Source organism: Petaurus breviceps, unplaced genomic scaffold (assembly GCF_028583685.1).
Source record: "Petaurus breviceps papuanus isolate PSGF00001 unplaced genomic scaffold, PetGlider_PUasm1.0 90808, whole genome shotgun sequence".
NCBI lineage: Eukaryota > Metazoa > Chordata > Mammalia > Diprotodontia > Petauridae > Petaurus > Petaurus breviceps.
The window spans coordinates 1946309-2079086 of record NW_027187349.1 but is presented as its reverse complement, the minus strand read 5'-3'; the positions used below and the strand labels follow the sequence as shown (position 1 = coordinate 2079086).

Below are 132778 nucleotides of genomic sequence, written 5' to 3'. Positions count from 1 at the left end.
AGAAGAGAGGCAGAGAAAGGAGGAGAGAGGAAGAGAGATAAAGACAAGACTGAAACGGGGAGGGAGAGAGAGAGGGAGAGGAAGGGCCAGGGTGGGGGCGGAGAGAGAACATCTTGTCTGTGTCTTGTTTGTGCATAGTTCCTCGGTTACATTATGAGCTCCATTAGGGCAGGGACTGTTTCTGCCTTTCTTTGTGTCCCCAGAACTTAGCACAGCACCTAGTACATAAGGGACGCTTAATAAATGCTCCTTGACCCATTATTGATTTGAAAGAGGCATCATGTTATGAACTTGAGTCTTAGGGTCAAAAGACCTGAGCTAAATTTCCAGCTGTCAATATAGGAAAAGTCACTTAACTTTTGAACCTTGGTTTTTCCTATTGTAAAATGAGATAATTATACTTATACTGCCTTACAAGGTTGTTTGGCAGAGAATTGATCATTAAACCTCATTAGTCATGTCTGAAGATGGGGTGTTATCTTCTAAGAATAGATGTCTCCCCTCTTTAAAAAAACACATATAAAAATAGATATTCCAGATAAATTTGGGTGTAATTGTTTGCATTGCAAGAAGATTCTTTGCTATGCAAAGAATTTCACTATAGAATTTATTGTGAATTCAAGTGCTTTGTCAGAAATTTGGTTTGTTCACACTTTTGTGTGGTAAGGTATATACGCATGCAAACATACACATATATAGTTAGGTATACAGGATAGACATATGTATGTATTAAAAACAGCTATGGGATATGCACACACATAGTTATGTATACAGGATATATATGTATGTATTAAAAACAGCTATGGGATATATATGTATCTATATCTGTCTATACACACACACACAGATTATTGCCGTAGATGGCTACCAAACTAATTACAGATACTGACGTCATCCATTTGTATATGGGCTAGGGAGCACACCTCACCAAGCTAAGATTTTATAGGCTCATAGATTAAAGGCTGGAAAAGACCTTAGAAGTTATCAGGTCTAGCCCTCTCATTGTACAGATGAGTAAACTGAGGCCCAGACAGTAAACACCTTATCCCCACAGCTGTCCAAGTTGGGATTTGAACTCAGGTCCTCTGACTCCAAATTCAGCCTTCTGTCTATGACCCCATGCTATTTTATGGGAATTCTTTTGCTTTCTTTAGTTTTGTTTTTAAAGCCTTTCAGTTGATGTTAATGGGAAGAAAATAGTTGTGTTCCTAAAATGTTTTCCTTTAGAGAAATCAGTTAATAATAGCTGATGGCCTGGGAAAGGGAGGCTGAAGGATGGCCACTCTGCTGGCTTTGGCTGCTTAGGATCATGGGATTGGTTTCTTTCTTGTTTGATTTTTTTATTCCCCTTTGGTAGAGCTCTCTGATCAGATCCAGAAAGCCATCCAGCTGGAAGAAGAGAGGAAGCGAGCCCAGGAAGAGGCTGAGCGCCTAGAGGCTGACCGTGTGGCTGCTCTTCGAGCCAAAGAGGAACTGGAGAGACAGGCTGTGGATCAGATAAAGAGCCAGGAGCAGCTGGTAGGAATTACCTGAGTTTCAAGATGCTAAATTATAAAGGGGCTGCCACTTAGGATGAAAAAAAGTGACACCTGCCTTTTAATCATTTTTATCTAGGGTTTGCAACATGACCCACTCTGAAATAAAGAGTCATTGTGGGAGGGGGGTGTCTCACCTTCATAGAATAGGGTGGGGAGGCCTGAGATCAGCCCAGAGGAAAGTGAAAAGGTGTTGGACCAGGAAACACAATCTCCCAGAGATGCCCTTGGGTGTCTGAATCACCTGTTAGCCAAAGGGAGGAGGGAGGGAGGGTGGGTGGAAGATTTTGGTTTCAGTAAACACCATTCACTAGATCCTGGTTCAGAATTTTCATTCACTCAAGGACTCTATGGAAAGGATTCCAAATATAATTTCAGTCCTTTCTCACCAGGCTGCTGAACTTGCTGAGTACACCGCCAAGATCGCCCTACTAGAAGAGGCCAGGAGACGTAAAGAGGATGAGGTCGAAGAGTGGCAGATCAGGGTAAGCAGGGGAGGGGTGTCCTTTCTTCCTGATTGTTCTGCTCCGATGAGGCAGCTCACCTGGGTGCTTAAAGCCTGTCCGGGAATCCCTTTTCTGGATCATGTGTCTGGTGTTTGAACGGAGAATGGGGTCTGAGCAGAACAGGCAGGTTCCCGTTCAAATGGTCCGGGACATTTCACAACCTCAGATCTTACTGTATTACCTAAGCAGAAATCCTTCCTGGAATGTGAGTGACTAAATGGACTAGATTAGCAAAAGAATAAGGAACTTCTTATTCGGTTTCCACCTACTTACCTTCGGTTCTGCCAAGTCCCCCTTTTAAGGTCTTGTATGCTCTGCACTGTTCAGCTGTAATCAAAACTGGTTTTGACAAGGAATTTAATTTTGAATGCAGCTTTTCTCTTCTCAGGGGCACCTGACATAGTCTGCCTTCTTTCTCATATTATGGAATCCTAGAATTCCAGAGATGGAAGAGACCTCTGAGGTGCTCTAATTTAATTAATTAATTAATCCTGGAGCTTCAGTGTGTCATCCCTGCCCTCATCCCCCCAATAATAATCCTAATAAATGGTCATCCAGCTTCTGAATGAAGACTCCAGAGAGAAGGATCATTCCCACCCCACCCCCAGCCTGTCGAGGTGGCATGTTCTTCTTTTGGACAGGAAATTAATGATCAAGGAAATCGTAGCAATTCCTAAATTTCCATAGAGTCTCTCTCTCCCTCCCTCCCTCTTTCTCCTTCCCTCTCTCTCTTTCTCCCTTCCTCTCTGTCTGTCTGTCTGTCTCTCTCTCCCTCTGTCCCTCCCCCCCCCCCTTCTCAAATGCTTCATTTATGGAAGTGATCTCATGGAAGGCAGGCATCCGATACTCCAAATCCAGCGTCCCCCCCACCTCTAAAGCAGACATTTTGAGAAGTCCCTTCCCTTCACATCTATACCATCTAGTCCCCTCTCTTCTAACATCAGCCCTTGTCTTGTTCCACAGCCTTTCATCTCTTATTCCCCGACTGGTTTCTCAGTTGATTTTAATTTAATAAATATTTATTAAATACGTCCTCTATTCAGAGAATCATGATAGCCACACTGGGTAGGAGTGATGTGTTAAGTAACATACAGTTCTTGGCCCTCATAGCGCATCTGGTCTAGTAAAGGATTATGACCTCCACGTGAATAATTATGTTTAATAAATCCTTTAGAGCAGTGCAAGTCAGGACTTTGTAGGGTTCAAGGGAAAGGAGAAGAGGTCGTGACTGTATAGGATGGTGAGGGAAGAGGTCTCCTTTATCCTCTATATTTTGATCTTGACAACACAGTGATCATCATCAGAAGCCATATAAGCTCCAAAATAGCTTTACTTTCATCATCTTAACAAAATCCTTCATCTCAACCATATCCATAGGATAGAGATGGCTGGTTACCATGCAAATAATTAAAGGGCCTAGGGCTTAAGGAAAAAAAATAGTGTCTAGACAAGTAATATTTTAAATTAGCAGTCATAATATTACTCTAAATGCTGAGAAAGCCATCCCTTCCCTAATGCTAGAAACAAAAGGAGAAAACCCATTTTTGGTAAGCCTGAGATAACTCCTGACTCTCGTTCTTAAGAGAAAAAACAAAACAAGACTATGTGCTTGGTGGGTGTGTGTGTGTGTGTGTTGAAATCTTATTCTCTAAGCAAGACTCTGGTTTCTTATAGGAAGAGCTATCTAGGGAAAACCAGCCCAGACCACAAGGATCCTGTTCAGAGGAAGGGAAAAAGGCCTTCACATCTTTCTTTAATTTCTTTTTAAAGGCCAGGGAAGCCCAAGACGATCTTGTCAAGACCAAGGAAGAACTTCACCAGGTGATGACCGCCCCACCACCACCACCACCTCCTGTGTATGAGCCCGTGAATTACCACCCACATGACAACTTGCAGGACGAAGGGACCGAGTACAGCGGCTACAGCGCCGAGTTCTCCAGCGAGGGCATCATGGATGACCGAAATGAAGAGAAACGTATCACCGAGGCTGAGAAGAATGAGCGCGTGCAGAGACAGCTGCAGGTCAGAGCAGAGGTGTTGATGGCAGCTGTGAGAAGTTTATTAAAGTCAGAGAACTGTAAAAGGGGGAGCTGTGTGCTCATCTCTGCATATTACTTTTTTAAATGGCAATACATTTTTTATTGGTGTGTCCCCCCCACACATATCTTTTTTTTTTTTCCTTAAAAAACACTCAGCTGTGTTTATAGGATAGAGATGGCTTCCCACCATGGCAATTATTATGAATCTGGGGCCTAGGGGAGAAAAATGGGGTCTAGATGAGTAATATTTTAAATTAACAAAAACTCCCGACCATAATCTAGGTTCTCTGACTGAGAGAAAATAATGTATATCCAAATATATTTTCCCCCTCCCCTATCCAATAAATGATTCCTTGTAACAAAAGATTTAAAAGAAGGGGGGATGAAAATAAAAATTTACATTTCTTTTAAAAAAGAAGCAGGTAGAAGAAACTTTAAAAACAAAAAAAGTAAAATTATTTTTAAGTAGTAGAGAGAAAAGGAAAGGAAGGGAAGGGGAAACAATTCCCCAAAACCAGCACAGCCCCACTTCTGACACCGTATGCTTTCTCTCCCCATCTGCAGTGCAATTCCTTCTCTTCTCTGCATCTAACACGTGCAATTTCTTTTGAACCGGTGTTCAAACAAACAGAGAAGCAGTGACCCGAGGCTGTTTCAGCAGTGACTTCTCTGCTTCCCTTCTTCTTTCTCCATCTCTGAGAGAGCCCCGGTTTCCTATAGCTCATCTGGGTGGTTCAGAAGTCAGCTGCAGTGTTTGGGCCTTTTAGAGACATGTCATTGGCACCATACCTGGGGATCAGGAAGACCTTGCTTCCAGTGCTGCTTCAGATACCAGCTACATGGCCCTGGGCAAGTGCCTCAATTTCAGTCTCTCATCTCTGAAATGAGGATAACAATCCCTGTAGAGCACAGTGCATAGAATGCTGGGCCTGGAGTCAGAAAGACTCGTCTTCCTGAGTTCAAATCTGGCCTCAAACACTTAACTGTGTGACCCTGGGCAAGTCACTTAACCCTCAGTTTCCTCATCTGTACAATGAGCTGCAGAAGGAAATGGCAAACCACTCCAGTGTCTTTGCCAGGAAAACCTCAAATGGGGTCACAAAGAGTCTGAAATGACTGAATAACTATATGTAGCTATGAACTCTGTAGAGTCTAGCTCATTTGCAGGAATCAAATGAGATGTTTCGCAGACCTCTGAGCACCAATGGGTATCCATCATGGTTGTCATTAAATTCCCGACATGTCATTTAACTAACCATGGCTCTTACCGTTTCAGACATTGACAAACGAGCTGTCCCAGGCCAGGGATGAGAACAAGAGGACCCACAATGACATCATCCACAATGAGAACATGAGACAAGGACGAGACAAGTACAAAACTCTGAGGCAGATTCGACAGGGTAATACAAAGCAGAGAATCGATGAGTTTGAAGCTATGTAAAGAGGACAGCTGTGCAGCTAAGATGGCAGGACTGTGGGAAAAGGCAGATCTGAACACATTGACTTTTCTGAGGGGGTCACTGTATGACAAACAAAATGTATATGTTTTTTAGTATTCTATAAATCTAGAAACTCCCTACCATATTCCAGGTTCTCTCGTGGAAAGAAAGTCATTATTCAGTGGGGATATTCTGGGGGCTGGGAGGTGGTGGGGTTGGATGGAGGGTTTCCTAGTGCCAAACAGGCCTGCAGCAGGATTGATTTGAGTCAGAACAAGCACCTATAAAGCCTGATGAGTGATAGATAGCACTTCATGCTGGCATGTGGGATGCCTCAAAGATTGAGTGTAATTAAAGAAAACCAACATTGTGGCCATTCATGGTGCCATACCTTGATTCTCTTCTCTCTCTCTCTTTTTTTGTATTCAAAGAAATTAGTCTAAGAAGTGCCTGATTCACTTTTCATTCTATGCAAGATCCCTCCATGTTTCTAAAATGCTAATTTCGAAAGATTGGTCTTTTTAAAAAAACAACAAAAGGAACCTCACCCCCTTCTCCCTCCTTCCTTAACAGGATCTATTTTTCCCCCTTGAGGTAACTTGGTTTAGTTAAAAAAAAAACATTCCTGCAGTAATCACTCAGAAGGAACCATATAGGAACACACTGATACCTTATTTTGCATGACAGTTAGGTTTACTTTGAATTTCTATACACCTAATGTGTTATACTCTGGCTTAATTGATGATCAGCTATAGAGTGTAGTATTTATATATAAATATAAGTGATAATAACTATGGATTGTAACATTAGTTTAAAAAAGGGAAAGTTTTGTTCTGTATATTTTGTTACCTTTTACAGAATAATAAAGGAATTAAATATGAAAAAAACCACTTAGACAAGGTACTTAATCTGATGTACTGTGATGGTAGTCAGGAGACTGATTACTCATTGTAATCACATTTGTGAAATGATTTTTTTTTATTTGTGTTCTTGCATGTGATTCAATATACATATATATATATATATAAACACTTCCCTTTTTTCTAACAGAGCTTCTAATTTTTTAAAAGATGATGTTGATTAATAACAATTCAGACTCCAGCCATGAAGGGACTGTTTAATCCTGCGTGTCACCTTTGTATTCTGACAAGGAAAATGTTGCTATGAGCTCCTTCCCTTCCCTCTGTCTCACCTCTGGAAAGCCATCAGCATGTCAGCTGTGGTACACTGTCAGCCCTGCTTCCTCACCAACTTCCTCCTCATGCTTTGCCTTTTTTAAGTTAAAACATCCTATGCATACGTCTTCTGCACGACTTTACACATGAAATAAAAGATCTGCAAGGTGATGGATAGCATTTGATGTTTGATTGCATGTTGGGGGGTGGGGGAGTCCCTTTTCTTGACTTGAGTGTAGTTTTCAGAAAATACTAGTGATTTGTTAGGAACTGGACTGAGCTAGGTTGGAATGTATGCACATGATAGAATTTTAGAGGTGGAAGGGACTTGCCATCTCATCACACCCATGCCTGCAGAAGACTTTCCTTGATTATCTAACCCGTGCCTGAAGGCCTCCAGTGATGGAGAACCCACTGCTTCACATTTGCTTGCTCAGGGGTGGGGAAACTGCAGCCTTGAGGTTGTATATGGCCCTCTAGGTCCTTAAGTGCAACCCTTTGAATCTAAACTTCACACAATAAACCCCCTTATTATAAAGATTTGTTCTGTAAAACTTGGACTCGCTCAAAAGGCTATACCCACGGACCTAGAAGGCCACACGTGGCCTCAAGGCCACAGGTTCCCCACCCCTGGTCTAGCTCTTATTTATAGCTAGGTCTCAGTTAGTAGAAATAATGAATCTCTCTGATGTAATCATATATATTTGAATTTGCTCTATTTAAAATGATGATTTTAATTAGGGAACAGCTAGATGGTATAGTAGATAGAGTGCTTGGCCTGGAGTCAGGAAGACCCAAGTTCAAGTGTGGCATCAGACACTAACTGTGATTATGGACAAGTCACTTAACCTCTGTTTACCTCAGTTTCCACTTCTGTAAAGCGAGGATAATAATAGCACTTACCTCCCAAGGTTGTCGTAAAGATCAAATGACATAATAATTATAAAGTGCTTGCCACATAGTAAAGACTGTATAAAGGTTAGTTATTATTAATTATTTTAAAACATGTAATTGGTTCTACCCTAATAGAAATCTATAGTACAAATTCAAAAGAATGTGATGGGGCCTAGCTGTTGTGCATTTCTGGATAGCATGTGTACTTAGCATTAAAAGTGAGGAAAAGGTCATAGTTTGGGGGGAGAAAGAGTAAGAAAAATTGCCCCTACAAAGAACCTTCCACAGCATTATAGATTAAATCAGAAAATTTTCTTCCCTTTCAAATGTTCATAACAAAATTAACCTTGGGCTTCTGTTTTACATATTTGGACGTATTGCTAGTGGCATCACAGAATGTTTACTGGACACTTACTGATATTGAACCACTTCCCAATGGGCCTGTTACCAGTACAGTGCAAACATATTGCCTGTGAGAAGAGATCAGTGACTTGAGATTTATTTATATGATAGCGTTCTTGTCACTCATCAATAGTGACCAGCCAGCTTAAGTTAAATATATACAAAAAAGGTTATGAAAAATTTTCCCATGCAGCAGGAGCTGGCGATTTTTCACATTTATACTTGGGAAAGTTAATGTGTTAAGAGAGGCCGTGGATGTCAACTGGGATTTTTGTGCACCCCCAACCATTCGATTTTTGCAGGAATGCAACCCCCAGTACTTTAAAAAATAAATTTATTTATCTTTCCAAGTGGTGCTTTCGTTTAATATCATTTTTTGTCTATAAATTTGACCTGGAAAGAACTTCTGAACATAAATTTTTGATTATGAAGATGAGGTCTAAGCCAGCAGCTGCTGGTTCTTCAATCTGAACAAAAACAAGTTGGTGTTGAATGAATGAGGGAAGAAAGGTTTAATCTTATTGGCCTGTTAGCCTTTCTCTAATGAATACTTCTTGACCGTTATGAAGTTAGCTAGCTGAGGGATAGCATGGTATGGTGAATAGAAAGTCAAAAAGATAGAGGCTAAAGTCTCTTATTGTCATATGCTGACTGTGACCCTGGGCATGTCACTTATTTGCAAAATGGTAGGGGATGGGCTCCATGATCTCTGATCCCTTCTAGCTATAAAACTGTAATCCTATAACTTTCCTTCTCTGTGCCTCAGTTTCTGCATCTGTAAAATGGGAGAGTTGGACTTGGCAGGCTCCACAGTCCCTTCCAGCTCTCAATCTATGGTCCGTCTAGCACCAGCAGATCTGATCTGTTGGGGGTAGTTCCCTCACTGTTATTTCTGTATGCCAGCAAAATAATAGATCTGGTCCAGAAAAAAAATAGTTTCAGTTGAAGTATCATGCATACATGTATTAGGTACATACATTAGGGAACAGGAGGAACTCCTAAGCTCAGTGTTGACTCCCTATAGTAGTTAGCTATCTTTTCTCCATTGAGGGACTCTACAACAAGGTTGATGTAAGAAAGGAGAAGAACAAAAAAGTCAGTGCATTGATTCTTCATGAAGTAGGAGAGGAAGGGAAAAAGGCAGAGGAGAAAACCTGAGGCTGAATGTAAATTGGGACCTTTTTCTTTTTAACATAAGGACACGTTTCTATGGGACAACTTCTCCAAAATATATTGTAATTTTCACTTTATTGTGGTTTTCTAGGATATTTTTGTTCCCCTCATGAAATCATTTCTGAATTGCCATTTATTTGGGTTGAGGAAAAGAGGGGATTTTTTCCTTTTTTTTTTTTTTTAATTAAGAAAATAATCCTTTAATAGCCAGCCCCTAAAATAAAAGGCAAATACTGCAGCTCATGGTTAGATCAGGGTTTGGTTTGGGTTTTTTTAGAAGATTTAAGTAATTTAAATTGTTTAAATACTTTACTGTATTATCTCTTAGTAATAGGTATTAAACTTTGCAATAACCATTTTGAGGTATCCTAGAAGCAAGTTAAGTAACTTGCTATTGAGGAAGAAGTTTGTTTTTTCATCATCATCATTATTATTATTATTATTATATTTATTACTAATAGTGAAATCTTTGAGGTTTGCAAAACACTTTATATTTTACATTATCTAATTTGACTCTCAGAAAACCCTGTGAAGTAAATATCAGTATCCTATTTCCCAGATGAGATCATTGAAGCTCGGAAAGGTTGAAAGATTTTTGACAGTAACAAGGGGTGGGCAGTCTTGCTTAAGTTGTATGAAGTATTAATATTTGAACCTTTCCAAAGGATTCATTCACACTGAACCTGACCTTACCCAGCAAACAATAAATATTTAAGTCAGAACTTTGTTTATCCCACAGTTCATTCATTACTTCAGCAAGAAATAGGTCACACCATCAAGAACAAAAGAATTTTCTCTGCCCAGTGAGAGCAGACTTTCTCCTTCACCACTAGATATTTCAATTTTGGCTTATTTTTGGTCTTGGAGGATGGAACAACTGCCCCTACTCATACCCCCACCCCCATCAAGGAAACCATGAGGGCGCCAGGGAAATGGTCAGATACTAACTACTAAGATATAAGAGGTCCTGTGTGCAGGCAGTTCCTTATTGCAAAACAGGAAACATTTAAATATATTGCTAAGTCCATTGCGAAAGAGTTTGTCAGGCCGTGTGAACTGGAATGGCACTCCTACAGGACCCGTGTTCAGCAAGGACTATAATGTGATCTCATTAAACCTCTTGTTCCTGGACCTCCTGTCCCAATCTAGAGATTTATCCTTAGAGACAAATTCTCTTTCATGGGAGATTAGGGATCCATTTGGCTCTCTGGATGCATGCTTTAGTCTCGTTCCTTCAGAGCTGTTCATTACCCTCCCACGAGGTGCCCAGCTGGAGCAGAGCTAACCAGGGAGATCTTGCCGTTGAGATTTGACAATTCAGCATTTACGGTTGATGTTTTTACTTTAGCTTTGGAGATAATCAACCTTGCCCAGGGTGCATAGGACATAATGCCAAGTGTCATTAATTTTACTGTCAAGGCAAGGCTGGGAGGGGAGGGAATGCTTGGGAAAGTACTGGCCCACACTTATTAAAATATTCAGTCAATCAATCAACAAGCATTTATTAAGGTAGTTACCATGGGTCAGGCATCAAGAATAAAATACAATGAAGGAACCAATTCCTACTCTCAAAGAGTTTATATTCTACCATATCTTAAATATGTACAAAATAAATATGAAGACAAACTAAGCTAGTGTGGGACAGAAGGCACTCGTAGTTCTGAGACTAAACGTGGTGTGTTGTGTGAAGAACAGAGAGCAGGCTGAAATGCATTCCTTCCTCACCAAAACCCTCCATCTTCCTTCAAAATGTTGCTTAGCCACCACCTTCTAGTTCCTGAGTCCCCTTGGAATTACTAGTGTCCTCTCTCCTAGGGAGAGTAATGATAATGAGGCTAGAATTCTAGGTTGTGAAGAGCTTTAAAAAACTAAATGGAGTTTATATGTGATACTGGGGGGAATAGGGAGCCACTGGAGTTTATTGAGTGAGAGAGTGATGTGTTGAGCCAGGTACTCTACCTACTCTAAGCCCCTACTAGTCACAAATTGAGGCAAAAGCCTGAATTATGCTCATACAAGGCCATTTCCTCGTGTTCCTCAAAGCAGAGGGAGGCTTCCATATTTCATTGTATTCCTGTGAATTCTCCATAGTCTCATTGACGTCATTTATTTCACGCACATTTATACTCGAACTTTGGGAAAACGCAGTAACTTGCCATGATTGATAACTCATGGTGATGCTAGGTACTGGTTGCTGACCTCTATGACTTGAGGGGTCACCTGTTTCTCCAGCCCTCAGGAGGAAGGCCCAACTGACCAAATGCATTTGAGCCATATGATAGCAGCTGCCTACTTACTGCAAGAGAAAAACCGTGGATTCATAAAATTAAAGGTGGAGGTATTTATGACCATCAGATCAACACTGTCAAAGTCCTTGTGTTACCAGGGGCCCAGAGCTATGGAGAAGATCTCACTGACAAGGATGTTCCCGGGCTCCTAGGTATTTTCCATTCAATCGAACAACCAATTATTGAACACCTACTATCACGATATTGCCCTGCGCTAAGGGACTGAGGACTCAAAGGAAGAATAAGACTTTCCCAGACCTTGAGAAGCTTTAAAGAGACAAACTGTAAGAAAGGCTGATAAGATACTAAGGAAGCTCTTTCAAATCTTGGCTAGCATGCAATGTAGGTTTTGCCAATGAGCTCTGAGCGCCTCGGTTTCAAAAGTAACAGAAGCTCTCAGGTCAGAGCCTCTCCGGCTGCCTCACAGACTCTCAACCTTCAACACCAAGTCAGCATTACTGATCCAGCCCGGCCAAATATTCTCTTTCTTTGCCCCCTGACTACTTAATTCCTCAAAACCCAGACCTTGAGACTCCTAACTGGCACCACTGGGCATGGAAGAATCCTTAGGCAGAAAGAGACCTCCAAAGCCCAGCCCCACTGTGTGCCCAACCCAAGGAAGAGAAAACCTTTCTTGCTTTTTTTTTTTTTTTGAAGCTTAATATAATGTTTATGTTACAACTTCACTCCAACTTTGACAGTAGTAGAACAAGATAAAAATACTTTCTCGAAGCTACATTTTTTTGCTAATATGCTGGATTATATACATATTTAAATAGCAGATTCTTAACACAATTTGGATACAGAGAGACATCATATAGCATGTACACAGATTGAACACTGAATCAGAAATCCTTTCAAAGTTATTATTTCTTGCTTCTAAAAGGAGACATTTCAGAGCAGAGTCATATAATCAAAGCTATAGTTATCATCTGGCACTCTCAAATTTCTTCATCTAAGATAGAGACCATTAAGAGTCACCTGTGAGTGAAATCTTAAAATCTCAGTCACTTGTCGGACAGCCAGTAGGGTGTAAAGGGTAAAAGACAACATCCTTACAGTGACAAAGTCACAAACCAAAAGGTCCCCTCCATTTACAAAAGTTAGTGCAAGTTACCTCAATTTACCTTAACTTACCTCAGAAAGAATTTCAATTAATTGAAGTTCTGACATAGAACAAAAGCTTTCTCTTCCTCCTCTTTAGTAGGAAAGCATTTTAACCAAATAGCGCAAGATATAGGGGTGTGTGTGTGTGTGTCTGTGTGTGTACCCATGTATGTATGTAGGGTTAGGGTTAAGGTATGTATATAATTTCAAATGGCACAGGATACAGGCTGTGTGTGTGTGTGTATTCTCCATGAAGTTTGCTCAAATTGTAGTTGCCTGAAAGCATTTAAAGGGCTGTCATTTGGGCAGCTAGGTGCTCAACAGACTGCTGGACCTGAAGTCAGGAAGACTCATCTTCTTGAGTTCAAATCTGGCCTCAGACACTTACTAGCTGTATGACCCTGGGCAAGTCACTTAGCCCTGTTTGCCTCTATTTCCTCATCTGTAAAGTGAGCAGGAGAAGGAAATGGCAAACCATTCCAGTATCTTTGCCAAGAAAACCCCAAATAGAGTCATGAAGAGTCAGACACAACTGAACAACAAATGTGGAAAAGAGGGCTTAGACTTGTCTGCTAGACCCTAAAAAAGGGAACCAGAAACAAGGGATAGAAACCACCAAAGGAGATCTGGGTTTGACAGAAGGGGAAACCATCCACCAATGAGGGTGCTCCTAAAGTGGAAGGGGGTCGTAGGTTGCCTTGGCAGAGGCTAGGTGACCACTTGTTGGGTCTTGGGTAGAGGGGATTCTTGTGAAAGGTAGAGACTGGACTAAATTCTGGGAGGGCACAACTCACCTGCCACTCTGCAATAAGCCTGGGTCTATGGTTTCTGAAAGGCTCAGCTGGTTTTGCTGTTCCTCAGAAGCTTTGTAGCAGACGTGAAGGTGGCCGAGGTGACCCCTGACACTAAGACCACCTGTCCCACTCTGTGCTCCCCACACCCATCCTTTAAAGAGCCTGTCCAGGTGCTTCAGACTAGCGTGTGATTGGTGCCTGTCAATCCAGGAGCTCTGGCATCAGGAGCGCTTGCCTTTCTCCTCCCAGCTGAGCTTTCTCCAGCCCTGGACCACCCTCAAGGGCTCCAACTTGAGGTCCACCTCCCAGAAAGCCTTCCTGGACATGGTGCCCCACACTGGTCTCTCCCGACCTGCTCTCCATTTTGTCTGCATCCTTCAGAGATGCCTTTCAAATCAATCAAGAAAATTTACTGTTGTTTCTTTCAAGTGCTGAACGCTTTGCTAAGCGCTGATGCCAGGATGCTTGTGAAATTGGATTGACCATCAGCATTTTTGCCAGAGTAGTAACTCGGGATTTCTGTATCTGGGGCAAACACCATAAATGAAGAAAAACACATTCATAGGAGGCGGGAGAGGGGAGGAGGAGAGACAAGGTCATTGTTAGGGAGCTGCCCACCTCTGTTCTCCTAAGCAGAGGAAAAGGGCTATTAGGCAGCTTCCTATTTAAATAAACCTAAGTACCTAGTTATCATGAATAATTAGTTGTGTTTTCACACTTCCCTGATTACTAGGGGATAGTGTATAAATGTTTATAGCATCCAGATTCTTGAAGCTAACCCCACCCCCACCCCCAAACCTCAAAGTATCATGTTAAACCTAGAAGGAATTTTAGGGATCATTTAATAATAACAGTAGCTAGCATTTCTATAATGCTTTACAAATCTTATCTCATTTTATCCTTACAAAAACTCTGGGAGCTAGGTGATTATTATCTCCATTTTATGATGAGGCAGAGTTGTTAAGTGACTTGTCTAGGACCACACAACTAGCAAATTTCTGAAGCCAGATTCCTTATTATGACATTCCTGATAGTCACCTCTTACCAATTAAGCCTGAGCATCCATAAAAAGCCAAATGAAGCTTAAATCTCACAAGCTCACAGACCGTTAGAACTGAAAGGAGCCTTAGAAATTATTTCACTCAGCCCTTTCATTTTATGGAGAATAAAGCAGAGACCTAGAATTAGTACCAGAGCAAGGGTTGAAATCTGGTTCTCCCAAATCCCAGGCAACCCCATTCTTCTAGATGGGTTGTGGAAATCTAGCTTCCCTGAGGAAGTCAGGTGGGTGGAGATACCAGCTCTTTCAAGGCATCAGCCCCACCCCCCCGCCCCCTCCCCGATCTCATAACTTGGGCCAAGCAGCTAGGCAAGGAAAGGTCTCCTTCATTCCCCCCTCTCTTGACCTCCCATCTCCCACTAAAAACATCTTCCCTACATGGCTTCAGCAGCCTTTTAATGGGTTGTCTGCACTAGCTAGAACGTAAGTTCCCCGAGGGCAGGGACGGTTTCTTTTTGTTTGTATTTGTAGTCTGAGCACTTAGAACGCAGCACCTGGGAAATAGTAAATGTTCTATCGATTATCTATACATCCATTTATCTGTTCATCTATCTGTCGATTTGTCTATCAATGACTCCCCATTATCAACCAGGTAAAATCCAAACTCCTTAGCACGATATTCAAGGATCTCAACAATGTGGGTCCAATGCCTTTACAATTTTATCTCACTACCAGTAGTGGCTTCAAAATCAGGATGACCTGGATTTAATGCACTGTACAATGACATGTACTGATTGTATACTGTTGGACAAGTCACTCAACCTCTAATTGATCCAGGAAACATTCTAATGCTATATTTTCAGAACAAGTACTGACTTGTTTTGGAGAGATAACATTTATTGAGTCTTGACTGCATTCTAGGCACTGTGCTAAGTAAAAATGGAAGCAAGCAAGATTGTTCCTGCCCTCAAAGAACTTACATTCTAATGGGTGAAGAACACACCATGGAGAGCTGGAAAACAGGGAGAAAGAGTCAGAATAGTGTAGAAACAGACAGGAAGTGGTGAGGGGCTAATGTCATTCAGCAAGTTAAAGCCTCATTTTACCTAAGGGGAGGGACAGAGTCTGACATTGTGGTGAGGGAAAGGTCTCCTTATCCCTATACTATCCTTCCCAAGAGACAATGTGGTATAACAATAAAACTAACATTCTAATGCTTTAAGGTTTGTAAAGAATCCACCTCTTTCCCACCTCCGGGTCTTTGGTCCATTCTACTCCCCTGTACCCAGGGGTGTTGTGAGTAAAAACAAATGAGGAAATGGATGTAAAGCAAACCTTTGCAAACTATGCTTGTTATGTTATGTTGTGTTGTGTTGTGTTGTGTTATGTTATGTTATGTTATGTTATGTTATGTTATGTTATGTTATGTTATGTTATGTTATGTTATGTTATGTTATGTTATGTTCATTCCCAGGCCTACCACAGTACCTTGCACATTTAGGACTGAAAGAGACATCATCATCAACTCTTTTTGCCAACGATAAAATTGAAGGGTGAAGTGGTAAAGCGATGGCCAAGATGCCAGAAGTAGTAAATGGCAGAGCCTGGATCTGATTACAGGTCCTCCAACTTCAGATCTGGTGTTCCTTCCACAGTAAATACTATGCTGCCTCAAAAAAAATGTTAATTGAGTTGGATGGGTTGTTTCATGAACTCTGGTGGCTAGAACTGTTGATTAGAAATGAGGACGTTATTCCAGTAGTTAGGAAATGAACTGACCCTTTTCTGACAAATGAGCAATATCTCATCCTTCCCCCCCTCAACTTCTCTGAAAGCTTCTGGAAGCCTTGGTTCATGGGCCTGCTCTATGGCCGCCACATCTAAGCCATTAATTCACAAACCATCATGAACGCATTCATCAGCAAGCCAGGGTAAAGGACAGTGGGCAAAAGGGTCAAGGGGGAAGTTAGTGGGCTAAATTGGGGAAAGTGGGTTCTTTGCCCATCATATCCCTTTCCTCCTTTTGGAGGATATCTGACTCCCTACTTCTTTCCCCCAACAGAATTTCACTGCTTTAGGGAGTGACTTTAATTAGAATTGGAAATATTGAGGTAGCCAGAAGTAAACTAAGTCCTACCTCTAATTATAAATAGCTACTTTTTTTCACCCAGGACAAAGAAACAATTGGAGTGCTGAGGTAGTTATGGGTTCAGCCATGCTAGAAAAGAGGAGACTCTAACCCTAGCCCCAATTCTTCATTGCAGCCCTCATCTTCTACTATGAACTGCCACCCGACTACTGTACCCTCTGAAATGGACCTCCAGAGGCCATGCCCAATCAGGAGAAGCTCAGTCTCTCAGGCCTGAACTCCCTGGGACAATGTGTCTGCACTCCAGCCATCTTCTGGATTGTTCCCTCCTTTGTGCCATTTGCATTTCCATCTCTTCCTCTGGGAACTATCATCAAATCGACAGTATCATTGCTTCTAGAAAGGGCTTTACATAAAGTGTCCACTTGTTCCACTCACCATCCCTATGCCTTCCCAAACTAAAGAACCTTTCCTTGACCACTACCCCCCCATACATGTTGTCTCCATCTGCAGTAGGAGCATATAGGGGTGGCAAATATGCTTCCTAATAGCATAGGCCAGTAGAAGAACACAAGGCAAGGAACTGATTGGGATGATGGGTCAACACAGAGAAGAAATGCAGTTGTGACAGGGAGGAAGTACGTCCTCTCCCTCTCAGGGAGGAAGTACCCCCCCTTGGAACAAAGCTCTGTTTGCCTAGTGCAAGGCTAGGGAACCTGCAGCCTTGGGGTCACATGTGGCTTTCTAGGTCCTCCAGTGCAGTCCTTTGACCGAATCCATACTTGAGCTTACAATCTAGTAGGGAAGCTAAGATATGTGAGTGTAGAAGAGGCATTTAGAATGATCAGATGAGGAAGATACAGCTTTGGGGGTGGTACTTAAAAGAGACTTCATCGATGAAAAGGGAGACTTTTATTCTGAATGTAACACCAAATAAAATGGGCATTTCCAAACACATAGTAGAACAGAAAAAGAGGATTATACATGAAACTGCTATTCTAGGGGCGGCCAGGTAGCACAGCGAGTAAGAGCACCGTGTCCAGTGTTGGGATGACCTGGAGATCGAATCCCGGACTAGAACACTTAGCACCCACCCAGAAACACCTGGCCGTGTAACCTTGAGCAAGTTACTTAACCCTGATTGCTTTAAAAAAAAAAAACTGCTATTCTACAGAGCTTGCTTTTATTTAAATATATAAAAAGTAAAGACTGGTTTTCAAAGCTGCTCTGCTCAACTGTGCTTTTCTGGCCTCCCATTCTCTTCTCTCCATTTTTAAAAAGATGCCTCACTGGCCCCCTTTTCTTCCTTCCTTCCTTTTTTCATTTCCTTTTCTTCTCTCTTTTCTTTCCTTTTTCTTTTTTCTTTCCTTCTTTCTATCTTTTTTTTTACTTTTTTGTTTCCTTTTTCCTTCTTTTACTACCCCATCCCTGGAAAAAGAAAGAAGTCATTGTAACAAATACACAGTCAAGCAAACAAATTCTTGCATTCGCTGGGTCCAAAATCATGTCACATTCTCCATCTTGAGTCTGTCAACTCTCTGTCAAGTGGTGGGCTTCATTAGCCTTCTAGACTCAGTCACTCATTGCATTAATCAGAGTTCTCAAATCTTTCAAAGTTGTTTTTCCTTGTAATAAAACTAGTACTTTTTGGTGAGCTTGAGGATAAGGTTCTCCAGGCTTAGGAGAGATGTCTTTTTACCTGACACAGCAATAAGAGAGATTTGGCACACACGATTAACTTTTTTGAGTTTCTCTAGTTCTCCATATGCTTGGAAAATGTTGATTGATTTACTGAAGGATTCACATTGGGTATTTACTGTCTGAAAGAGTCATCTAAGCCCATGCCTTTGGCTGACATGCTTGGCTGCCCTACAATGACTGTCCTGGCCCGGTGCTGCTGGTTAATGATCTGTTGGCCAATGCTCTAAGAGATAACCAGCCTCAGAAATTGCCACCTGACTATTGGGCTAGGGCCATAAAATTCTGGGTGGGGAGGAAAGAATGCCAGTTTGATACACCTTGCTACTACCAGTATCTTTGTTTAGAGGGAGAATAGAATTCTTTTCCCTCCCCCACCAAAAAAGTCAAATCTTTATCAACCAAAGCACAAATATAAGTCTACAGATTATGCAGTTCTCTAGTTTCTCCTCTAACCACCCAATATCTGCCTTCCTACAGCTATGTGGCTGCTCTGGTAGAGAGAAGGAAGGGTCAAAGAGAAACATCAAATCAAAACAATGATGTTAACATTTTTTGGTGCTAAGGAAATTGAATGGAAGAGATTTGACACTGGTGGCAAAAGCAAGAATGTGGGATTACCCAAGAGTTCAGTTGTTCATGAAGAATCTCCCCAAAACTTCTCTCCAGGTTCATCACCCAGACTGGAAGTCAGAACAGCTGGACATCAGGGGTTGGACTGAGACACAATTCCTGGCACTTTTGTGGTGGTGGAGGTTGTGTATTTTATAGCATCAGGACATTTCTTAGATGCTAATTATCAAGATGACATAGTGCAGGGGTATGGAAAGAAATCTGAGATTCTCACTGACTGAGTCAGTGTTGGGAATGAGAATGTGAATCATATTAAGATTAAATTTAATAAGAAAAAAATGTAATGTGTGTCATGGATTTAAAAAAATTTACAAGGGTAAGATGGGGAAAACATGGCCAGATAGTAGTTTATCATAAAAAGATTGGGGTAGGGAGGTGGAACTTAGTAGGCTACATGGTCAAAATGCATCAACAGTCTGATATTACGGCCAAAAAGAGTTAATTCAGTGATGTGTAGCCTATATTGGGAACATTGTGTTCTGATAGAGGCCATATATTTTAAGGACACCAGAATGATGAAAGCCTACAAGATCATATCATATAAGGGTCAACTGAAGGAACCAGGAATGTTTAACCCGAAGAAGAGAAGACAGGTGGCTATCTTTGAGTATTAGAAGGCCTGTCACTTGCTCTACTTGACCTCAGAGAGTAGAATTACAAACATTGGACACGAGGTGCAGAAAGCCTGATTTAGGCTTGATGCCCCAGCAAACAGAACAAGGTCAAGGTGGAAATGAGGAGGCAGCCTTGGGTGGAATGGTTCCCAGCATCCCCGGAGTGGGACGAGGCTGGACTTGCCCTTGCAGGGCATGGATGTTTGCGATGACATTCTTCAGGTATAGGCTGGACCAGATGGCTTCCGAGGTCTCTTCCAACTCTGTGATTCTGGGATTCTGTAATTCTGCGAAGGGAGAGAAAACCACTGCATGAATCAGAATCAGTCCATGGAAGTAAAGGTGTGCCCTGGATTTATGGGATCCTTGCAGTGATTCTGTCCTGGAGCAAGAAAGCAAGGGAGTGGTTGGGGAAAGAGGCCTGATGATTGGGGTCTGAGCCTTACCCTGAAGGAGTGCAGGGAGATTCAAGGAGAGCAGAGGATGTCACACCTGACCTGTGCGCTGAGCCCAGAGACACCATGTACAAAATCTTTCATCGTAATGGCTTCTTAGGAGGTGCTTATTTGGACAAGCAATGGTAGGAGAGCCCAGACAGTTTCTTTATAGCAAAATGGCTCATTTCTGGGATCCCTCTAGAATGGGAAGGGTATGTTTAAAAGGGGGTACAAGCAGATGTAGAGCATAGGGTAGATGTAGGTAAAAACAGTAGTGTGGATGCTACTGCCAGTATGTATTACACTCTGTGTCCAAGACACCCCAGCTCCTCATCTCATTCTCACTCTACCACTTCTATTTTTTTTTTCTTTCAGTAAGGGCCAACAATATTCATCAAAGTAGAAACTCCCTCCAGGTATACTGATTAGTAATCTGCCTGCAATTTAGTGTCTTAAGGAGTTGTCTGGGGACCCTGAGGGTTTAGGTGACTTATCCCTCATCATACAACTAATTTGTCAGAGGTAGGGCTTGAACCCAGATCTTTCTGACTCCAAGGTCGACCATTTATGAATATGCCTTTTGACTTCTCACAAGGTCCTCCTCTTCAAGATTTAAATAATTGAGGGCTGGGTATCTTTTTAAGTTTATAATAGGAATAAAGTATAAAAAGCATATTGGGGAGAGACCCTTTTCTGCCAAATGAAAAGCATCCCTATCCTTCCCTTTCAGAATATGTATATATTTATGACTATAAAGAAACATATCTGGGGGCAGCTAGGTGGTGCAGTGAGTAAAGCACCATCCCCGGAGTCAGGAGGACCCAAGTTCGGAGGCTTCAGACACTTAACACACACACACACACAAAACTAGCTGTGTAACTTTAGGCAAGTTACTTAAGCCCAATTGCCCTCCAAAAGGAGAAAGAAAGAAAGAAAGAAAGAAAGAAAGAAAGAAAGAAAGAAAGAAATATCTAAACTGTATTGTGGTCTCCTGGGGGGGAGGTTGGGGGAAAAGAAAAAAGAACAAAGTAAAAAGTAAAAAAAGTGCACAGCAGAGAACAAGAGAAAACTCACAAGGAAGCAGAGAAAAGGTGGACAATTCTCAACACAATGAGTATTATTTATCATATAGATTTTCTTGAAATGAAAATTTATTGTTACATATTTTGAATCCTCTCATGTTATGCTATGCACATGACATGCCTTTTTTTTTTCTAACTTTGTATTTAAGTTCCAATATTTAAGTTTATGACATGTTTTTGTTTCTTTTCTCTATTCTCTATTTGTGTTCTGGTGTTTGAGCCTAAAATAAAATTTTGAAAAACAAAAAGATTCCTTGATGCCTGAGCTCATGGATCTGTTCCGTGGCCCACATCTCTGAGCTCAGACCTCCTTGATTCTGGAAGGTATGAAACAACTTGCTTGGTAATACGTAGAAGAGCAACATGTTGGGGTGCTGTGCCGTCATCGAGAAGATGAGAGAGAAGGGACTGCCTTTGACTTTTCAGGCCTCTCCACACCTATAGGAGTCCTTCTCTGTTCCCAAGGAGCTGTCTCTGTTGGGTCAGCCTGGGAGAGGTCTGTATCTTCTTTTTTTTTAATTAATTAATTAATTAACTTTTGGTTTACAACATTCAGTTCTACAATCCCTTGAGTTTCAAATTTTCTCCCCCTTCCTCTCCCCCCACCCCATGGCAGCATGCAATCAAATATGGGATCTACAAATACCTTCACATTAAACATTAGTTAGGTTGTAAAGGAGGATTATAACCAATGGAGTGAACAATAGGAAAGAGGAAACAAAAGAAAACAAGAAAAAGAAAGAGAGCAGATAGTTTGCTTCAGTCTGCATTCAGACTCTGCATCTCTTTCTCTGGATGTGGATATCTCTCTCCATCATGAGTCTTTTGGAGTTGTCTTATAATCTTACATTGCTGAGAGGGGCCCAGTCTATTGAAGTTAGTCGTCACACATATGCTGTGTCTATGATTGTGTACAAACTTCTCCTGGTTCTGCTCTTGTCGCTCAACATCAGTTTGTATAAGTCTCTCCAGGTTATTATGAAGTCTGTCTGCTCATTTCTTATAACACAATAGTATTCCATTACATTCATATACCACAACTTGTTCAGCCATTCCCTGTATCTTCTTATACTACCAATGTAAAGAGTTTCTTCCCTGGTGACCTTTCTAACTGATTTGAATTGTGCACCTTTGACTTCTTTATGTAAAAACATTCCTTTGCCTCTTCCCTTTATGAGTTATGAGCAATGTATATGCTCACTTTGATGACTGTTCTGTCCCTTGAAAGTCCTTGTGAATTTAGCCTGTGTTTAATTGGCTGTCTTAGCGCCCCTGTCCAGGAAAATGCCATGGACACCTCAGCAGCTTCTGGCTTAGGGGGCTTAATGAATTCCACTCCCTTTGAAGTGGTGGTGATCACTATTTGAGATCAGAAGCAGGAGTTTCTCATCTTTACCCTTTCTTCTATTTTGGTGTAACATTCTAGCCAGTAGATAATCTAACTAAACACAATTGACTCTGAAATGACTTAGGGCCTGTAACCAGTCATTTACCACCTGTTAAGATCTCATCAATTTCATTTTGGGTTGATATTGTTTAGAACTCATCATGCTGGACCTCGAGTCAAGAATGCAGGAATTCAAAATCTCCTCAAACACATGCTCTTTGTGTGACCCTGGGCAAGTCACTTATCTCTGTCTTAGTTTCCTCAATCCAAACCCCTAGGTATGAACTGTTTTTCCCACTACAAAATTGTTGTTAGAATTATGGAACCAATTCTGGAATAGCTACCTCTCCAGCTCAATGTTCTAGACTTGGCTAACTTTTCTAAAGATTATCTGCTCTAATTAGCATTTCATTCATTACTTTAAAGTTCTTGTTTTAGGGTACATTTGGGACTGAAATTCAAATTGTAACAAATTTGTAGAATTAGTGGTTCATAAGTCTTTACCTCAGTGGCAGAGGGACAAATTAAATGCACCTCAAGGCCTTCTCAGGCCTGTGATTCCGGGTTGGGGACTTCAGGAATTTCAGGGAAGGGTGGGGTGATCATCACCATCCAATACTGACTAACTACAACTGAAATTTGGAAGGACATTCAGGAAATTGAGTAAGGTGCCAAAAGGAAGTCTTTGACAGGAAACATGTGGGCACTATAGCGGTAGAGAGCCTTTACTCTCCCACAGTTTCTTAATCAAATAATCAAAGTAAAAAAATAACACCCTTACTGAAAGGGCCCTCTTCATTATCGGTCATAGCACACTCAGAGCTTAAAAAAAAAAAAAAAGGACTAAGAAGATATTCAAATGTTTAAACAAAACCTTAGTAATGATTTTTTTTAATCACAAAGTAAATTAGTTCTGTGAAATTTTCCTATTCTGCCTGACAGTTTGAGCATTATCTTGCCTAGAGAATTTAAATCAGAGTCCTAGCCAGTTGAGCCTTCCCTGAATGCAAAGCAATTGAGATTCTACCCCTTACCAGTAACCTTTTCATCCCCCAGCCCTCTGAGGAGTTGGTTTTAGGAGAGATTTTTTTTCTACCACATGACATGAACCCAGGGATCACCTTAGCTTTGAGCCGATACCAGTGGAATGATTGTGCTGTACTATCTGCGAAGTCCCAGGAAGCCAGAGGAATCAAAACTTCTCCCAGGAACACTTTCCGGGTGAGTGTTCCCAAGTGCCACACCGAAACTTGGAGCAGCCGGGTCTGCAGCTGGGAATATTCCACATGATACTGCAAAACAGAGTGATGTGGGAGAATGACCTCTACCTGTCTATCTGCGCACAGAATACCGCATAGCCACTCAACACAAAGGCCAGTGTGGAGAATTAAGAGAAGCACAGGGAAGGAATCGTTCAGGATTCAGGCATGCTGTCAGAGTCTAAAGGGAGAAGCAGCCTGGGGCCTGCCTGCACAATGACTCCCCCGCCGCAGTACAAACAGTCCCATGGCCTCCCAGGCCAGGCGTCACGCTTCCATGCCAGACCTGTACAGTCAAGCTCTCGATCTGGAAGAAGCAGAGCTTTACTGTGCTAAATCAGCACCCTCTGCTTAAAATAGGACTATTTGCTCTGGCACTATCTCTTCAATCCCCCCTCCCCCCAGGGTGAGGCTCTTTCCTGGCAAGTCCTAGGAATCCAGTCCAATCAGATGAGCATTTATTAAACACCCGCTAGGTACAAGATTGCCCTATGATTCTGCCCTACAATGCTGTTAGCTATCCCTTCCTGATTTTGTGCCATCCATAAATCTGATAACTATGGCATCTATACCTTTATTCAAAGCACTGATAAAAATGTGGAACATAGGGGCAGCTAGGTGGCGCAGTGCATAAAGCACTGGCCCTGGAGTCAGGAGGACCTGAGTTCAAATTCGACCTCAGACACTTAACACTTACTAGCTGTGTGACCTTGGGCCTTAACCCCAAATGCCCTCTCCCCCCCCAAAAAAAAGCAAAAAAGAAATGTGGAACATATTGGGGTGAGGGGCAGAACCCCATGGCATGAAACTGGAGGCCTCCCTCTGGTCCAATGTTGATCCAATGTTGATCTATTAATCAATTTCCTGACTCCGGGTATTCAGCCCACACATACCTAACTGTACTATAATTTAGACCACATCTTTCCATCGAAATTAGTTGAAACCTGGGGGTATATGCCATTAATTATCAGCAGAAGAAAATTTTCTACAGATGTCACTTAACTTCTCAGAACCTGTTTTCCCATCTGTAAAATGGGGAGAGTAATATTTGCAATACTTGCTTCACAGGGTCGTGAGGAAAGCACTGTGTAAAGTGTTGTATCCATGAGCAGCTCTTCTTATTAACATGTACCTTATTTAAAGTGCATCTCCTTCCACACAGTGTGCTGCTAAAGAAAACCTCTCTGATATTCACCAAGATTCAGCAAGTCAAAGGAATTTTTTTTTAAACTTGCACCTAACCCAGTTCAGAGACGGATGATGGGGTCCAGCCAGGTTCTCTTTTTTACCCTTCTGTCCCCCTTCCCAGAAATCATTAACTAAACATTGTTCCCAAGTTTAGTAGACGCTGCACTTTTCTTGAACAAAGGCTGAAATTAATTTTTTCCCCAACTTGCAACTTATTGACAGAAGTCTACAGATATATCTATAGGTTGTTTGTTTTTTAATTTTAATTTAACTGACTCGTGGACTTGGAAAAACTCATTAGTTTGACTTTGACCATGCAGATATGGGGCTCGAAGCAGCAAAGGGGGCCAGAGCCTTTGAATGAATATTGAACCCGCCTGTACCTTCAAAGTCTCTTGAAAGAGAGGATCCACGGTGTTCTTTCTGATACTTGTCTTCCTCTTGGCCTGAGAGCCCCTATCAGGTAGCAGATAGGTCTTTATATAGCTGGGGACCAAAGAAGGCAGAAAAAAGAAAAAGGTCAGAATCCCTTCTACGTGACATTTCAAAAAAAGTTGAACACCATGTAATGAATGGCTAACCTTCTCTCCACCTCCTCCCTCTCCCCTCCCCCACTGTTGCCCCTTTAACCATCGTCCTTTTTGAAACCTTTTTGAAACTTTTTTGGAAACCTTTTCTAATTTTTAAAGTGAATTTTTATGTAAATGGTGCCCGAGGCTACATGTGGTTGTTTCTGTATAAGCTGTTTGTAACTTGGAGCCCATTTGGTTTCAGATTTATTTTAGTTAAACTTGGATTGAACAAAACTCTTTGAAATTCTTTCTATGTAACACACACAATCAGAAAAGTCTATGTCCTACCTTCCACAGGAAATGCACATTGTGTCAACTGTCTGTTCTCCTACCGGAGGTTCCCAAACTTTTTTGGACTACCGCCCCCTTTAAAAAAAAATTACCCAGTGGCCTCCCCTGGAAATCCACTTTCTTTAACTCTTTAACAGCTTTTTTTGGGGGGGGGAGGGGAGGACAGGGCAATTGGGGTTAAGTAACTTGCCCAAGGTCACATGGCTAGTAAGTGTTAAGTGTCTAAGGCCAAATTTGAACTCAGGTTCTCTTGACTCCAGGGCCCATGCTCTATTCACTGAGCCACCTAGCCACTCCATTAACAGGTTGTTGTTGTTGTTGTTTTTTTAGTTTTATTGTCCAAAGCTACTGCTGCCCCCTTTGGATCATTCCAGTGCCCCCCCCCCAGGGGTGGTATCGCCCACTTTGGGAACTTATGTACCTAGTCTAACCCCCTTATTTTATTTTTTTAATGTTTTGTTAATGTTCTTCCCCTCTCCCACCTCCCAGTCACTTCCCAATGACTCCCCCAAAATCAACCCTCCAAGAGACCTTTTCTATGTAACAATGAAATGCAGTTACTCATTGGTCATGTCTGATAGCATATGCCTCATCTCTAACCTGACAAAAAGTGGAAGCAGGTCATGCAGTTTAGGCAATGGCTCTAGGCTTGGTTGTTGATGAACCAGGAGCTCATCGATTTTATCGTAATTATTATCATTTTACTTTGAAATAAAAGTTTATATCCTATCTCTGTTTATTTTGCCTTACAAATTCAAAGGAAAAAAAAAGCACTCTTAAAAATACTAACTAGTATCCATAGAATGCTTCCAGGTTTGCAAAGGGATTTACCCAAGTTCACTCATTTGACCCTCACAACCCTGTGGGGCAGGTGCTATTATTATCCTCATTTTACTCATAAGGAAACTGAGGCAAAGAGCCATTAAGTGACTTGACCATGGTCACACAGCTAAGTCAGGGTAAAGATGTGAATTCTTGTCTCTCCTGACTCCAGATTCATCCCTTTTTCTATTGTATAAAGCTGCTTAATGTTGAAAAGGTATTCACTCTGATATCAAAAGATTAAAGAAAATAATTTCCCAATCAAATAGTAAAGCAACAAGTATGAAGGAGCATTGTAGAGAGGATGGTGGTCAGCTGTTTCCCCCTTCCTCACACCCCCACAGAGGACCCAATGAGGGGAAACTGCAACATAAGAGATTTCAGTAGATAAATGAGAACTGCTGACCGCATGTTTACTGAGGGAAGCTATGCAATCTCCTCTGAGGGTTTTGAGAAGAGAATAAATTCCCATGTGTCTGGGAGTGACTATGCCTGAGGGCCAGCGGGGGAGGACAGAGACCTACATACACACCCTTGCCCTCAGGCTCTGGCTTCTCCTGGCACTCCCTTTACTCATGCAGAGACTACTGGGGGGCACACAATTAGAGCCAAGCACATCTCCCTGCCTATGAGAGTTCTGTCCTCACAATGGCCCAAATGTTGAGTCACTCGGTGGGGACTGGCATTAGGAACCAGGCCACTCCACAAGTTATCATTCCAACACTCTTTGCGTGGAGGTTCCCATGAGGGAGCAGTGCCAGAAGTGAACCCTCAAATTGCTTGGGAGAATTCACACCCATAACTCATGGGCGCTGATTCACATCTCACTTCTAACACACACCTGCTTTCACTCAGAATTGCTCTCCCTGATTCCACACACACTCTATCGGCTTCTCAATCTGATCACGATGCACTTTGTCATAAATACCCAGAGACAGCTTCTAACCATAGGACTCCATCAATTACCAGTGCATGGAGGCTGTCAGCTGCCATTCTTATAGCTGGGGGCTTGGGCTGGATCCTCATCCTCATCCAAATGAGTTGCTATTCTGGAGAGCTGTAAATCCTACTCTAGGACCAGTTGCTTGCTTGCCTTTCAAGTTGGATTTCCCTAAAGTCTAAAGGTAGGGCTAGAAGACCGAGTCCTACATTTTTCCAACAATTACCTTCCAGTCACTAAAAATGGAAAGGGCCACTGCTATTTTTTTAAAATCTCAATTAAGAAATTTATAAGAGTTGATAATCTCCCTATATCTCAGGCTTAAAACAAAGGAAGATATAGTTCTCAAAGTATGGTCTGGGGATCCCTGGGATACCAAGACACTTTCAGGGGGTCCGTGAGATCAAAACTATTTTCATTATTATACTAAGACATTTGATTTCTAATATTATAAATATCAGTAGGTATAACCCACATAAACAAAAGCAATTGGGGTGACTCAATCATTTTTAAGAGTGTAGAGGAGTCCCGAGACCAAAAAGTTTGAGAACCACTGATATAGAGTATAAAAGGAAAGAGGTCAGAGAGGAGAGGAAGAATATTTTTCTTTGCCATCATATGAAAAAACAGCAATAGCAACTTACGGATTGCATTTTTTCTTCTTTTCTTCCCCAAAGGCTAGGTTCCTACAGCCTTTGATGCAGATTTCTAATGTAGAAGCCTTAAAGTCATACTGAAGGGCAAATTGTATCTCTCCGGTGATATTAGCATTATCAAAACTGCCCACCTCTGTACAATCGCTGCTAATGCTCGCCAAACTTCCCTGGAAAGAATAAAAATGGATAAGAGAAAATGAGTCTGCTCCACCAGTCAATTTCTCATACTTCCTGATTTCAACATATCAAGTAAATCAAATGCTACTACATGTCAAAATGCTGCTATTTTATCTATAATATATTTGTCTAAAAATGACCTATGTTACCCCAAGGTCTGGGCTTCAGACACACCTGAGGCTGGAAACTCCTAGTGTCAATGACATTGGGCTACTTCAAGAGAACCAGGGTCTAAATTGGCACTTTGACATTCTCATGACCTACCTTTTTCCCTCCACCAGAGCTCTCCACAGTAATAGTCTTTACTTAGATCTCACTGTAATAGTTGGCAGCTATTTTGACATTTATATAGCACTAGTTTAAAAAGCCCAAGGTCTCCCACTGCATCCTGGACCATGTCCAGTCATCCTGCTCTCTATCTGGACCCAGATGACTGGAGGAGAAAGTGAGTCTGGTGACTTTGCACAGCCCTCCCTCACTTAAATCCAATTTACTTGCAAGTCGTGACATCATCTTCCTGATGTCATGGTCCTCTTTGAGAATGAAGGACAAACCACACAATACAATACTTTAAGGTTTACAAAAGATTTTTCACATATATTATCTCACTTGAACCTCAAAACAATCTTGTGAGGAAGATATTATTTCCCATTTCACAGGTGAGGACCTTAGTCCCAGAGAAATTAAATGACTTGCTATGGGTCATGCCCATAGGGTTATGGGCAGCTGGATAGTACAGTGTATAGAATGCCAGGCCTGGAGTCAGTCAGGTAGATTCCTCTTTTTTAATTCAAATCTGACCTCAGACACTTATTAGCTGTGTGACCCTGGCAAGTCACTTACCCTTGTTTGCCTCAGTTCCTCATTTGTAAAATGAGTTGGAGAATGAAATGCCAAAGTACTGCAGTATCTTTGCCAAGAAAACACCAAATAAGGTCTTGAACAGTTGGACAACATTGAAATGACTCAATAACACTAACAACAAAGATGTGTCATATAGATAATAAGTGTCTGATGCAACATTTGAGCTCGGGTTCTCCTGACTGCTATTTCAATATTCTTTCTATACTCTATACCACCTGAGAGCAGGGATCAATGCCTTTTTTTGTGCCTTCTTTGTGTCTCCAGTGCTTAGTGAAGTTCCTAGAACATAGTGTGCAATGAATAAGTGCTACCTGATTGACTATACCATCATTTGTCATTATGTAATCTCCAGATTCTGAACTCTGAAATTCTCCTCTCTGCCCATATTCATAGCTTATTCTACCCTCTCTATCTTGCTTTTCCTAAATCTGTTCTTCACCCTTGCCTTCTTATCCTATTGCCAGTATTGCCCTGCCAAGCCTCAGTCTTGGGTTATTACCACTATCCCCTGCCTTCATTCCTACTCATTTGCTACCAAAGAAAAGCTAGAGAAAATCATGGAGCCTGTGCTGACTGGATCCATTACAAATTTATGTTATGTATTCTGAACTGAGCCCTCACTGCAGCAAGACAATCCTTTATACCTCATTGACTCACTATCCTACTCACCATACTGGATTTTCCAAATCTTTTCATCCCTCCTCAAACCTTCCATAACTCCTCTCCCCCCATTCCCTCAGCTTAGAAGCTGGACTTATAATTCACTAAAAAATATTGAGGCCATTCTCCAAGAGCTTCTTCTTTTCCTCTCTTCCTCATCTCATCTCGCCCAAATACCTTCTGCCACTAATTCCTTCTTAACCCATCTCACATGAATTGGTGGCCCTTCTCCTTGCCAAGGAAAACCGAATATGCACAAGTGATCCATTCCATCTCCTCTTCTCCAGAAGATTGATCCTTCTATCTTCCCTCCTCTCTCACTTATCTTCAATCTCTCCCTGTCTACTGGCTGCTTCTAGAAAGCCTACAAGTGTGCCCATGTGTCCTCCATCTTCAAAAATACCCTTACTTGGTCCATCCATACCTGCTAGGTATCATTCCATATCTCTTCTCCCTTTTGTGGCTAAGCTCCTTAAGAAAACTATCTACAATAGGAACCTTTACCTTCTCTCTTCTATATTCTTAATTCTCTATAGTCTATATTCAGCCAAAACTGCTGTCTCCAAAGTTACTGATGATCTCTTAATTGCCAAATCTAATGGCCTTTTTTCTATCCTCTTTTCTTTTGATGACTCTGTAGAGAAGTCACTCTCTTTGACACTCTCAATCACCTTCTTCACCTTGACATTCTCTTGTCTGTAGGTTTTCATGACTACTTTCCCTTCCTATCCAACCATTCTTTCTCTGTCTCCTTTACTGGAACTTCTCGAAGTGATGCTGTGCCTGCTAACCATGGGTGTCCCCTAAGGCTCTGTTGTGGGCCCTCTATGCTATTTCACTTGGTAATCTCACCAGCTTCTGTGGATTCATTTTTGATCTGCCTGCTGACAGTTCTCAACTCTGCTCATCAAACCCTAACGAGTCTCACATCTCCAACTGCCATTAGACATTTTAAAGTGGATGTCTTGTAGACAACATGTCTAAAAGTGAACTCATTATGCCCCACCCTCACCCCTCCTTTCTTCCTAACTGTCCTGTTACTGCCAAGGGCACTGCTGTCTTCCCAGTATCTAAGTATCATTCTTGACTCTTCACTTTCTTGCCCCATAGCCAATCTGTTGCCAAGGATTTGACCATTTTAATATCTCTTACATATGTTTCCTTCTCTCTTTTGCCACCACCCTGATGAAGGCTCTCATACCTGGACTATTGAATCAGCCTGCTAGTTGGTTTCCCTGCCACAAATCTCTCCCCACTTCAGTCCACCTCCTCTCAAGCTACCAAAGTGTCTTCCTAAAGCTCAGTTCTGACTATGTCACCTTCACTCTCAATAAATTTCAATGGCTCCCTATTACCTTCTGGAGCAAATATAAAGTCATCCATTTGGGGGTCCAAAGCCCTTTATAACCTGTCCTCCCTCACCTTTCCACACTTTTTATACCTTATGCTCTGCCTGGTACTCTGCAATCCAATGACACTGGCTCTTTGCTGTTCCTTGAACAACATGTTCTACCTGGGCCTTTTCACTGGTCTCCTCATATCTTTCCTGGTTTAGTCCCAGCTAAAAGTCCACCTTCTATAGGAACCCTTTTGCAAGCTTCTTGAATTCTAGTGCCTTACTCCTATGAATTACCACCTATTTATCCTGTGTATAAATTGCTTGCATATTCTCTCCCCTATTAGATTGTAAACTTCTTGAGAGCAAGAATTACTTTTCTTTGTCTCCACAGTGCTTAGCACAGTATATGGCACGTAGTAAGGGCTTAATAAATGTTTATTGTCTGGCTAATCCTCCCCATGATATCCAGTCCCTATATCCTTCCCTGCTCTCCCTGCTCATCAGCCCATAACCCCTGCTTTGGCTCCTCTTTCAACCCTTGACAGTCTCAATCCCATTCGATGTATGGTTAAGCAATGTTAATGTTTTCCACCCTCTACCCTTTGTCCCCTTGTCCTTCAATGATTCGTGTCCTGCTAATGTTCAGCCCTGCATCATCCCCAAGAAAATGGATCGCCCATTTTCTGCTCCTTCTCCCATGCTTCTTGATGCTGTTAGAATAAATCATATAACAGTATCCAGTGGGTGTACTATCTATTCATGTTCTCTAATCTCAACTAGGAGCTCAGTGATGCCCAGTTGTGATGTCCAGATCTGGGATCCCCCAGAGTGAGATCCCTCACTCTCCAAAAGCAGCTCCAAATCTTCTCTTCACTCCTCAGGCCCCCAGCAGGCCCCTCTACCGGGGCAAATGTACTTGCCTACTACTTTACTGAAAAAAAAAAAAATAGAGGCCGTTCTCTCTTAGAGCCAATACTCCACATCCCAAAACCCCTCTGTTTTCATCCATTCTTTCTTCCTTTATTCCTCTGATGTAGGTGTGCCCAACCCCTCCATTTTCTTTTTAGTGAAAGCTAAGTGTTCATTACAGTATATAAAAGAGGATAGTGTGTACAATGAGGCAGTGTGGAACTCTTCTATTCAAGCATCGTGTTGGTAACAAAGGTTTGAATGTTAACATCGAATGCATTTACAGAACTAAACCTTTTTTTACATACATCCATTTACCACATGGTAAAAGGTACATAATAGAAATTACGTCCTATAAGCTAAATTCATTCTTTTAGTTTACAATAAGCTTATAGCAAATTCCGTTATTACCAAATATGATGATAATTTTTAATGCATCATACTTTAAAAATGCCACGGTTTGTGGCTTCTGAATGCTTAATTACTTGATTTGAATAAGGGAATGGGATGAAAAAGATCACCAAGACAGGCCTGTTTTAGGCTTTTTATATTCAATTTGTTCTACTTTTACATCATCTCCAATTAGCTGATACACATAAGTGACAGCTGCAGACGCCTGAATATCCATCAATACAAATAAAGGAATGATTTTTGTTTCCACAGCATTATAGACTCTGGCAGCAGATCCTGGATTCACATAGAATTGATTTTCATGTTCAAAGGCCTGAAATGTGTGTGTGGGGGGGGTGTGGGGGGGGTGTGTGTGAGTGGGTGTGTGTGTGTCCTGAAATGAGAATGAGAAATGAGAAATGCCAAGCTGGCCATATCACACCATGGAATAACTTAATATCCAAGGATCATACTAACTGCCCAACAGTTCTGAATAATTCAGATTCTCATCAAAGTCTCCTCTAACAAAAGAACGTCTCTAGCTAGAGTCTTGAGGTGGTCATAACTTTCTTTGGTGCAAAGGTTTCCAGGGCAGAAATCATGCTGAATTGTTTCCAGGCACCAGTAGCTTTTTGAATCTGACTGGCAAACTTGCATCAATTGGGGATGTGCAGGTCTCCTAACACTAACACCAACATCCTGTCACCAGCTCCTCTCTGCCACAGCAACCATCACTGCCCTCTCCTTCCAACCTTCTATTTTTACTTTCAATCCCATACCTTCCCTTCCCTACCAGGAGCCTGCCCCTCTGATCATTCCCTCTCCTCTCCTTCATCCTCATTCTCTTCTTAACTCCTGGCTGGCTCCTTTCCCACTGCCTCCACACATGCTCTGGTTTATCCCATTGCTAAGAAATATTCCTTTGACCTTGCCAAAGTACTGCCCCTTATCTCTTCTCCCTTCCACTACCAATTTCCCAGAAATAATTGTCTATACACACTTCCTCCATTTCCTCACTGCCCATTAATTTCTTTTTAATTATAGTCATAACACATGGATATGCTTCTCAATCTTATACAGTCTTGTTTCTGACCCCATCATTCCACTGAGACTGCTCCATCCAGACAAGGTTACCAAGGATCTCTTTACTGCTAAGTTTGGGAACCTTTCTCTGTATCTTCTGTTGCTGCTCCTGCATATTCCCTCCGCCCCTTGAATTTGTGGCATTGCTGTCTCCTGGTTCTTTTCTCAGTTATCTCATGATTGTCCTTTGTTGGGTCATGCCTTCTGATCTCTTAGTGTGGAAATGCCCCATGCCATGCTTTTCCTCTTCTTCTCTACCCTCTTCCTTGGAATCCTCATCAGTTCCCTTGGATTCAATGATCATCTCTATGAAGACGGTTCCCAAATCTAAGTCTAATCTCTCTCCTGAACACCAGTTCCCCATCATGAACTATCTGCTACAGTCTTCCCCCAAATCTTCCCCATTGGCATCTCAAACTCAGCAAACCTAAAATGAAGTTATTGGAATTCCTCCCAAATCCAGTTTCTTGAGAATTCCCTCTTTCCCAGGATCGCACCAATATCCTTCAAGGTTTGCAACCTTAGAATTATTCTAGGTTCTTTCATTTCCTTCAACCCCTACCACTCACTGCAGTATCATATCAATTCTATTGGGTTAAAATCTGCAAATGAGCATGACATATGTGATGGATTTCAGTCCAGCTGCTGTGGTTGCTAAACCAAGGTAAATACAGTCTGCTAAGTATGAGCACACCCTCCTCCCCAGGGGTTCTGTGGTCACTGGCACTAATTCCAGTAATTCGAATTCTTAAATGTCACAACCTAAACTCGCCTCCATGCTTTCTGGTTCTACCCTCTTCCTACACAGGACAGATCATACCACAGGGATGAAAATGGGAAAGAACAATATGCTACACCAAGAATGGAGTGGCAGCTAAGATTGCCATCAGTTGTTTACAGTAATAAGCTCTCAGGCTGGCTAGAATACTGCACAATGACCAAAAAAGAGGCTCTCTAGAGCCAATTAAGAATTCATGCTGGGGCAGCTAGGTGGCTCAGTGAATAGAACACTGGCCCTGGAGTCAGGAGGACCTGAGTTCAAATCTGGCCTCAGACACTTAACACAAAACTAGCCGTGTGACCTAGGGCAAGTCACTTAACCCCAATTGCCCTACCTTCCCCCCTCCAAAAAAAAAAAAAAGCAAAAAATAAAGAATTCATGCTAATGACTTCCAGGGGTTGGGGGAGAAGGGAAGTTCCAAGAAATATTATACTGCATATAATACTCCTTATTGGTAGCTAGGTGACTCAATAGATAGAATGCTGGATTTGGAGTCAAGGAGGACTTGAGTTTAATTCTGCCTCAGATACTTGCTATCTGTGACCCTGGACAAGTCATTTAATCTCTCTTAGTCTTGGTTTGTTCATCTGTGAAATGGGGAAGATAATAATAGCACTTATCTCACAGAGGCATTGTGAAGATCAAGTGAAATATGTGTAAAGTGCCTTGAAAACCTTAAAGTTCTATATAAATCCTGGCTGTTATTATTACTTTCACAATCTACCTCCTCACATTCATGCCCGCCTAGCCTTCCACCCCCACATACACACTTTTCTGTTTGAAGAAAGAAAGTTAGGAGTTGAAAAAAATCTCAATGAAAAGGAATATTGCATTTTATATCATCTATCAAGACCTGGTGATTTCACCTGTGATCTCCTTCTGTTGTCTTTGAGAGTTACCTGAGGCTCAGAATACTTAAGTAATCTGCCCAGGGTCACACAGCTAATAAGGCAGCATTTGAATCCAGGTGTTCCCATCTCTAAACCTAGCAGCAGCCACTATACAATCCTACCTCAGCGATCTGAAATCATAACCACTAAGAAATGTGAAGACTAGAATACAATAATACTGCAGAGTAATCTTATATCAAAAATGGAAGCCATGTACGTCGGCTTCATTTGCTTGGAAAAATAGAAATGCTTCCTAAGCAGCCTTCTGTCAGGATGGGAGCTATTATAAATCTACAGCACTGGGCTGAATCTGATTTCATAGCTTCTCCCCAGCCAGGTACATGCTGGGGGTGGGCTTAGTAGCAACCTGTGCTGCATCATGGACTAACACAAACACCCCTATGCACCTTCACCCAGTTCCTCCAATCGGATATCCCCAAGCACCTCAACATGGCTTGAGTAAAGAGGTTTACTGAATCTAAAGAAGATTTTACAAAGCTGTACTGTAAATACATGAAAGACAGGGCAGTCTCTGGACTTCAGCAGACATCCTCTCTCAACATAAAATATTGTGACAAAAATGCCACGTGACAACCACACACACTATAGCAACTTAGTGTTCACTGATCTTTCTAAGTAATGAGGATGCTGATTTTCTGAAACTAGTCATGGGCTCTGATGTATAAAATTTTTGTTAGTAAATTCAGTCAGAGATAATATCTGTTTCATCAGTCAAACAACAGGCATTATTTAAAGTAAGTAGCATGAATCAAGAATTATGCTAAGGACTGGGGAGGAATGTCAGTCTTTGACCTCAAGATGCTTACATTCTAATACAGGATATAGCATGTGTAGAACAGCAGAATCCAGGGAAGACGGTTTTGTTCTACAAAGTCACAGAGATTTTGAAAGGAGCCACTGGGCACAAAAATTGTCATAACTTTTCCAATAACAATGGTAGTATTGATTTAATTATTGCTCTCAGAGTAGGAACCAGACATGGAAAGGGGTGGGTAGTAGAAATGGAAAAATGTTCATGCTGGGTAAGTCTAGGTTTCTTCATAGCTGACTGGGTGTGATATGAAGTAGGTTGTGGGTCTGGTTATGTATAATGGTTGAGATGAGTTTTCATTCACTACTAGTTCATCCTCAGCCCAGGGCAGAGTCCCAAGGTGGAGGAAGGAGGAGGAGGGTGGAAAAAATAGCACACAATAGATAGGAAATGTAAATTATATAAAAATATTCAGGTAGAACACTTTTCAATTGATTTTTTTTAAACAGAGGATATAAATATGTTTGGGAATTAATCAGGGATCTGATTACCTATAGTTGGCACTTAATGTTCCTGGGATGATTAAATAAATAAGTAAAAATAGTTTTCTTCCCCTTAAGGATCCTGAAAAGTCACTCATGTGGTACTTGGTTCCACCAAACTTCTAATCAATGTTTCCATCTGAAAGCTTAATAATCTGTCCAGATTAATCAATGCTACTACAGTTTGAACTATGCTCACATAGCCTTTGAGATTCCCAGGTCAGCTGCAAGCCATGATGAAACATAGGAACAGGACTTTTTGTTTATTGATTAAAAAAAGTATTTGAGTACAGCAAAACACAGTTTTGAAGACTCTTTTTCAACAAGGTTTGTCCCATATTATGTTAGGAATATACACAATTCCTTGATAGATTCAATCAAATAACTTCAATCAATGTTCCTCTGGTTGTCAATATCAAGCAACGTAAACAGAAAGACATTTGTTTGACCAAAGTATTCACTGTGTAGGAGAATGTCCTACACAGAGATCAGACAGAAGGACTCCCTATAGATGATGAAGTTCTCCAGATGCTTCTGTTTAAAAATGACAGGTTGATAACATCAATCCCCCGAATATTGCAGAGATACAGAATACTTCTACATAATGAGATCCACATTAAAAAAAATATCAGCCTAACAATCCATACAGGGAAAGCCAAGTGGATGAAGAAGACCTGTTTGTAAAATTTGAATAGGTACTCTTATGCCCAATGAACTGAGTTCAGAATGGAATAGTTGGAGGCGAGTACATTTTGAGATAAAATACACTTTGGGAATCGTATAATACTTTCAATAATACCAAGCTGACATACAAACCTATCCTTTTACCTCCAGTATTATCCTGGTGATGTTGCAGGGCTACTAATCTTCAAACAAACTGAAAATCCTTATTCTAGTACTTACTAGTGGTGGAACCACAGACAAGTTGGCTAATCTCTGTGAGCCCCAGTCTACTTATCTGCAAAATGGACAAAATAATAACTCATGGAGTTGTTGTAAAGGACAAATGAGAAAATGTAAGTCAAATGCTTTGCAAAGCTTAAAGGCAAACAAATATTTATTTAACACCTACTACGTGCTTGACAGCGTGTTAAGAACATTACAAATATTATTTCATTTGATCCTCACAACAACCCTGGGAGGTCAGTGCTATTATTCTTCCCATTTTGCTGAGGTTGTAGGCAGAGGTTGAGTGACTTGCTTAGGGTCACACAAGTCGTGTCTCAGGGCATATTTTAACTTAGAGCACCTAGGATCCTGCCAAATAGCTACATAAAAGTCAGATATTGTTATCTTGCTCTTCTCTTTTTAATAGAGATCAGCTTGAAATGGTCCTGGGATAAATCACTCTCCTGACATTATCCTTTAGTATCTAGTGTTTGGTGAGGCATTGTTCAGGGGAATTAAATGACTGCTTTTTGTAATTTATGAATTGGGATATAAGCTCACCTTCTATAGGTTCACTGGGAGCCTCTTTGGGATTATCATTATTATTAATATTACTATCATTATCTGGGTACTACTTCACCGCACTATGACAAGTGGGCATCCCACAATGTTCAATACTTTGTTAAAGTTTTAACATCTTCTTGTCCTAACATAATACAATGCAAACTCATTAAGATGTTGGTGTTGATACAATTTCTGTTGTTATTTCCCTTTTTAGAGATAAGACTAAGAGAAGTTAAGTTACTTACTTAAAGTAACATGGTTAGGGGCAGCTAGGTGTTGCAGTGAATAGAGCACCAGCCCTGGAGTCAGGAGGACCTGAGTTCAAATCTGGCCTCAGACATTTGACACACTTACTAGCCATGTGACTTTGGGCAAGTCATTTGACCCCAATTGCCCTCCAAAAAGCAAAAACAAACAAACAAACAAAAAACAACTAAAGTTACATGGTTAGTAAACGTGAGAGCTAAGGTTGAGACCCAGATCTTCTCATCTTAGTCTGGAGCTCTGAACTCTGCACCACATGGCCAGCTGATAGCTCCTCCTACTGATATGGCCATGGGAAAGCATGGGAAAGTTGTTTATTAGTTCCTGAATGAAAGAAAGTACTCACTTCAAAGTTTCATTCAGTCTATATATCATGAGCCACAACCCAATTATATCCCCTGCATCCTATCTTCAGTTTACAATATTCATATATCACATGCCAACCACATTAAATTAAAACTCACACGTTTGATGCCATCAGAGAACAGGATGCTTTGAGTAGATGTAGGTAAAATATTTTCTTGTTGTAAGGTGGGATTAATAAAGCTTTCATCATCCTCTTGGTTGACAAGTTTAAGATGATCTGTTAAGTTGGCAGTCTGAAAAAGAAAAAAAAAATCACTGATCATATGGCTCACCTACCTGTTTGCTTTTGTTCAAATGTTTGGTGAGCATAGGAAAACACAGACAAGCTGATATATACTATGTACAACCTATTCGTCAAAGTGGTAATAATGAATTTCTTAGAAAGTAGCAAATAGGGGAATCATGAGTATTTATAAACCATTTATTGAAATAAAGGAAATAGATGTTGAGTTTACAAGATTACTATGGAGGTCAGATATAGTGGTAACAGAGGACATTAGCTACTTGATATAAATCACATGAAAAACAAAAGAATTTGATGACTCGCTGAAAATTTTGTCTCTCATAGAGGCAGTGTGGTACAGTGGATGGAGTAAGACCTGTGTTCAAATCCCACCTCTCAGACTTCCATTAGGCAGTTAGTGATGCAAGACTGGAGTTCACCAGGAAAAGACTTGGGTTAGACATATAGCTCCATGAATCATCTACAGACATCTACATCATTAACCCCAGGGGATCTGATGAGGTCACCAAGAGAGTATAATGAAAGACAGAGCACTGGTAGACACTCACAATGGATAATGAGGCAGCAAAGGAGACTGAAAGAGCCATCATCAGTCAGGTGGGAGAACCAAAACAGAGTAGTTTCACAAAAGCCCAGAGAGGGGAGCATGTCTAGTACAGGTTGGTCTACAGTGTCAAATGCAGTGTCAGAATGAGCTAACATGTAAAGCTCCTTGCAAACTTTAAAGCGTTATATAAATGCTATTGTTATTGTTATTATCATTATTATATAGAAGAGAGGTCAAGAGGGAGGAGACCTGAGAAAAGACCATTATCTGTCTAAACATTATATAGTAGAATATCGATAAATGTGATTTAATTTTAATAAAATCTCTACTCCTGAATAGCAATCAACATAGATTTGTGATTTTTCCATATAAAGGTGGTATATTTAGAGGTAGTTGTGAAAGCGAGAAGATCAGGAACAATCTTCAACACTGACCCTCTCCCTCCTTGGGCCCTCCTCTTAACATTTCTTTGTGAAATGAACAATGTCTCAAGAAAAACATCAAGACTTGGATTGTCAACTAACGTTCTCTATGTCACTGAAAAATCACAATCTACTGGCACAATCCATCTCGCAAGCCTAACAAAATGATTGAGTGACCGGATGGTAAAGTAGAAAGAACATTGGCTTTATACTCAAAGGACTGGAATTTAAATTTTGGCTCTGCCACTTATCAATATGTGTTCTTGGGCAATTCACTTCCTTCTAAGTCTCAGCTTCCATGAAGCTTAGCATCAATCCCTTCCCCATTCTATTTCTGTTCTGCCTTTAATCTGTGCACAGCAAGTGACAAGAAAGAATCTTAAGAGCAGGCAATGTTGAGTTATATGCACTTGGAAGATTCCAATTATATGTATTTTTGATACTCTATTGTACATCCTTGAGCAATCTCAAATACTGGATTACCTGGACACATTCCCTATTATCTCTTTAAAATGAAGATTACATTTTTTTTTTTTTTTGCTTTTTGGAGGGCAACTGGGGTTAAGTAACTTGCCCAAGGTTACACAGCTAGTTATTGGAGGGCAATTGGGGTTAAGTAACTTGCCCAAGGTTACATAGCTAGTTATTTTGTGTGGGTGTTGTGTCTGAGGTGGGAACCTAACTCGGGTCCTCCTGACTCCGGAGCCGGCACTTTACTCACTGTGCCACCTAGCCTCCCCTGAAGATTACATTTCAAAGAAAAGTATAAGGATGAATCCACTGGAGAATCTATATTGACATGTATTGGTGCTCATCTTGTATTCACATCTTAGAATGTGTATTTGACTTCCAGTGATTGAGAAAGTGAGTTAAGGTAATGAATATTGGTCTACTTTCCAGTTATTGTTACTGATTTACTGAGTAACTTTTGGCAGGTGGCTCAAAATTTCTGTGCTTTTGTTTACCCCAATGGAAGGTGGATACCAATGCACCTACCTCACAGGGACAGGGCAACTAATAATTAATTTTGGTGAGATGTTTCAAGATTCTTCAATGAAAGGACTTCTGTCAGTGTAATATTAAGACCTAACTAATTGAGGCACATCATGGTATAATTGCAGCTTGACAAGTGCCCTATTTAAAGGTGCACTAGTTATATTTTAGCCCAAATGATAATTATTTAGCATTTATAAATGTTTCTGTGTTTACATGTAATCTGTTTTACAACTGCTTTGATAATCTATTCTTCACCACAGTTATCTCCCCATTTTATAGGCAGGGATGTCAGTTTACTCATAGAATAGGCAAGATGTGGATATTGTCTGACTATCAAAGTAGCTTTGGCAGAAGCTATTGATTGATTGGTGAATGTTGACAACTGTTCAGGATCAATAAAAGCACTACGTTAATTTCATGTGACCTTCCTTCATTATGACTCACCTCTTCTGAGGCAGGGGGCAACAGAACCCCTTATTTAGCATATCATATTTTGACAATGTTCCTGTTCCAATCAGACAGCACTTTCTTATAACAATAAATATTAACGAGGTTAGTGTATGTTAATACAATATTGTATTTGGATTTCAGCAGCATGTTCATATTGCTGAAGGCATCGGGATCATAATTCCAAAAGGCAAACTTTCAAATGCTGAGAATTGGACCCATCACAAAAAATGCTTTGAATATAAAAAGCATGAAGTGACATGAAAATATGAGTTGAAACTGATTGTTATTCACTTCATTATTATTTTTTTCAATGGAGATCAGGTAAAACTGGTCCAAAAATAGGTCTCTATTTTGCTATTATTCTTTTAAATTTAATATTCTGTGGATTTTTGCATAGATGGATAAAATAGCTGCTTTTTTATAATTGAATGAAAGTACTAGCATGTAAGTTCATCTTCTGTCAGCTCATTGAAACAATTTTTGAGAGCTCCAATTGCAGATAGGATGATATGTTCTTCACTCTGTGATTGACTTCTTCCCTTAGGTCTCTATATGTTCTGGAACTTGCTCAGTTTGCAGATAGGGCCCCAGGAGAGACTGTTCCATTGGGTCCCTCCTCTTTGCTGTCAATATGTGACCCAAAACTCAGTAGTGAGTAATAGAGCTGCCAGCTGGTAGCCATTCCTTCATCCTGTGCTAATTCAGGAATTCTCTGGGATCTCTTCCTATAACAGCATCTCCTACTCCAGTATCCAGTCTCAGCTTTCTCTCTCTCTCTCAGTCATAGGGTACTAGAATGCTCTGAACCAGCACAATCCAGGCTAGACTCTGTCCCCATTGTCCTCAGACCTCTGTGTCTGACTCCCTAAGTCTCCCTGGCCTGGGAAAATGATGCACTGTTACTTTTTCTTGGATTTACTGATTAGAATTTGGTCTGGTTAGTTTTCTAGATATTTACAAAGAAAATTCAGCGGGTGAGTTTGCCTCAAGTCTCAGTATTTTGAAAGCTTTTCATTTATGGAAGTTTTGAAATCATGAGTATTTAGTATGTTGAAATCTATTACTATAATTAATTAATAAACATTCTTAATATAGTGTTTGATGGAGTTCAGATAGAATGGATCTGGAACAAGTTATTATCATATTATTCTGTTCTGATCTATAAGTCTGCACTCTATAGAATAATCTTTCAATAATTTTTGGTTGCAATGACCTTATCCTTAAATGCTATCATATTGCCCTGTGTTTGTATAAATAAATCTGCACAACTCAGGCTTTTGTTCAACACTTCACTGTTGACAGCGTGTTGTCTGAGTTCATATCGATGCAACTCATGAAGCACTTTTAATTTCTATTCTTGCATCTTGGTCATCCAGAGATAAACCACTTTTAGTTACATTCAATGAAACCAGTGTAATATACCTTTTGTGAGACCTTAGTATTGCCTTGTGAAGTCTATTTGTTCCAAAAACATTTCTGTAAAATTTTAACATGTTTTCTGTGTGCTCAGTGAATATCTAGTAATCCTCTTCTTCCTTTTGGAAAGAGAAATGTTTGATCTTTCTATATCTGTGTTGGATAATTTTATTAACATTGTGGAGATTTTTGTTTATCTATTTTACTATGTCAAATACACACATATGTATACATATACATATATAAACAAAGGTATTGCATTGGTATTAATTGTTCTTAATGGGTTCTTTACATTAAGTTTTGACTTTAGGATGCCAGTCAACTTCTTAACATAAAACAGCCTCACCTTTCTCCTTGAAAATCTTATGTTTAATATGTATTATCTAGAGAAGACCAAGATATTTGTATCGATTGCCATCATATTCTGGATTCAAGCTTCAGAGTCTATTCTTCCTTTGTAAACATTAAGAATTTTACACTTGTGAAGCCAAAATGATATCTTGATAAAATTGAAGAAAGTTTCCATGAGAAAAAGAAACTGTTTAATCTGCTTTCCAGGGAGTCATAAACCTGATGTCACCCATAGATATCAAAAGATTTTTAGATACACTGCTTCTTTGCTTTGAAAGAAAAAATCAGTTCTTTTCATTATCTATTGGAGATTCTGTCAAGTGTAGATACCAAATGTATTCAAATGTTCTTCAGCTTTTTCCTGTTCAGATTTAAGTAGCTCCTCAATTTCCATACTTTTGAAATCTAAGTTGGGCTTAAGAATGAAATTTTTTTCTTATGATTCTCCTGCAGCTGGGGTTATCACTGACAAAAATTAATATGGAAACTTTGCTTCTAACTGATGTTCCAGTTTTGTCATGATTTCCATTTCACATACATTCATGGTTTTTCTACCTTAGCAATAAGCACCAAAACATTTCCAGCAAGGAGGGTATTAATTTTTCAGATTTGTTCCCACATATATTTACATGATGTTATACCAGAATGCAAAGGATCACCCATCATGCCACTGTCCTCTTAGTCAAGCTGTTGTGGTGGCTTTTAGTAGGTCTAGACTGCAATTATTTATTGCTTAGATTTATAGAAGCAGTTCTATTATTGGATGGGTTGTTAACCCAATCAATGGTGAATCACTAACCTGGTTGGCCAGTGTTTCAGTGTTCCTGCTAGACCTTCTGTACTACTACAACTATCTCAAGGCATACCAAGCCACTGCCATATGTCACTCCAACTATCACCCAGTATTTGGCCACTGGTCAGGCTTTGTTATTATTATAACAAATGTTTCTAGATATATATGCTGTGATTTGTCAGTATTTAGGATTTTAGTCTATATTCTACAACACAGACCCTTCCCCTTCTGATATGCAAGAATCCATTTGTTTATGAGTGAAGTGGTCCAGAATAATGTGGACTCAATTCTGGACTTGATATCAGGTTCAAATCCCACCCTTGGCTTTATGATCCAGGCAAGTGACTTAACCTCCCTTAGCCTCAGCTTCCTCATCTATAAAATGGGGATGAAAATAATATACATAGCACCTATATCCCAGGTCATAAGACTTGGGTCTTTAAAGCACTTAAAGTGCTATCTAAATATTGGTTTTTATTATTATCTATCTGCTTCTTGAAAGATGCACTTCGAGTTTCCTCAAAAAAGGTAACAGGATCGCCCTTTCAGGAGGAGAAGTGCTCAGCCTACAGAGAGCAAGTTTTGTTTCACTGCACCTCATTATTTGAAATTGTCCTTCTCTATTTGGTCTCCTTCAGCTCAAAGGACAGGATCAGGGAGTTATTTTCACTTTGGTTTAGTCAAATAAGACACTAGAATACCACCTATATGCAAACCTCTTCACTGTATCTCCCGTCCAAAGTATCACCAAGGCATCCATTTGCAAGGTTTGATTGCTTTGTTGGAGGGAAACAACTCATGAAAGAAATCTATCACTGGAATAAAAATGCAAGTGACCCATTAAAAAGTTAAGGTTAAGTTGTTTTGTTCTGTTTTTTTTTCTTCCTGGCAAACTTTGAGCCATAAAACCCTGGGAGAGGGTTGAACTTTTTGCTTTCTCTAAAAGGCGAGTTTGGGTGAGATATTTCTTTTGATTTAGTTGCCAGGAGTGTTCGTCTCTCCAACAGTCTGGCATGAGCACCAGGCTCCATCATGAGTGTCCTCCTGTGTTCTTTACTCCCTTAGCCAGAGATGAAGGCAGATTTGAACCAATCCTTATTTGCACCAAAGGAACATGGGATGTTTAGCTTGGAGAAGAGAAGACTTGGGAGGGGTCAGGGAAGGGATCTTGGTAGGTTTCCAGTACTTGAAGGGCTGTGGATTAATTGTTCCATTTGGCCCCAGAGAGCAGAATGAGGGACAGTGGTTCTAAGTGGCTGAAAGGAAGATTTAGATTTAATGAAAGAACAACTTCCTAATAATTAGAGCTGTCCTAAAGTAGAATGAGACACCTGGAGATGTAGAGGGTTCCCTTGTCACTGGAGATCTTCAAACAAAGACTCCATGATCACATCTCTGGTATGCTATAGAGGGGGATTTTGTTCATTTACAAGTTGGAATACACAGTCTATCATTTCTTTTTTTTTTTCTTTTTTGGAGAGGCAAAGATAGGGCAATTGAGGTTAAGTGACTTGCCCAAGGTCACATGGCTAGGTTTTTTTTTGGGGGGGGGGTGTTAAGTGTCTGAGGCCAAATTTGAACTCAGGTCCTCCTGACTCCAGGGCCGGTGCTCTAATTCACTGTACCACCTAGCCACTCCACACACAGTCTTTCATTTCTCTTCTGACTCTGGTATCCTATGAAATTTGTTTTGCATTGTTAGAAGTCTTTCTAAACATTAAATCACTGTGGTGATGATGAGGATGATGGTGCCTGCTCACATTTATATAGTACTTTAAAGTCTGCAAAAGCACCTGTCTTATCTCATTTGATTCTCAAAATAGCTCTATGAGGTAGGCTCTGTCATTATCTCCAGTTTATAGATGAGCTGTCTCATTGAGGTTAAATCATACAACTAGCAAATATTTGAGGCAGAATTATAACTCAGGTCACTGACATTCCCAAACAGCAACACAGAGAACACATGATTTCAACATTCGATTTTGTTCTTTTCCTACCTGAATCCTAACTCCATTCTGAATTTTGATCTTGAATTTCCTTTTTCAACCTGAATTTTGATCTTTAATTTCTCAACCTTCACCAAATGGGCTTTTCATTATTTTTTCAGTTAATTTAGTTTTGCCAAAAAAACAAAACAAAACACCTAAATTTGAAACCAAAATGAGCTGGAATGTCATTGAAGCAAATATCATACTATTCATATGTAGTGAGATTTGATTAACTTATCAAGGATGTTATATGGAGCACGCTCAGTTGCTATTCTCTCCTAGGGGTTCTTAAACTGGAATCCATAGGTAGATTTCAGGGGGTCTATGGACTTGAATGGGAGGATTATAATTTTTTTTAAAGCAATTGGGGTTAAGTAACTTGCTCAAGGTTATATGGCCAGTTATTTTTGTGTGGGTGCCGAGTATCTGAGGCCGGAACTGATCCCAGGTCTCCTGACTCTGGGGCCAGCGCTCTCACTGTGCCACCTGGCCGCACCGAAGATTATAATTTTATATAATTCTGACTTCTACCTGAAATTTAGCATTTCTTCTAGTGATGAATGTAGGCAATTAGCCTTCACCAGACTGCCAAAGGGGCCAAGTGCCATAAAACGATTTAATTTTTTTCTACTTTATTTTTTTGTTGTTTTTGTCTTTGTTTTGTTTGTTTGTTTTTGCTTTTTGGAGGGGGAAGGCAGGGCAATTGGGGTTAAGTGACTTGCCCAAAGTCACACAGCTAGTAAGTGTTAAGTGTCTGAGGCCAGATTTGAACTCTGGTCCTCCTGACTCCAGGGCCAGTGCTCTATTCACTGTGCCATCTAGTTGCCCCCATAAAGCAGTTTAAGAACATCTGTTGTTGTTCTTTCTTTTGTCATGTCCAACTCTTTGTGACCCCATTTTTTGGTTTTCTTGGCAAAGATACTGGAGTGGTTTGCCATTTGCTTCTGCAGATCATTTTACAGAAGAGGAAACTGAGGCAAGCAGGGTTAAGTGACTTGTCCAGGGACATATAGCTAATAAGTGTCTGAGGTCAGATTTGAACTCATAAAGATGAATCTTCCTGATTCCAGGCCTTGTACTCTATCCACTGTGCCACCTAGCTGCCCCAGAGTCTACACCAATCCCTAAGAAAATGAAGTTCTCAGGGTAGCCCATGGAACCCCAGATTGAGTTGGGTTATTTGCTTGTACCCTGGTTGTCAAGTTGATGGCAGTGTCAGATTGGCTCCTCCTCTCCTTCTGGTCCATACCCTCCCTGTAATTGGTTGTTAGAAGATGTTTGTCAGAAGTCATGTCATTCTGGGATTTGGAGATTTCTATAAAAAAAAAATGCAAGGAAAGGAAAGTCTAGGTACCCATTTTCTAGGTTTTCTTGCTACCCAACCCAACCAAAAATAGGATGTACTTGGTCAGAAGCAAAGATAGCAGAAAGCTACTCTATCCACTGTGAGGTTCTGCAATCAAGGCTATAAAGCTGAGAACCTTGGGAAATTTAATTCAGCAAACATTTAAGTAACTACTATGTGCAAGGCACTGTACTAAATGCTGATCATCCCAAGAAAAGGCAAACAGCCCCTCCTGCCCTCAAGGAGCTGACACTATTGGGTGGGGGTAGTGAGGAACTCAGAGAAATCAATATGAGACAGGGAGAGAGAGAAAGAGGGACAGAGAGAGAGAAAGAGAGAGAGAGAGAAAGGAAGAGAGAGAGGGGGGGGAGAGAGAGAGAGAGATAGGAGGAGGAGTTGGAAGAAGAGGAAGAGAAGGAGAAGGAGAAGGAAAGGGGAGAGACAGAGACAGAGAGGGAGATAGAGGGAAAGGAGAGAAAGAATATAAAAATAGGAAGTCTGGAAAATTTTTGGTTAGGAGGTAACAGGATTTGAGCCTTGAAGGAAGGTAGGGATTGTCTAAGAGACAGAGATGAGGGCAATATGGGCTTGGAACACAGCCTGGGCAAAGATAAAGAGGTGGGCTATGTAACATACAGATAATGGAAGAGTTGGTAGACCAGTCGTCTAGGATGAAGGGGAGAAATGGAAAATATATCTGGAGAGTTAAGTGAATGGCTTTAAATACCAGAGTAGGGGAGTTACATTTTACCTTAAAAACAATAGGGAACCCATGATCATTTTTTGAGCAGAAAAGTGACATGGTTACATCCATGTCTTTTATTTTTTAACTGAACCTGTGATTAAATTGGTGTTGGGAGTTCCTCATGAGGAACTTGCTTTCCCAATGTAGACCTTTGACTTATGGTCAAAATCCAGGGTCATGTAACCAATCAGAATCAGAGGCAGTACTTAAATTCAGGTCTTCCTGATTCTGAGAACAGCTCTCTATCCACTGTGCAATACTGCCTCTCTGAGTTTTAAGAATATCAACTTGACAGATGTGTGGAGGATGGGTTTGAGAAGGGAAAGAACAATTGGGAGACTGTTGCAATAGTCCAGGAAGGAGATAATGTAGGCTTGAACCATGAAAGTGGTTGTGTGAGTGATGAGAAGGCTACAGATTGTGAAATTTTATGGGGTCGAATCCACAAGACAAGACACATGATTGAATTTTTTTTTTAGGGGAGAAGGTGAAGGACAGAGAAGGGTTAAAGATGACTCCAAGGTTGCATACTGGAAGTTTGGAGGAAGAATCACTTCATGAGGGGAAGAAGATGAGTTCTATTTTTGACATGTTAAATTTGAAATGCTGATGGGACATCCAGAGGGAGATGTCCATCAGGTATTTGGCAGTGAATAACTGGAATTCAAGAAGGAGATAAGGGCTACCAGTATAGGTTTGGAGGTTATCTGTGAAGAGATAATTGACCCAGGGAGAGCTGATGAGGTTAAGACATTTCTCTACAATTCTGGCACTAATAATCATGTTCGGGGGGGGGGGGGGGGGCACCAGAGAATGGATGAGTGACAAACTATCAAATATTGCACAAAGATTATACTCCACTTTGCAAAGCTGAAGAAGGAATAGTTAGGAATCATTCATGAAAATATGCCTTGTATTGCTCAGAAGCTGGAAAATGACTATTAGTGCCAGAATTGTAGAGAAATGTTTCTCTCTGGTTAAACACTACCCTTCTACGCTGATTCAAATTAAAAACTCGCAGTCTAACAAATAACCAGTCTTTTCAAGAAGTTCTTTGCAAAAATGTTATACATAAATAATATTACAGGTGATTTTTTTTTATGTGGGAGTACTGAATGGGATCTAGGATATACTTATGACAAATTCTGAGTCATAGTCTATGAGCTACTATTTAGTAATTACCTGAAACAAAAGGGAAGAAAGTGAACAGTTTAATAGGAAAAAAATAATCTTTCCTCTTTTAGAAAAAGCTATTTCCTTGTTTTCATGTTGTCCCTGATTCACCCACCTCTGAAACTTACAAGCTATGTGACTGTAAGCAAATTATTTAGCCTGCCTGTCTAAGCCTCTGTTTCTTCATCTGTAAAATGGGGATAATAATACCCCTATTAAGAAAGGCAAAATGACATAATGGATAGAAGAACTTTCCTGGAGTCAAGAAAATCTTGTTTCTATTCCTGCCTCTCATAGTATTAGTGGTATGACCAAGGGCAAATAATTTATCCTCTCCACACCTTAGGTTGCCCTCTAAGAATATTAATCACTGATAAGTTGTTGATCTATGATGAAATCACAGATACCCACACCCTCTTCCCACCAACCTCCCCCCCTCCCCCCGCGAAAAAAAAAATCTGCAGTACCAACCTCAGAGTGGTTGGGAGAATCAAATGAGATAATGCATATGAAATGCTTGGTAAATCTTAAAGTACAATATAAATGTCAACGTTACTTGGTTTATTGCTATTATAATTAGGGTCTCAAAGGCAACCTTAAATGATCATCTAGCCTGTTTACCTACCTTCACAATCATCCATACAACATTTGACTAAATACCAATTCACTCAACATTTAACAAAAACCTTCTCTGTACCTAATACTGATTCAGATGGGACTAGCAGATAACAGTTTATCTTATCAAGAAAAAGGCATTCTGACACAACCCTCCGTAAGCCATTTCACCATTTCCCTTATACATTAGTACTTCCCGGCTCTAGCAGACCTCCTCCCACCTGCCCCAAAGTATCAGTTAGAAATTTGTCTTATCTTAGGGTGACTTTCAATTTGAGATGAGAAGGATTTGGGGTTTCATTTCTAAGCCCTGGTCCAATATTGCCTCCAACCCAGTTGTTTTGTCTAATCCCTAATCCTCTGGTTTTTAACACTGATTTCATCTGAATGAAAAAAACCTCCCTAAACAATGGACAGAGAGAAGGCAAAAATAAAAGGGACCAGACCTCTGACCAAGGAGAAGTAACTCCCAGGTGAAAACACTCCCTTCATTTCTTGGCAACTTCTATCATTAGAGTTCCCCTGAACAACTGATGCTACAACAAATTTGGCACATGGTCTTAGTAAGTTCATGGTCTGTCAATAGGGAGGAATGAGAATGAGAAGAGGGAAGAGCAGGCTGTTTCTGAAGCAATCAAGAGTTTCCATCATATTCTCCTTCCCCTTTTCCAAGAAGGGCAATCAAATGGAAACTCCTGGAGATTTACCACTATTAAAAAGAAACCACCTAGATTTCCTCAAGAAATACTTCACTATTTTGCTTACAATGAGTCAAAAGTACTTGGAACTGGGAATATCACAGAGTCCTATGGATGAGGTTGCCAAGTGGCTCGGAGAAAGCCTTAGTGATGATGGGGTTTTACCAAAGTGGCTCACTCCTCCCTCAAGTGAGGGGACACTGCCCTCTAATGGACACACCCAACTCAGTATCCTGAGGAGTCCCCTCCTCTTTCCTTCCAGCCCCACAATTCCCCTTTATTCTCCTCTTTGTCTTTCCACCACATACATATACTTCCATCTGCACCAGAACAAAAGTTTTATCTGCTCCCTATAACACTACTGGAAAACTATTGGTATCAAAGAAGAAACAAATTTTAAAATATAGAAAAGTTTAATAATGACAAATTGGCTTCTTACCAAATGGATGAACACATTTCCCATAGCCCAGATAACGTATTCGAGGTTTATCACACAATTTTTTCAAAGGCAGATGAGTTAAAGATTATTACCCCTCTCTACAGAGGAAGAAGGAAGTACAGAGATGTAGGGAGTAGAGGACCAAGTGCTGCGGCTAGAGTCAAAAAGACTGGGTTCAAATGCCCACTCCCTCAGACACTTACTAGCTGTGTGACATTCTATGTGCCTCAGTCTTCTTATCTGTAAAATGAGGAAGGGTGGACTTGATTATCTTTAAGTTTCATTCCACCTCCAAATCTCTGATCCTATGATTTTTTTCCCCCAGGATTACACAGCTAATTAAGTACTAAAGTGGGGACTCTTGGGAATCTTCTGGCATAATAAGATGTAAGAACTGGAAGGAAGCTGAGTTGTTACATCATCTAATTCTATTATTTGTACAGATGGGGAAAGTGGCTTTATGGGGGACCTGAATTACCCAAAGTCATACAGCTAATGAATGATAGTGCCAGGGAATATGTATTGAGATCAACAATAAATATCCCCAGCTCTACAGTGAACGTCTTAGACACAAAAGCACCCTTAAAGCCTAGAAAACATTTGCTCCTTCGTTTCTTCTTTATTTCCTCGCTATGACCCCTGCTGGACTGAGGCCATAGTGACCTAAATAATTCCTAACGGGTACCTCTTACTTTCATACACTCTCAGGTTTAAATCTGGAAGGGTCCTAGGAGATCATCAGCTACAGCCACATTGTTTAACTAGTGAGGACTGACAATAGTCCAAGTTTCTGTTTTCAAACCCTTTATGATGGTGAATAAAATATTACTGAGCCTCTCACAACACTTTTCAGAGATTGGCCCTGTCCCCCACTGCATTTTCAATTTAGAGATTTTAAAATACACGGAGAAAAAATATATGTATGTGAAGATATACACATGTATGTACACATGTGTATATTTATGAGTGTGTGCATGCACAATGATCATATAGGGATCTTTGATCAAAACTAGAAGATCAGAGGTCATCCAGTCCAATTCCCCTCATTTTACAAAAGGAGAATCAGAAACCAAGAAATAGGCAATGACTTGTCTTAGGTCATAGAGTAGCAGATCTGGGATTTGAACTCAGGTCCTGTGACTCAGATTTAAAGCTAGAAAGGATTTTACTAAGCTGCCATCTAATCCAGAGGTTCTTAATTTGGGATTCTTGAAGTCGGGTGTTCGGGTTTTTTTTTTTTTAATATTCTGATACCTATATTTCAATATAACTGGTTTCCTTTATAATCCTCTATATTTTAAGTATTTAAAAGCATTATTCTGCAATGGGATCCATAGTCTTTACCAGACTGCCAAAGGGGAACATGACACAAAAATCCAGAAGTAATCCAGTCCTCTCATTTTATAGATGAGAAAACTGACACCCACATATGTAGTCACTGGTCATATAGGTAGTGAGCAGTAGAGGTAGATTTGAACATAAGTCCTCCTGGTGCCAAGCCCAGCCCTCCATTCACTAGAGTACATCACTATCACACTAGCTTCTAGAGGAATGCTTCCTTCCACTCCACCATGCTGTCTCTGGATCAGGTTACGAGTGTCAAATCTGTTTCTGTGTAGGTACCTGGGTATTTGAGGATATATGTTTGCATATACTTATGAAAAAATCATAGGAGATCCCTCGGCCTCCGGGTGTGTGCGTGTGTGTGTTCCTATGGCTCAGGATGAGTAGAAGGATCACAGGGGAACTTGTTTTGCTGAAATGTTCAGTGTGGGCTGTGTAGGGAAGCTGTAGGTTACTAGAAGGGGCGGTATAAGATTCCAGATCAAGAGCTGAAAGGGTCATCTAGTCTAACGCCCTTTTTTTTTTTTTTTTTTTACAGATGAGAAAATTGAAGCACAGGAAAACGGAATCACAGCCACCAGCTGGCAAGCATCAGAAGCAATATTTGAACCCAGGTCCTGTCTTTGGAGATGTATCCTTTTCACTATACCATCTGTTGGTGGTAGAGAAGGTGATGGAATGGGGGCTGTTACATACAAGCTGGAAGAGATAGGACCAGATTAATGAAGCTTTCACTTTTGGGGGGACTTGAGGGGAACTGAAAATCTACCTGCCAGGCTGATGTATACACACAGCTGTTCGTCCTTCATTTTCAAAGAAGACCAGTAACATCAAGAGGGTATATCTTGACTTGCCCGTGAATTAGATTAAAGTGAGGCTCAAAGTCACCAGTCTCACTCTGTCTTCCTGAGTATGGAGACTGACAAAGAAGCTGGCAGGGCAAGTGAGGCATTTGAAAAACCATTTAACCCCTTCCATCAAGCAAACAAAGGCAAAGTGTTGCCTCTCTCCCTGATATAAAGGAAATGCCTGCCACACACTATTTCAGGGGATAGTACCCATGTCTGCCCAGCAGAATAACTGGGCTTGGTTCAAATTCTGGCTGTGAGCCAGAGGAAGGATGGATTGTTAGGAAGGAAGATGGTTAATTAAAGATGATCCCAGAGCCTAGAGACGAACTATCCTGGAAGGCTCCATGTAGAATTGCAGAAAACAGGTTACTAAAGAGGACAAATACATATTGAAGGAGTACTTGAAACTGGGTAAATATGAACTCTGAGGACTTTGTCCAGGATTAACCTCAGAGAAGGCAAAAGATATGGGCCAGCTTTTACATTTCCGACATAAGCATCTACACCTGAGAAATTGGGAAGTGCAGCAAATCAGGGCTCGATGAATTGGTTGTTGGTTGTCTAGCTCTAAGCTTAAGAACATGATGGAAAAAATGTTCAAAGTGGGTTATGGCCACATCTTTTATTTTCCCCCAAAGAGCTAGTTTGGGGTTTGTTTGTTTTTTTTTGGAGGGGGCAAAGTAGGGCAATTGTGGTTAAGTGACTTGCCCAAGGTCACACAGCTAGTAAGTATTAAGTGTCTGAGGCCAGATTTGAATTCAGGTCCTCCTCACTCCAGGGCTGGTGCTCTATTCACTGCGCCGCCTAGCCACCCTCAAAGAGCTAGTTATTAAACATTTACCAGCACATCCCTGGATACAGGTGATGCTCAGGGAGGTTTATAGTTTAAGGCAAATGGGCAGGGAAAAAAATAGACTGGCCCAGAAGGTGGTGAGATGTTACAGAGATAATCCGGGAAGCATTCTTAGTCTGCACCCTGGCGAGCTCTGCTGAAAGCAACAACTTCTCTGAGCTCAGTAAGAGGGCAGAAAGGCTAAGGAAACAATGGAGCAAAATCAAACAAAGTATTGAGTCACAGGAGATCTTAAGGCTTTGTTTTTATATTCAAGTATCAAGTAAGTTCAATTGGGCAGGTTTCTTGTTTTGTTCTGCACTTGCAACAGCCTAAAATAACTCATAGAACAATCCAAATAAACCATAGAACCGGCTGCCAGGTAGTTTCCTCAAACCTTGCTAGAGTTGAAGGGCAGTTATGATATATTGGGGTGGGGGCTGGGAGGAGTGGAGCAGCAAAGAATCTAAATGAATCATATTGGTTAAGAGCAGGAGTTGGGGGCACACAGGAAAAACAGCCCAATATTTTGGTTAGGATGACAAGCCTATGCATGTATTCAGAGGTAAAATGGGGGCAGCTTGGTGGTGTGCTAAATAGAGCACCGGCCTGGGGTCAGGAAGACCTGAGTTCAAATCTGCTCTCAGACATTTAACACTTACTAGCTGTGTGACCTTGGGCAGGTCACTTAACCCCAATTGTTCTGCCTTCCCCCCTCCAAAAAGACAAAAAAAAAAAAAGTAAAACAGAGCACAGATGAATCCATAGCCCTGCTTCCCTTGGCAATTAGCTTTGGTCTATGTAAACCTCTTGAGAGCAGGGGGCGGGTTGGGGTGGGGGTGGGGGGGGCGCTGTTTCATTTTCTTTTTGTATCTCCAGCACAGAATATGTACTTAATAAGGACAAACTGACTTGACTGACTGATGGGTAAAGTGCCACTAGCTGCTCAACACAGAGGCCCCAGCCTATGGGAATGGTCCCTGAACGTTGCTACTCAGTGAAATGTAAGCTTCTTGAGAGGAGAGACTGCTCTGTTTGGTTTTTTTTTTTTCCATCACCTTGCACAAAGAAGGTTCAAAGAAGGCTCCTGATAAATGTTTGTCAAGGTCGTTATCAAATTGTCATTGATCTTACTTAGGCCTATTTAGAACAAGTCAAGGGTCATTCACTTACTTTTTATGTGTGTGGTAAGAGACAGAAACAAATTTTCCATCGATTTATTAAATCCTTTAAGCTGACCAAGTTCCTGTATTAAAACAGAGAGAGTAAGAGTTATGTCTGGCCCCAAAGCCTCTAAACCCCCAACTTAAAAGCTCAGAGGTAGGTGTGTGTGTGTGTGTGTGTGTGTGTGTGTGTGTGTGTGTAAACTAGCACATTGCTTTATAGAAGTATAAGAAACTTATCTTCCATTGTCTATTAGTACCTGCATTAGAAGAGGGGGACTTTGTCAATTATTTAGAAAGAGAGCAAGCAGTATAAATAATGAGTCCTAAGAAGAAAAAGAGCCAACTTTTCATCGGCCCAGAGATCGTTCCCCACCTGTTTGTGGGTGGGCTTGCTGTCCCCTCCTTCCTCTCTTACAGCCTGCCTTCTCCTCCTCCTGTCCCCAACCTTCCCACACTGCCATGTAAAATAGCACTGTTACGGGGTAAAGGCCACAGGGGAACCTGGATAACCAGGTTGGCGCCACTGAATGTTTCCTCCCCACCCAGAAGAAATAGTAAAGGAAGGGGAAATACAACAAAAAGATAGACCATTTTCCCATAAAGGCTCACTTTTATATGAAGCAAGAGAATTTAAAAGCTTAAGAGAAGGAAACAGAATCTATGGCAACATTTGTATCCCAGCTTGAAATTAGCCATCAGAATGCACAGAGATTCATTCTTTTTCCTCCCATGTTTCCTATTATGCCCACCTACATTATAGATTTCATATACCCACTCACACCCAAGTGTATAGACATACTTTCTTTAAACATGTCAATACATGGGTACATACATACACAGATTTCCATAGACATATATTCCCATTCCCAAACAGATATGTTTACAGGACACATACATTCCCACACTGATAAACACAAAACCATAGCTGTAAGCCATGTAAGACAACTGAAGGTGATACCAACGTGCCAAAATTTAAGAGGTGCTAGCATTACTGTATTTCTGTAATGGAGAAACAGCAGAGTTTAGCACCTAGTTAGCAAAAGTAAATAAACTAGGAAGCTACCAAATGGTGCGTATTTCCTCCATTGATGGATGTACTTCCTCCCCAGGTGAACTCTCCCAGGGCTCACTATATCCTTCCTCCCCAGCAGTAGCCTTGTGGTGTCCTTGGGGTTTTTCCACCCCAACCCCAAATGAACTGAGGGCTCAGTCATAGTTTCTGGCACATGGGAGACACTTGAGTGCTTGTTAACTGATTAATTGATTTTATGTTTCTTACTTTGTGAACAAAAAAAATGACCAGTGCCAGCTGTGGATAAGACATAGATTGATAGAGTGTTAGAGCTTTAAGGGACCTTGGTCATTATATAATCCAACTCTTCCTCGATGCCCACTCATTTTATAGGGGATTACAATATGGTCTAAAGAGGTTACTTGGACACTCGGACATATACCAACACATAAGATGCACACATTAAACAGAACAGGTACGCATAGATCTGTGACCAAATGCATGAAATGAAAGGAAGAGAGCTTGACTGAATAGGTCAGTAAAAAAAAAAAGTCACGGGATTGGTTAGTCATGGGACCACAAGATGCTAGCAGAAGCCCAAACTTGAGGAATAGCAATGCTACTAAGGTAAACTGAGAGACAATGGGACCTTGACTAAATTTACTTAATACAGCATCATGTGGAGACATGCTAAACTATGTCTTTAGGAGCTACATGCTCTTGTGACTAAGACCAGTCTGTTAGGACCCTTTTCTAGGGCCCTCAGAGATGCTGTGCTCATCCCCTTCATCTTTCTCTATCTCTCCTTCCCCACAGAAGCAGATAGTGCAAACAGATACATTACCCCTGTGTTGGATCCACACTGGCTCTCACTGACAGGAGGTGGAGTAGGAGGAACCACGGAAATTTTGCTGCAGTCAAGGAAATACACAGAAGTAAGGAACCAAATGCAAATTCAAGGTAAGGGGGGTACGGGGAAAAGGTCAAAATACACTGTCAGAACATCATGATAAAACAGCTTTCTCTACTTTTCTTCGAGTTTCATACTCTCCAAAGCCAGGAAGTACTTTAGTCTCATTCTATATCAAGTACAAAAATTCACCATAATTAATATCACTATTTGTGCTCTATAGAGAATGGGTGTTTTTCATCCTCCAATATGTGAGTATTTCACATCTTTAACCATATTCTAGAACCAGTGAGGCCTCTTAAGAGAAAGCTAGAAGGCTGCAGAGTAGAATTACCAACAGTGCTCTTTCCCCTTAGCCATGGTCAGCTTTCTGAGTCTGGGTGCTCTTGCTGAGATGTCATTCAGAAAATGGCCTCAGAGTTTGGGAGGGAGGGGGCTGCAAAAAAGCATCAACTGAGAAGGGACTAAATCCTCAGAGGCCACTTGCTAAGAGAAGTCTAAGAAAATGAAGATAGAAAAATCCAACTAATGACAAATCTAAGCCCGGGCCAAACAATTTCTGTTCATGAGAAAATCATAGTGAAGCTTGACTCAAAGTCAAATGTAGCAATGAGTGGGACTGATTGCCAGCTTCAAGAAAGCTAAGTTCCCAAGCATTTACATAAAAGGGAATATAGAAAAGACCACTTTGCTATATACTTTTTTCTCCATTACTGTTGTTTTAATTTCATGTGAACCAGAATTTAAGAATGCCTCGAAGGACCAAACTTCATCAATTGACACAGTATATTTGAACATAATAGAGATAGCAGAATAAAATTATTTTTATCCAAAATAAGATGAAAATGTCTGCTTTTAATTATTTGTATCTAAAGCTCTTTTGTACAGATAGTAGAAATTATAGTAAATTATGATAAAATTGGTTAAAATTATATTAAAAATTTTTGTGTCAATTGAGATAGTTGATGTATCTGGACCATCTAATATTAACGTGTAACCTGAATGAGAATTTATAATCGTGCACCTGTATCATTTAATACTCTCATATCATTCAATTTCAGGGAAATTTGCAGGGCCTGACACATAGTAGGCACTTAAATGTTTAAGTTATTTGTTTATTGCATGCTGCTTGCCCTCGGTACAAAAAGGCCTAGTGACAGCTCTGTATAGGATCATAGATAGACTCTTAGAATGTCAGAGCTTTAAGGAACCTCAGGCATCTATAATCCAACTCTCATTTCCCACCCATTTTGCAGATAATTAAATTTCAGGGAAACTTAATACAAAGAAAATACTTAGCTTTAAAAAAGTCTACTATAGAATTTTCAAGAACATATAGAAAACTGGGTTTGAATCTTTTTTTCAGACGTCAGCATAAAGAATTTGATTTCAAAGCTCAGACATCTAGAAATCAAGCAGGGTAAAAGTTCTTTTCTGATGTCCTATAAGCTTCTTTGTACTTCAGTGTCCTAGGACAACTTGTCCTTCCTACCATACTAACCTCAGTTTCTGATAAGATTTCAAGAGCTTTGCACCAGCTGTTTCATGTTTGCCTGAGAAGAGATAGAGAATAGAGGTCATTTATTAGCGTGGACATAATTTGGAAGATGCAAATACAGGAAGTCATAAATTAAAAATTATTATTTTCCTAATACTGATTCTAATGATTAAAAGTCAAGTAGGATCAGATCAAAAGGACATCTTTCAACCCTAATTGCTGAGAGCAGGAAAAGTAAACTTTATATGAGGTTAGTTGAGGACAGTGGAGACAGTGGTTCTCAAACTTTTGGTCCCACGATCCTTTTACAGTTTGAAAGATTATTGAAGACCTTAGGAAGTTTTTGTTTATATGGCAATATTTGTTGATATTTACTGTATTAGAAATTTCTACACCTTAGTATTAATATGAAAATTGTTTTGACCTCTTGGATCCACTGAAATGATTTCAGGGATCAGTAAGCTTTCATTTCTCCTCTAAAAATTCACTTCATTATCTGATGCATCTCATCCTAAAAAAATCCCTGTTGAATGAATATTTTTTTAAAAGCATTTGTTAAGCTCCTACTATGTGCCAAGCACTATATACTACATGCTGAATGAAAGTAAAAATACAAAAGGAAAGCCAGTTCTGGCCCTCAAGGAGCTTAAATTCTAATGGAGAATTTACATTTAGAGGAGTGGTGCCCAAGGAGGGGTATTCTGTTTTAGAAAGTGGTAAATGGAGTTTAGAGTAGATTAACATGACCTTTACAGAAATTACTTTTTCAAAGAATACTGTTTTTCAGTCATTTCAGCCATGTCTGACTCTTTGTGATCCCATTTGGGGTTTTCCTGGAAAAGATACTAGTATGGGTTGCCATTTCCTTCTCCAGCTTATTTTACAGATGAGGAAACTGAGGCTAACAGGATTAAGCAATTTCCCCAGGCCACACAGTTAGTAAGAGCCTGAAGCCAGATTTGAACTCAGGAATATGAGTCTTCCTAACTTCAGGCCCAGTACTTTATCCAGTGAGCCACCTAGTTGCCCTAAAGAATTCTTGAACTTACATATTTTTAAAGGCAGCCTGTTATAAGTAGATAACAGTCTGGTCTTCAGATCAGAAAGACCTGACTTCATGTATAGCCTCTATATACTGGGCAAATAACTTAACTTCTCAGGGACCCACTCAGTTCTTTGAGATTATAAATTACAGTTGCCAATATGCATCAGTAAAGGGACTTTCCACACCAGGAGTTCCCTTCATGGATGAAATCACATGACTCAATTGACCACTCTAGGTTTGTGTTTTGAGAAAAAGGATTTTTGCTTTTATTTCTATAAAGATTGTGGGGCAAGAAGAGTGAAGGAAGAAAGAAACTTTCTGCCAAGGGTCATGGAAATCAAGTTTGTGAACAGTGTCTGTAGGTCTGCACTGTCACTCCTGTGGGAGTCATCTGGGAGAGCACCTCATTTTAAATGGAGTTTGCTCAGGTGGGCTGAGCCCTGCAGTGGACGTAAAAATGCCTGCATATTGAAAGCCTTACTGACATGCATTAAAGGTCAGAGTTTTAATTCAGATTTTCTTTTCCTGGAGCAAGCATATTTCTCAAGGTCCTTCTCATTGTGCTCACCCCACCTCCAAAAAAAAAAAAAGTATCAGTATTGAACTAAAGGTGCCAGGTCTCGTTTCCTGTGAGATCAGTCCAGGACCTAGACAATGTTTTACAAATAGTAAAGACTTATTAAATGTTTGTTTCATTGCGTTAAATTGAGTTTACATCCCACACATTTAGAAGGAAGTAATCTGCTCCGTATTTGAGCAGCAGATAGCCTTTTCAGGTGACCTATACCATGAATGACAAGGATCTTGAAAACCAAATCAAGCATGTCCTTTGCAAGGTTGGCACACAAGAATCTGTTGCCAGTACAAATGGGCACATCAAATTCCAGTGCAATAACTCCCAGTCTGACCAAGAGACCTAAGGCAATAATAATAGCAAGTTTTTGCATAGGTTTTAAGATTCTAAAAGTACTTTGCCTACATTATCTCATTTAATCATTACAATAACCCTGTGAGGTAGATGTTGTTATCCCCATTTTACAGATAAGGAAAATGAAGCCAAGAGATGCTGACTTGCCTGGGGTCACTCAAATAGTGGCAGAGGAAGGATTTGAACCCCGTTCTAAACTGGGTTCTAAATCACCACCATTTGCTATGGGATGCTACCTCATATCAAGTTTCTTGCAAATTTTATCAGCATCACTTACAAGTTCTTCTGCAAGGAGAGAAGCCAGAGAGGCCTGGGCATGAAGCCCCTAAATGTCACACATTTACCTGCATTGAAGCAATTTTCAGGGAGCATTGTAACTCTGCTGAGTTATGTACATAGAAGTAATCACATAACCAAACAAGAAAAAAAAAATCCTTTGAGGATACAGTGAAGCACACAGTCCAATAAAGCAATGACTTCTTTCAGTGTAACTGACTTCTGTCTAACTTCTGTAACTAACTGGCAGCAATAACCAGACAGAGCAACTAACAGCATTTATTAAGCGCCTATTACATCTCCAGGCACGATGCAAAGTGCTTGGGATACATTGACCAAAGTGAAACAATTCTGTCTTTCAAAGAGCTTATGTTCAATTGGGAGGGACAACCTGTACATGTATAGAGGTCTTAACAAATAGATACAAGGTGATTTGGGGAGAAGAGTAGGAACTTTTGGCTGAGGAGCCCAAGAAAGACTCCAGTAGAAGATTGTATTGGTGGTAATGGTATTGTTTAAAAAAAGGGGAGCTGGATTTGGAGTCAGAGTCAAGTCAATAAGCATTTATTAAGCACCTACTATATACTAGGTACTATGTGAAGTTCTGGGAATACTAAGACAAAAGATAGTCCCTGAATTCACAGTCTAGTAGAGGAGATAATGTGCAAACAAGGTATGTTAAGGATAAATTGAGAATAGGAAGGACATTAGCACTAAGGGGATGGAGAAAGGTTTCTTGCAGGAGGTGGGATTTTAGCTGGGTCCTGAAGGAAGCCAGGAAAGCCAGAAGCTAGAGATGCAGAGGGAGGGCATGGGGGACATCCAGTGAAAATGCCCTGAGTCTGGAGATGGGGGGGGGGTCGCATGTAAGGAACATCCAGGAAGTCACAGTCATTGATTCAAGCAGTATGTGGAGGAGTGTCAGGTATGAGAAAACTTGGAAAGAACGGGACAGGTTCTGAAGGACTTAAAAAGGCCCCTTTTAAGGGGACCTAGATTCAGTTTCTGGGTGTGTCTCTTAATGATGGTGTGAAGTTGGGCTAAGTACCTCTGGAACTCAGTTTCCTCATCTGTGAAACGAGAGGGTTGAGCTGTATGACCTCTATCCCCTCTTCAAATCTAAATCTGTGATTTTGTAAAAGAAACTTGAGATTCTTAGAGGTAGAGCTAAGGAATACTTCTATGACAGGCAATCATTGAGAACTTTTCATCCCTTTCTCAGCAAAGTCTCCAGGACAGCCATGAGCCCAGGAATAGTGATGAAATCTCAAAGAAAGAAAGGCAACACTTAAAAACTTAACTTCACAAGTTCACAGGATGGAAAGGATGGTTAGCCAAGCCTGCTTGTCAGTTATCAATAGAGTGTGTACAAATGTAAGCTCACACATCACTATACTGATCAAAACAGGAAGAATATGTTTCTATTTGAACTGTCACACTGACAATAATAACGACTAACAAAAATGATAAAATACTGTAAGTCTGAATCCCTGTTTGAGATTTCATAAAAATATAGGTATAATATCCTGTCCTGGGGGACAGCCTATGCAGCAATAACATGGAGACAGGAATTACACAAATCACCATGTAGTAAAGTTCTTGCTTACTGGTATAGTAGGAAAAAAAGGTGTGTATTTATAGTCAGTGGAAATGAGTTTGCCACTTGCTTCCTCTGTGACTCTGGGCACATTAAACTTTTATGGGCTTCAGTTTCTCTATCTGTAAAGTGAAAGATCTGTATTAGATTAGCACTGAGGTTTCTTTCAGCTCTGAATCTAAGTTACAATCTAAAGACCACAACCTTTGTCACTGAAAAACTCGATGTAGTTGACTAGGAAAAGTGATGAACAGGACACAGATTTTACTATATTATAGTGACCTAGTAATTTATTAACATCCAACATACTTAAATATATCTGTATCCTACTGAGGCATAATGTCTTCTATTTAACAACTAGTTAATTTGCTTCTTTCAATTTCCTCAACACTTCAGGAAGTAGTTTGCATTAGCAGTAATATCCTTCTTATATATGTTTGGTAGGGGCCCTTGAATTATGAAAACACTGACTATAGAACATCCCTATAAATTAGTCAAGGGACCAGAACTCCTAATAACCTTAATAAGAGAAATAATAATATAATTTCTATTATATTAGTAATTTGTTGTAAGAGTTAGACTTCTCCAAAATTATTATTGTGCAGTCATTTTAGTAATGTCCGACTCTCTGTGACCCCATTTGGGGTTTTCTTGGCAAAGATACTGGAGTGGTTTGCCATTTCCTTCTCCAACTCATTTTACAGATGAGGAAACAGGCAAACAGGGTTAAGTGATTTGTCCAGGGTCACACAGCTGGTACATGTTTGAAGCTGGGTTTGAACTCAGGTCTTCCTGACTCCAGGCCTGATACTCTATCCGCTGTGCCACCTAGTTTGTTGGTGGTGGGAAGAAAGATGTTTCCAAACAGTCACAATACAATTTCCAGTCCAAACTTAGGGAGCTTCATAAAAGGGTAGGATGAATAATAGTGGAGCTCTGAACTCACAGCCAGAAAGATCTGGGTTTCAGTTCCTCTACTGATATTTGCTAGCCATGGGATGCTAGGCAAACCTCTCTGAGCATCAGTTTCATAGGATCATTGATCTAGAAGGAATCTCAGAAACCACCTAGTCCAACCCCTTCATTTCATAGACAAAGCTACAGAGGTTAAGTGACTTGCCCAAGGTCTCATCATAGAAAGTATCAAGGGCAAGATTTAAAGTCCAGTCCTTTGACTCCAGTGTCAAAGTTCTTTTTCCTGTAACATGCTACTTCCCTTTTCTCACCTCTAAAATGGGAGGCATCAATATTACCACCTACCTCACAGGGCTCTCTTGAGGATCAAACAAGATCATGTAAACCTTAAAGCACTCTACAAATACCTAAGTTGCACAGTGGTTAGAGTATTGGACTTGGAGTCTGGAAGATCTGAGTTCAAACTAGATACTTACTGAATGTGTGACCCTGGGCAAGTCACTTAACCTTTCTGTGCTTCAGTTTCCTCATCAGTAAAATGGAGATAATAATAGCACCCACTTCCCAGGGTTGTTGTGAGGGTAGAATGAAATATTTGTAAAGCATTTTGCAAATCTCAAAGCACTATATAAATATAAGCTAGCAATTTTGATTAAGTGGTAGCTATTGTTATTAGCTATTTTTTTTAAACCACAAAAATCTGAAATTCAAATTCATTCCAGAAAACCAAGGACAAATCAGGAAAATGAAGGGAATGAATGGATTTCCTATTCAGTTTCTCTACTTACATTCAGAAAGACTGCATACATAAGTACATTTTGGAGAATGGGATATACAAGTATTTGCACATACAAGTACATCTTGTAGTGTATGCTCAAAGAATACTACCCTAAACCCCCATTTGCATTGGCATACTGACAGCTGGAGCTCAGCTTGCTGCTTCTCCCCTTCAGAGTTTTAAGGGTAACCCTGAGAGGATGGGAATTTTTTTTAATCTTTCACAAGCCCCCACCAGTGTGCCTCTCACATTGATTATTAGTTGATATAAATTAGTCAGCCAGATTGAATTGGTTTTTAGAAATGGGCATTTACTAAGATGTTCTTGTAAAAACAATTGGTTCAAAACATCCCTCAGAGGCAGTCTCCCATAACTATATACAGAATTTAAGGGAAAGTTGACTCATTTTAGAAAGTACATGTAATAAAAGGACCAGCTCCCAGTTGCCAGAAATCTTTCCTCTTTTAATAAGTTCTTCAAGAAGTTTTTCTTAAGTGTGATGTGGCTTGCTCTGGGATCCTAATGGAATCCTGAAGCTTCATTTCCTCAACAGAACTATTTGTCTCCAGTTCCTAATACAGATACTACCACTATCTAATATTATTCTGGGGGTATTACTAGGATACTTATTAGAAGTCAGATATTTTCCAGCCTTGAGAGTCCACGAAGTCATCCTCTAGCAAAATGGAGTAGTAGAGAGAGGCACATAGGCCCTTTCTCACACAGAGACCACTCCCAACAACTCCCACTCAGGGGTTTGGCTTGAACTGCTTCTACCACTGGGCTGGTCAGATACTTGAATGCCTAGATTCCAAAATGGCTTGCTATTTTATATAAAACCCATCGAAGTCAGGTTGTGATTGCGTCTCTTTATCCAGTCCCAATATGTTTTGTGTATCATCATTTCATTTCACCCAATGGTTTTTACTTCTTTTGAATTGCTTAAGTCCTTTTATTACCTGCTTTAATGTTTTTGACTCATTGAATGTTTCCAAAGAGGTAGTGTTGGGAAAATGTATTGACATAGTCAATTCTAATCCATATATACATATGGATTGGAATATATATATTTGTATATATTTTTATTTATAATATATATTATTTTTATTTATAAATAAATGTATTTCTATTAAATAGGCCATGAGTTGGAGGTAGGGGTGGTTTTTGCATCAGTGGTATCCCCAGCTTTCCAAAGGATGACTAGATGTGTGGAGCCAGATGGATAGAGAAACCTGTGATTAGAACAATAATGAGGGTGGGGGGGGGAAGGGAAATGATATTGTTTTCTTTCCTACTACTAAACTGTTAACATAAAACCTTTTATGCCACTGTTTCCCCAGCTAGAATATGAAGATAATACAATCTAACTTAACTTGCTCAGAAGGCCGCCAAGGGATGTGATGAAAGGATTAATATTAGTAAATAGCCACTGTGAAAGAGCTTGAGTTACTAAGAAAAAAAGCATTATGTAAATATATGGCACAATACATCTCAGAGAACATGGGCAAAAGAAATCTATACTCCAAAGCTGAAAAGCAAGAAATTCTTGTTAGGGTATCTTTTCAGATCTTCTTAAGACTTTGCAGTTTTATCACGTCCACTGCACCAGAATCTCTGGCTGGCATAGTCTCACAGAAAACACAATTTAAGTATTGTTATCTCCTGTGAACTCTAGAGGGAAGTGTATGGATAGAGAGTCATTAAGTGTGGGTTCAAATCCTTGCTTTTCTCTTTATTAATCTGTAACCCTAAGCAATTCAATTAATCTCTCTCTTGGCCTCTATTTATGTGACTCTAAAATGCCTGATTTGGAGAATAGATTGAAAAGAATTCCAAAGACATCTGAGCAGCATGAAAAAAAAAGGTGCTATAAAATAGGTCTTTCACTACATATATATGTGTATGTGTGTATATATGTATATATGTACATGTTTGTGTGCGTGACACAGTGCTGGACCTGGAGTCAGGAAGACCTGAGTTCAAATACAGCCTCAGACATTTACTAGCTGTGTGACCCTGGGCAAGTCACTCAACCCTGTTTGCCTCAGTTTGCTCATCTGTAAAATGACCTGGAGAAGGAAAGGGCTAACCACTCCAGTATCTTTGCCAAGAAAACCCTAAATGGGGTCATGAAGAGTAGAACACAACTGAAAAATGACTAAACAACAACATAGGGGGAAACTGAGGCCAGAGAACATCAATGACATACTTCAGGTCATATAATAGGTCAGTTAAAATTGACGTTCCCTTGACTTTTGACTTCTTGCTATAACTAAAGGACTCTGATAACCATTCTGTCTATTCAGTGTCAATGACCCAGGATCCAGGTCCAACTCAGGGATTGTAGTGGCAGTGACCCATATTCAAACTCTGTCTTAGAAGTCTGCTGTGTCACTGGAACTAAAGTCAAAGTAAGAGGATGGTCACCACTTAGAATACCCGTAACTACCCCAACCCTAGTACAATATCACTTCCAGTGATCATTTAGGCTCTTCCTGTGTCATTGTAAGATGTTTCCCACAAATTTCAGCTGAGCACAGCTGAGGGCAGGATAGTCCAAGAACTGGAGACATCTCTAGTCCCAGTCTGGGTCTCAGTCTGAGAGAGTGGGTAGAATATTCATATTCTAAAGGCTATTAATATCTCAACTGCATTATGCCATATGTCACAGCTCTCCAGAATCATAAAGAAGTCTTCCCTAAGTCCCATTGTTTTTGCTTTCTCTCTGTCCCCAACGGTCTTCATTTGTACAGTGAAGACAACATATTTGTAATTGAGAGATATGTGCCTCTAGTCTCAGATGCCAAAGATGTTCCTTTTTCCCAGATTCCTCAACTAAATGACAACATAAGACAAAGTCATAGAGACCAGAAAATGGAAGGCACATTTAGGTGCCTGTGAAGCAATTTGTAGAGAGGATAGATCAGTTCTTAACCTTTTTAAAGTAATAGATCCTTTGGATAGGTTTTTTTTAATTTACAAAATAAAATAAATAGGATTACAAAAAATCAATAATACTGAAATAGTTGTCTAATTATAGTTTAAAAAACCCAAAATCACAAAGATGAGAACCAGAGATTAAGAATCTACAGAGCATATATGGAAGAGTAATATGATATGTCTAAAAATAGGTTAGTATAAGATTATGGAAAGCCATGAATATCAGATAAAGAAACTGAAATTTTAGCACATGAAATTTACTTGGAAGGCAAGATTTTATAACATCCTCTGGTTCATTCAGTTCAATGAGTGTTTATTGAGTACCTATTCTACCCCAAATCTTGGGATTGGAGTATTTAAATTCAACATAAACTCAAGATGAATCAACAGTAGGATGATGGGGTCAAAACAAATATTGCATTCTTAGGCTATATTAATAGCAGTATGGCATCCAGAACAAGGGAGAGGATAGTCTTATTTTATTAGGCCTGGATCTGTAGTACTGGGGACAGCCTTGGGTGCCACATTTTAAGAGATATATTGATACACTAGAGCTAATCCAGATGAAGGAAACCAGAAAGATGAGAAGCCTTGAGTCCATGTAATATGAACAATAGTAAAGGAATAGGAGATGTTTGATTTTGGAGAATGGAAGAGTTAAGGGGCACAGTCACTGGCAAGTCAAAGTCACTGGAATTTATTAAGTGCTTACTGTATACCAGGCAGTGTGTTAATCCCTGGGGAAACAAAGAAAGGTAAAAATAACTCCTGCCATCAAGCAGTCTAATAGGAGAGAAAAACGTGCAAATAACCATGAACAAACAAAATGTATACAAGGTACATTGGAGATAATCTCAGAGAGAAGGCATTATTAGCATTAATAGGAACCAGGAAAGAGTTCTTGAAGAAGACAGGATTTTAAGCTAGGAAGCCAGAAAGGCAGAGACAAGGAGAGAGAGAGAAAGAGAGAATTCTAAGCATGGGGGATAGCCAGTGAAAGTTCATGCAGCTGGGAAATAGAGTCTCTTGTGTAAGAAAAACAAGAAAGCCATTCACTAGATCATGGAAGATATGGAGGTTAGCAGTGTAAGAAGACTGGAATTGTAGAAAGAGACCAGGTTACGTAAGGCTTTAAAAGCCAAAGAGAGGATTTTATATTTGATCCTTGAGGTAATAGGGAACCACTGGAGTTCACTGAAGGTAGGGCAGGAGGGAAAGGTGACATGATCAGACCTGTGCTTTGGTGAGATCAATTTGATATCTGAGTAGAGGATAGTCTGAAGTAAGGAGAGACTTGACGCAGGGAGGCCAACCAGCAGACTAGATTTAGGAGAGATGATGAGGGCTTGGTCTAGGCTCAGTTTCAGAGGAAAGGGGGGTGTTATATATGAGAGGTATTGTGAAAGTAAAGTCAACATGACTTGGAAATAGTTTGAAAATGGGAAGTGAGGAAAAGTGATGAATCAAGGATGATACCAAGGTTGTAAGCCTCAGGGAATGGAAAATAGTGCAGACCTCGACAGTAATAGCAAAGTTAGGAAGAGAGGAGGGTTTTCAGGAAAAGATAACAAATTCAGTTTGAGATATATTGAGTTTAAGATGTCTACAGGACACTCAGTTCAAGATGTCTAATAGGCAGTTGGAGAAGTGAGATTGGAGGTCAGGAGAGAGGTTAAGGCTGGATAAATAAATCTGAGGATCATCTGCATAGAAAATTAATTGAATCCCTGGCACCTGAAGAGATCACCAAATGAAACAGAATAGAAAAAGAGGACCAAGGACAGAGCCTTAGGGGAGCGGGGGAAGGGACACTTGAATATATTTCCAACCAAAAAGGCTGAGAAGGAAAGGTCAGGAGCTAGGAGAAAAGCCAGAAGAGAGCAGTGTAGGGAAAACCAAAAGAGAAGAGAGAATCAAGAAGAGGGGGACTGCAGAGACTGCAGAGAGACCAAGAAAAATGAGGATTGAGAAAAGGCCATTAGATCTGACAATTCAGAGACTACTGGCAACTTGACAGAGAGACACAGAGAGAGAGAGCAGTTACTATTTAAGAAATGTCATACTGAAGAAATTTCGTGGGCAAGCCATGAACTCGTGGCTTCCTAAGCAAGCCTGTGTCAAGGATGGGGCAACATCTTGTGTCTTCTTTCCTTTAGTACAGTGAGATCTTGATAGGCAGATGTCATCTTCCCCACTGCCCCCACCCCCACCCTGACCAGTGCACCTGATCAGTGGGAGAGCATCTATGGGACATTTGCAGTGGCAACAGTGGTGATAGAGGAGGCAGGGACAGAGAGCATAAGAAGGGAACAGTTAGAGAGAGAAAGACAGAGAGAGAAGAGAGAGAAAGAAAAAGAGAGGGGCCAAGGAAGGAGAGAAAGGGAGAGCAGTGAGGAAGGTAGAGAGAGAGAGACAGAGACAGAGAGAGAGACAGAGAGACAGAGAGAAAGACAGAGAGACAGAGAGAGAGAGACAGAGAGACAGAAAGAGAGAAAGAGAGAAAAAGAGACAGAGACAGAGAGAGAGAGGAAGAGAGAGAGAGGAGAGAGAGAGAGAGAGCGAGGAGAGAGAGAGGAAGGGAGAGAGAGGGGAGAAAGAGAGAGAGCGAGGAGAAAGAGACAGAGAGAGAGAGAGAGAGAGAGAGAGAGAGAGAGAGAGAGAGAGAGAGAGAGAGTGAGTGTGAGAAGGAGGAACTCTCAGAGAGAGAGAGAGAGAGAGAGAGAGAGAGAGAGGAGAGAGAAAGCTCTGAAAGAAAAAGGTCACTTGGCATTGATTAGATATACTCAGAGAGAAGAAAGCTTGAGTTCAGGTCACATTAGAGGGATGGGACACTGGCCTCCAAGATAAGAGGATGAATGGCATGACTGCTACAGTCACGAGTTTCCTTCTGTAGAAGTCAAATTAATAATAACGTATTCCCTATCACCCTGGCACACAGTTGCTCTCCACCAGCTCCTTTACCATTAAACACGAATCTTCTGCCTAACTGCAGGGCAGAAGAGTTATTTTTTGCCCTGTCATTTTGCTGCTCATATCCTGTCCTAGCAGACATTCTGCTGAATGGCTTCCATGTTTGCATCAAGGGTCCACTCTTTCTTTCTCTCCTCTCACTGAACTTAAATAATGAGGATTTCAAAATCTGTTTTTGTTTTGCTTTAAAGTCCCTGGGAATACTGAGGTGCAGACACCTCAAAATTCAGGACCTGTTTCTGACCACCTAGGGTTTCAGTATGAAAGGGGATCAAAGGTCTGCCTGTGAGTCATCAAGACCAGGGTTCAAATCCTTCTTCTGACACATATTGGCTGCATGGGATCCTGGGCAAATTGCTTCCCAGCATCTAGTTCTTTAATAAGCACTCTGAGTATGACATCAGCACTTAATCTATTACTATACTGATTAAAACAATTCCTAATAATCCCTTAAGGGTCAAAACAAACTAGCAAAGATCAATATTATTTTTCAAATAAATACAATTTTTTCAAATAAAAACAATTTTTTTCAAATAAAAACAATATACTGTAATTGTCCTGAGTGAACCATAGCCACAGTTAACTGTGGTTATCTTAATATATTACCTCTCTAAATTATTTTTATTCTCCAGTAAGTAACAGTTTAGTGAAGGTTACAAGTAGTCTTTTCCATTAAAAAAAAAAACAACAACCTAAATAACATACTACTGATGTAGCAGAAAGAGTTAAAATGCCTGGCTCAACTCTGCCAGTTACCCACTCTTTGATCATGGACAAAATGAATTACTCTTTTAATATCTCAGTCTCTACATGTGGAAAAAGAGAAATAATAAAATCCTACCACTCATAATGAAAAATGCTATCCGCCCCCAGAGAAAGAACTGATGTCATCTGAATACAGACCAAAGCATAGTATTTTTCACCTTTTTCTGGTTCGAGTTTTCTTGCACGAAATGACTAATATGAAAATGTTTTACGCAATGGCACATGTATAACCTATATTGTATTGTTTACTGTATCAGGTTGGGGGCAGGGAGGGAAGGAGAGATAGAATTTGGAGCTCAAAACTTTGAAAAAAAAACAATGAATGTTTTGGGGTTTTTTTGAGGGGGGAAGGCAAGGCAATTGGGGTTAAGTGACTTGCCCAAGGTCACACAGCTAGTAAGTGTGATCAAGTGTCTAAGGTCAAATTTGAACTCAGGTCCTCCTGACTCCACCGCTGGTGCTCTATTCACTGCGCCACCTAGCTGCCTCAAAAACAAGGAATGCTAAAAATTGTTTTTACATGTAATTGGGGAAAAACAAAATATTATTTTAAAAAATCCTCCCCACCTTGCAGCATTGTCAAGAGTAATGTACTTTGTGAATTATAAAGTACTATAGAAAAATGAGCTATTAATATTAAAATGATCTCAATTTCCTGCTTTGTAAGCTTGTAAACTTTGTAAGCTTTGTAAGTCACAAAATGTCACAGCTGCAAAATATTAGTAAAATCATACACATTGCACTTGTTAACCAGAAGAGGTCGCTAACTCAACAATGTAGGCAGGATGCCTAAAGTCTAACATTTTATGTTTCAGTTACAGAATGCCCTTTACTAGTTATTTGGGGGATTTCCAACTCAATTATCCAATGTTTCGGGATCCTCTACACCATGGAAATAATAATTTCAAATCAGCAAAATGAGTTGAAATATGAACTTGCAGAAAATAAAATTGTGTTGAAAGAATTTCAATGTATGTTTATGATGTAGCATTTCAACTGAATTTAATTAGCATTTATTAAGCTTCTACATTATATGAGGCTCTGTGATAGGTAAGAAAGATAAAAAGCCCAAAATGAAAGCTAATCCTTGCCCTTAAGAACTTTATATTTTAGTGAGGTATGCAACATGTAAACCGACCATTAAATGGACAGCTAGCAGACCTGAAGTCAGGAAGACTTCCTGAGTTCAAATCCAGCCCTAGACACTTACTGTGTGACCCTAGGCAAGTCACTTAACCCTCTTTGCCTCAGTTCTCCATCTATAAAATGATCTGGAGAAGGAAATGGTAAACCACTCCAGTATCTTGGCCAAGAAAACCCCAAATGGGGGCAGGTAGGTGGATCAGTGAATAGAGCACCAGCCCTGGAATCAGGAGTACCTGAGTTCAAATCTGGCCTCAGACACTTGACACACTTACTAGCTGTGTGACCTTGGGCAAGTCACTTAACCCCAATTGCCCTGCCTTCCCCCCTCCAAAAAGAAAAAAAAAAGAAAACCCCAAATGGGTTCATGAAGAGGCGGCATGACTAAAAAATGTCACAACAACAATTTGAGGAAGAAATCAGTTCTAACAGCCCTCACCCACAATGATGAAGTAAGCTTTGTTGGTTTTTTCCTTTAGTTTGTCTTTTAAAATTGTTATTTAAAAAGGTATCAGAGTAAACACTGTTTTAGTTGATACTCAGGGCCCAAAGCACTCAAACGATCAATTGATTGAGAGTGGACAGGTTAGACATGTAATATCCTAGAAAAACAGGAAGATTCAAAGACTTTTTGAGCAGGTCTATGTAACTCCGGAAATACTTAAATAAGGTGGGGAGCTTTTTTAGTTTGTTTTTTCTTCTTGATATCTTGATAGGAACATAAAGTTTTTTTTGTTGTTGTTGTTTTTTGACTTGGCTATATTTTCCCTATCTCTTACTCATCCTCACAGGCTCTAATGGCACATATCGCCTCCTCCATCCCTCAGGGACAAGACCTTCCAAGGTCAAGGAGGAAACTTTCCAACTTTTTCCCCCCTGAAGTAATGCCTCAAGATAATTTAGAGGAAATCTTAAGTAACCATTGCGAAGAAAGGGCTACAGTAAATTTGGCTAAATATAAAAGTCTCCCAGACATGGAGATTCCTTGAACTCAACAGTGATGCTGAACTAGACTTCTAGAAAATAGTTCTGCTTATGATAATACTGGCAATTATACTTTTTAAAGCATTACTTATACTTCATCAAGACCTGGTAAAATTGAAAGTTCCTTTCATGGCCTACAGGTTTTCTTGTTTAGAAAGTTAAGCATACGACTGGCAGCCGAGTAGATGAAAACCAGAATTTAGAAATTTCTTCTTTCAGAGGTTTACACCTGGCTCCATGCCAGTTTCATTTTAGATTCATCTGGGCAGCTCAGGCCAGAAACCGTCTCTATTATAGAGAACCAAAAGAAGTTAGTAATAAATCTCATGTTGGCATTTCTTTTCCTGAAAAAGGCTACTTAGGATGAAAATTTTCTCTTGCTGGAAAGCTTGTATTATCCAGGGAACCAAAAGCTGTAGAGAAGGGGCCCACCATCCTCACCACCACCACCAACAGTGACTGCCACTAGCAGATAAGACCAAAAACCTTAGGGACTATAACCCTGCCTCAGGTCACCAGCCTTCCTTTCCACCTGCTCTCTTCTCAGCCATCATCCAAAGAAGCAACCCTTATGGAGATATAATATGGCAACTCCTCCTACAGGTGTTAGAGACCCCACCTTTTCAGCAGCTGCAGCTACTACAGACCTAGAAAACTCATCACCAAAGTCCTCAGCACTCTCAACATCAGAAATAGATCTGATTTTACCAATAGAATCAGTGAATTTTTAATTGTAGGGGACAAGTATTTATTAAACACCTACTATGTGCCAGGCACTGTGGCCGAGTGTTTTACACATATTATCTCATTTTATTTTCACAGCAACTTTGGGAGTAGATGCTATTATTTTACAGTGAAGGAAACTGAGGCAGATAGATTAAGTGATTTGGTCAGGGTCTCAGAGCTAGTGTTTGAGGCAAGCTGTGAATTCAGTTAGGATTTCCTGACTCTAGATCCAGTATTCCATGCACTGAGCCATCTAGCTACCTCCAACAGCCAAACAGTTTTGGGGATTGGTTTTTGTTTCCAACCCAAATCTCCAGTTTTTCTTAAGATAGCTGTGTATCTTGAACTGTTCCACTCCCTCTAAATGAGAAGAGTCCTGAACACTTTGGTTTCCTGGTCTAAAGCCTCTTTTATCAGAAGTCACTGCTGCATGGGGGTGGCTAGGTGGTGCAGTGAGTAGAGCACTGGCCCCAGAGTCAGGAGGACCTGGGTTAGGATCTGGCTTCAGACACTTGATACACACACAAAAACTAGTCATGTGACCTTGGGCAAGTCACTTACCCCAATTGCCCTACCCTTCCCCCTCCAAAAAAAAAAAAAGAAGTCACTGCTACAGATATTTTTGCTATCATCAAGTGAGCTTGAGATCATCATTGATAAAGGAAGGCTGGCTGAACTTTGTCATTTTCATAGAAATGTATGCAAGCGTTCTGTCTGTCCTTATCTCATCGTTCACATCTTCTAACATAACACTTTTACAAGCCCATGGACAATCTGTGACCTAGAGTGTCAGGCCTGGGCAAAGTTAATCAGTTTTGTGGCACATTTAAAGGTATGCTTCAACTTAGCTACTCTGATCAAGACAATTTCAAAGGGCCCATGATGGCAAATGCTATCCTCCTCCAGTGAGAGAAATGATGAACTCTGAGTGTAAACTGAAGCATACTTTTCAATTTATTTTTCTTGTGTGTGTGTTTTCTTTTGCAACATGACTAATATGGAAATATGCATGACTTCACATGTAATAGATATGTTGCTTGCCTTCTCAAAGGGTGGCAAAGGGGCTGAAGGGAGAGAATCTAGAACTCAAAATTTAAAAAAAATTTTATTTGCTTTTTGGAGGAGGGAAGGTAGGGCAATTGGGGTTAAGTGACTTTCCCAAGGTCACATGGCTAGTTTTGTGCTAAGTGTCTAAGGCCGGATTTGAACTCAGGTCCTCCTGATTCCAGGGCTGGTGCTCTATTCACTGTGACACCTACCCACGCCTTGAAAAATTTTTAATGTAATTTGGAAATATTTTACGAAATGAAATATATTTATTAAATTTTTAAAAGCATACTTTGTAAGAAAAGCAAGTACCAACACATATATCCATCCATATCCATAGTCCTTATGAATTCATACCTAGCATTTTATCTTATTATTCCATCATACATAATTGGCACTCAGAAGGGCTAGGTCTGAATTCCAACTTTGTTCTGTGGTAAGATGAAAAGAGAGCTGATCTGCAGGGTTCTGATACTTACTCATTGGATGACTGGAGAAATAGTTACTTTATTTCTCCAACCCTCAGTTTCTTCATCCATAAAATGGGGATAAAAGTACTTTACTTCACAAGGTTGTTGTGTGAACCAAATGAGATTATACATATATATGTGTGTGTGTGTTTACATATGTATATTATATAAAGAATTTTGTAAACCTATTATTGTTACTTGTTAAATGAATGACTCACAATTTTTCACATCTCTTGTAATCACTCAACAAATATTTGATGAGTAATTGTAGTTTACAAGTTCACAGGGGGATACTGAGATGAATTAGATCCACTACCTGTCCTCAAGAAGTTTACAATGCAACTGGAGAGAAAGACCTACATACATGTGTATGTGTACGCATATATGTATGTATATATGTGTATGTATACCTATATGTATATGTATATAAATTACAATAAAAGACTGTATTTGATAAGGAAGCAACATGGAACAGCTAGATTTGGAGTCAGAGATTTTGTTGTCGTTCAGTCAGTTTTCATGCCTACTCTTCATGACACCATTTGGGGTTTTCTTGGCAAAGATACTGGAGTGGTTTGCCATTCCCTTCTCCTTTTACAGATGAGGAAACTGAGGCAAACAGGTTTAAGTGACTTGCCCAGGGTCACACAGCTAGTAAGGATCTGAGGCCAGATTTGAACTCAAGTCTTCCAGACTCCAGGCCCAACACTCTATCCACTGTACCACCTAGTTGCCCTATCATGTCGAGGGACCTGCATTCAAATCCCAGCTCTGCCACTTACAACCCAGAAGAAGAAATTACATAAAACAAACATGTGGAGGCAGGAAGGCCCATTGTGTAGGAGATATAAGCCATTCAGCTTGCCTTGAACACTGGGTATGACAGGCTAACAATTGTAAAGGCTTTAAATTCTAAGTATCTTCATCTCTTCCTTATTTCAACTACTATTATACAGCTTTATTTTGATAAAAACTAGAAATTATGGCACTTACTTTCAGCTGGAAATTTCTTGGCTCGTTCCTCAAAGAACCACTCTCCAGTTTTTATTTTTACATCTCTGAAAAACAAGTGAAAAGACAAACCTCAGGGAAAAGAGATATGAAAAGTGTAAATGGAATCTTGTTCTGCATGTTGCATGGAGAATCCCAGATGAGGGAACCAAGGTACAGGGAAGTTAGCTCACACAATGGTAGACAACCTAGGTCTCTCCTAACTCCTTGTCGATTGTTCATTTCCCCATACCATGCTACCTCTAGAGTCATTAACTAATATATGCATTATTACTAGCTAATAGTTATTAATTAATTGATGTATATTATTAGAGGTGGGGTTGGTTGAGCAAACCAATTGAAGTATCACATCCAACCTAAAAGTAATGCTATAATCAAGGTACCTTAGCCATGTAAGAACCCATTTTGATTGAATTAAACCAAGGAAAGGCATTCCAACCAAATGTGAAAAGAAGGGCATAATCTGACTTGGGCCTTAGGATTTGGAGAGACCAAGTCATACAGTGTTCAGAGGAAAGGTTCCACAAACTAAAATCCCATAGGAAATGCCAGGCAGACCAAGAAACATAGAGAGTTGCCCCATGTCTGAAGATACAAGAAAGACAATTTTAACGAAAAAGAAAAAAGAAAATTTATTTAAAAATAAAAAGATGTGGCTAGCATAGGAGACTTCCTGACCAATTTAGGTAAGAAAACATTGCACAGAATACGGGTATGAGGGTAAGTGACAGAAGATGAATACAAAAACCCAAAAAGCCCCTGTAGGGATAGTGTCGTTAATACTTCAATTCAGACTGGGAAGAAGCTAGTAAGAAATGCTAAGGTCAACAAAATAGTCTTTAAATTTTTGTACTTTTTTTTAGTTATATGGAGGATCAAGAAGGGAGAGAACCACTAATGAAGATGGATGGGAAAATTATAAGCAATAATTCAAGCAAAGGTGGAGTAGTCCCATTTTTATCTGATTTCTGTTTCTTCTGCCAAGGAGATAGATATTTGGCTTGAGAGGAAGAGGAAAACAATGGCTAAAAAAAGAGAAAAAAGAGAAGCTAGCAAGAGAACACCTTGTGCCCTGCAATGAATTCAAGTCACCTGGCCTTTAGGATGCATGGGAAGACAAGGAACAAAGGCGGTAGGGTGTGAGGAAGTGCTGAACCACAATTAATGATGTTGGAAAGATTGTGGAGAACTACAGGGGTCCCAAGAATAGAGAATAGCAAGGGTTGTCCCAGTTTTCAAAAAAAGCGGGGAGGGCACATGGAATCTGTGCCAGTAAGCTTGGCTTTAATTCCTAGGAAAATTCTAGAACTTAGGATTCTAGAGCAGAGGTGTCAAACATGCAGCACCATACTCCCTAGTGTGGCCAGAAGGGCACTAAAATGTATTTGGGAAATAATTAACAAAACAAACAAAAATATAATAAAACATAGATAACACAATAAAACATAGATAACCCATAGGGATCCTTATGTATGGATTAGTGGCCCCATTTCTATTTGAGTTTGACATCCCTAGTCGAGGGGATGGTTAATGAACATTTAGAAAAGGATGTGGTAATTACAAGCATGGCTTCAGCAAGACAAGGTCATGGCAGACTTTACATAGAATTACTAGCCTGTAGACAAAGATTTCATGCTAGGAATATATTTTTACCTAGATTTTAGCAAAGTGTTTGATAGAGCCCTTTGAATTGTTCTTGTGGACAAACCAGAGACATATAGAGAGCATCATTAGGTGGATTCAGAGCTAGCTATATTGCTAGACCAAGAAGAATTGTCATTAACCATCTGATATTTACTTGAAAGGAGACCTCAGCTGAGTGATGGGAGCCACTTATCCATCAGCTACACCATATCCAGATGTGTACTTGGTGGGGGAGTATGTTTTAAATTTGAGTCAACTCTCCCTGGGAACCAGATGTTCAAGAGGTCTGTGTTTGGCTCAGTGGAAATATTTTTGTTAATATCAGTATGGTATTATGAAAAGAGCATTGGATCTGGAGGCAGAAAAATGGGGACTGAAATTCTGCTTTCTTCATTTATAATGTATATTACCTTGGGCAAGTCATATAACTTCTCTGGGCCTCAGTTTCTTCATCAGTAAAATGAGGGTTAGATTAGAGATCCCTTTCAGATCTAAGATGACCCTGTGACTTGAATAAAAGGTAGGTAAAGGAATAAACATTTATAAAGCACCTACTATGTGCCAAATGCTTTTATAAATATTATCCCATTTGATTCTCACAACAACCATGGGAAGTATGTGCTATTGTTATTCTTATTTTATAGTTGAAGAAACTGAGGCAAACAGAGGTTAAGTGACTTGCCCAGGGTCATACAGCTAGTATCTGAGGCTGGATTTGCACTCAGGTCTTCCTAACTCCAAGCAAAATGATCTATCCACTGAGCCACCAACTGCTTCAAGGTAACAATGGCATAGTTATAAAATTTTCAGATGGCATTTGGGAGGTATGGTTAACACCTTGGATTAGGATTCACAGAGAACTTTGGGAGAAATTTAATAAGATTAAATTTAACTCAAATAGGGACATATATTTAAGTTAAGATCAAATTTGCAAGTACAAAATGGAAGGAAGAATATTTAGATAACAGTTTGTCTGAAAAAGATCTGGGGGTTTAAGTGGACTGCAAAGTGCAATGTGAGTCAACAGTGTAATATAGTAGCCAAGAAGCTAATGCAATCATATACTGTATTAAAAGAGGCATCATGTCAAGGACCAGGCAAGTGACAGTTCTGCAATATTCAACCTCAGACAGACTTCATCTATTTGAGTGCTGTGTCCATTTCTGAAGGCATGTTTTAGAAGACAAATAAGCTAGATAGTGTCCAAAGGAGGGCAACCAGGATGGCAAAGCATCTTGACTTCATGCAAGTTGAGTATCTTTTAAGGGAATTGGGTATTTTTAATCTGAAGAAGAGAAGATTTGGGTTACTATCAGGCAATAAATCAGTAAGCACTTATTAAACACCTACTAAGCTCCGGGGATTCACAGACAAACAGGAAAGCTCTCTTCAAGGTTCTTAAGAACTTTCAGGCAAAGAGGAATTAGATTTTTTTTCTGCTTGGTTCTATTAGACAAAACTAGGAGAAATATGTAAAAGTCTCAAAGGAGGTGAATTTAAGCTTGTTGTATAGTCAAAAACAACAAAAAATTCCTTACAATGAAAGCTATCTAAAAGAAAAAGTGGAACAGGTTGGAAGCATTTAGCACAGTACCTGGATACCATAGGCACTTAATAAATGCTTATTCTCTGTCCCCTTCCTTTCCTCTAGTACCTTCCCCTTTGCTGGAGATCTTCAAGCAAAGGTTGGTCAGATATCTTGTAGAGAGAATTATTTTTTAGACATGAGTTAGATTCAGTACTCTCTGAGATCTCTTCCAGTTCTGAGATTTCATGATTTTTCTGACATGTATACAATCCACATTATATTTATTTAAATATTGATTTGTAGGTTTTTATTAGTTGGTTTATATGTTCACATCCTGTTTATCCTAACTATTTTATACACTCATTTGGGGGCAGGAACGATTTTTTCTATTTCTTTTGTATTCACATAGTAGGTGCTCAATTTTTGCTTATCACCGAAACCTTAGATTCGTCTATTGTTAATTTCCATACAGTATCCTCTTAATAAGTTTTTGTTGAATTGAACCAAATAAGATTTCTCTTTTGGCTTACTGGAGACACCATAAAATATTCAGCTGTCTTGATCCTCGGTAAGATCAGACTAATAACACTCCTAGGAGTGATATAACAAACATTTTTCTAAGTGCCTGCTATGTGCAAGGCACTATGCTAAGCCCCAGGAATAATAAAAATCATCATAACTCACATTTATAAAGCACTTTGAAGTTTAGAAATTGCCTTCACAACAGCCGTGCGATGTAGGTGAACCAAAAACAAACGCAAAAATAAAACAGGTTCTGTTCTCTAGAAACTTGCATTCTGACCAACGACGAACTGGTCAATGAGGTTCCAGTCCTTAAGGTATGTGCGATATTCTCTACCTGGTAGGTTAGCCTGCTTCTGGAAATGCATGCTGCAAGGGCGCTTTTCCTCACTGCTTTGGAGTAAGCACAGTCCTGGCTTCCTCTGAAAGTATGAAAAGCCTTTTAATTGGCTGCTGTAGCAGAACAGGTGTGCCTACCACAGGATTGAACAGATGAACTTCCCTCCTTTTCCCTGGTGGCTCTCAATTCTGTGGGTCTCTGTTTGGGGGAGGGATCTCAGGCCCTCTCTCTCACCCAGCTGCCATATGGCTCTAAACGAATGGCTCCAATACTTCTTCTTGTCTTGTAGTGTGGATTCTTTTCTGATGATGGGAAAATGAGCATCAGAGACAGAAAGGACCAGTTTACAGCTTGTGAGCCTCCAAAGGTTGAGAGAACCATCAGAAGTCCACCAGCTGGAGTTCATAACTGAGTCTGCCATCGTCCAAGCTTGGTGAGGAGACAGAGAAACAACCAATTTACCCACTTTACACAGTCCACTGAGCTACATCCTACCCGGAAGTGAACATGTTGGGGAGAATGTTTTAAAGGGGTCTCAAGTTTGACTTGACTGTTCATGGGAAGTGTGTGGGTGTATAGAGAAGAGAGTAAATACTGGTAGGAGATATTGCTGTACTTTGGTCCTTGCTTTACTTTCCCAGTAAATATCCCTTTGTAAAAGTTAATGCTATTAGTTGGATAATTAATACTGGGGAGAGATTAACTGACCAATTGATATTGGTAGGGGAATATCCCCAACCCCTTAGGCTTACCACTAGACCCCCTAAGAGGGGAAATAGTCATCCAAGTCTGGGAACTTTTCCTGCCCTTGTGAGTGGGGTTGAGAGAATGAGCCCAGAGTCTATACTAGAGTAACAAGGAGTGATGGTGGTCATTATGATGATGGTAATGATAGTAATAGGAGTGGTATCAATAGTAACAGCAGAAGCAATCGTAGTAGCAGTAGCAGCAGCTAATATTTACATAGCTCTTTACAATTTCCAAAATACTTTGCAAACATCTCATTTGACCCTACAACAATCCTGTAAGGTAGGTGTTATTGTTATTCTGACTATTTTACAAATGAGGAAACTGAGTCTAAGAAAGGACTTAACTAGGGTCATATAGCTAGCTAATAAAATAGAATTTGAGCTCAGGTCTTCCTGACTCCAAATCCAGAGTTTTATCTACTGCACCAAAAAAAAAGGTTGAGAGTTTTCATAGGGGACATATGTGGAGAGCTTTAAATGCTAGGATACAAAATTTATATTTTATTCTAGCCATCGATGGTTTTTGTACAGGAGAGCGATGTGTTTAGAACTGTAATTTAGGATAGATGAATTGAAGGGCAAAGAGAAAAGACAATGAAAAATGTGTGGGTTGGCTATTAAAATTGGCCATTGGTGATAATGAAGATGCCTGTGTTGGGGTGATACCAGTGGAAATAGAAAGGAAGGAGAGCTGTGGGACATTGTGAATGTGCATTGATAGCAGCTGGTAACTGCCAAGTATGAGATTAGAGGGAGGGATGATGCTAATGCACAGATATCAGTGTGTGTACATATATAAATGTGTGGGTATATGTATTTATATAATGTGTAGATATATCTGTATATATGTGTGTGTATATATAAAACATGGGCATATATACATATGTATAAATATAATATATACATATATGTTATATTTAATACATAGATTTCATGTATATCATATAATGCATTATGTATGTAATATGTTATGAGAGAGAGAACTTTTTGGTGTGTGTAGGGGGTAATACAGTACAAAGACTATTAATGTAAGTAATAATAATTTACCAGTTTTCATCAGCCTGTCTACCACAGAGTCACACTAACATCACACATACACACAGAGAGCTTCTTTTTCTACTCATCTGGCACAAACTATCAGAGTGTATTATGCATCAGTTGGCTCATGACCATTCTCATTGCTGAGTAAAGGATCCTTGGGAAATACTCATTGAGCATTTATAAGCTTCACAATATATTTGTAAGACAGTTCCTGCAGCCTGAAACTAAGAAGCATAAGGTTGGAAAAAAGGGATTGGCCCTGGTCTGATTTGTAGCATGCAGGGGGTCAAACCATTTAGGTACTCCAGGACAACCTCAGGCTCCACACCACTCACATCTATCTCCTTCTCTCTACAAAAGCCATTACCCTACTTCAGACCCTTACCACCTCTTACCCAGATCATGGCGATAGCTCCTAATGCCTTAGGTCTCTACCTTCTCCAATCTAGCCTTTATTATTCTGTCACCAAAATTATATGATGAAAACATAGGTTTGACCATGTTGCTCCCATGCTCAATAAAGTCTAGAGGTTCCCTATTTAGCTCTGGAATAAAATATGAACTATTCTGTTTGGCATTAAAAGTCCTTCCCAAGATGGTTCTAGTCTTCCTAGTTTTTTTATACATTAATGTAGGGTCCTGTCAAATTCATCTTCTTGTTTATCCTCATATGTCATATTCTGCTTCCTGACTCTGTGCTTCTACCAGGCCTGTCCCCTTGGAACGCACTCCCTCCTCATCCCTGCCTCTCATATGCCCTAATTTCCTTCAAAGTTCAGCTCTGAAATGACCCCTCTGTATGAGGACTTTCTTGATCCTTTAGCTGCTAGGGACTTCTCTGCCCTCACCCCCATAATTACCTTGCATTGATTTTCTGTATTTTGTTTCTACTTAACTGTGCCCTGAATAGAATGCCTTTTCTTTATTTTTTTTATTAATTTGTTTGTTTACTTTTAGTTTACAAGATTCAATTGCACAATTTCTTGAGTTTCACATTCTGTCCCCTCCCCTCCCCACCATGGCGGCATACAGTCGAGTATAGGATCTGTAAATACTTTCACATTATACATCAGTCAGGTTATAAAGACGGATTGTATCAGATGGAATGAAAAATGGTAAAGAGGACATAAAACCAAACAAGAAAAGGAAAAAGATCAGGTAGTTTGCTTCAATCTGGATACAAACTCAGTTCTTTCTAGTTCTTTCTCTGGATGTACACATTTCTCTCCATCATGAGTCTTTTGGGATTGACTTAGATCACTGCATTGTTGAGAAGAGTCCAGTCTATCAAAGTTGGTCATCACACATACATTGTGTCTGTAATTGTGTACAAATTTCTCCTGGTTCTACTCTTCTCACTCAGCATCAGTTTGTATAAGCCTCTCCAGGTAAATATGAAGTCCATCTATTCCTCGTTTCTTATAGCACAATAGTATTTCATAACATGCATATACCACAACTTGTTCAGCCATTCCCCAATCGAGGGGCACCCCCTTAATTTCCAATTCTTTGTTACCACAAAAAGAGCTGCTATAAACATTTTTGTACATATGGGTCTTCCTCCCACTTCTATGATCTCTTTGGGATATAACCCTAGGAGTGGTATTGCTGGGTCAAAGGATATGAAATTATTTATAGCGCTTTGGGCATAATTCCAGATTGCCCTCCAGAAAGGTTGGATCAGTTCACAATTCCACCAGCAATGCATTAGTGTTCCAATTTGTCCACATCCTCTCCAGCATTTGTCATTTTCCTGTTTTGTCATCTTAGCTAATCTGACTGGTGAGATGTGGTACCTCAGAGTTGTTTTGATTTGCATTTCTCTAATCAATAGTGATTTAGAGCATTTCTTCATGTGCTTATAGATAGCTTTAATTTCTTTCTCTAAAAATTACCTGTTCATATTCTTTGATCATTTATCAATTGGGGAATGACTTGTATTCTTATAGATTTGACTCAATTCTCTATATATTTTAGAAATGAATCCTTTGTCAGAGACATAGGTTGTAAAAATTCTTTCCCAATTTCCCACCTCCCTAGAATGCCTTTTCTTGAGGGCAGAGACTGTTTCTTTTTTCTTTGTACACATGCCCAGAACCTACCACAACACCAGGAAGATGGTAGGGGCTTAATAAGTGTTTGATTGATTTATAGAAACTGCTTCCAACAGGAAAGAAACTTGACTCTCTATGATCTAAGCTAATATATTAATAAGGGCATGTGAATCTATGCGTCCTCTTTTTCTTTCCAGCACTTAAAGGAAGGAACTATGCCAAGAAAGTGTAACAGAGACTAATGGTGCAGTAAATACATTCTCATTTGAAGTGCCTCTTTCTATTACTAAGAATGTCTCTTTCGTCCTAATAAACATGACGTTTCATCAAAGTGGGAATAAAACCAGCGGACTGGACTGAGAAAACCTCCGTCTGATGAACGTATTGATTTTCATATTCAGACGTGACACTTTGGCTCTCACTCGATATCCTTAATACATATGCTTTGGAGTTCTTTTTCTAATAGTGGTGATGGACTCAGGGCTGATACACTCAGTAGCTTTCATCTGTTTGTTCTTGTGACCAACAGCATACATCTGTGAGACAGATGGATGACAAAGACTAGGGCTGTGGTCTGTGGCTGTGGTAGAACAAAGCTAAGTGCCCTGACCAGGGATCAACCCCAAGATTTATAACATTAGGGAATTAAAAGGGGCCTCTAATGGGCCACTTAGTTCAATATATACTTGTTCAAGAATCCCTTCTACAATATTGCCAACAAGGGGCCATCTGGCCTCTGCCTGAAGATATCCAGCAAGGGGGAGAAATCTGCTTCCGCAAGAGGCAACCCATTCCACTTTTGCACAGCTCTAATTGAACTTATTTTTATTATCAGCATGCTATAAACAACTGTGAAAACAAGACAGGTACCTGATAAATACCACTTATTCATCCTCCTAAAGACATGAGCACCATGGGAAATGTAAGGGGTGAGGGCATGGGGGAGAAAGAAAATCTCCTGTAGAGGAGCAAACCCAATTTGCTAATGGCCTTCCTCTAGAGTATTCTAAAAGTCTTAGGGCAGTCAGGTGGTGCAGTGAATAAAGCACTGGGCCTAGAGTCAGGAAGACTCATCTTTGTGAGTTCAAATATGACCTCAGACACTTACTAAATGTGTGATCCTGGGCAAGTCACTTAACCCTGTTTGCCTTAATTCCTTATCTGTAAAATGAACTGGAGAAGGAAATGGCAAACCACTCCAGTATCTTCGCCAAGAAAATCCCAAATGGGGTCACAAAGAGTCAGACATGATTGAAAAATGACTGAACAGCAGTAGCATCCCAAAAGTCTTACTGCACTAAGACTTTGGGGACATGCCGTATTTGGGAGTATCAGTACAGCATTCCGGCTGTCCATCTGCTATCCCTCATTCACCCTACATGATACCATATCTCCATTGCTCTTTGGGTCACCTGCAATTTAGATATTTCTGAGAAAGCTCTTCCAAGACTCACTGCCACATAGCATCACTAGGATAATCTGAGGTTTCAACCACTGGGTTTCTGTGCCCTGAAGCAGATGGGGATCATTAAAAATACATTGTGCTTTGTCCGCTACAGTCTAACTCAATCTTCTTTTCAATTTTGGCCCCAGCTAATCATCCACCTGCGGCACTTGCAATTAACACCATGTCACTTTATAAAGAATATTTTCTTTTTTTTGCAACACAAGAGAACAAGTCGGGCAAGCATATTGGTACTCACTCTACCATTTAACACCCCTGTAGTTGCATCTGTCAGTCGTAAGATTTTAACCCATGTGTAGGAAAAAAATCTTTTTGAGAACAATCTTTAAGAATGGCCTTTGTTCTACTACCAAGTCATATTAAAAATAAATAAATAAACAAGGACTTCCAACTAAATTGGCAGTGGGGCCAACCTAGGACCTCCAAACTGAACCTCTGAAGTCCCAACTCTGAGATTTTGTCATCCTCTAAGTTAATTCATCTCTACTTGATATTTATCTATGGGTTAAATTTGCACAAATGAGACATTAAATCTCTTTTCCAATCATTCAAGTATTTCTTGAGCTTATTTTCCATACTTCCCCTTCCCCCACACTATATTTCTTGCCCAGTTACCTCAGTAATAATTTTTAAAAGCAGATCATTATCTTATGGGTATTTCAGAGACATGACTAGCAACTCTGATGCCTATAGTAAGCAGGGGTAGAGGGAAAACACCCCAAAGTCAATTTTTGAAGACAAATTCATTTGGGGTGGGGGTAAACGTCAGGTATAGGGTTAAAGGGCCCCATGGGGTGAAACCATAAGGCTGCTGCTGGAGAGATTACCACCAAAGGAAAGGAGCAAGGTTGGACCAAAAGGGGAGGAGCTCACTGGGAAATGTAGAAGGAAGAAAATAATACCATCAATCAATCAACAAATATTTTAAGTGTCTACTCCATGCCAACTCTGCTATTGTTTTCCAAATTAGTCAATTAGCCTTTCTAATGAGTGCTAAATTCAACTGTTTCTACCAGTTGAAGAAGTACAAATATTTTAAATATCCTCTAAACTTCAGTACTCTAGGGCAAAGCCCCAGTTCGCCAACCTTAGTTATGGCTTTTAGCTAGGATGTTGTAAAGAATGACAGCTGAAAAGCCCTTTGTAAATTTTATTCAATAAATATTTTCTAATAAAATGAATAAAGGGCCCCTAGCAGGAACATGAATTCCAGAGTATTAGCATTGCCAAACACTGAACCAAAAATGTTCCTAGAGCAAGATTTTGATTTTACATCTGAGATTACTGCCATTGGCAAGCACTTAAAGCATCACCTCCCTGGTTTGCCAGTAGGAAGACTCAGCACTTTATCCCTACAGTTCCATAAAATACTCCCATCATTTACTGGACAAGAGTAAGGAATCTGATCTGCAGAGCTGGCATTCTTTAAAAGCCTGAAATAACATTATGCATCCTGACTATGGGTCTGCTCTTTGACTAATATTCTAGCAGCTAGGAAGCCCTGAACACCAGCTGGTCTGCCTCATTAGTATGGTTTTCAATATGATAGAACACTGTCAAATGGAGCCACATGCCTCTTTTATATCCTACATGTAGAAACTCGTACTAATTTGCAATAAGATCAATGATGAGCAACTAAAATAATTTTGTACGCATACATATTTGGACCACATCTTATGCTAAATTATCTTGCATCTAAGTCAGTTTCCTTGTTATAAAATTAACTAGGTTTCTCCCCACCCCCAGATTAGTTAATATGATATCAATAGTTTATAGGGGAAAATAGCTGATTATTGTGATTAAAACCCAGCAACTATGACAGGAGCTAGAAAAATAAGATGAAAATAAAGAAGTTATTTTTCTCAAGCTGATGAGGGAACATTCTGCAGTAAATTTGACAACTGCCTTCTGTTTGACACCAGGGATACAGTTTCACCCAGCTATATCAGATGTGAAGACACAATTCCACCTCTTAGTAACTGCCTTCTGTCAGCAGGCAGTCTTTTGAAAAGTCCCTCCTTAGGAAGAAATTTCTAGGAATGACTATTTCCTTCCAACACCAACACCTGCATATCTTTAGGTCACAATGATCAGGGATTGCATTTAACTATATGGAAAAATGGAGTTAAGGAAGAAGAAAGTGAAATCTGCCAAAAGCTAAAGGGAACCCCTCTGAATCTGAATGGAGAGGCAGTAGGGTATAAGAGAAAGACAGATGGATTGGAATCAGGAGGACCTGGGTTTGAATGGAATCCTGCCTCTCACATTTAATAACTATGTGACTGCACAAATTATTTAACCTCTCAAGCTCTGAGTTACCTCATCTGTAAATAGGGATAATAATAGCACTTAGCTTAACGTATGGAAGGTACTTTGTAAATCAGAAAGCATTAGATAAATGTCAGTTAATATTAATTAACTTAAAAAGAATGAATGTATAATGGAAAATGCTGGTATGTCTACTGACCTCTCTAAGAGTCAATAAATTAGAAATGGTCTTTTGAAATAAAATATATAAGAACCATGCATTTTTCATTGTGAAGATGTTGAGAATTTTGTGAGGAAATTATGATATTGGGGAAAATCTGAAGGGTATCTCTGCTTGAAAGATTAGAAAACGAAAGCCAGAGAATCAAATTCTGTAATGTATCTCTTTCACTATCTATACCAATCACAGTTTCTTGAATCCAAATATCCTACTCCACTGACTAAGATCAATACAGTTCTGACTCAGTACCAAAAAGTACAGCTCTAGCCCCAGGTCCATCAATAGAATGTAAGCTTCTTCAGGGCAGGAGCTATTTCATTTTTGTTTTTGTATCATTAGTATATAGTACAGTGCTGGTCACACAATAGGAACTTAATAAATATTTGTTGATAAATAATTTGAGTGGTTAATCGCCAATCTCAAAGAGCTTTAGGGACCAATCTGAAAGTTCATTTCTACTCTGCTTTTAGAAATGCCAAAGGAATCCAATCTAGTTTGAAACTTCTGAAGTCATCCAAAATCAGTCTCAGAAAGGACCCTCCTTCTCCTCTTTCTCCTTTTTCTCCTCTACTCATTCCCCACCCTCACTCACCATAAGTAACAGCTAGCAGAGGCCTTTCTGTTTTGTCCTGCCCTATCCCTCTTGCCTCTGCTTTATGAAATTTCTTATTAACTGCAACTTAGGGCCAAAAATGTTGTGCTTAGTTTCACAGTTTGTTAGGATTCCTTCACTTGAATAGCCTTAGCAACAATATTTCTGATAAATATCAGAAGGAAACAAAATTTAAAAAGAGAAGTTTAAAGTATCTGGGGTCATAAATTCAATCTATTTTGGACCAGAACAGAAAAGGAAATTTCAGAAACTAGCTGTTCAGTTCCTCTTTTTTCACTCTGAAACCTCCTGTGTGATTTACTCCTGTTGCCTGCACTCCCTACTTATCCAATACCATCATTTAAAAGTTATTTTTTTCAATGAGCAAGAATTTCTTTTCTCCCCTTTCTACTTCCCTCTACTGGGAGGATGAAAATGAAAAAAAAAATCCTTGTAACAAATATCCTGTATTTGGGGATATCTGCTTTACAATGTTAAAACTGATTTCCCAAAGGTCACCAATGATTTTCTGGCCAAATCCAATGGCTTTTTCGCATTAATCAACTAATTACTTAATTTACTTCCATCTTTCCAGACTGATTTTATATTACTTTTCCCTCAGGCTTACTGTATTTCATCTAACCTGGCCTGTTCCCCAGACATGATATTACAAGCTGCTCCCCATTCCAGAAATTCTCTTTCCTTCTTCTCCTCTTGGAATTTCTCAATTCCTTTGTGGTTCAGTAGAAGTGACAGTTGCTACATGTGGCCTTCTACCTGACTTTCGAGACCCTTAGTGATCTACTTTCCTCTGCTTCTCCCCAGCTATCCTTATGTCCCACCCCTTCCCAGACTGCAACCTCGGCCCTAGTCAGACAACTCTATTCAGGGTCCCCACCAACACACAAAGTCCATTTTTATTGCTATGTCTCTGCCCATGCTTTTCCCCTAACCCAAAATGTCATTCTGCATACCAACCTACCTCCTACCTTTGCAAATCTACATCTTGTCCATCCTTCAAGCATGAACTTGAACTTCAAGCATAAAGCTTTTTTCCAATTATTGAATTTGACACTGATCTTTCCTTTTCTGAACTCCTGCTGCCTTCCCAGTCAGCATCTCATAGTTCAGCACTTCACCTATAGCTAATTTTTTTTCCTGTATACTATTTTTCTTTCCCCAAATAGGTTGTGTGTTTCTTGAGGGCAGTCAGTATGCCTTCTCCCTCTATAGCATCTCCTTTGGTTTCTAGCTCTTTTCTGAACACTGTGATTAAAATTTGCAGACAGCTCAAGTATGCTATTCTTAGGCAATTTTAAAGTTATGCTTTTTTATTAGTGCAGTTATAATTTAAAATTTTTTTCATATGTTTTTCCTTATCCTACAACTGACACCAGGGCTCCTGTCCTGAAAGCAAACAGCCCAGAGAAGGGAAAGACACAGAGTTCAAGGAAAGGGAAGATGATGAGACTTACCAAGAGCCTTTTTACTGCTCAAAATTAGGAGCATATTAATATAAGACATGAGCAAATAAAAAATATTACAAAACTTTAAAAAGTTTTAACTTTAACCTTCAATGATTTTTTAAAAAATCTTTCAGTTGTTGGTGGAGTTGTGAGCTGATCCAACCATTCTAGAGAACAATTTGCAACAACACCCAAAGGACTGTAAAAATGTGCATACCCTTTGGCCCAGCAATACCACTTCTAGGTCTGTATCCCAACGAGATCATAAAAGTGAGAGAGGACCCACATGTACAAAAATATTTATAGCAGCTCTTTTTGTCGTGCCAAGAACTGGAAATTGAGGGGATACTCATCATTTGGGAAATGACTGAAGAAGTTGTGGTATATGAATGTAATGGAATACTATTGTGCTATGAGACATGATGAACAGGTGGACTTCAGAAAAACCTGGAAAGACTTATATGAACTATGCTGAGTGAAATGAGCAGAACCAGGAGAACACAGTACACAGTAACAGCCACAGTTTGTGACTGACTTCGATTGACTTAACCCTTCTCAGCAATGCAAGGACTTAAAACAATTCCAAAGGACTCATGATGGAAAATACATCCAGAGAAAAAAAACTATGGAGTCTGAATGTAGAGTGAATTAGACTATTTGTTTTGGTTTTGTTTTGTTTTGCTTTGCTTTGCTTTGTTTTGTTTTTTTCTTTCTTTTGGTCCTTCCTATTCGTTCTGGTTCTTCTATACAACGTGACTAATGTGAAAGTATGTTTATTGGGAATGTATGTGTAGAGCCTATATCAGATTGCATGCCATCTTGGGGAGGGTAGAATGAGGGGAGTGGGAGAAGATTTAAAACTTAGTAAAGTGAATACTGAAAACTAAAAATAATAAATTAACTTTAAAAAAAAGCTAAAAATTCTTTCAGAGTCAAAACAAAGTATGCAAAGCCTGCTAGGAACAAATTTCCTTTTTTCTAAAATGAGGGAATTGATTGGAATAATCACACAACTTCCTACCTAGCTATAACATTGTATGATACTATAAATATTTTGTCAAATGTTGAAAAAGGGTCTATGAGTAAATAATTGAAATGGACACATCTCTGCTTCAATAGTAGCATTTCTGCAAGTTCACTATTAGTATTACAACTATCTTGTGGATTTTGAAAAGTCTTATTTCAAAATAAGGAAGCTGGGGTTTTAGAAATCACATCTCATGTACTAGGAGGTTAAAGCTTTAATGACATTTAAGCCTGAGAATATAGATTTCAAAATGGCAGCCTTCCTGGGAGATTGCCTCACCCGGCTGTTCAGTTTTGATTTCAGCATATCAACTCTGAGGAGAAAAAAAAATCCTAAGTGTCATGTGACACTCTACTCTTCAAGGTTGATGATGTTCAACCTCAAAAGATAAAGTGCCTTTTGGTATCTGAAATGGAAAAATAAGGTCTTGAAATCCTCCTTAGCCAGGGTTTCTTAGAATTTCTTACATCATAGACCCTTCTGACAGCCTATTGAAGCCTGAGGATACATTCTCTGAATTATATTTTTAAATTCATAAAATGAAATACTTAGGATTATAAGGTAAAGGAATTGAATTGAAACACAGTTATCAAAACATGTAGTTTTAAAAATCAAGTTCACAGACCCCAGGTTAAAAACTCCTGTTCTAAACATTATCCAGTGGAACTACATATTTTCTTCAGAACAAGGACCAGCCTGTCATTCAACACAAGTCCTTCTCATAGACTTGGCCTATCACAACAACTTTGTTTTTCCTTCAATAGATACTTTAACTAGTTGAAATCAAGTCTGGGGAAAACTGAGCTGGAACAGAGAGGCACTTTACCTACATTATGTCATTTGATCCTTACAATTACCCTGTATGGCAGTTTTTTATGTGGAGCATTAAAGGGAGAACACAGGGTACAGTACCACCTTGGGGTATAGTTGTGCTAGAAGATGGAGACTCTCCCCCATGGAATCCTTTGGGACCAATTCTGTGTCACCGTTCTGGAGGAGCATAAAGAGAGATTTGAGGATTGGGATATTCTTAGGGGATGGGGCTTTCCCATGGTAAAGAAATGTGCCTCCTAGGCAGAAAGCTCATTCCTTCCTCCAACCCCATCCCCAAGTCTGCACCCTGAGCCAAAATCTTGTTTCCCCATGCTAGGTTGGGCTCTGTTTTGTTTATTAAAGGACAGAGGGCACTAACCTAACCAAATCCAAGAAATGTGAGCTGTAGAGGAGTAGCTGTGCTACATGAGAGGCATAGTGGTATAGTGGTATAGTAACCTGAATGTTCGACATAGTCAGGAGGCTTCCGTTCAAATCCGACTTCAGAAACTTTCTATCTTTGTGATACTACACAAGTTATTCAGCTTCTCAGAGCCTCAGTTTCCTCATCTGTAAAATGAAGATTACCTATAACCTTCCTTATAGGGTTACTGTACGGATCAAATGACATAATTTAGGTAAAGTACTTTGCATTTACAATGCAATAGAAACATGAATTGTTAAAGGTCATTTGTTTGTTGTTCAGTCGTGTTTGGCTGACTCTTTATGACCCCATTTGGGGTTTTCTTGGCAAAGATACTGGAGTGGTCTGCCATTTTCCTTCTCTAGCTCATTTGGTAGAAGAGGAAACAGATCAGGGTTAAGTGACTTGCCCAGGGTCACACAGCTAGTAAGTGTCTGAGGCTGAATTTGAACTCATGAAGATGAGTTTTTCTGATTCCAAGCCCAGTGCTCTATTCACTAGCTTCCCTGTTAAAGTTCATAGTGAATTGGTATAGTATAGAAACAGAGAAGATCCAATGAAAGCAGGTGAAATAGTTTCACCTCTCTTTTTTGACTGGATGATTGAAATGGATGAAGTCCCTGAAAAGCAACTTAAGCAGATTTGTGTCATGATGTCAATGAATATAATACTTGAGCATTTAGAAGAAGTTAGAATTCGACTGCTATATCTACAATATATTAATGCCCTTAATATTCTTGCTCCCAGAGGGCCTCATACAGCTGTCACTGCTTTATTTACGGCACATTTTAAAATCGTAGGGTTACAGACTACTTTCCCAGACTCATGTACTGTCAGATTCTAGCCCTTTTTCTTATTTTCCACAATCACACAAACCACAGATCAAAAACACTGAAAAGCAAGTGAATTATGCCCTTGTGCACACAAACTCATACCAATTTATGTACTTGCTTTTCATTGATTAGTTGGCAGAATGTGATAGAGGTTTGAGTTAAATATACCTTTGATCTCAGGACATCTTTGAATTCAGGATTCCTCAAAGGGGTAATCCCCAAAAAGGGAATGGAATAATTCCATATTTTAAAAACAAAACAAAATAAGACAAAGATAATAATAAAGCTTTCTAGCTACTCCAAGACAAAGTATTTCCACTTTTTTACATGTATTTTTTCCTCACTACATAGGTTACTAAGAATGTAATCAACAATTGTTTTTTAAGTTTGAGGAAAGAACATTGTCCCTTTGGGGTCTAACCCACTCAATCACTCTACCTAATTACTGTATATAATCAGGGAGGCAGCTTTCTTCATTACAGCAGAAAGGTCTTTCAAGGCATGTCCTCCTGATTTCATGTATAAACCCTAACCACAAGCATGTACCTTTTTTTTTTAACAAGATGTAATTAGGTTTCATTGGCCTTTGTGTTCACAAACCATGTTTTGAGGGCATCCCTTGACACAGACTTAAAACTTAGGTGACCTTAGGCAAGTTGCTTAGGATTTTAGTTTCTTCATCTATAAAAGTCATCATAGTTCATGACAAGAGTGATGGACTTCATGTCAGAAGGCCTGGATTCAAATCCTGACTTTTACACTTACATCCTGTGTAATCTTGGGCAAGTCATATCTCTTCTCTGGGCTTTAGTTTCCCCATCTGTGAAGTGATGGGGTTGGCCCTTGACAGAGAGGTGATGAATTCAAGGTATATATTTTTCACACATCAAAAACGTGAGATTTTGTTTTGCTTTAAAATGCATGTTTGATACAATGGTTTGGGTTTTTTCAATTTTTTGGAAGGGGAAGTAGGAAGAGGAGAGAAAGCTAGTGATAAGATTAACAAAATAAAATTAGAAAAGAAGGTTGTTGAAGCACTTTCCAAATGTATAAACGAGAACAGAGGGAAACTGAATAGGAAACTGAGAAGCAGATCAATTTTGAAAATAACATGGACTAAGAGGGTGCCTATAAATTGGAAAATGGCTGAAAAATTTGTGATAGATGAATGTCATGATATACTATTGTGCTGTAATAAATGATGAAAGGGGAAGTTTCAAAGAAATATGAGACTTATAGAACTGATGCAGAGTAGAGTAAGCAGAACCAGGAGAAGAATGTATACAATAACAATAACGTTGTAAACACAAACTTTTAAGAGACTTAAAATGATGACCACTGCAACAAGGATTCCAAAGAATAGATGATGAAGTTAGCTATTTAAGAGAGGTGATGAACTCAGAGTACAGAATGAGACATATGTTTGGATACAGCTAATGCAGAAATGTGTTTTGCTTGACTATGCGTATTTGTCACAAGGATTTTTTTTTTAATGGGAAGAGAAAAAAATATTTTTGTTCATTGAAAAAATTTTTTCAAGCCTTTGAAAGAATCCATAAAGAATAAAAAAGAAAACAGCCATAAAAGAATTTATTATAGACAGAAAGATAAGTCAACAAGCTGTACATTACTCAGATTTGCAGCTTCATGTGCAGTCAGTCCTCTTTCTATATTCTATTTTGTATATACAAATGCTCTTTTCATTTGATCCTTGTCAAGTTCAGAATTTAAAAACAAAAAATGTAGAAAAAAACCAAAATGAGTGGGTTGGATTAGATGGCCTCTAATGTCCCTATCTGCTTTAAATTCATGAGCCTACAAGCTTATAACAGGGTGATCTTTTAGGCCTCTTCTAGCTCTGGCATTCTGCATCTCTACTTGCATTTTGCCCTGATATCTGATTGTGTCCGGAATTAGTCACTCTGGGTCCTTTATAGTGGAATCAAAGCCCTGGCAGATCTTTCCAAAGTTTGAATGGTCTTATAACACAGGAAAATTTTGTCATCCCGTGACCAGCCTGCCTATGTCTGGAAAGAATCAACACCAGGTGATGAATTTATTTTGGCCACAGCAGCTCATGAAGGTGCAAAAAGGATGTAATCTCTGTCCTCACTCACACAGGGGACGTCACAGAGCTTCTAAAGTCCTGAAGCTGAAATGTTAAAATCTGCTTTCCCTGCTAGAGTCTAATCTGCCCAGAAAACAGTCAACTTTCTTCTAATGCAAGGGTTCTTAACCTGAAGCCCACATGCTCCAAGGAGTCTCTCCCCCATGAACTTGTCTGGGAGGAAAATTCAAGCTCTGTGATTTCCCCACTGGTGATGAGGACAGAGATTGCATCCTCTTCACACTTTCATGAGCTGCTGTGGCCAAAATAAATCCATCACCTATTAAGCAATCTCTCCAGGCTTAGGCAGGCTGGTCATGGGATGACATAAGGGATTTCAAAGATTTCTCCTTCCCTGATAGAGTCTAATCCTCCAAGAAAATAGCCAACTTCCCTCTAATTCAAGGGCTCTTAATCTGGGATTTTTATGTCCCAGGACCACCCCCAAAAAATTTTTGTAGGGTCCATGAAATTGTCTGCAGAGAAATTTCCATTTATAGGCTTTACCTGATTGCCAGAAAGGTCTATGACAATATGACTCTATTCCAATATATGTTCATATGGATGTAATGTTAATTTGCCCTTCCCTCTATTTGCGTTTTTCACTTTCTGTAAGTGGTGAAGTGAGAAGAGTCCTGGACTTGAAGTCAGGAATTCCTGATTTCAGATCTTTTCTCGCACACTCTGTGTGACTTTGGGCAAGTTATTTAACTTCTCTCAGCCTTGGTCTCCTCATCTGTAAAATGGAAATAATTATAGCACCTACCTTACCAAGTTGTTGTGGAGTTCTGATAAGATAACATATATAAGGCACTATGCAAATTTTAAATCTCTCTACAAATGTTAGCTTCTGTTTCATGGATGTTCCCCGTGGCTTAGGACCATAAAGCAGTTTGGTGGTATGGTGGCTAGAGAGTTGGAACTGAAGTCAGGGAGACCTGAGTGCCACCCATGGCAGATGTGTTCAGAACACTTGGAAAAGAAGTGCTTATTTTCAGTTACTTCTGCAGTGTTCTTTTCCAGTCCCCAGCTCTTTAGGGTCATTAAAAGATCAAGATGAACAAGAACTGCACAAAGTAAAAGGAAGGGAAGAAGGAGCCGATCTATAGATGGGTCTAAGACATGGTTTTGCTATACATGGTATAGCTTACACATGGTACCCTCTGTCTACATACCAGGATTAATATAGAGAAGTCTTGTATACAGTCATATCCCATTGTCCTGAAATAGGGGGCCCTAAATTAACACCATTTTACAGAATATCTAAACCGAGGAACTAAGAAATCCAAGCAACCTAAAGCAACCAGTAGTCCTGGGTAAAAGACTTCTAGCCCACAATTTGTTTAATAATTTGGCAGTCAACAAACATTTATGAAGAACCTTCCATGTGCCAGGCACACTGCCATGCACCGGGGATACAAAAAAGAGGCAAAAGATGGTGCCTGCCCTCATGAGGCTTATGATCTAATGACAAAACTTCTGTAAGTGACCATAATTTTCAAGTTTTATTTCATTCATCCTTTATTATCACAGAGCTGGAAAGGACATTTAAGGTACTTCACAGTCTAACTACAGCTGAACAGTAATGCTTTCTACATCTCTGACAAGTCTGCTTATAGACCTGCAAATTCCTTCATTCAATCTTAATGTAATATGAGGGGCAGACTTTTTGTTCTCCTGGCCACCCTCTTCTGGACATACTCCAGGTTACCCAGAACAGAACTCCAGATGTGGTCCTATCTGGGTTGAGTATAGTTGGATGATCAACTCTATTATTCTCGACACCATCTCTTCTAACACAATTTATGGTCACATGAGCATTTTTGGCTGCTTTATTATACTGGTGACTCATATTGACTTTGAAATTCACTAAAATCCCCAGATCAAGAGATTACAAGAACCCCACTGCCTAGTCATGCTTCCACCACAGAGGACTTGTGAAGTTGGGGTTTTTTTAATCAAATGCTTTATTAACTTCTAGTTTACATAATTCATTTCTGCAAGATTTTGAGTTACAAATTTTCTCCCCATTTTTCCTCTACCCACCACCCCAAAATAGAGGATCCCACTGGATATCCACTCCTCCAATCTGCTCTCTCCCATATCCCTTCCAACTTTCCAGTAGGGCACAGTGGATCTCCATGCCCCAGTGCCTGTATATCTTATTTCCCATTTACATGTAAAATAATATTGATAATAATATATTTAAAGATCAAGTAATCAAGATTAAATAATATATTTAAACATTTGATTTTAAAACTTTGAATTCCAGATTCATTCCCTTCCTCCCTTGTCACCCACCCTTACTGGGAAGATAAGCAATTCAATATAGATTGTACATGTGTAGCTATGCAGATAGTAGATATATTGTAAAAGACTGACTATATTTCCTTCCCTCCTATCCCACCTCCCACTTGTTCTATTCTCTACTTTGATCTTGTCCCTTTTCAAAAGTGTGTGCTACCAACTTCCCTCTCCCCCAGAGAAGTTGGGTTTTTTTTTAACCCAAGTGTAGAACTTAACACATTTCTATTGAAGTTTATTTTATTAAATATGGCACATCATGACAAGCTGTCAAGATCTTTCCGATACTATTGATTTTGTTGTCTAGTATGTTAGCTGCCCTCCCAGCTTTATGTCAAATAGACTTAATAAGCATAGCAATAACTACTAGTTTGCAAATAACTTGGTTAACCAATCTGGACTGCTCACCCATCAGCAAAGCAGACAGTGCATTTCCATAAGCAGGTTTTCCTCAGGAAGACCCGACATTCAGAACATACTCGATGGCTGCAGCCCTGGCATACGCCTCCTCGGTTCATCACCAAGCCCAGAGATTTCTGGCATCGTGCACAGAACTTCTCTTTATATTCCTGATTTGTGTTCTTTGCTGGTCTCCATCGAAGATCCTGCAGGTGCAATTTCAGTTTCCTGTGAACCCAAGGGACCAAATGATAAGCCATAATTTAGCACAAATTGACATTACTCCTCAATCCTGTCTCTACAGGGTAATTTTGTTCCATTCTCACTCCCTCCAAACAATGCACATAGGAAAATGGTCGTAATATAGTATAATATATTCTTAATAACATTAATCTTCATTAATTAATCTTAAAACATCTCAGTAACATTACAATTAATATGTTATACATTATCATTATACAGTATAACACATTACATATATGTTAAATGCATGGCATGTCATAAATCATGATGCACATAATAACATAATCACATATATACATATAAACATGTGTTTCCTATTATAATATATTGTGGCATATATAATCATGCATTTATATAATATTTCTCATATGTGTGTAAAATATGTATTATATATAATAGTGCATATGATATGTTTACATGATATAACATATTTCATGTACATTAAAATATGTGCTGCATAATTATGCTGCATATAATTATATCATATAAAATATTCCATATACATGTAATGATATGTGTTACATATCATATTACTACAATGTATAATAATATATAGTAGTAATTCAACCCCCCCCCAAAAAAAAGAAAGTAGTGAGAAAGAAAAGCAGGAAAGACATGGGGAAAAAATCAATGTAGTATTAAGTCTCAAGGGAAGGACAAATTTGCAATTCTCTAAGTCCCCTAATAATGAGAACTTACAATGCTATTTAGCTTGCAGTGATATTTTTTTCTCATAATAAGCTTATAAGGTAGAGAGTGAAATTACTATTATCTCCATTTTATGGGTAAGTAAATTGGGACTAAGTTTAAGTGTCTGAAACTTTTTTATTGTTATCTAAAACACTTGTGCTTAGTATACTCCAAACCTTTCCACTCCTTCATCAAATATTTATTAGGTGCCTAGTATTAGCTTAAATAAGCAACATTGTATGACAGAAGATTGGCCTCTGAGTCAGGAAGACCTGGGTTCAAGTCCTACCTCTGAAATCCATACTGGTTGTGAGACCCTGGGCAAGTCATTTGCCCTCTTAACATCCCCTAAGTTGAAGAACGGTTGCTGATCTGCATTGGTAGAGTGAACCTCCCTACATCAATGAAATCAAAAGGCCAGAACTAATGATAACAGCTTCTATTTATATAGCATACAAAATGTTTTCCTTCCCAAAATCCCATGAGGAAGGTAATACAAGTGTCACCCTATTTTATGGTTGAGGGAAACAAGACTCGGGGAGGAAATATAACTTGCCCACAACCTCACTAGGATCCAGAGTTTGCTCATTCCATCTTCTTTTCCACTCTGCTACACTGTCCAAGGGCTGTGTTTGGGTTAGGGGCATGAAAAAAAATAAGCATTTATATAGTGCTATGTGTCAAGCACTGTCTTTAAGGAAGGTACAAGTCTTATACTTTAAGAGCTTTAAGGTACCCAGAAAAAAATCAGGAGAAACCAAGCTCATATCAGGAATTTCTTTTTAAAAAAATTCCCCCAGATTATGTAATGGGGCTGCGATACTCTAAGAACAGTCTTCTTTTTTTTTTTTTTTTAAGCAATTGGGGTTAAGTAACTTGCTCAAGGTTACACTGCCAGTTATTTCTGGGTGTGGTGCTGAGTATCTGAGCCCGGATTCGATCCAGGTCATCCTGACACTGGAGCCAGTGCTTTTACTCGCTGTGCTACCTGGCTGCCCTGTAGAACAGTCTTCTTTTAGGCGAGCAATTTCTTCACTTTAGGTCTCAGTTTTGCTATTTGAAAAATGAGGGGACTGAGCTGAGTAATCTCCAAGACTGCTTCAGGCAAAAAGAGTAGTTGCCTATCAATGATAGATGAATGTAATGAAACATTAGAAGCACAGAAAGACTAAAATGAAAATTAACTGACGGCAAAGTGAAATAAGCAGAACCAGGAAAACAATATACACAATGGCTATTATAATATGTATGGCAGGGCAGCTAGGTGGCACAGTGAAAAGAGCACCAGCCCTGGAGTCAGGAGGACCTGAGTTCAAATTTGACCTCAGATATTTAACACAAAAAACTAGTCATGTGACCTTGAGCAAGTCACTTAACCCCAATTGCCCTACCTTTCCCCCTCCAAAAAGAAAAAAAAAATCATTGGAGTGGCTAAGTGGTGCAGTGAACAGGGATCAGGAGGGCCTGAGTTCAAATCAGGCCTGAGACACTTAACAGTTACTAGCCGTGTGACCTTGGGCAAGTCACTTAACCCCAATTGCCTTGCCTTCCCTTCCAAAAAAAATATATGTATGGCAAATGGAAAAAAACAAAAAAAAAAACAATCCAATCTGAATGTTATAAAATTATAATGATCTAGCTTGGCTTCAACACAAGGATATGAAAAGGTACCTCCCCCGCAGAACTGGAGGTTTATGGGTATGCACTGCATACGTCAGACTTTCTCATTATACTGGTTCGTTTTTGTGAACTGTTTTTTCCCTTTTTTCTATTATAAAGGATATTTCTCTGTATGGGAAAGGAGGAAGATACACTGGAAAATGAGATTATGTAAAAATAAGAGATGTCAATAAAAATATATTTTAAAAGGATTCTTTCCAGTCCTACCACTCTAAGATTCTATGATTCCTTTTTTTCTACAGCTATCTATATGACTAGATGATGAGAACTAATGCTCAGAAAAATGACTCCAAGCCACTGACAGCTCCCTGATGATAAAAGAAGACCTAATCTTCTCCAGTCACTCTACTCGCTGATGCAGAAAAGTCTATGAATGCATTTGGAAGGTTTTTCAACAGTAAGAATTGAAATTAAAATGGTTCTCTGGAGGGCTTCCAGATAACCAGAAAATTTGAATACCCCCTCTCTGGGTATTCAGATTCTGCAATGACATTTATAAGTAGATTTCTTTCTTCATATTTTTTTCATTGTATTGACAAAGTCTAAAACTTCTATCACTTAATCTGATGAAGAAAGGATTCATTGTAAGTGTTTTTCCCCCTTTTATACTGCATCTCTTTCAAGAGCATTAAGGAAAGCACAAAGCACCAACATAATACTGAATTTGTCTGAAACGCCAGCATGTATATGCATATGTATTCACACATACACAAGAGCCCACATCTATTCAGTTATGAGTAAAAAGGTCAGAAGATCTACAGACAGGAGCTGGAGTTCAAGTTCTCTCATGTACCAGCTGTATGGTTTGGTCAAGTTATTTTATCTCTCATAATCTAAGTTTCCAAATCTTCAACATGGCGCCAAAAATATTTGTGCTGTCTATCTGGTGGGGGCCAATGGGAGGGTCCAGATGGATGATGTACATACATGTATTTGTAACTTCGAAGTACTTCACAAATGTGGGCATAGTTTAAATATGTAACAACACAGTCTTATTAAATGATAATGTTTGTTCAATAGTGGGGAAATGCTTATAGTAACAGAAAGATGGAAGCAGTTCCTAGTAATAATTCTATTCTGATTCATCTTTACAGATCAAGGACATTTACATGCAGTAAGTAATCTCCTTCCTCCTAGAAAGCAAACATGAAAAAAAAATCATCTCCATTTATATTTTAAGTAATACCTACAGGCTGCTTGCTCATTTTGTCGACTATTCCCCAAGCCCATTCCTAAGCCTTGCTACTCAGTCAAACGGACAAAAGAGTGCACAGAATGACCTCTTTGAAAGGCAGATCAGCAATTTTTAAGAAAAGGTCATTTCTTCACATTCACTCAATCCCTTCTCTCTGCGGCTCCAGCTTTTTCTCCTTCCAATTCAAATGCAAACTCAGGACCTTATTCAAAGGTATCAGCAAAGAAGGGGTTATCAAGATGCCTCTCTAGGCCTCAGTTTTCCCATGTGTAAAATGAATAGGAAGCTGGACTTCATGATTACCAAGGCTTAAAACTCTTTAAACTCTTAAGAACATACTGCAGTAGGAAGAACAATGACTCTAGAGTCAGAGACCCTGGGTTTCTGTCCTGCCTCTTTCACTCACTAGCTCAGTGTCTTTGAGCAATTCACTTAACCTCTCTGGGACTCAGTTGCTTCATCTGTAAAATAAGATTAGATTAAATTAAGGTCCCTTCTAGCTCTAAATACATCAAATCCTCCATATTTCCCTTTAATTGGGCTCTTTAAATGCAGAGAAAACTAAAAACTGAAAAGACAAATCCACAAACTAAACTATATTAGCTCCTCTTTTATCCACTGGTAGGTATGGGAAGCACATATGAACAAGCTTCTACCTGCTCCAAATCCACAAGTGTGCACTGCTGCCAAAACTGAAGAGATATGGGCTCTGGGCTGACAAAGTGTTCCATGTCAAGCTGGGTATTTCCCTGAGAGCCTGTTTATCAGCATGTACTGGCAAGTCACCACCTGAGTTGGCAGCCTATTCAGCATCAGGTTCCAGCTTTCTCTCAAGTGCCTCTGCACCTTTAACCAACAAACTCCCAATTCTGCCACCAAATATGGGTGTCAGGAGTCCTTAACTGCAGATGACTTGTCCTTTGGAGTATATTGAAGGGCAGCCCCAATCAGTGAAGCAATGTTTGTTAGATAGAGCAAAGCACCATTGGAAGTGACTAAGAAAGACGGGTTCCTAGCTTCCTGCCCTCCTTTTGATTTCAGATGGACAAGGATGGTGACCTCCAATCCAAGTCCTTCAGCCTATGGACTTTCTCAGAGGCTGAGAACCAGTTCCCCAAGTAACCCACCCACTTGTTAGTTTCTCTAAGAGTAGCAGAAGAGGAAAAAATGCAATAAAGGGTGACACCAAGAAACAGAAAATAAAACCATGACATGCTCAAATGCCGACATACCTTATCCTCTCCTCCTCAACCTTTTGCACCATCTGATCTCGGTACAGGACCTGAAGTATTATCTCACGTTCCATTTCCTTGAGGGAATTCAAATTGACTTCTTGGGACATATTCTTTTCCTTTATTTACCAGGTTCTGAACTTGGTTAGTTTTACCTCATTCCACCAAACAGATCCCCCTGTTGTTTTGGCTTGGAAGCCTCTGAAGAATAGTGACTAAGAGTTCTTGAAAGAGCTAACCTCTCTTATTTCATTGGTGATTGTGGTTTTGTTCTTTGTTTTTTGTTCTTTTTTTTTCACTGTGTCATGCTCTTTGGGAGGGGAAAATTTCAAGAGTTTGTCTCTGCTTAAGTCATTACTTCCAAAACTTCTCTGCCACCTGGTGAATGTTTTCACTGGTCATCTTCAAAGACAAAAACACCTCCACCTTGGGGAGGTGGTCCCAAAGGCAAGGTGTGGTCCCAGATAGATATTTTAGCAGTCAAAAAGCAATCTGCAAACTAAGGGATATTAAAAAAAAAAAACAATATATTTATTTGCAATACTTCATTGAGTTCCCAGCAGCTGGCAAAGACTAACCCTGTCAGAGATGATATGGACAGGAGATCTTCATGGGGTGGGAGGTTGGGCTAAATGACCTCCAAATGATTTTCCAACTCTTTTAGGAGTCTATATCAGTTGTCACGCAAATAAAAAAATAATCTGGTTCAAGACCTATAGGAAAACAAAGAAAAAATATTTTTTCTCTCTCATTTTTCTTCACTTAGAATAACCAAAGTCTTTCTGAACAAAGGTTGAAATGTTAGGCACAAAGATGCAACTTTTTTTTTTCTTATTTGCTGCTATGAATTTTCAGGAGTATTAAATAGATGATCCCATACTTTAATGAACATTAGATTGCTCAAATTTTAATTCCACAAATGTGTATGCTGGGACCTTAATAGCCAAGTACAGAGAGCTATATAAAATGTGATCCTTCCTGAACTTTTTGGTATTAGGAATTAGAAACGAAATATTCTTAACAAGTTACTCAATTATTATATCAACATATCAGAATACCATAATAAACTTTGTACATAGCAGATACTTAATGAAAAATATTTGTTGAATTTAATATTTGATACTAAAATCATTTTTTAACCAAAGTTGCCCTAATTGGGAGTTGAGGATATGGAGATATTCAGAGGTATAAGGAGGCAGGTAACCATCTTCATGTGGCACTTCTATCAATTATTATGGGTTTTCATAGCTTTTGCAGGCTGTCATATGAATCATGCTTTTCTTATTTCTGTTGGTACTAGATAAAAGGTTTTGCACATATTCTGTTTGCTATCTTTTCAAGCAACTTCTCACCCACATCCCCTTCCGTCCTTTCCTATCTCCACTTAAAATAAAGCCAAAAGATAGACAAAGGGCACAGGATGGGTTGAAGGGATGATATCTTTAAAATAAAATTAAGAGGTGAGAGAGGAATATATTGGGGGAAGGAGAAAAGGAGAGATAGATTAGGGTAAATTATCTCTTATAAAAGAGGCAAGAGAACACTATTGCAAAGGAGGGGAAGAGCAGGAAGGTAAAAGGGAGTGGGTCAACCTTTCATTGAATTTGGCTTAAGGAGGGAATAACATACACATTCAGTTGGGTATCTTATTCTACAGGAAAGCAGGGGGGAAGGGGATAAGAGAGGGGATGATAGAAGGGAGGGCAGATTGGGGGAGAGGGTAGTTAGAAGCAACCACTTTTGAAAAGGTACAGGTTTAAAGTAGAAAATAGAAAAAGTGGGGGGCAGGATAGGATGGAGGGAAATATAGTTAGTCTTTCACAGTATACCTACCATGGAAATGTTTTGTGTAACTACACATGTACAACCTATGTTGAATTGCTTGTCTTCCCAGTGGGGGTGGGTGAGGAGGGAAGAAGGGAAAGACTCTGGAACTCAAAGTTTCAAAAAAACAAATGTTAATGTATGTTACATGCAACTGGGAAATAAGATATATAGGCACTGGGGTATAGAAACCCATCTTGCCCTACTAGAAAGTTAGGGGGGGGGGATGGGGGAGGATATAAGAGAGAACAGATTGGGGAAAGGGGTATTCAGTAGACTCACTATTCTGGGGTGGAGGGTAGGGAGAGACAGGGAGAAAAATTTGTAACTCAAAATCTTGTGGAAATGAATGTTGAAAACTAAAAATAAATAAATAAATTTAAAAAAATAAAATAAAGCCAAAAGGATTTAATTCACAGTACAATGGACAAATGTAGGCTAATTAATTCATTTCATCAGATGCATTTGCTGCAAATAAGCATTTATTCCAGAAATCTTATACAGCAAAATAAATACATTAGCCTCTTTTGTGCTCTCTCCTTTCTCAAATGATTTGCAAATAATAATTATTGCATCCCCAGTCATTCAACCAGCGTTTATTAAATGGCTTTTATGTGCCAGGGACCGTGCTAAGTTCTGAGGATACAAGGCAAAAGCAGCCCCTTCTCTCAAGGAGCTCCCAGACACTATAATGGGAGAGGGGAGGGGGGGAGGTATACACAGGGTATAGTACTAAGAGCAATAATACTTCAGAACTAAACAGCCAGCACACGTGTTGCCATTCTACAGAGAACAGAGAGGCTTCCGGAATGAGGATAAAATAGTTTCTTAACTATAGTGTTTCTGGGTCCCTTTGTTCTATTGAGGAAGTAGAGTTCTGGGGAGATTTACCTCCGCTGGAGGGGTCTAACACAAGTTTCTGACCATCAGTTATAAGACACAGCTGGAAAGAGAGTCCCCGGGGAAGCGACAGAGGACAGTTTAGTCCAATTCAGAGCTGAAAAGGACCAGTTGCCAGAAGAGTTCTAAGAGAGTTTCAAAGGAGAGGTCTGATCTCAGCTGCTTGTCTCTAGCTCTGTACTTTCTGGTGCGCCTGGCGGAGGGGAAGAGTGAGTTTCATAGACATTGGCTGAGAATTCTGTGTGAGGAGACCTGCAGTCCTCTCTGCCAGAGCACAGAATCTCCAAAAGATGGACAAGGCACAAATATCCCTGAAGATGAGATTCAAGCCAAGGACTGCAAAATACAAGGTGTCCCTAAAGTCTGGACACATAGGAAATCTCATTAACTATGCATATTTTATTTAATTAGCATAAATTTTAGCCATGACAATTTCATATGGAATACAAGCTTTCATTAGCTACTGGGTATTATTTTCCATATTAATGAGATTAGTTTAATTAATTGAGATTTTCTATGTATCCAGACTTTAGGGACACCCTGTAGAAGTCCCTTAAGGACAGAGATTGTCTTCGTTTCTTGTTTGTATTCCCAACATGCAGTGCAGGACTTAGCACATTGCAATCACTAGTTACTCAGTGCTTTATCATTCTTTTATCTGTTTATTCATCTATTCTCTATTTTTAGATCTCTAATATTTAATTCCTATAGAAGTCCACTCTCCCCACTGAGGATCTATATATTTGTGGGAGAGTAAGTGCAAGGTATATTAAAGGAATGTATTGTGATGTAATTAATTAAACAGTGCTGTTTAATTGAAATACTGAAAACTAAATGAGTACTATGCTCCACTGATAAAACTAAAATGTATTGGCAGACACTTAGGAGTATGCTTTGGAGAAGATTTTGACCCACAAATGCATAGAATTTGAGGTAATTAACGGGAAGCCCAGAATGGTACTCTGTTGGCTACTTATGTGTATGTAAGACAATGATTTCTTAAATGAAAAATTGGACGGCTTATTCTCAGTGTCCATCTTTCTTGAACACTACGGCATTTGGCACTGTTGACCTCCCCATACACTGAGATATTCTCTCCTCCCTGGGATTTTGTGACACTTCTCTGTTCTGATTCTCCTCCCATGGGACCACTTTCCAGTCTCCTTTACAGAATCATCATCCATGTACATAATATATACATATAAAACTTTATGTATATGTGTGCACATATATGGGCCTGTGATTTCACTGGTGTGGGGGAACTTCTACCCCTGCAGATCTGAAACTGCTCTGCAGCTTAGAGATCTAGAGAGTCACCTAAATCATTGAGAGGCTAAGTGACTCGCCCCAGGATACAAAGTCCAGAGAGTCCAAAAGTCAGGATTCGAACCTAAGCCTTCGGTCCTCCAATGGGAATCGGGAAGACCTGAGCTCAAATCCAGTCTTAGACACTTACTATCTGCATGGCTCTGGCAAGTCACTTAACCTCTGTTTGCTTCAGTTTCCTCAACTATAAAATGGGGATAAGAGCAACTATTTTGCAGTTATGAGGATCAAATTTGGAAAGTGCTTAGCAAAGTCCCACTTAGTCCCACTACACACACACTCTCATGATTATTTCCTTCTCCTTTCTTCCCTTCAACTCCTAGATGGGGACTCTATCCACTGGCCCCCTCCTCTCTCTCTCTCTCTCTCTCTCTCTCTCTCTCTCTCTCTCTCTCTGTATATGTATATAAGATAGTCTCTGCAAACAGAAAATCATAATTGAATATGGGAGGAAATGGCATTTGGTGAATGTATAATGGTATTAGAACCTCTCGGTGCTCTAGGCAAATTTCTAAGACTATACCTTGCAGAGAAGGTGCTGATCTGCATTGGTAGAGGAAATTTCTTCACTTGGGAGTTACATATACCAGTGAAATCATAGGTCCAGTCCCTATCCATATATATACATATATATATATATAATATTGATATAATTTCATTTTCTATAGTGCCTTTAGTATTATGTAGTTTCCCTGTTTGGCTCTTTTAATGAGATCTATGTCTATTATTACTCTATACAAAGTCATGCTCAAAACTCCTGACTTTCTGCATTTAGTTAAACATAAAAGATTTTAAAATAGCCACTTTATTAAGTCAAGCACAAGGTGAGGGAGAAAGAAGAGTTGAAGGTGATTCTGAGACAATGTATCTACATGACTGAATGGATGGTGTTGCCCCTCTATAGAAATGAGGAGGTTTGGGGAGAAGGGGCGGATTAGTGGAAAACATTTAGAGTGCTATCTGGTGCATTTTGAACCTGAGACACCTACAGTGTCTAGTTGGAGATGTCCAACAGGCAGTTGGTGATTTGGGAATGGAACTCAGGAGACTAGGGCTGAATATATAGATCTCTTTTGCAAATAGATCATTGAACCCATGAGAACTAAGACTATTGAAAGAAACAGTATAGAAAAGACAAGGAAAGGACCTAGGACAAAGCCATTGGAGGCCACTCCTAGTTGGGTGAATGGCCATGGATAATGATTCTGCAAAGAGGACTGAGAAGGAACAATCAGAAATAAAGAAAACCAGAAGAAAGAAATTTCATAAAAATCCCAGGGAGGAAATGTGTTCTGAAGGAAGAGGTGTTCAATAGTATCATATGTTGCAAAGAGCCCAAAAAGGATGAGGACTGAAAATAATTCATAAGAATTAGCAGTTGAGGTCATTGGTAACCATGGAGAATATGGTAGGATCAAGTTGTGAGGTCAGAAGCCAGAGAGCAAGGAGTTGAGAAACGATTGAGAGGAGAGAAATAGGAGATGACAAGACGGTTTTTCTAGGAGTTTTGCGGACTTAGGACAATAGCTCAGAGGGATGGCAAATGGAGGTTTTGAGGGGTTTTGTTTTTATTTTATTTTGTTTTTTGGGATAAGAGAAACCTGGGTATATTGGTAGACATCACGGAAGGAATTAATAGATGGTGATATTAAATATGAGAGAGAGAGTGCAAGCCGCTGGGGGAGAGGGGTGGGAATTAGATTAAGGGCAGAGATGATTTTGGCTAGAAACTAGAACAAAGGAGGAGAGTAGGGGATGATTTTAATAGATTTCGAGACATAGAGTAGGTAAGATGACCTGAGTTGAAATCCTGATTCTAACTTCTTTTATTTAGATTCCTCATCAGTAAAATGAGGATAATAATAGCAATTGTACCTACATCACATGGTGGTTGTGAAGATCAAATGAGATTATGTGCAATGTTTTTCAAAACTTGATTATTCTATAAGGTATCAGTTATCATTGTTATTCCTGAATTCCAAAAGCAGCTTGTAAGATGATTGGTCAAAGCAGGGAACTCACTATCTCCTGAGGCAGCTTAAATATTAAGAATTTTCCCTGACATCAAGCCTTCATTTGTCTCTCTGTGATTTCCACCCACTGTTCCTAGTTGTAACCTCTGGGGCTGAGCAGAAAAAATTTAATCTCTTTTCCACATGACTGTACTTCAATTACTTGAAGACAGATTTTTGTGTTTCCCCTGAGTCTTCTTTTCATCAGGATCCTGCAATCAATCAGCTTATAGCACAAATTCAAGATCTGCAGCAAGATGGTACAGTGGTTAGAGTACTGGGCTTAGAGGCAGGAAGACCCAAGATCAAATGCAGCATTAGACACTTACTAGCTGTTTGACCTTAGGCAAGTCACTTAACCTGTGTTTGCCTCAGCTTCCTCAATGGCAAAATGGGGATAATAATAGCCCCTAACTCCTAAGGCTGTTCTGTGGATCAAATGAGATAATATTTGTAAAGTTCTTAACATAGTGTCTGTCATCCAGGAGATACTATAAAAATATAGCATATATTTATAAGTATATGTAAATAGAATTTTTTTTTTACTATAAATTTGTTGTTGAGTCATTTCAGTCTTGTCTGACTCTGGTTTTCTTGGCAGAAACAATAGAGTGGTTTGCAATTTCCTTCTTCAGCTAATTTTACAGATGAGGAACTGAAGCAAACAGGGTTAGTGACTTGCCCAGGGTCACACAGGTAGTATGTGTCTGAGGATGTATTTGAATTCAGGAAGATGAGTTTTCCTGACTCCAGGCCTGGCACTGTATCCACTATGCTACCTGGCAGCCACTATAGAAATGATAGCTAACTATTACGATCATTTTGACTGCTGTTCTCTGAACAATCTCCAGCTGACTAGCACCTTTCCTACACAGAGTACCCAGAACTCAACACAATATTCAAAACAACCAGTTCATGAAATGACAATATACTAGATAGCTACTTTTAGTGTCTAGTAAACTCTGCCAGATTCATACCACTTTTAAGAATACTGAGTCTTTGGCCTGTGAGGTTGCATCAATGTATCATGAAGCAACATCAAAACATAAAGGTGTAATCTGAAATCATCACATTAGGGGTGGCCAAATGTCTTGATGCTGCAAATAAATTACTGATCATGGTAGAATTTCATATTTCTTTGAACATAAGCTGTGACTCAGAACTGTAGCTCTAACTTCATATAAACTAGGTTCCGATTTAAGGGTTTTTCAATAAATCTCTTGGCCGATTTTCCCACTTAGGATTTTCTCTGAGAACATCTGAATTTGTCTCATTTTATCCTTATTGATGGTTTCCCCTAGTAACATAAGAATTTGGCTTATATAGAATTCCACCAAAAAAAAGAGCAGGCCCTTAGTTTCTATGTATGTTCTCAGGTTAGTGACACTGAATGTAGGATAGGCTTTATTTAACCAAACAAAAAATTACAAAATATCTGCATCTGAGCCTGCAAATAGTTAAGATATCTCCCCTTTTCCCTTAGTAGGCCTCTGTTCTCCCAGGGATCTATATAGTTCTCTAGACTTATAGTACTATCTTGGATATCTCAACCACTAAGGGAAAATACTTAGAAGTTGCTGGAGAGTAAAGCTACACTTTTCTCTGGTGAGCCCATGACTCCCTGCAATGGTAGCATGGGACCACAAAGGGAACCAAACAGTAGAATAGAATGATACAAACAAATTAATAGCCCAAACTAGAAAAAATGACTCAAAATATATAATATAGTCTTAGTATATCCACAGGGCCATGTCCATATACAAAGATATCTATTTGTTTATAAAGTATTAGCATAAGGGGGATATATTCACCACTCAGCCCAGTATACTCCCCCAGTCCATTTCTGTCTGTCATATGGCACCTCATCTATGAAGCCTTTTCTAATCCTTGCTGGGAACAGGCATCTCTCCCCTTTGAACTCCATGGCATTTTATTTTTATGTCTCTTAGAACACTTATCACTTGTCGCCTTGTATTAGAACTATTTCTGTACACTTGTTATCTCTTCCACTGGTTTCTGGAGTGCAGGAACCATGTTTATTCATCTCTGAGTCTCCCTAAGTGCCTAGCATCTTTAGTTTACTCATAGTGTGTGCTGAATAAATATTTATTGAATGAATGATCATAATGAATTTGAACTTGCATCTAAAACTACCTTATAAGAATATTCATATGTGTGTATACACACACATATATACATATATAGTATATATGGGCAATAGTGAATAAATTTTGGGAGGGCACATTGTCAAACTCAAAAGATTATCAATATGTATAAAATATCCTAGTATCCTTTAATGATGGATGTGCCTATCATGAATGTGTGTGTGTGTGTGTGTGTGTGTGTGTGTGTACCTTTTACATGTCAGTGCCCTGGGACAAAGCCTGGATCACCTCTGGATCACAGCCCTTTTTAATTAAAGCTTTGCTTCCCCATCATTTGAAGCAATTTTGTTTTATTCCTATGAATCTTCTTTATTTATGTTATATCTCTCTTAATATTCTTCAGAATCAGAATCATCTATAGTATTACAGCAGTATTTCTTTAAAAATAGAGTAGAATCATGTTTTTTCTTTGAAAAATGAGTTTCATTGAGGTTAAATGACTTGCCTGAGATCACGTAAGTAGCACCCAGCAATCAGATCCAGGGCCTCTGACATCAAATCCAGGCTTTTTGATTGTATCACTCTACTTCATGGTTTAGAACATTTCTTTGAAGTTGAGAAAGTTTTCCTGGGAACAGTGAACAATAAACTTAAGTTATAACTAGTTAGTTGTACTAAGTACTATGAGAATACCAAGAAAATAAAGGACATTCCCCCCATCCCAAGATGTCCTGTTCTATATTTCTAGAGGAAGAATGAGGTATTTAGGGGAGCATTTTTTGGAGCTGGGAATGAAGGTTGAGTAGAAATGACTGAGTCTCCCTTGCTAGACATATACCCCAGTGTAATGGCAAGCAAAGAAGTAGTTCACACCTTGTTTTAGCTATTGAATTAATACCTTGTTTCAGTTCAAGTTACTTTTGAGCCTTGTTAAGAAATAGAACATGTGAACCCCACAACTTGTGAACTCCTGGGGAGGAGCTAATGACCATATATATAAGGAGAGGCCCAGGCTAGAGACAGCAGAACTGAGAAGAGAACTCTTGTGGTGGCAGAGTCAAGAAGGAGAAAACTTGTAGTATCCCAGCACTCTGTGTTGATGTTTGCTTGTGATACTTTGTACAGAAGCCCTGGGACCTTACTGGAAGCCCTGTAAGAGGACTTTCTGGTTGTCAGTTTACAGAAGTCCTGGAGGAAGGTTTTGGAGGTCCTGGGATTTTACTGATGATTTGTACTGACCTCGGTACTTGTGGGTCTTTGTTGATCTCTATGTTGATGATTTGTGTTGAGTTCTCAGACCTTGTTGGTGGGTCTGAGTTGATTTCACAGGCAGATAGTGAATTGATGATGGTGCCGGCAATGTGCATCAATATTATTGTGGCTCTGTTAAGCTTTGTCTTCCAAGAAACAGGAACTGTGAAGGATTTGAGGTGAATTGGACACTGTGAGCTTCAACATGGAATGGGAACTGGATGAAGAAATGGACAAGGAGCTGGACAAGGAACTGGGAGCTGCCTGCCTTTGAACCCAGGTGACAGTTGGAGCTAGGACCATGGAAGAGAAACCATGGAAGCTGAGATCCACTCTTGAGTCAAGATGAAAGAAGACTTTACTTGGATTCCGTGTACTGACTGAGATTATGGTTTACTGTGACCTAGGGGTAGAGAACTTTGACCTTTGTACTTTGTGTCGCTTAAGGAGGCAAGCCTCCTTAAGGATGATTGAATTAAGGACTTACTAAATATTTATAGTAGTTTTTTATGTAGTGCAAAATAAACAAAAAATTACTACTCAAAGTAAACAAAATTTAAAAAACCAAAATGGTGCTCATTGATTAACAAATGACTAAATAAATTGTGATACATTACTGCACCACAAGAAACAAAACTATGGAGAAGCACAGCAATATACATTATGATTACAACAATGTAAATGGAAAAGACAAAAACATGCTCCAAAATTATAATGATCAAGTTTGGCCCAAAGGAGAGATATGAGAATGTCATCTCCCTCCATTCTTTGCTAAGTGGGGGAGTATGCATGTGGAACACAACATACACTATCAGAAGCAGTTGATGTAGTTTTGATGAATTGTTTTTTCCCCCTGACTTTTTAGTTTTTGTTAAAATGATTGATCTCTGGGAAAAGAATATCTTGGGAAATGGAGTTGATATAAAAACAAGAGATAACAGAGTTTTTTAAAGTATGAGGGTAAAGAAATATTTTACCCCCATTCTCTGCTCCCAATGAAGCTGGCAAAGCAGCTAAGGCTAGACAAAAGACAGATCAAATAATTTCATAGTTATAGCTTATGTAGGAAGTAAAGACTTTAGTACTCAGGCACAAATCTGTAAATAGGAGAACGACAGGCAGAATTCAAGTTCCAAGGGAACTAATCAGGTTGGGAAGAGAAGTGAGAGGGAGAGAAAGAGGCAGGAAAGAAGCATTTTAGGATAGTGGCCATTTTCCTTTTCCATTTGTTTACTCTTCTTTCCCATTATTTAACAACATTCCAGTTTAACAAATATTTCCGAGGACCTACTATCTGCAAGGTACAGGGGAAACAAAGTTAAAACAACACAACAATAAAAGTTTCTTCCTTCAAGGAATTTTCATTTTACTGGAGGGATACAACATGAACATACATAAGGAAATAAATGGTATATTCAAAGTCATGTAAAATAATTTCCAAAAGGAGAGGGTGCCAAGAAGTGAAGGGATCATGAAAGATCCATGAAAGAACATATTCCTGAGCTATGCTTTGAAGAAAATCCTTATTTGGAGGAATATGTGGCACTACATCCAGTCATGTGCTAGAATTTTGAAACTAACAAATTTTTGTTTTCAGCTAAAAGCATAGTGAATGTCTTACTAAGAATCAGAAAGGCCTAGATTCAAGTGCTGCCTCTTACACAAACTAGCTTTAAGACAACATGCAAATCATTTAACCTCTCAGGAGCCCAGGCAGCTTTCTCTAAGACTAAGTTATAAACAAATTGCTGAGCTTCCTGAATGGTATTTCACTGGTTAAATAGCTAATTGAATCCCCAGGTTCCCTCACTACACACATAATAGCCCACCTTTACTTGGAATACTGATTTGACAAATTAGAGAAAACATTAGGGCTGGAATCAGGAAAAGCAGAAGTTATAACAAAGGTCTTGCATTCTCAGTTAATAGTTTCCTATTCTTTTCAATCAATGGGTCTATTACATGTGAAAATCTAGTCATCAGAATGAGGAAAAAGAAAGTATGAGCAGGAAGTTAGAAAAAAATTACATTGAAATTGAGAAGGAACAAACTAGAGCAGATTTGTATGAATAATTACATTTTACTGCTGCCCAGGCCTTCGAGGGAAACAATGTAATCTCAAAGAGCACAAACCCACAACCTCATGTCCACTCATGTCGCAGATCATTTCAGAGAAATGGCCACCCACTCCTTAGAATGGTTGTTCACCACAATCACTTCTGTGAGAATCTTTGCTGTTGGAGAACACAACCACACTACTGACTTACAGTTTCAGAGCTCTGGGGAAATTTTGAATGACTAAACTGGCCTTGACATTTTACCAGTAATTGATATGCATCATGTCTGGCATTCTGCAAATTTTGTTAATGGCAGTAACTGAATGTTACTAAGCCAGAAGAAGGCAACCAGTGAAAAACTCTTTTCTTTGAAATTCTATGATCCCAAAGTTCCTAATTCAAGTAGGACAAAATGTCTCTCTTTGAACTTTTGAGTTAAAAGGGGAAATTTTTTATTTTTGTATTCTAGGTGATGTTTTCCAAAGATGACCTATCACAAATATACATACAACTATGCCATATTTTTGTGTTCTGATTAATGTGGTAGGGTATAGATGACAATTGTATAAAAGAGACTGAGAAGGAGTAGTGAGATGATTAGGAGGAGACCAGTATTAGGAGACAGCAGCACTAAAAATCCAAAGGAGGAGAGAATATCTAGAAATTGTATCTCTAGAGTTTTAAATAACTTCATAGAGGTTTTAGTTTAGGTAACATGGTATTATTAAGTGACGTTTTGAGAAGACATTTGTTTCCTAAGACACTCTCACCCTTTCTTATTCCATTAAGCATATTGCTGTTTGAGAATCAGAAAAAAAAATTGAGGAGATAGAAGACAAAATGCCCTTCAGAGCAGCCAAAACATAGATTTTCATGTGTTTATTTATAAACTGTAATTTTAGCTCAGAGATAGACAAATTTGATGGGAAAGTTTCTGCAAGTAGTTAGTTGCAAATATGTCTATAGTTTTCCATATGTCTATGGAAATAACTAAAGAATTTTTTCAAGACAGTTTCTAACTTTTATCTACCAATTATTTATTTCAGTTCAGATTTACAATTGTATTAGTGAAGGCAACACAATTGTCCCATCTCAGATCAACAAATCATCTATTAACTTAGAAAGGGGTGGGAAACTTGCGGCCTTGAGGCCACATGTAACCCTCTAGGTCCTCAAGTGCTGCCCTTTAACTGAACCAAACTTCATAGAACAAATGCCCTTAATAAAAGGATTTGTTCTGTAAAACTTAGACTCAGTCAAAAGGCTGCATCCACGGACCTAGCAGGTCAGAGGTTCCCCACCTTTTATAGTGTCTTAAAGAATTATCTAGAGCCAACCCAGAGGTTAGGTGACTCCAAGGGTTAAAGGCTTGAACCTGGGTTTTCCTGAGGTTGAACCTCTACTATGACATGACATTTCTCAACTTTTTAGTAAATTTCTAAATTTTAATCTTCATTTTTTTTCATTTCCCTCATTATTCTTTTTTCTTTTTCTCCCCTATTAGGAAATATGGCAAAAGGGTTGGTGTGGAAGAAATTTGTATCAATACTAAGATAAAGTTAGGAGGCAAATGCCTGCTCTTTGATAACTTAAACAAAAAAAAACTCTGGTCTTTAAAATTGTGTATTCTCATAGATTTGAAAAGTTAAGTGATTTGTCCATCATACAGGTGATAACAAAGATAGGATTTGAACCAAATTTTTTGACTCCAAATTCTTAAATATATATAATCCTGGGCATTTAAAAAATCTCTAGGAGAGAAGAATATAATGAAGTTGACTGATTCCTGCAAATTAAAAGCCATCAAGACCTAAAAACCAAAGAAGTACACAATAACATTGTGTTAACACCTTTTTCACTTACAGCTACCAGACATGACATTTTTCTATTAATTTTATAAGAATGTACTTCAGAAGAGCATAGATCTGGAAGGAACCTCAGACTCATCAAATCCATTTGCACTCATTCTACAGATGGGAAAGCTGAGGCCTTGGAGATTAAGTAACTTGCCCAAGATCATACAAGTACTTTAAGGTCAGATGTGGGATTTCAACCCAAGTTCCCTAACTCCAGAAGCCAATGTACTTTCCATTCTATCAGGGTGCTACCACCAATACCACTTCTTCCATGTCATTTTAACTCTCCTTTTTCCATCTAAGCTTTTACTTTGTAAAATAATATGTTAAGGATATTTTCAGAATTCAAGCCCAGGTCTTGTGAGTGCAAATCTAGCCACCTTTTCTGCACATCACCTTATCTCCCACCTAGCCTACTACATATTCAAGTTCCCAACTTAGATTGCCTCCACTTTCACCAACTCAGCAATCTGGAAGATTTTACAGAAACCATCTCTAGTAGCAAGTTGTTAAATTAGACTGAAAATGCCTGTCTTACCTTTTGATGTGTCTTAGGAGTGGAGCCCAGGGTAGCAAGCCCTGGAGATGAGGAAGTCACTCTTGCTTTTTGGTTTGAGAAACTGACTGCATTCTCTTTCCTTCCTGTTGGGTACAAAGTAGGAGTAGCTGTTCTGTGAACCATAGACTTCTAGCTAATGGGAGATGTGACTACTGTGGCTGTCCTTGTCGATGACTAGCACCCAATGTTGCATTGTTTCTGCTACCACAAGAACAAAGCAAAGACCAGTAACCACACCAAGGATCTTTATAAGTGCCTATTTTAAAAAAGTGAGGCTGGAGGAAGTACACAGCTGATGTGAGCAAAATATTTTACTACTCTCCAGGAAATCCCAACCAAGAGATTGCAAATATTCACATCTTCTCATATTGATGATGCTTCAGACTTCACCACAAGCCATTAGCGTGATGTGGTGGAAAGCATTATAGATTTAGAGTCAGACAGCTTGGGTTTGAATCCAGCCATTACAAGCTGTGTAACCTTGGGCAAAGCCCTTCACCTCACTGGGCATTAGTTTCCTCAATATTCAGATTGAGGGGGTTAGAGGAGAAGAGCTCCAAGGTCTCTGCCAGCTCTAAATCTTTCATCCCATAGGTTGTACTTTTTAAAGGACTTCTTGGGTAACTTAAGTTTTATGTATACTCAGTTTCATGTAGATTTTATGATAATCTCAAATTGGTTTGCAAATATAAACTCTATAGAGTTTAATCTTTTGACAGGAAACTGCTTTATTAAGACTGTGACTTTAATACCTTTTTGTATCATTAATTTAGAGATGTTTCATCATCTGTAAATGAGATTGGAGTAGATCAGGGATGGGAACCTGCAACCTCAAGGCCACCTATGGCCTTCTAGGTCCTTGGGTGAGGCCTTTCGACTGAGTCCAAGCATTATAGAACAAATCCTTTTATTAAGGGGATTCATTCTGTGAAGTTTTAATTCAGTCAAAGGGCTGCACTTGAGGACCTAGAGAGCCATATGCTGATGCTGCAGGTTCCCTACCCCTGGTCTGGATAATCTCTAATGTCCCTTCCAGTTCAAAAATTCTAACATCTATGATCTAAAACCATGAGAATGTAAAGGTGAACTATGAATTAGAATGACCAACATGGCTTCAAATATAGGGACTGAGAGGCAGATTGAAGCATCAAAAGTGAAACAGGAAAGATCTGAAAGAGAATCAATCACTGGTGTGGGGTAGTCTAGGAGAGAGGCACTAAACTGAAAAATTTGTAAGAATGGATTTCAAGGGATACTTAAGGGGGATAAAACTTAACTAACCATATTCAATTTGGGCTAACTGCAGGGTCTATTAATAGTACATACACAAAACCATTCTTGGTATGCACACACATTCAAGGAAATGTGCTAATATATTTTATCATATATAGGTCTCAGTCTTTATTCTAGTTCTGAGCACAGATCAAAGAAAATGACCCTGCCCAGAACTATAAGCTAATTCTGAATTGCCTATTAGGGCTAGCATGGTCTCATGCCTAGAGATATTGGCTCTATTTACAAACATATGAATCGGTCAGGTAAGTCAGTAAACATGTATTAAGCACTTGTGGCACGCACTGGGGAAACATAAAGAGGCAAAAGCTAGTCCTTTCCCCTCAAGGAACTCACAATCTAAAGGAGGAAGCAACAAGCAACCAAATAGATACAAACTATATACAGGATATATGGGAAATAATTAAAAGAGAGGAGGCAATAGAATTAAGAGGGATTGGGAAAGGCTTCCTGGAGAAAATGGGATTTTAGTTGGGACTTGGAGGAAGCTTCAGAAGCCAGTAGGTAGAGATAAGGAAGAGCATTCCAGGCATGGGGACAGCCAGAGAATAATGTCTGGTGCTGAGAAATGAAGCGTCTTCATGGAATAACAGAACATATAGTAGAGGGGCAACTAGGAGACACAGTGAAAAGAGTACCGGCCCTGGAGTCAGGAGGACCTGGGTTCAAATCCAGCCTCAGAGACTTGACACACTTACTAGCTGTGTGACCTTGGGCAAGTCACTTAACCCCAATTTCCTTGTCTTCCCCCCCCCCAAAAAAAAGAATACATAGTAGGGAGTAAGGTATGAGAAAACTAAAAGGAACAGGGACAAGGTAACGAAAGACTTTGGACACCAGAGGATTTTGTATTTGATCTTGGAGGTGATACACAGCCACTGGGGTTTATTGATTCTCTATTTGCACCTCTACCTCTGAGTACAGTGCTTTGCACAGAGTAAGCACTTAACAAATGTTTTATGCATTCACTTATTCATTCAATGTTGTACCTTTTATCAAATATTTGTTTTGCTTTGTTTTGTTGACATTGCTTTGTAAAATTCAGTCTAATCCCATAAACTATTCCAATTATGTACTCCTAGACACAAGAGAGAAAATTGCATTTACCCAAACCTAGGACGAAACTGTCATTGTATCTCATGCATACCTAAGGTCCCCATAACCTGACACAGAGACTTGCACATAGTAGGTGTTTAATAACTGTTGAATTTAGTTGAATCAAAAAGTTGTGAAGGGTTACAGATTATAGCCAGAAGAGAAGTGCTATCTAGCACTATTTATTGTTAGGTCTTATTAATATCATTTGATTAGCACTATTGCTTAATAGAAAATAGCTTCAAATATTGGAAACAGGTTCTTGAATCATGTTTTATTTTATTAAAGTGAACACAATATAGAAGTAAGTAGCGGCAGAGTTTAAGGGCAATCCCTTAACCTATAAAATCACCACCCATGCATAAATTATAGAGAAAGAGTTCTAGGGAGGGAGCACTGCGTATTCTGCATTGGATCACAACATATATTTTATACTTCTAGAGGCATGATTCAATTTAGGTTATTGATTTCTCTCTGCTACCAATGCTCCTGCTTAACACTTGACCAAGGAATAGTATCATAGATGCCAAAGTGTTCGTAACCAGGAGGAAATCACTCACACTGCTATCTCTTTGTGGTATCTGTCTGGTTTCTATAGACTCACCCATTCTTCCAAATCTTTATTGGTACCACTAACATGAACGAAGCAATGAGGCCTCTTTATGTTCTTTACATAAAATGGGAATGAAGGGTAGCAATAAAAGGACAGAGAGTGAAGGGGAAGGGTTTGGTTTCCAGATATATGCAATCAGGGCTGGATGCTTCTAGCTGCATTTTTCTTTTTCCTCCCTTCCCTTCTCAGGGGAGAAATCAAAGAAAATCTCCAAAAGAATGGGGTGGTTGCTTCCTTCCCCAACTTATAATCACTAGAAAAGTAAATTGCTTGAAGGGGGTTCTTGGGTCATTTCATTCACAAGTTCTGCATCAGTCCAGTAACACATCCATTACCCTTAGTTGCCATGACAGTAATAGCCAGTAGTCTCAGTTTCCCTCCACAGGGGGAAGTTGGGAAGTAGAATATCAATGGTGATGCCCAGCCACCTGATCCCAAAATGTGAAGCAAACTCCAATTTCTGTATTCCCAACTCAGTTCAAGCCCTTCTGGCAACTTTCTCTCCTAAAAAGGAGTCAAAAATAAAAAATCAAAAGCAGTCTCCCCTAAAAACCCCATTGCCATATTGTCATTAGTTGGTAGGTGCTAAGGTATCCTCTCCATTGCAACATGGGTTATATTAATAAATCATTAAAACCAAATAGTAACCTAAATATGTTTCAAAACGTTTATATTCAGAAAAATATTTTGGACCATGTATAGTCTTGAAGCTTAAGGAGCAGACAGGGAAATTTCCAGATCACAGAGGTGGAATGGTTTGGGGTGATGGTAAGCTTAAGGTATGATCACCCTTGTGGGTAGCTGAAGCCAAGTTAAGGTACAGATCATGGGGGCTAAAGAAGTTGGTAAACTAAAATAGTGACCACTGAAACAGTGTGAACATTGGCATCCTCGTGAATCAAAGCAGGAAATAGGGTAGATAGGAAAACCACGAATCAAGAACTAAATGTCTTGAGAAAATAAGACTGTCTTGGCAGCTGGTAGATTGCAATGACTAGTAAATGGACAAGATGATACAGGCGTATGAAGTGAACTTCAAGGAAGGATAGATTTCTGAATGATGAGAGAGTTGGGAGAGGTACTGGGGGAAATTATGATAATAATAGCTCACATTTATATTTAAAGGTTGGGCTACTAAGTACTTATATATCATCTCAGTTGATCCTTATAACAACCCTGTGAGGTAGGTGTCATTATTACCCCCATTTTACAGATGAGGAAACTGAGACTGAGAAAAGCTAAGTGACTTGCCCAGGGTTGCAGAACGAGTAGGTATCTGAGGCAGGATTTGAACTCAGTTTTTCTTGACTCCAAGTCCATCACTCTATGCTATGCCACATAGCTACCTTAGGTAGAGAGAGTCTTTGCCTTGGTAGACAATGAGGAACAGCTTGTGTCCTACTAATGGGACTGGAAAGTACCATAAATCAGGGATACTCATTTGATTGGAATGGGTGATAAGAGGGTTGGTGTTTGAGAAGATTGTGTAGTGAAAGAGGCCTTCAGCTTCAAGCAACATGCAGCCATCTTACTTTCCCTTTCCTCTCCACCAAAATCCTAGCTCCTGGCCAGGCGCTATGGCTAAAGCTGGGACGGTGGTGTTGACACTATTGGTAACAACACTTCAGAGGTTGCTGCCCCCACACCCCCCACTTGGATTGTGTGATGAGAGATATTGTCAAGTGCTGTTTTTACAGATGCTATTGTCCATCAGCTCACAGTGATAGAAGCGGGAGTAACTGAGACCTCAGTTAGATGGCAATGGCAGCTTGAAGGTTAGTCAGGTAAACTCCAATTCCAATCCTTGTATTGGTCTGGGACTGGAAGCAGGATAGTTTATGTTGTGAAAGGTGGCATTTGTATCTCAACTCTCCTTTTTAAATTCAAAATATAAGAGACTTTTGAAATATCTTTTATCTTTTACAAGGATGTGGGTTCAAATCCTGACTTTGATACTTCTACCACCTGTGTGACCTTGGGTAAGTCATCTTGTTTCTTCATCCACACCACGATCACTGATTCTTTCTTCTCTCCTTGCTTTTAAAGTCCATATTTCTTTTCTAAACTAATTTTCTTTCCTTCAACTTTGACTCAGTTAGCTATCTTGACTATCTTTCCTCTGACATTCCATTGTTCACACACTCCCAATCATCAACCTTGGGCCATCATATTTTTCTTCTACTCTGAAGTTGTTGGAAATCATGTAGTTATGTTAATTGCATCCACTACAAATTAATTTTCTCTAGTTTCAACTGAGTCCCCATTACTACATGACAATCCTTTAATACTTCCCTTATTGACTCTCTAATATACTTCCTTTCCCAAAGGGGTTTTATTCTTTTATCATCCTAAAACCTTTAGTACCACTCTAATCCTCTCTCCCTTGGCAGATGACCCTTCACAAACTGTCAGAAAGCATCCAACTCTGCCTTCCTTCATTTCTTTCCCATATACTCAATGCTCAACTCCTACAATATAGTTTCTGATCTGACAATTTTATCAGAATTGCTTTCTCAAAAGTTCCCAATATTCTCTGAATGTCTAAATCCAAAAGCTTATTCTTAATCCTCATCCCGCTTGATCTTTCTGCAGCTTTTGACATGGCTGAATTCTTCTTGGATATTCTTTCTTTCATTAATTTCCATGATACGCCTCTCTTCCAGTTTTCTACCTCCCATCTGATCACTTCTTTGTAGTATATTTTGCTAGATTTTCATTCATCTTCAACTCTGTAAATGTGGGTATCCCCTAAGCTTCTCCCATGGACCCTCTTTGCTTATTTCTCTATTGGAGATTTTATTAACTCCTATGGATTCAATCATCATCTCTATCCAGAGGACTTTTAAATTTATGTATCTATATATTTCTCCTACCTGGAGTCTAGTCTCACCTATCCAAGTGATTGCTGGATATCTTTATCTGGATCATCAGAATGTACTTCAAACTCAAAATGTCCAAGACAGAACTAACTTCCCAAAATCTACCTCTCTTCCATTTTCCTATTTCTCTCAAGAAATATCAAGAATGCTAACAAATAAGAATGGCCCCATCATTCTTCCAGTTACTCAGACTTGAAGCTAGTCAGCTACCTTTGTCCTCTCCCTCTTTCTCAGTCTCTCATAACCTTCATTTGTAAAATCCTGACCAGTGATTCTACTTTAATAAGATTTCTTGTAAAAAAGATTTCCTTTTGTCCATTTCTGTTGACCATGGGAGAAAATACAAACTCTAGCCTGAGATTTAAAACCATCTACAATCTGACTCTTTCCTAGCCTTAAGTCACAATATAGATTTGCATGCCAGCTAAATAAGACTACTACTAGCTGCTCCTCACATGTGATATTCTATTTCCTGTCTGCCTAGAATGTTCTCATCTCTGCCTTTCCTCTAGATTCAATTCTGGTGTCTCTTCTTCCATATATCTTTCCATGATCTCTCTAGTTCATGTAACTTCACTGCCCAGATTTTCTTACATCATGTTATTTGCTCTTCTACTTGCTACTTTTTATTACTAGGGCGACTAGATGGCACAGTGGATAGAGTGCCAGACCTGGAGTTAAGAAGACTAATCTTCCTGAGTTCTAATCTGACCTTAGACACTGACTAGCTAGGTAACACTGGGCAAGTCACTTAACCCTGTTTGCCTCAGTTTCCTCACCTGTAAAATGAGCTGGAGGAGGAAATGGCAAAACACTCCAGTATCTCTTCCAAGAAAATCCCAAATGGGGGTCAGGAGAAGATGAACAGACTAAACAAAAAATTAACAGTAACTACTCTCTCCCCTCTCCCCAGGAGAATGTAAGCCTCTTGAAGTCAGGGGTGGTTTATCTTTGAAATCCTAACATCTAGAGCAGTGCCTTGTTCAAAAGAGGTACTTGACAAAGGTCTGTTGAATTATATTAAAGCACTCATTTAAGGCTAAGTGGTTAGTTCAATTCAAAAACATTTATTAAGCATATACTATATGTAGAACACTGTACTAAGTATTGGCAAAGATACAACAATTCAATAAGACTGTAGTTGCCTTAAGGGAAATTACATTGTAATATGCAAATAACTCAAAATATACACATAAAATAACCATTCTCCATATTCTCACCTGTTAAAACCCCTCTCTTCTTTCAAGGCCCAGCCCAGGTGCTATATCTTCTACTAAGCCTTCCACAAATAGTCTATATTTAAGCAACCTCTATTTTTTTAAACATCCCTCTTCCTCTCTATTTAGATTTCTCCTGTTGCACTTATAAAACTTGTATTTTAGTTATTTATTTATTATTATCTTCCTTAAGAGTGGATATTGTACCTTATTTAATCTTATTTTATCTCTAGGACCCAGTATGATCTATCCAGGGCTTCTTAAACTTTTTCACATGGGACCCCTTTTCTGTTCTGGCAGCATTCATTGGCATTGAGTGACCTTGGGGGCATGCACAATGCAAAGTGCACATGCTTTGTGTTCAGAACCAAGGCTACAGTGAAGTTGCAATGCCACACAGGCAAGAGCTACTAGAAACACCTTGGATCCATTATGCACTTGATTTTTAATTAATTTTTTTGTTATTTTGCATTCAGAAACCTTTTACTGTTGCCAAATTTATTGCTACCTCATATGGAGTTGCAACACACAGTTTAAGAAGCTCTGATATACACATAGTAGGAATTTAATACATTTTTACTGAATTAAATTCAATCAATCAACAAATATTAGGTACCTACAATGTGTCCGGTGATAGGGATAAAAATTCAAATGTGAGGATAGTCCCTGACTTCAAGTTTATCTCCTGTTAGAGGAATATAATATGTTCAAAGATAAGTAAATACAAGATATAAACAAAATAAATACCCAGTGATTTTTATGGGGAATTAACAATTGCAGGAATTAGGAAAGGCCTTGAGCTAAGCCTTCAAGGAAATTAGGTATTACAAGAAGTAAATCATATAGTAAGAAGAGTATTAACATGGGCCCTACTTAACTCTAAAATGCCTTGCTATTCTAGGTTCAATATGAGAAAATGATTTGGGATTACCATAATTATACAAATGGGGCTAAAGCTCCCATCTAGGGCATTCTAAACCAAATCTACTAATCAGGAACCAGAAATCAAATAAACAAGACATGTAATTAAAAGAGAATTGCAAAGTAAATAAGAAAAAGCAAGTAATAAAATCATTTTCCGTCTCTCAAAGATGAAGGGGAACAATCTCATACAGTGGAGAATTGCTTCCCAGGGAACTTATAGTCCTAGGGAAGGAAAAGTTACATCATTGTTGAAACTTCTCACATTTCTCTGACTGCAAGCAACTAGCTATGCCCAACTGCTTCTCATATCCACCCCTCATAGATCCCTGGGTTTGATCCCAGAGATTTTCATGCTACTTCTACTCTATTCCACTTCCAAAGGTATCATCTTCTAAAGCTCTACTCTACCTCTGTAGCTATCTTTCCTCTTTACTTCTGAAGCGGCATCTGGAAACTTCTCCACTTCACTACTGCTACCATCTGCTGGAGCTATCTACTGTTGGTGTTGCTTCTGCAGGAGGGTTATTGCTCTTTTGTGAGTCTGTCCTGGGCCATTAGCAACACATTTTCAACTCTTGTTAGAAATATCCATACCACACTTTGATGACACACCAAAGAGGTGGTCAGGTAGTAAGAAAATTCCTTTCCCTTTCTCTGAGTGATGACAATGTGCCCTATCCCCACATGATCTATAGACCCTATTGAGTCTCCCTTAAGCTGCAGATCAATGAATGTAACACTTTTCATTTGCCCTTTTAAGTCTCATCATGGCCCTGGCCATGCAAATTTCCCAGATATTTCAATACTACTCAAGGAAGTACTCCATTTCACTGGAGGAGAAGGGGGAAAGGAATAAGAACTTTTGATCTACATTCCTGCCATCATTCTAAAAATTTCCTGTCTCTATTGCATCCATAACAAAGTTTTAGAACAGAAAGTTATGTGTAGTTGTAATAGCAAACACCCTAGTACAGCCAGGATGGCCTGGTAGTACAGGTTCTTTGATTTGCTTTTAAAAGAAAGATTGCTCAAAAAGGGGTTAACAATTCTACTTTTAAGTACATTCACTAGTTCAAGGGAAAGGTCAGCACCCTGTATGTGGAGAAAATACAGGCAGAGAAAATACAAGCAGAGGAATTAGCACAAATATCAACAGACAGGGCTCTGGCTGTCTGAATATAACAATATTGCTATACACTTTTACATCACTGGCTCAAGGGAGCACAGACATCTAAGTAGTCAGGAGCTCTGAACATAAAGCTAGTCAGATTCTTGACCAGGAAATCTAAAGATCCTTCTCATGAGCAAACCCCTAAAGCAAAATGTCAACCTCCCAGAATAGATAACAAAGACTTGGCACTTGATTTACTGAAGTGCTGAGGAGCTTGAAAATTCTTGTGCCCCAGCACTTAATTGGAAACTCCCTGTAGCCTAGAGCCTGATTAGCTCTGGGCCAGGATTCAATGTACCTATTAAGGGGCAGGGAAGATCTTTAAATTCCATACAGTAGTCGAAGGAAGAAAAGATTTTAACTGGGGGAGGATCATCTGTGTCTTATAACTTTTATATAATTAAAAAACTGGTTGATAATTTTTTTCAACTTTGTATTGTATAGTATACAAAATGAGACAGAATGTTTGGTATTCATAAAAGAAGTGTTAACAGAAAAGTTAGCTCCACATCAGTTTTATTCTCCTCATACTGAATGTGAGACCCAACTGAAACTAAAAGGGTCATCCTTTAATACCAGACCCTACTTCCAAAGAAAATGTATTCAGAAGACTTGGCCCAGACCCAATCAATCAGTAGAGAAAGGTATGTAGGAGCTGCCAAAATTGAAAGCTTTCTCTAAAATTGAAAAATAAACCTAAGTTTCACTCCATTGACTTATAGTGCAGAAACTAAACATTATTTTTAAATGTGATGAAATATCAATGATTTATGAGCTGCCAAAGAGTCAGTATGTTTTACACTCTGGTGCTTCTCAAAGACACTCTTCCTGGGAAAATTGGGTGAGCTGGTCAGCTACTTGCTGTAAATGGCAGTGAGTGCACTGCCAAATGCTATAATTATTTCAAATTGCTTTGCCATATAGACTGCACATTGATTGGACAAGATAAAGCAGTGTATCACCGTGACCTGTTTCTGATTGAGTGAGACAGTCTCATTTAAGGCTGAAAAATTCAAAAGCTCCATTTTAGGAATCAGTTTAAAGAAATCTTGTGGGGAGAACTAAAAAAAAAAAGTGATAAACATATTAAACAAAAACATCAAATTATATAAATAATAATAATAGTAAAGAGGCAGCCTGATGTAGAATATAAATTGTTTTGCATATTGTAGGTGTTTAATAAACATTTGTATAATTCAATTAAATTGAATACAGTGGCAGGTTTAGAGACAGGAAGTTATGGATTTTTTGCTACTGTTTACATATGCATAGCATTTTAAAGTTTGTAAAATATTTGTATAATGAGATAATATCTCATTTTATCTTCACAACAATCTTAGAAGGTAGATGCTATTATTATAGCCATTTTATGGATGAGGACACTAAGCCAAACAAAAATTAAATAATTTGTCCAGGATTGCCCAGCTAACAATTGTCTGAGGCCAGATTTGAACACAGGTGTTCTGAAAACCAGGTCCCATGCACTATCAACTGTACCACCTACCTCAAACATTTAGTAGTTGGGAGATCCTGGGCCACTCATTTAAATTTGTTGTGCCTAAGACTTTATGCTCAATGCGATGTTCTTCAACTGGGAAAAACTAGGAAATTCATCTCCCATCTTTGTGCCTTTGCATGGATGTCCCCCATGCCTAAAATCCCCTCCCTCCTCACCTCCACTTCATAGAGACACCTTCTATACAAAGCCTTTCCTGGTCCCCCAATTGCTTCCCTAACTATTTTGGATTTATTTTGTATCTAATCTATACATGTTTATTCTATATTTACTTATACAGGTACATGCTGTCTCACTAGATAAAATGCAAACTCCTTGATAATAGGGAATACTCTTTATATTTGTACCCTATATCCTCAGAGCCTAGCATATTGCCTGACACAGTAGTTTCGTGAATTCTTCATAGATTGATTCTGAGAAAATCACAGAACCCACACATATTTGCATAATGATCTAAAAGTATTATTAATTCATTTTGCAACAGCAAATTCAAAAAACACTTCAGTGTTAACCTATTCTATCCATAGCACTGTGCTAGGTGTTTAAGAATATACAAAGTTTAGATAGGATATGTTTTCTGTCGTCATAAAGCTTACAATCTGATAAGTAGATGATATAATTGTAATATAATATAAATTATAATATAAAGTTACAATTATAATATAAAATATGATATATAAATATATAATATAATATATAGTATATCAAATATATAATATAAATTGGTTACTAAGTGAATTGACAGCCTATATCTGTATAATGCTATCACCCACTTAAATCTCTGCAAGTGTATATATGAGAGGGAACATATGGCACACAATTCTGGTTACTGAAGTAGTGACAGAGAAAATTTAAAGTTTAAAATTAAAGGAGAGGAAGAAAATTGTCACTTTGGACATTGCCAAAACATTCAGTCAGTCAATAAACATTTAAACACTTATTACGTGCCAGGCACGGTGCTAAGTGCTGGAAATACAAAAAGAGGCAGCCCTTACAAAGATCATTTTTAATTTGAACTTAGCAGCTAACTTATGAAAAAACAATAAATATAAGTCAAATATCATCTTTCTTCTCATAAATCTACAATATGAACATTGTGGGCATTCTTTCTATTGGAGCAAAAACAATACATAGGTGCTTCTCATCTTAAGCATATCTAATCTATGTCCTTCAGTGAATCTTCTATAGAAAATTCATCCAATATAGTAAGGTCTTCAACTAGATCTTTTATTATTTTGTGGATATCAGTGCAACAATCATATGATAGTCCATATATTTTACCTTGCTGTCTCTGTATCACCAACTCTTTTCCTTTCTGGTAATACATGTATGGACAACATCAGAAACAGAAGACGCTAAGCTTACAGAAAAGAAGATTTAGTGTGATCATGATAGCTATATCTGGAATGCTGTTAGGATAGGGAAAGGATTAGATTACTTCTCATAGACTCCAGAGAGTGAGACTATAATTAATAGGTGGAAATTGTGGAAAGGCAGATTGAGGTATAAGGAAAAATCTAACAACTCTAACATTTCAAAAACAGAAGAATGGATGCCTTGGCAGGTGGTGAGTTGGCTGTTACTGCCAGTTTTCAAGCAGAGGGCTGGATGGTCATATGTCTGCTGTGTTGTAGCAACAATCTTAGTCAAGTATGGGTTGGACTGAATGCTTTCTGATATTGCTTCCAACTCTGAGTTTCTGTTACTGTGCATTTTTTAATGCCAGTTCTCATGGATAAATCCTATCCATGGAGACAGCACAGCATCACAGACTCTCAAGAGATGAAAAGGACCTTAGAGAAAACCTAGTCTAGCCCATAACTGAAAAAGAATCCCTTCTGCACATACAGATGGCCTTCATGCCCTTGCATGAAGACCTCCAGTAAGTTTAAACCAACTACACATCAAGGAATTCCATTCCACTTTTGAATGCCTCTACTTCGTGGGAATTTTTTTTTTTACTTACATCAAATCTAGGTTTATTTCTTTGCAACTTCCATTTGCTGCTTCCAGCTCTGCAATACAGGACCAGTCAGAGGAAGTCTATTCCCTCTTCCATATTACAGTCTTTCAAATACTAAAACACAGTCACAATCCATTCCCCATCCTCCAAGTCTTTTCTAGATGTAACATATTTGGTTTCTTCAAACAATCTCCATAATTCATAATCTTGGGATCCTTTACTATTCTTCACTCGAGAAAATAGACATGAAGTTAATCTAGAATTGGGGCAGCTAGGTGGTACAGTGAATAGAGCACTGGCCCTGGACTCAGGAGAACCTGAGTTCAAATCCAGCCTCAGACACTTAACACAAAAACTAGCCATGTGACCTTGGGCAAGTCACTTAATCCCAATTGCCTTATCTTCCCCTCTCCAAAAAGTAAAAAAAGAGAAGTTAATATAGAATTGCCTGTCCTTGAGGAAGCCATACTGTCTTTTTTCTAGATGTCTGCTCACCATTCCTTTGAAAATACATTCTAAGATTTTTACCAGGAATTAAAGTCAATCTCACTAGATTATAGTTTCTAGACTTCTATCATCTTCCCTTTTCCAAAAATCAACATTTGCCTTTCTCCAATCCCATTGTACCTCTCCTATTAATGCATTTCATTTTATACCTTGTCTATCATCTTTCTGCTAGATAGTGAGCAATATGCTTCCTTATCCATCCTCTGGAGAGTAATCATTGTTCATAGCATTGATCAAAGTTCTTAAGTCTTTCAAAGTTTTTTTCTTTACATTGTTGTTACTATATAAGTTGTTCTTCCCAAACACAATACACAGTAAGAGTAATATTGTAACAATAATCAACTGTGAAAGAGTTAGCTATTCAGATCAATACAAGGATCCATGACAATTCCAAAGAACTCATGATGAAAAATGTTATCCACCTCCAGAGAGGGAACTGATGAATTCTGAGTGTAGATTGAAGCTTACGTTTTTTTCCACTTTCTTTTTCTTGCTTTCCCCTCCCCCCAGCATGGTACGGAATATGTTTTACATGATTTCATATGTAAAATGGGCATCATATTTCTTGTCTTCTCAGTGAGTGGGGGAAGAGGTGGAGGGGGGAGAATTTTGAATTGACAATAAAATTTTTAAAATTTATTTTAAAAAATTATTCTCCTGGTTCTGCTCACTTAACCCTGAATCAGAATCTTTCCAGGTTTCTCTGAACTTTTGTTATTTCTTTCAGGACAATAATATTCTGTACACTATAATTTTTTCAGCTATTCACAAATTAATGGGTAGCCCTGTTTCCAGTTCTTTGATACAAAGAAGGAGTTATTATAAAAAAAATTTTTTATGGTTCTTTTCCCTCATTCTTTGATCTCTTCAGGGCATAGGCATATTTGTTTCTTAAAAATCTAAGTCATTTGCTTAGTTCCTTGTCTTTATAAGTAACTTTCCCTCTTCTTTCTTGTCCTTCTTGATTTCTCTGAAACCTTTGATACTGCAAATCACCCTCTCCTCCTTGATATTCTCTTCTCTATATATTTTTGTGAAATTGCTCTCTCCTGGTTCTCTTCCTACCTGTCTGACCCCTCTTTTTCAGTCATGTCAGCTGGATCCAGGTCACACTCATTGACCATGGGTATCACCCAAGGTTCTCTTCTGGGTCCTCTTCTCTTGTCCCTCCATAACAGATGTCAGACTTGCAAAATGCCTAAGTGGGGCCTGAACTAGATTAAAATTTAATTGGGAAATATTTAACAAAATTTATAAAAATACAATAAAACAACATTAATTTGTTTTTTAAGCCAATGTATGGCCACAGGGATCCATTTCTGCTTGATTTTCATACAATTCTCTATACTGTTTCAGTTGGTGATCTCATTACCCCATGGATTCAAATATCATTTCTGTCGAAATAATTATCATATTTAGGTAGTCCTAACCTCTCTCCAGTTTCACTTCTCCAACTGTCTACAGGACATCTTGAACTGGATGTCTCCTATACATCTTAAATTCAACATATCTAAAATTGAAAGCTGAATTTATTATCTTTCCCTCCAATCTCTCCCCTCCTCCTAACTTCTCTATTACTATCAAGACCACCACAATCTTCCCAATCACCTGAGCTCCCAAACTAGGTGTCATTCTCAACTCCTTACTTTCTTTTACCTTCTCAGTCAATCAACTGCCAAGTCATTTCTTTTTTTTTTTTTTTAAGCAATTGGGGTTAAGTAACTTGCTCAAGGTTAAACTTGCTCAAGTTATTTCTGGGTGTGGTGCTAAGTATCTGAGCCCAGATTTGATCCCCAGGTCATCCTGACCACTGGAGACAGTGCTCTTACTTGCTGAGCCACCTGGCCGCCCCTGCCAAGTCATTTCTGCTTTTGTAACATCTCCAGTACATACCCCCCTTCTCTCCTCTGATACTGCTTCCACCCTGATGAAGGCCTTCATTACCTCATGTCTACAATACTATCACTAGCTGGTTTTCCTGACTTTTCCCTTTCTATTCCAATCTATCCTCCACTCAGTTGTCAAAATAATCTTCTTAAAGTACAGGTCTAACCATGTTACTATTTCTGTTTGATCAACTCCAATTGCCTATAGGATCAAATATAAAGCCCTCTGTTTGTCTTCTAATGCCCCCCCCCCCAAATCTAGTCCCTTCCTATCTTTTACATACTACTCCCCCTACCTCATACTCTGGGATCCACTAATACCTCCTTGATGTTCCTCATGCCAACCCTCCATTTCCTTACTCCAGACATTTTTACTGTTTGTTCTCTGTGGCTGGAAGTCCCTCTGTCCTTTCCTCTGTCTCCTGGCTTCCATCAAATCTCAGCTGATGTCCCACCTTCTGTAAGAAGCCTTTTCTGATCCTTCTTAATACTAGTGCCTTCCCTTGGTTGATTTTCTCTAATTTATCCCATTTACACCTTGTTTGTTCATAGTAGTTTGAATATTATCTCCTCCACTTGAATGTAAGCTCCTTGAGAACAGGAATTGTCTTTTCCCTTTATGTCCCCAGAGATTAGCACAGTGCTTGGCACAGGGTAGTTACTTAATAAAATAGTTGAATGACTGATCATAATATTTTATCAATACATCAATACATCTTTCTTCAAGACTTACAACCCCTAACCCAGTCCTTTGTCCTTATTGTGACCTTTATTCCCTCCATTCCTCTGTTCTTTCCCAGACTATCACACCTGCACTGACTGCATTCTCTACTCCCTATCAAGACCCCTTGATGAACCAACTCAATTCTATACATTACTCCATTCTTGAACCCTTTGCTCCCTTGGCCTATTGCCGATCACACCCTACCAAAAGTCAATTCTGGATTACATCATCATCTGCATTTGTTCCTATTCATGGGGACGAACAGAATTAGAGAAAATCCTAAAACTAGGCTGATTACATACACAATAAACGTGTTATCTAATTT

The 132778-nt window shown here is 39.3% G+C and overlaps 2 protein-coding genes and 1 pseudogene across 5 annotated transcripts in view; 1 reads left to right on the top strand and 2 right to left on the bottom strand.

The window, feature by feature from the left end:
- Window positions 1-6865, top strand: part of EZR (ezrin) — a 71334-nt gene extending 64469 nt beyond the window's left edge. For both annotated transcript variants that reach the window (XM_069070339.1, XM_069070338.1), the window contains exons 11-14: window positions 1358-1518; window positions 1928-2020; window positions 3812-4063; window positions 5357-6865. In XM_069070339.1, the coding sequence (XP_068926440.1) occupies window positions 1358-1518; window positions 1928-2020; window positions 3812-4063; window positions 5357-5521 (671 nt within the window). In that variant the 3' untranslated portion in view covers window positions 5522-6865. The remainder of the gene's footprint in view (window positions 1-1357; window positions 1519-1927; window positions 2021-3811; window positions 4064-5356) is intronic.
- An 11805-nt stretch (window positions 6866-18670) lies between these two features.
- SYTL3 (synaptotagmin like 3) lies at window positions 18671-104705 on the bottom strand. 3 transcript variants are annotated; one of them, XM_069070336.1, is made up of 13 exons: window positions 104609-104705; window positions 102776-103488; window positions 97745-97963; window positions 75922-75986; window positions 58348-58399; window positions 56781-56847; window positions 54932-55004; window positions 46907-47031; window positions 38608-38742; window positions 28009-28187; window positions 25123-25225; window positions 23414-23584; window positions 18671-19673 (listed from the first exon to the last, which is right to left on the bottom strand). In XM_069070336.1, exons 2-13 carry the CDS (start codon window positions 102883-102885, stop codon window positions 19605-19607), a joined length of 1368 nt encoding a protein of 455 aa, XP_068926437.1. In that variant the 5' UTR covers window positions 102886-103488; window positions 104609-104705; the 3' UTR covers window positions 18671-19604. The 3 variants fall into 3 exon arrangements, with proteins under 3 accessions (XP_068926437.1, XP_068926436.1, XP_068926438.1); XM_069070335.1 differs by lacking the exon at window positions 104609-104705 and having other exon boundaries at window positions 102776-103489; XM_069070337.1 differs by lacking the exons at window positions 46907-47031; window positions 54932-55004; window positions 104609-104705 and having other exon boundaries at window positions 102776-103489.
- LOC138147897 (vacuolar protein sorting-associated protein 29-like) lies at window positions 32542-33057 on the bottom strand (annotated as a pseudogene).
- Window positions 104706-132778: the final 28073 nt, after the last annotated feature.

Excerpts from the sequence above, each read along its gene's own strand:
- SYTL3 (XM_069070336.1), bottom strand. The coding sequence starts at position 102,885 with ATGTCCCAAGAAGTCAATTTGAATTCCCTCAAGGAAATGGAACGTGAG. Across the intron at positions 58,400-75,921 it reads CAAGAAATTTCCAGCTGAAA|GCAAACATGAAACAGCTGGT; the intron begins GTAAGTGCCATA and ends ATCTCTTCTCAG. Across the intron at positions 47,032-54,931 it reads TCTTACCACACACATAAAAA|AAATCTCCAAATCCCAGAAT; the intron begins GTAAGTGAATGA and ends TTTTTTTTATAG.